At 43.4% G+C, this 144,179-nt stretch overlaps 1 protein-coding gene across 6 annotated transcripts; it reads left to right on the forward strand.

Moving 5' to 3' along the window:
* The first annotated feature begins 24,389 nt into the window (after positions 1-24,389).
* Positions 24,390-112,579, forward strand: CA8 (carbonic anhydrase 8 (inactive)). 6 transcript variants are annotated; one of them, XR_014790108.1, is made up of 11 exons: positions 24,390-24,522; positions 27,137-27,290; positions 28,863-29,054; positions 45,285-45,409; positions 74,151-74,246; positions 78,281-78,343; positions 79,872-79,920; positions 91,517-91,629; positions 97,889-98,056; positions 104,177-104,346; positions 112,042-112,579. XR_014790108.1 is itself a non-coding variant. In XM_084849460.1 (10 exons), the coding sequence occupies exons 2-9, from the start codon at positions 27,215-27,217 to the stop codon at positions 98,021-98,023; spliced, it is 849 nt and encodes a 282-aa protein (XP_084705586.1). In that variant the 5' UTR covers positions 24,390-24,522; positions 27,137-27,214; the 3' UTR covers positions 98,024-98,056; positions 104,177-106,399. The 6 variants fall into 6 exon arrangements, 5 of the variants coding, with proteins under 5 accessions (XP_084705586.1, XP_084705589.1, XP_084705587.1 ...); XM_084849460.1 differs by lacking the exon at positions 112,042-112,579 and having other exon boundaries at positions 104,177-106,399; XM_084849463.1 differs by lacking the exon at positions 112,042-112,579 and having other exon boundaries at positions 97,889-98,052; positions 103,607-106,396.
* The last annotated feature ends 31,600 nt before the right edge of the window (positions 112,580-144,179 follow it).

Consider the following 144,179-nt stretch of genomic DNA (forward strand, 5'->3'; position numbering starts at 1 on the left):
GTGGTATAGAGGAATTACGCAAGTACACCAGGGTTTCATGCCACATTCACAGAAATACCAGTCTTTCCTCATTAGAAAACACACGGACACATGCACAGTAATAGCTGCAAAGCACGGGAAAGGCCCTGGAGGAGGATGAGAAGGATGTCATGTAAGCTTCCTGCAAACTACCATGAGTAAGGAATCACGCATGCACAATTAATGCGTCGTGCAGACAGGCTTGAAGTCAGTTTTAGTGTGATGGTAAAGCTCAACATGCACTCTCTTAGGAAACCTTTGGGAAGATGGATATAGGTTAAGGGATGTTGTATAATATCTGCTCAATTTTAACAAGCAGATTTTACTAGAAATCATATATACCTAGGAGGAGTACCATAGGCATTAGGGGAAGAAAACAATATTAACAAGGGGGGAGAGGGAATGAGAATATAATTCTTAAATTTGTATTAGCACTTTTAGCTTCTAGTGTTAAATAATTGCCCAAGTGCCTTAGAACTTGGGTTGTGGGGGTGGAGAATGGCATCCAAATAAACACCACCAATATTTCCATCTTCTGTATGTGGTGATAAAGCCCTTTTCAAGTTTGGACAACACAGATTACATCCACTAAAATCCTGCTTCAGGATAAAAAACCCTCTCAGTTCCAGCCCAAGATGTTTTGCTGCCTGAGTCAGAGGAAAAATTGTAATCCCTTTCCAAGTCAAGCTGCTTAGTACCAAAGTTTGGTCAAGTTGTTTTGGCACCCACAGCAGCAAATCCCACAAGCTTGCATCTCCTTCCCCCAGCAATGAAAACACAACAATAATAAATTAAGGGCGCAATCGTGTTCAGATAAGTGGCCGCTTCCGAACTTGGAGGCGACTGCCTATCCAATGCAGGGCAGGAGAAGCACAGAGGGGATCATTCCCTCTGCGCTTTTCCTGCCCTGCATTTTCAGCTAGACAGCTGATTGCAGCTGTTTAGCCACGGAAGGGCAGAGTGGGGGAGGAGGCTGCTGTATGACACATTAGATGTGTTGTACAGGTATTTCCGCCCTCCCCGCCCTCTGGGAACACCCCTTTTTGGCCGCTGCGCACTCCTCGCAGCGGAACGGAACAGAACGGGGCTGTTCTGTGCTATCTCTGAGGCAGCGTGGAAGTGCAGGGAGGTCAGTTCCCGGAAAACAAGATATCCTATGGCTGTCTAGCTGCTGTCTAGCGGTTACAGGATTGCTCCCTCTAGGTGCAATCCTATGCATGTTTAGACAGAAAAAAAGGCCTACAACTCCCAGCATCCTCCAGCTAGCCATGCTGGCTGGGGAATGCTGGGAGGTGTAGGACTTTTTTCTGGCTAAACATGCGTAGGATTGCTCCCTAAATAACTAACCATTTGCTGCTCTTTTGTGATGTCAAAAATCAACTGCCTGAGGCAGCTGCCTCACTTGCCTAATGGTAGGGCCAGCCCTGCCCTATAGTCCCATGTGTTGTCAATGATGTATAGCACTTTGGAATCTGTCAGATAGAAATTCTGATGCTAATGATATAAATCATAACTTCATCATTGTACCCACACCAAGAAGAAAGAGGTAAGACATACAGTACATATGGATGAGCTAGTGCCTCAACTTTATTAACTTATTTACCTAAAGATTTGTAGTGAGCCAACTTCTCTGCAGGAATAAAATGAGGCAAGACAAGAGTCACTTTGTGACCACCTCCCCACCTAGAAACCACCTGCTAATCTCTCTTGATTATGTCCAGCTGGCTACCTTTTGGTTGAGCAGAACCCACCCAAATCACCATCCCCTCAAGTCCCAAGAATGGGTGCTCTGAGTTAGCCTCAAAGGCATTCCTCTCGCCATCCCAGGGTCCCATAGCTCTTACAGACAAATCTTGGGAATCCTCTTTCACCATAAAGGTGCCTCTGGGTGCTGGTTGATATACTGAACCCTTTTTCTCACACCGCTCCGCCCTATAGTTATGGCTGACCTTATGTCAAAGGCATGGTTCATTCCAATTTTCTCTCTTAGGATTAGTGTAGAATAGCCCAACCCCCCCCCCCAAAAAAAAAACACAAAACCCTGCTTTCCACACCCAATCAGATCTTCAGGTAAAACTCCTGCTTGGCTCTATAGCTATCAGTATTACCTACACTGTGTGCATGTGTCCCAGTGCCTCAGCTTGCCAACATGAGGACACAGTGTTCATCTGCATGACTTGGCCTGGTCCTGCTTCCTCTCCTGGGCCAGCCACAAACAACACTGCTCCTCCACTGACTTGCCTATCATTTACATGGATGTTCTAAATGAATAATATCCTACTACAACTGATTGCATTTACTCTGGGCCAAAATTAAGTCATCTTCAGCTATTTCTGCCACTAGCTGCTCTGGGAAAGAGTTTGTTCCTCTTCAGTTTTCTAGTATATTGGATTCTTTGACATATATTTATTGCATTCTTCGACCTACATTGATTGGATTCTTTGACGCCTCCCAACATGAACCTACCTGGACTCTGCAATCAACAACTGACTGCCTCCTCCTGTTGCAGAACCCAGAGTCAGAGAGACCACGGAGTGAAGGAAAAAGAGATTATTTAACGCGCGGGCTTAAGGCTGGAATCATTTCCAAAGAGCCAGAAGCCCCGAAATACATCAGCGCATTGGTTTTATAGACATTGTGACACATATGAAACGGCTCCTCCTCTCCCTCCCGCGTGGGGTTGCAGTCCTTAACATTTCTTCTCCTAGCACTATTGTTTATAATACAAGAACTGGGTTATAGGGTAGCCATGATAAGGAGAGAACAGCAGAGAACAAGATATACAATTGTATGACCTTTGACAAGATAAGGAATTCCTGTGTCTCATCAGCTTACAACAATATATTCAAGGGAGAAAGAGCTCAGCAAGAACATGAAGCATGAGACTGCATGAGGCTACTTAGTCTGACCCCCGATATGGCTGCTACATTCCCCCCTTAAATGCATAATTTCATTACAGTTATAGCATTTCTGATCACCATACAAAGCTTTTTGTGACATACATATTACTTAGCCTCTTGTTGGGCTATTAGAGCGTAGAGGGCAGCAGTTTTACTAGCTGAGACATAAAACAGATTGGTTAAACAGCGCATAAGACAAGGAACGCAGAGACATAACAGTATCTCTATGAACAACACTGGTAGAATTAGGATGAACAATGCTTTTAAGCCAGCTAAGATCTGGAAGCCAAAGGGTCAACTAATTGAGCTAATTGTTTTGTCTTATTGCTTTGTTAGCTACTATATTGTGCAGCTTGTTGATCTGTTCATCTACAGCATTGCCATTATCAGTTAAGTTAAAACAACAGAGCTTTTGGTGTGTCTCACAACTTAAATGATGAAGAAGGAAGAGGTAATCTATACCAGCTCTATTTTCTAGAACTGCACCTCTTAGATCACGCAACTCTTTATTTAACAATGACAATGCTCGTGAGGTGGCATTTATGCTTTTGGCTAAGCTGCAAGCTAACCAGTTGATCTTTAGACCATTAGCCAAGGCTAAACCTGGAACCCTAACCAGTGACATTGTTAAGGCCAATTTTTCTGAGTCAGAATATAACTGCACATGACTATTACAATTTTTAGTTAGTTGGAGTGCTCGAGGCTGCCGTCTACGGATTTTCTTGGGCCACAGGGGAAGAATTGGCACCAGTTCAATTGGCAGCTGAGGCAACATGGGTGGTTATTAGACAAGTTGGCAGGAATGAATGACCAAGTGCGGGAACTACATGTCTAAAACCATCTATGAGGCAAAAGCATGTGGGCATCATTAAAAGATATGTTTTGAATTTTATTACAGTGGAAGGGGGCCAGGGTTTTCTGGAAAATTTTTGACAATTAAGCATTCGTGCACAGGTAGCATTTGTTTCAGCAATGATGGGAGTGCGTAGAGTGAACTCTGTAGGGGGTAGGATCTTTGCAACCACACCCCAATTAGCATTTTGGGAATAAGTTAAACTTACACCATAAACTCTTAATATGGTATCTTTTTGAATTTTTCTAGGATGTCTACAGACAGGTATTAGGCAAGAGCCAATAAGCCTGTTTGCAGGTATGCTTCTTGGCAAACAAAAATGTTTTACTCTTGTGATGTTAGCCAGGTGAAGCCAGTAATTATCAGCAAATCGCTGGGACAAACTTTCCCTTTCAGGGGCTGGCCCCCCTTTTTGCACTTTATTAAGGAAACACAATGCAGCACTACTAACACTACAACACGCATGTTTGATCTTCTTTGGGATCTGACCGTACGCTGGGCAGCTATTCACCTGGCAAGCTGCAGTAGGGTCTAGTCCCCTTCTTCAATTCTCCAGTTGCAGGTCTGACCGTACGCAGGGGGACAGTCTCCTGGGGTGTCCACAGTAAGGTCTAGCCTGAGTCTTCTTACTGCTTTTTCAGAATGATTTTTAAAGGATTTTTTGGATTTCTGTTTACAGTCTACTCTCCCCCTCTCGCTCTCTTGACTCGTGTCCAATGTATCCAGGGTTTAATTCTAGCTGCTTTCATAGCTGCGGGGGTGGAAAGTATGACAGTTTTCAGTCTTCTCCATCTGGGAGTCAAAGGGTTATTCTTCTCTCTTTAACTCATACTTTAACTCTTGGTTGGAAAGGATGAACTTCTGTGATGGGAATGGCTTATTTTCTAAGACAAAGCGATGCTGGGCTTGAAGAACTTTGCTCAGTGTTTGGACTTCTTGTTTAAGGCTAACGTTTGCTTGCTCTTGATGCCGCTCTAGTGTCAATTATGAAGTCAATGTCACGGCCCCTTACAGTCAATGTCACGGCGCCTCTCAAGCTGTCTCCCTCTTCGCCCATTCTGGCCCCTTTGGTTTTCTCCTTTGTGTATTTGATTTATTTTATTTGGGCATTCATGCCACTAATGTCCATTTTGTTCATACTGGGCACACTGGTTCTTTTTTTAGAATCTTTTGCCTCTGCCGGGTCTTCTTTTTTTCTTTTGTCCACGCCACGTCTTCTTGGGCCTCTGGGTTGAGGGAGGAGGGTATACTGGCGATAGGCATTTGAAAGACGCTCCAAGCACGCTCTGGGGCCTCGGTGGCACCTTGCAGCACTTTAGACACTTTGGTCATATTAACTGACTTCTTCATACCTGCTTTTATGGCTTCTAACAGCAGGGTTTGATACTGGGTGAGGCGCTCTAGCCCCACTTGTGTTTTGGGATTCCAGCGTGGGGGGGGGGGTTTACTTACAAGGAGACTTTATTGGTTAACTTACAGCACACAGGCGTACTTAATGGTTGGATCAGACAGCTTCTCTGAACCACGAGCTATTGGGCTAAATGGGTTTTTATACCATACATGTTACCCATGAGGCAACACAACACTAGCAAGCATTTTCAGCATAGGCTAGAAGTGTTTGGTTCTCAGGCACAGCTTCCTGTAAACAACTTTGCTTCTCAAAGTGCTTGATAACACTTTTATTCATTAGTATGGGAAGACAAATTTTTTCTCTTTCTTTTGCTTTCTTTTTCTTTGCTGATCTGCCTGTATTGCAGATCATGTTTCAAACTTTTTACATAAAACTTTCTGATCCATGCACCAGCCTTGTCTCTTTATTTATCTTTTTCAAGTTAAACTCACTTAAACCTTTCTGCCTTACACTAGTCCCAATGACACACATTTGGGATAGGCTCTTCTTCACCTTCTAGTTACATTTTCTTTATCTTAAAGAACTATTACATTATTGTGGCTACTTTACCCCAGGTAATAAGCTTCAGGCACAATCAGCTGCTTTTAATTTACCCTGGGGGCAACTATGGCCATGCTTCTTTTCTACAAATGTTTTTTCTTTGCCTCTTGCCTTTTCTTTCTTTTTTTCCCCTCCCTTCTCTATCTGTCTGCTACTTTCTCTATTCCTTTTTTTCTACTTGCTTCTGTCTTTCTTGTCATCCATTGGGAACCACACTTAGTATCATTTGGAGTTGCAACTAACACTAATCTGCAAATATCACATATATTTTATGATATTTAAGAAATCATAAAATATATACAACAAACTTTTTCTGCAATTTAACACAATGAATGGAAAGCACTTTTTGCATGGTAAGGCATGATGGAGCAGATCCAGCAATCATACTGCTCTTCTGGCTGAAAGCTCAGGGCTCATCAAAATCAAGGGATGGGCATACCTACACACGCAAAGAGTTCTAGGTCACCATTTTTGCATCGGCAACTCTATGCTGCATGAATTTTAGCAGAAGGAAATCTAAAAGTCACAGATCAAACTTAGCCTGCTGTACACTGAGCTAACTACAAACACAGACACACGGTCCACAGCGATGAGAGTTCAAGTTTATCAAAAGCTTCACAGCACTGTCCATGGCAAGTCTTTGACAATTTAAAATTTTAGTTCATGCGCAGAGTGTCTCTAAAAAGCCCAGACAATGATGGAGGCAAACAGAGAAGGCTCTGGGCAATGAAGATGCGATGTTTCCAGCAAAGGCTCTCCACTTTTGCATCAGTTTAAAAAGGGAAAGTGTGGCCCTACACCCCTTCTGACAGACAAGGGCCTTTAACTTTTTAGCAAGGCCTCTGTCTAAACAGAGCGGCACAGCTCAGCTCTCTAGCTGTGACGCTTTAACCTGGGCAACTCCTTTGTAAATTTTATTCTACTTCTGTCAGGTTCTCTCACAGACATTTTAAAAACTTACTCTTTTTTTTCTCTTCTAACCTGGTACACGAAAGCACTGAAACACTGAGTGCCGAAACTCAGGACGCTGGGGGGTGATGGGCATCGCCTTATACTTGCATTTTTCAGGCAGCCATTAATCTTCGGGGACGCGGTGGGGTGATTTGCAGGACTTCAAAGGCAAGCTTCTCAGTTTGTTTGTATTTGTAAATCCCAAGCTTAAAACAGGACAGGATGAGGTACAGGGCAGCCAAATTCTTGCTTTGGCACGGGCAACAAATAACTCGGGTCAGCTTTTTTCGCTGGGGTCTCAAACAGGAAAACAGTCTTAATTTAAAGTTGTAACATCACTGACAGCGTCAGCCAGCCAGCTAAACAGATCTCATTGTTTTTTAAGACAGTTGCTCCAGTATCTTCTTTTCTTCTCAATCAGGTTGGGTCTCCCAGCTTACACAGTTTATTGCAGCTTTCAGGAGCATGGTAGTAGCGTGATTTTGGCTTGGCCAGGAACATGCTGTCTGGTTTCTCGGTCTCTTCAGCACACACACTTAGGCAGTGTAACACTGGACACTCAAATCAGTGAGATTTCTTCATTGCAGGGAATCCCACGGCAAATGCTTAATGGTTATGCTCTTCAGAAATCATATAGCCGATGGTCAGTAGCTACAGGCTCTATGCAATTCTAACACAGTTCAAAGCTAAACACGGTTACCTTGACAGGTATCTTCAACGTGGTCTCTCTGCTTCATTCTGCTTTGGGACAGTCTTATGGCACACTTTTCACTTGAAGAGGGGTCTAGCTTGTGCTCTGGGGGCTGATTCTTCACCTTTATTTTCTATTTTGCCTTCATCTTCTGGGTCTTCATTTTCCGTTTCCATTTCTTAGGGATTTCATCTCAATTAGGCGAGGTGATGATGTTGCACAACTCAGAACGTTGTGGGCAATTTTCCTGCCCCCCCCCTCTCGGCGCGCTAGGCTAACAGCTACTTCTTCGGCCTTACACTCTCACGCTCCCACGCTTTGTTAAAAGCCAGACTGTCCTGCAACATTTCTCTAATTAACAGCCTCAGATCTTGTTTTTTTTTTTTCTCTCAGCTCGACCTTGAGCTTTTTGCTGTTTTCTCTCTCTATTCTGAATCTTTTTTAAAAAAAACCTTTTTCCTTCTTTGTTTGACATACATCTCAAGGGGGTGCAAGGTTTGCTTCCCCCACCACCCATAGCCTCCCTCCTAAATTGAAGACAGACACAATTAGGGAATGGGAATTGGTCAGTGAGTAAGGGGTCTCACTGGCCGACACAAGAGGATTTTATACACCACGCACTTTGCTACTGGCCTGGGCACCCGGACGGTCAATGGTATGCGTCAGAAACTGCAGTAGCCACTCACACAATCATCAATCTCTCCACTGCATCCATATGTCCCTGCCACCCACTTTTCCCACTTTTTACCAGAGCGGAAAGCGGCTTCCCCAGCTTCCTACTGAGTACTGGCGTGCTGGGTACTGGCGCCCACTCGGGGGTGTGATCAGGCCCCCCTTCTACCCGCAAGGAGTAGGTTCTTTTTGTATACGTATACCACCAACACTGACCTTCTTCATAAGGCAGGGCCCTCTTTTTTTCTGCCCAGTGGCCTTTCTCCCTAAAGGCGGGGCCCTCTTTTTCCCATATACTTGCCTTTCTCCTGAAGGCTTCCAATGTGGGTTTCAACTCAATTGCAGCTGCGATACAGGCAGGGCTCAAGTTCCTTCCTCCGCTTCCCAAGGTTCTCTTGCCGCTCGCTGCCGTTTGGGCGATCCCGGTGCAGGCTTTCTCCCATTCACTCGACAAAAAGGTCGGTGGCGCCAAGAAAGGGAGGCATGCGCTGAGCTCGTCTTCCCGGTGTGGCGATCAAGAGCAGGCAACTGCCACCTGTCTGGTTCAGAGCCTGCCACATCCGAGTCATGGCACCATTTATGTTGCAGAACCCAGAGTCAGAGAGACCACAGAGTGAAGGAAAAAGAGATTCTTTATTTAACGCTTAAGGCTGGAATCATTGCCAAAGAGCCAGAAGCCCCGAAATACATCAGCACATTGGTTTTATAGACATTGTGACACATATGAAACGGCTCCTCCTCTCCCTCCCGCGTGGGGTTGCAGTCCTTAACATTTCTTCTCCTAGCACTATTGTTTATAATACAAGAACTGGGTTATAAGGTAGCCATGATAAGGAGAGAACAGAAGAGAACAGCAGAGAACAAGATATACAATTGTATGACCTTTGACAAGATAAGGAATTCCTGTGTCTCGTCAGCTTACAACAATATATTCAAGGGAGAAAGAGCTCAGCAAGAACATGAAGCATGAGACTGCATGAGGCTACTTAGTCTGACCCCCGATATGGCTGCTACACTCCGAGGGAGTCTCAGAAGGTGGCAACAAGGGAGAGGGCCTTCTCAATGGTCCCCCTGCCCTTGGAGCTATCTCCCCACTGAGGTCTGCCTGGTGCCAATGCTGTCATCTTTTCAGTGCCAGGATATGACTGTCCTCTACTCCCAGCATTTAATGGCATATGATGGGGTGTTTATGTCAGTTGTCTTTATCTGGCCTAGTATTGTATTGAAATTGTTTAGCTGTTTAAAATTGTTTTACATTTGTATGTTAAAACATTATACTGTGTTTTATTATCTTGTATTTGATGGTTTGCAATTTTTGTGAACTGCCCAGAGAGCATTGGCTACTGGGTGGTATAGATATGAAAGTAATGAAATAAATAAATAAATATACCGTCAGGGCCAGAAATATTGGCAGCTGCAGTAAAGGCCTGGCAAAGCATCTCGAGGGAGGGAACTCAGGATTTGGCCATGTCCACGGGTTCCAGACTTCACGCAGTCATTGACCGCAAAGGATTTTCATCCAGGTATTAAAGGTGATCCTTACGTTTGAAATGATATTGGTTTGTTCCATTATTTATGAGCCACCAAGGACGGGTGTGTGTGTATGCCACTGGCTGTCCTTCCTAGGGTTGGCGGAGAATTTCTCCCCGAAACTTCGGGGGGCCGAGCGCCAACGTGTTCGGCCCCCCGAACAAGTTTCGGGGAGAAATCCTCCGAACCCCCCCCCGCACCCCGCACCCCCCCCCGGGACGGGACATACCTTCGCCAAATGTCCCTCCTGGCGGCAGGTCCGGCCGGCGGTTCGGCGGGTGTTCGAGCGGGGCGGGAGCGGCAGCCGGTCTTTCGACCGGCTACCGCCGCTGCCATTGCAATAAAAGAAAAAAAAAAAAAACGCCCCCTGATAGGCTACGTGACGATTAACGTAGCCTGTCATGGCTAGATTTGCAAAGTCAGCCGTGATAGGCTACGTCAATCGTCACGTAGCCTATCATGGGTGACTTAAAAAAAAAAAAAGTGTGTACGGATAATGGCGGCCCCCATAGGGAGTCGCCATTCCCGTTCCTTATTTGGTCACTGTAGTCTATGTAAAGATTTATGTAGACTATGGCGAAAATAAGGGCAACGCTATTTGCGTTGCCCTTATTTTCGCCGTAGTCTACGTAAACATTTATGTAGACTACAGCGACTAAATAAGGAACGCGAATGGCGGCTCCCTATGGGGGCCGCCATTAGCGTACGCGCTTTTTTTTTTAAGGTCACCCGTGATAGGCTACGTGACGATTGACGTAGCCTATCACGGCTGACTTTGCAGATCTAGCCGTGATAGGCTACATGAATCGTCACGTAGCCTATCAGGGGGCGTTTTTTTTTTTTTTTTAACTTTCGCGTTCGCGGCCGGGCGAGGCGGGAAGCCTCCTCCCCGGCCTGAATTTCAGCCGGGGCGAGGCGGGAAGCCTCCCCCCCCCGGCCTGAACTTCGCGGGGGGAGCAGCGAAGCGCCTCCCCCCCACCGCGAACGTCCTTCGAGGACAGGTAAGGGACTTTCGTCCACCCCTAGTCCTTCCTGAATGGTTAGTGCCCCACTTTTGTCAAACCCCCTGAATTACAGCTCAAAGTCCTGACTTTGCTCCCATCTGGGTGTGTTTCCTTTCAACTTCAATGTGGTGGTGTACAGAGGCCAACTGCCAAAACAGTTATCCTTGTTCCAATATTTCTGGCCCTGACTGTAGAAACACTGCACCCAATAATCTCTTTTCCTTGACTTTCTGATCAGGGATAACTGTTTTGTCTCATTGGTTTTCACTGTTCCCCAAGTTTCTGCTATATTACTGTTCTGATTTAGTACCAAGTACTCCAGTTTCCCCCTCTTGGTTTTGAGGCTTCTGGTGTTAGCATATAAATACTTATATATTGACCTGGTTCATACATAATGACAGCCTATGGGTTGTTTAACCCATGGGCTGTTGGGGACAAGTGGGAGAGAGAGATGTGCTACTTGCAACATGCCCACCACTTCTGCTTATGCTCAGCAACCCACAGTCAGCTCCTTTGTAGGTTGGTGAGCATGATGTCTGAACCTGGACAACCCAGTGGTTAACCCAACGACAAACCATGGGTTAACTGCTGGGACTAAACAACCCAGCAGTTTAGTTTGTTTAGGGACTAAACAACCCAGTGGTCTAGGTTCGCACATTGTGCTTGGGAACCTCTGAAGGAGCCGATCATGGGTTGCTGAGTATAAGCAGAAGTGGTGGACACACTGCAGGCGGTGCGTCCTCTCTCTCCTGCTTGTCCCCAGCAGCCCCTGGGTTGTTTAACTGAGGGTCTGTCCTCATGTATGAACTGGCCCATTGTGCTCCCCTCCAAAGGGGCTTCTCATGTGCAGGAGTCTTTGAATTCCTTAAACTACTGCCCTTTCTTGCGATACGCTCACTGCCACATTATATCCTATCTCTGCTTGCAGGACCAGAATAATTTACACCATCATTATGAGGGTTTGCCATGCTATCAACAGACAATGAGGGATGGTTTACTCAAATTATTATTTTGGGATGACATTTGGAGAACCTGAAGCTTAGGAGAATCTAGAAACTTAACTAGCACTACAAAACTAGTCAGTGTGACTTCCAGTATTTTGGGCAACTTTGTTTAATATGTAACATGTAATATCTGTATTTGGGGATGAGTTGTTGTTTTTGTTCAGTCGTTAAGTCGTGTCCGACTCTTTGTGACCCCATGGACCAGAACACGCCAGGGCTTGTCCTCCACTCTCTCCCGGCATGTGCTCAAGTTCATATTCATTGCATCGGTGATGCTATCTAGCCATCTCATCCTCTGCTGTCCCCTTCTCCTTTTGCCTTCAATCTTTCCCAGCATCAGGGTCTTTTCCAGTGAGTTTTCTCTCTGCATTGGGTAGCCAAAATATTTGAGCTTCAGCTTCAGTATCTGTCCTTCCAATCAGGGGTAGGCAACATGGCACCCTCAGGTGCACTGGAGCTGGCCATGACGCTGAAGTGTGCCCATGAGGACCACTGCATGGTCCTCTACTCACCACCACTGCCCCATCATCTCCCAGCTAGCATGCTTTTCCCTACCCCTGTTCAAGTCAATGGAGTAATACCACCCATTGATTTGAACAGAGGTGGGGATAAAAAAAACAGCTGGAAGAAAAGCGGGATTCCAGAGCATGGGGGCAAGAAAAGTGAGAATCCAGAGAGGGCCTAAATCCATTCCTAGTGTTTGTTCAAGGTGAATTCTATATTTTCACATCTATTTTCTTGAAGGTTTAGAATGTAAGGTCAAAAGTCTCTATTTTTCTACTCATCAGTCTTTTCTGCCTATAGTTTTTGCTGATGTAAATTGCTACATTGAAGTTCTGTGAACGAATAGGTCCAGAGGTCCTGGCACTTAGATTTCCCCTAGCATCTCAATTAAAACAATCTTTTATTACATGTAGTTGTTTGGGCACTTTACCCTTACATTTTTTAATTCATTTGGACCTTAGCCCAATATGAACATTCCAGAAATAATCAAAACTTTCATGTACCTACAGCAGTACTTTCTTCATTTCATCAAATGAAATATCAATAACCCAAATTACATTTAAGATAAATCTGATGTTCTCAAACCACTGTCAATCTATTTTAGGGCACTGGAAAAGAAGGGAACAATACAAACCTTTAAAAATGGACTCATGAGTGAATATTACTCAGCCATTTGTCATTGCGTTTAAATGTTATTTCAGCTGATTAAAAAAAAATCTTAAGCATTTTTTGTTTTTTGCTGCAAGATGAGTAGAGCAGGTCTATATGGAACTATGTGATGAGCTTTGCGATAATACTGAGCTGCTTTTGTTGCATGTCACCAGTGAGATTTGGGTAACCCCAAGGTAAAAGCCCTATTCATGTGTTGCTCATCTCTAGGGCACTCATGGGGTGAGGGAATGTGACCACACTGCTGACTCCACCCCTGATATTGCACCCCTGGGCCAGCTCTGCCCTGTGACATCCATGTGTTGAACACAGTCATCTGCAAAGGAAACACTACACATGAGCAACTCCTTATATGTAGGAGTTCCTTTGAAGATGACCACACTCAGGGCATGGATATGAGGTGGGGCAGGGCTAGCCCAAAAATACAATGCTGGGGGCAGGGGCAGGACCATGGCCCCACTCCTCCTTCACCATGGCAGTGCTTAACACATGAGTAATGAGTGAATAGGGCTATTGAAGCATTCAGATCTGGACAAGTCTCTACAAGAAAGGAAAGGAAAGGTTCCTCTTCTGCAAGCACCGAGTCACTACTGATCTCTTGAGGGATGCCATTTTTCCTCGGCGTTTTCCTGACAGACTATAAAGTGGGGTGGTTTGCCATTGCCTTCCCCAGTCCTAACTACCTTTCCCACAGCAAGCTGGGTACTAATTTTACCGACCTCAGAAGGATGGAGGGCTGAGTCGACCTGAGCCGGCTACCTGAAAAACAGCTTCCGCTGGGATCGAACTCAGGTCGTGGGGAGAGTTTCGGTTGCATTACTGTCACCTACCACTCTGCACCACATGAGGATCTACAAGAAAACCAACATGTAAATGTGTATGGTTGCAATGAGACAGACCCCTTTCAATGAATTTCAGGCCTCTGTATGCATCTCCCCAAATGTGGGTGCAGATATTTAATTCTATTCTGCTATTGGTATTTATTTGCCATTCATTTGGATTAGTAAATGTCTGTATACAGATTGGCACATTCCATCCTGTGTAATAGAGGCTTTCTGGCAATGCCAAACAAGGAGAGGGTATCCCTGACATTCTGCCGGCATGAGGCAGTGGTGGAAGCATGTCCCAAGATGCATTGGTGTAGGAAGGCTTCCACCAAATTCTAATGTTGTCCAGCCAGCATGCCTGGGGCATAGGATTATGCCCTAAATCATCTAACTGATGTGTCCAAGGAGAGATACAGCAATAGTTTTCTGTCAAAAGCCCTTCAGAAGGCTGTTGTCCATTTATGCTAGCAGTGGTTTATGTCTTGGATCGGGCATCTCGCTCCCATTCCTGGCCTTCAGTGCTTCATAGGGAAGCCCTAGATTATTTAATTCTATTATCTTGCTTACCCCAAGATTAGTGGGAGACAGCTGAAATGGCCAGAGCTTTTTTCTTTTTTCCTTGGCCAATAAACAGAATCCTGGATTGTTTCATCAGGGTTCTAGTTTGCTGAACACTGTCTGTATGAACAGTATCAACATTATAGAGACATATTTATTTGAGAGGTAAAATTACAAAAACCAAGGAAATCTCATTCTATTTGATTAAAATGGGTGATATTTCTTCTCTGTGCTTAAAAGCAATATAAATAGAAATAATGAGTGGTATAAGTACAGCCTCACTATGACCTGATTCACACTTAATGCTAACACATGGTTTATTTAACCCATGGGTTGTTGAATTCTGGGTTGTCATGTTCAGCGAGCCCAGCAATGCTAACAAACCATGATTTGTTAACCACGAACCATCCAGAAAGAGAACCCATGGTTTGTTAATGGATTGTGAACTCTGGGTTATTTAAACCATGGGCTGTCATTCCATGTGAACCCAGAAATGTGAGTTGTTCATAGGTTGTTTTGCCAGGCTATAGAAGTAGCAGGTAAAAGTAGTAAAAAACAACAACCAGTTGCTCTAATGTCAGTACTACAGCACCGCAAAGGTGTTTGGGATACAGGGAGGGAATGGGTGAAGGAGGAGGAAAAACAAACAACCCAGGGGTTGAGAAAATAAACCATGGTTTGTTTGATCATTAACCAGACAAACCTTCAGTAGGGAACAAGACATGGATTAACCATGAGTTAAATAAGGGGTACAGGTCCTCTTTCAATCTGAGATCCAAATGCAATTTCAGAGAAGCTCTCCAGGGCCGCATGCCAGTAGTGGGCGAAGCTGAAGGCAAAAGGAGCAGGGCCATAATACCAGCATATTTTAGTTTACAGCTCTTACTGCCAGTAGCGAAGCCTTAGGAGAGGCCTTTCAACCATTCAGAACGGGGAGAAAGGTGAACAAAAGCCAGGAAACCACCAAACGATCAGCAGTTGGGAGAAAGGGGTGGGTTTTCTGCATTAAAGAAAAAGACAGAAAACATGGTGAGAAAACACAGGACAGTCATGAGCTGAAGAGGATGTCATCTGGACCACCTGTAAACTTCCATGAATGAGGCAGAGCAATTGCGCCATAAAAGCATAATCTGGGAACACCCTCAAATTCTGACTATTCCATAGTCACAGGATTTGGCTTTTTGATATTAACTGCTTGAAGGAACAAGTGACGAAAAAGCAACATTCAAAATCTGGATTCACTTCTTAATGCATTTTTTTAAAGTTTAGTACAAAGGAAAACATTTAGGACGCATGCATTCTGAAGGCAATATTCAGTTTTGCATTCTATAGTATGTTACAGTTTTGATACAGACCTGTATCTGGTGATATTGGGCATTTCTACACCAGCCTAAAATCCTGCATTTAAAACGGGGCTTTCCGCTTCCATTTTAAATGCAGGATCCCAACTGATTTCCTTTACACGCACTTCCTTCTCTGTAGACGGCCTTTCCCATAGTTATGTTTCCATGAAGAGGCATTACACACGCTCCAGGTTCAGCGATACTTGCTCCTGGGTTCCCACCCCTTTCCCTCCCCTTGCACATTACTGATGGATGGGGACTGACACGCGGACAGCCTCCCACTAATCTCCCCGGGCCCTGTCTCCCTCTTCCATGCTTTTGGCCAGTCCCTGCTGCTTTGGACAAATGCAGCAGCAGTCGCAGCAGCCCTCTGCCACCATGCACTGCCGCTCTGCCGCTTTGTTTTGAACAGGCAGGCTGAAAATGGTGAGGAGCCAAAATGGCGCAGGCGTGGGAAGGCTGGATGCCCATCAGACCTTCGTCACCACCTTCGACATCATGACCACACCCCCAATGACCACCCACAGCTGCCTACCCTCAGCACTTCATTCACGCTAGGAGAGAAATACAGTACATGGGGAAGACTTGGTGCTCCATTTGCGCATATCTGGAAAAAGACCCAATTTTTTCCGTTGGAGGAAAACACGGGATAGGTGGGAAGAAACAGTAGAATAATGACTGGACAATGACAACGTCATGTAATAGACCCACACAATTCAGTGAGTGAGCAACTATGAATGCGCAATAAACTTGAAGTGTAGAGATCCCCATTGTGTGGGGAGAATCATTTTTTTTTTAAAGGCCAAGAGAAGGTTTGGAACAGGCAAAGTCATTTAAGGTTTATTACATGCTGCTAAACTAATGTGAAGTCCCCATACTATGATGAATGGGGCAATATGACAATTGATCTGGTGATGAAGGGCAATGTATTTTTAAGAGCGCGGCTATGATGTTGATAAATATGCAATTTCCAATGAAAGCCTATTTGTTTGATTTATTAACTAATATTAAAATGATTTAAATGAGGAAATGGGGTTAATACAAGCAATCAATCCTGTTGGATTTTCACTTCATAACTCTGCTTCTGAAGATGTGTTTGCCAGGAGAACATCTTATGACAAAAGCCTCTTGTTATACTGAACAGCCCCTTTTTAGATGTGAAGTTCTACTGAAAAGTGTGAACAATGCAAAACACAGAGATGGTGTGTTTTGCACAAGTGATATACAGTGTTTCCAGATGAGGCCTTTAATTGTGCAATTGCGTTGCCTGATTCACAGAATTTTATAAGGGGTCCAGATGTTGTCATCTTCTATTTGTAATCCTCCTGTGTTTTTCCCTTGCTTCTTCTGTCTGTTTTCTTACCACAGAAAATCATTAAGGAGGGAATGATGGAATCGCGGCACAATTCTTTTGATTGATAGCGCTAGGAGCCCTCTATCTGGAAGCACCCTATGCCTGGAATATCTACAATCTTTGTTCATACGCCGGAGTAGTATTTTATATGCAACATGGAACTGCTACCAAAAGTGACATCCTCGAAATCTGCCCCTCTCCCATGTATATTTAGACATCCCTCACCCAGCCGCGGTGGCTTAGTGGTTAAGACGCTGAACTGCAGACCAGAAGGTCGGCAGGACAGCAGTTCGAGATCTGAGTGCTGCGTGACGGAGTGAGCTCCCGTCTTCAGTCTCAGCTCCTGCCAACCTAGCAGTTTGAAAACAAGAAATTGCAAGCAGATAAATAGGTACCGCTTCGGCGGGAAAGGTAACAGCGTTCCGTGCACCTCGGTGTTCAGTCATGCCAGCCACATGACCACGGAAGCGTCTTCGGACAGCGCTGGCTCTTCGGCTTAGAAACGGGGATGAGCACCGCACCCTAGAGTCGGACACGACTGGTTGGGGACACCTTTACCTTTACCACCCTATGTTATAACATCATTACATTTTGCCCCCATCAGCAGCAGTAGTGATGTGGTACAAGAAATTCACAATGGGCCAGTTTGCACAATCGCAGCAACCCTACAACAAACTGTGGGTTCCGGGTGGTTGGTTAACTACCACAACCACCCACTCTTGCCAGGTTTGGATGTCACAACAAGGTGTGCATGGTGAAGGTAATTCCAGCATTCCATGCTGGAATGCATGGGGGCGGGGTAATAAGTCACCATGTCTTATTAACCACCCTTGTTTTGTGCGAACTCAGTCAATGTGATGACATCATGTCATAATACAGGCTTGGTGTGCCTAAACATTATGGAGGAGACTGGAAAAGCTCTACATGAAGATGCTGTTTTTGGTGGCAGACTCATGTTATATAGAATGTGGAGATCTAGCTATAAAAGCTAGGGATGGTGATATGCCTTGGATCAAGAGAAGTGGGGATGAGTTAATGGGGAGCATGCTCTTTGTCTTACAACCAGCATGGCACCACACTGGGTTTGATGTGGCATGCAGCTGCAAAGGCTGGAGTCTTAGTATTTCCCCCTAAATTTCAAGAGTTTTTTCCTGCAATATAATTGTTCCATTTCCTGATCAGCAAGTGGTTTTAGTAGAGGGCTACTTCAAGAAAGTAGAGTCTAGTGACCCAAAACTCCAACCCCAACCCTGTTTCCAGTTTGGCAACTGGGGAGATGGCACCTTTCAGAGGACCATAAGCTGCCCCTTGTTGACCCCTTTTATACTTTACACTACAGTCCAAATTCAGGTATATTGTGTGATTATCCTGAGAAATCGATTGTGCCAGGCAAAAGCATCCCACCTTTCTCCCCACACTATGAAACTGAAATAATGTTCTATCTGTATTTTATATCTTTGGATCTACCAGTAAGTATTTCAGTCAATAGAGCATCTGTTTGGCACACCTGCTCCTCCGGTGGAAAGAACTCACAAGAAATTCCACATGTTCTTACTAATAGTAAGCTACTGAAATTGGAGTAGAATATATAGATGGCTGCTACTATCTGAATAAAATAATAGTCTTAACAGTTTCAGCAAGCAGAGTAGCCTGTGCTTTCTCTTGTATCCCATGCCCCATATCAATATCCATTTCTTCCCCTTCATAGGTTTATCTGTTTATATAAAATACATTCCTTTGTAACTATTAATTTACAACTGCTGAAACAGTTGAAGATGAAAGGAGCATCATAACCCTTTTTGAAACACACAGTTCCTCACTTTCGGGGCAAGATAAAGTGTAATCGCAGTGATTATCATATGGCTGTAGGTGCTGGCCATGGAACTACCATTTTGTGGACAATTATGTGCTCATGATTTTGGAGCCACATTTTTATATGCAAGGATTTCCCTTCGGCTGCTATTTTCAAGCACTCTAGGAAAGCTGTGGCTAAGAAGAAATTGGAAGAAGGAGTTGATATATAATAACTATCTGGACATTTAAAGAAAATGTTCTAATGAAGTGGAGGGGTAAGAGCTGCCAATATAAGTCAACTCATAAATAATAATATAGTTTGAAATATTTTGAGAACTTAAACAAGAAATCCAGTTGATAATATTTTGACATAACACAGGTGTTTGTTTTTTAAACCCATTCATTTCACCCATCATTTCAGGGAACATTACTTGTAAATATCCCTTCTTTTGGGGGTAGATGAGCTTCTAGGAGGGGGGTGCTGTCATCTTTCAAACTTGCTTTATGCTTCACTGAGCTGGTTGAATGCCATTAGACTTCCTAGATCATGTGCATGCTGGCCATGAATGCTTCCTTTGTCTTCGCAGCTGAGTGTGGCTGCAAAGCCAGTAACCTGATAGAACTGCTTTTCATTGCTGATCATGGTTTTAACAGCAAAAAGTTACTCTCAATTGAACATATACTGAGCTTGTTCTTATTTAGAAACACTTAATATAAACTAAATGTGATAATTATTAAAAGGGTTTGTATGCCATAGTTAAAATGTTTTGTACATCATGAGGCAGCAGTGTTGCACAGAAGCTGTTCAGGCAATCTTTGTGTACTTTTCTTTAAAAGGGGGTGGAGTTTAAGTGAAAATATGTAGCTGCGAAAATGCAATAGTGATCATTGTGAACCATTCTGGAAATTTTGAATCAATCAAAGATATTTAAATCAATGAAAAGTTTAATTATGGTCATAGACCAGCATAAATCCAATTAAAACCATAATTTAAAACACTAGATCAACATTTATACAATCTTACTCTCATCTTATCCTCATCTACATTTCTTTTTTTTCCCACAAAAACTCTATTATTTACAGAAATAAAACATAAAAGTAACTAATATAGAGATTTCCGTATATCAAACAATAATTTTGCTCTGATCTGTACATAAAACTGACAGTACAATAAGACATGTCTAATAGATTCACCCTCTCCAACCTCACAAGGACATAAAGGTACAGCGAAAGGAGTACCCTGAAATCTTCCTTGTACTATTACAGAGGGTAAACATTGAACCTAGCTAATGTCAAAACATACTTATATTTAGAAAGATTTAACACTTCTAAATATTTTGCCACTTTGATCCCCTAATCTGGATTCACACCCACAAATAATGGGGACCAGGTTGTATTTCTTAAAGATTGGAGAATATTTAGTATGTATCCAAAGTTACTCTTGCCCCCAACCCTTTCAGAGAACCCGCCTAAGCTTTCCTGGGCCCCTCTACGCCAAAGCCAGTCTGGAAGTCTCAAGTGGAGATACAGGTAAAATGCACCCTTGGGCTCCCTACATAACTGCCATTCCTGACTGATATGGGGATAGGATGTGATTATCACTGGACACCAGCCTTTCTCCTTTGCAAGGACAATACTAGCCATTTATACTTGCTCCCCCTTTTCTAGAGGCCAGCAGCATCCCATGCAGGCACATCTCCCTCTATCCCACCTCTGCACATTCCTCAACGTGTTCCAGGTTACAGCAATAAGAATATAAAAACAAAAGCAGAGCCATGCTGGATCAGACCAAGGGTCCAGCATTCACAGTGGCCAACCAGCTACCCATAGGAAACACGCAAGCAGGCCATGAGTGCAATAGCACTCTCCTGCCCATGTTCCCCAGCAACTGGTGGACATAGGCACACTTCCTCTGATACTGGATGTAGTTTGTGTTCTCAACCTGCGACTGTTTGCCTACAGCATTTGCTGTGTCTCAGCCAAGTTCCCTTCACAGCCCTAGTACAGCCTTGTTGGGTGAAGGGTGAGTGATTCTTTTGTAACATTGCTTTTTTTTTTTTAATTTTGAACTGAATGTCAACTGTGTGCTAGGTGTTGGTACATAAACAATTTATATACTAATACAGGGCACACACCCACACACCAATGGCGCAGAAACCATTTTTAGCTTAATGTAAGCACAAACAGTTGAATAAACATTGTAATGTGATCTGGCATCGTGCTTTTTGCTGGAAAATATTCTTGAATATGCCTTGCTGTTGAGAGTGTGCATATGGGGGAGGAACAATCCTCCAAACTTTAAAAAAGAAAATCCACACCACTACCCACTCCAAAAACTAAATCTTAATCAAGAGCACAATTGTGTATGTGTGTGTAAAGTAATTAAAAAACAGCTATTAATCTGCCTGCAAATTTATTTAAACTTGCTTATGCCTTTCTTGTCCTGTCTGACAACTTTGTAGTGATGGGGCACGTGGGTGGAGATCATTGGGTACTTAGGAAACTGTCAAGAAAATTCGTGATAAACAGCTTCCTAAATTCCTAAGTTCCCCTTGAAACTGATGTCCTTACACCAGTTTGTCTCCCCACACACAGACAACCCAGTTTACATTTTCATGTTCATTTCCATGTGTCAGTGACTCGGTATGCAGTTTTAAAAGGTGAGAGACAGAATTCAGATGTTAATATACAGCAAGAGAATGCAGATATAGTGAGCCTTGTGAGCTGTGATATACTTGTTGCACATGGCTCTCTCTTTTTATATAGGTATTGTGCAATACCCTCCAGAAAGTTGGTGTTTTATTTCCGGCATGTCAACACGAAGGTTTACTGTCACTGTGAAACTCTGTTCATCAATATTTTTATAATGCTTATAAACTGTTGAGTAAATTAATGTATGGAAATATGACATCTCATCCTACAGGCAAATAAAAAGAACCCACATAAAGCTCTCATTACTTGTGCCTGCTCTAAAGGCGTTTCTACATGAGGCTTTTAACCTGCCACTTTACTGAGGCTTCTGCTTATGGATTCTTTGTGGACTAAGATTGGTTCCTTTACATATGTTTTTTTTCCAGGGGGTTTCTTTCTCTGCCTTTCTATATGTTCTGCTACGTAGCCACTAGGTGGCGCTGTTGTATAGCAGAATTGTGCAACTACACTAGAATTCATTCTGCCATTTCCAGATAATACTAGATTTTCCTTGATTTAAAAAAAGCAGCAGAAATTGTTGTCAAGAACAGGAGAGGCCCTGGAGGATGACAACATCGTGTAAAGCACCCACAAACTACTGTGAGTGAGGAATAAATGCCTTGTATCGACAGGCTCTAAATATAAAACTGGATCATAAAGACAACCAACTAAAAAGCAGACATCAGCTCTCAGATTTTTAATAGTTATAGTAAGTATAGTATAGTATAGTATAGTAAGTATAGTTATACTGTTAAAAGTCCAAGAATTGTCATCTGGCCTATGAAGAAGTGGAGCACTAGTCCAATTTTAGTCTATTCTGCCTCCCAGTTTAACCAGAATAGCAAGCTACTGGTTTCTGTTAAACCTTCGGATCTGTGCAGGAGGGATCTTTGCTGAAGTAGATGGCCCCTGTTCTTTTACAGCAGGGGTGGGCAACACGCAGCCCATTGGCCGCATACAGCTCTCCAGGTGGCGTTTTGCTGTCCCCACCAGATCACCTGCTTCCATGGCATGGCCCCCACTGGAATTGCACAGCCAGACTCCCAGCAATTCTTCTGGGAAACAAGGTGCTCAGGAAGCACACACCTCATTTCCCAGCAGGATCACTTGTGGCGGCAGCTGCAGCAAGGGCAGACTGCAGCCCCCAGTGGGTTCCATGGAGTCCGATGTGCCCCCCAACCCGCTGCAATCGTCCAGTCCTGCTCTATAATATGACCGTGTCCAGATTTACTGCCTACCTATAGTTTAGCATTTCATGTAAGAGCCTGCTTCCCTTTCCATCTCCTTAAACGGAACACCATTCGCCATTTTGTCCCAACCTGATGAGACAGCAAGGGGAGAAAAGATTCATTTCAGCTTGCTGGGCCAGAGCACCTTCCTACGATACTGGGAAGTGGATCTTATTCCTCTGCTCCAAAGTAATGTCTGAAGCAGCAGATATCACTATGAACTAGATGAACTAGATGCACATCTAGTGCATATTCCTGTGGTGTTGTGCAAGTGGCCACCAGTTATTGTTCAGAAGTGTGGAAAAAAGATGAGCCACATGGGCATCCACATTTTGGATGCTTCTGCGTCACGTCCTAAGCAGCTGTCAGTCACTCTGTGAGTCCTTCCTCATAAGCTAAGTACCACCTTTGTTCCCACTGGCGTACCCAATGTTTTTGTTCAACAAGCAGCTTTTTTCCTTTTTCTTTTTTTTAAAGTCCATGGTTGTTAAAATTGGTCCACAGTTGTTATGTAAATTTAGCTAGAACAGGAGCCAGGCTAAGAGGCGATTAATCCCAGTCTTTCAGATCTTTTTCTTTTTAGTTTTAAAAACTGCACTCCTATTATATGGCCTGTTACTCCTGCCTTTGGGCAGTTCACTTGATTCTCCAGATTCTTCCAGATAGAGTAATCAACAATAGGGCTGTTTCCTCAGGTAATACTTAATTGCTGACTCTGTAACAATCAATAGAAAGACCAGCTGAAGCCAAGAGTGTCTCGACATGACCTGATTAGTCTCCCTAATTCTTTCAGGAATCCCATCTGGCCTTCAACTTGATTAAGATTAGGCGAAGGATCTTGCAGTACTTCATGAATGCAGTTTTGTTCTGAAAATCTTATTCCATTCCTCTCCTTGAGTTTGAATCACCGTGCATTTCTTGTCTTGTTTCCTTCCTAGAAAAACATCATATTTTTGTAGGAGTTCTGCCACTTCATACCCTTCATCCCCTCCCACCCCTTCTCAGTGTTACAGGGACTTTGTTTCCTCTTTTATCTGTCTTTTCTGCGACATATTTTAGAAACAGTCTTATCTCCCTTCATGCATCTTGCCAAAATGAATTTGTTGTCATTTTACTTTCAGATTTAGTGCCACGTTGTAAAATATGGAACCCAGAGTGCTTCCAGATTGGGGGGGGGGGGGGCTTCTAGTGCTACCTGTTGGCATTGTGCAGCTATTCCATGTTTTCCTCCTTAATCATTTTTTTTTTTCTGATAGGAAAAACAGTGGAAGAAGTGGTGGAAAACATAGGAGAGTTACAAATGGGAGATGATAATGTCTGCATGCACCCCTTCCCCCGGTAAAATCCTGTATTTGAGGCTAGGCAATTGCAGAATAAGAGCCTCATCTGCAGTCTCAGTCACTACTTGTGTGTATACTAGGGAAACACAGTAACCCATCTAAAAACCCCAAGGATGTGTCCTTCATATCTGGTGGGATGCATATGTATTTTGCATTTGGGTATGCCCGAGTACCCACAGACAAGTGAGAGTGGCTTAGGGTGTGTAGTATAGCCAATGCTTTCTTTTTCCTTTAGAAAAGCAGGTTTGGGAGGAAACAACTGAGAGCAGAGCAATTTTGTTCCCCCCAAATTTCCATCCCCCTCTCAGTATTTAAAAAAAATCCACAAATTTGAAACACCCTGGAGGAGAAAAAGCCATTTGTGGGGGCAGGATGGGGTAAGCAAAAGGCAGGTACAGAAATGGTTAAGCACTGCTTTTCCCATGACACTCCTTCATTCTCAGTCACCACCTCCCAAGGTGTTTTTTCTTTTTCTTTTTAAAGTGATAGGGCTCCGCTACTTGCATGAGTACATATCATGTATTTGTGTGTATGTGGGAAGAGTACAATAAATTTTCTCCTGAGTTCTGCTCCAGCCAGGAGATAGCCTTGAACGGCCAATGCTTTCTCCTTCATCATGAAAAGCCGCTATGATATAAGGTATGCATTTCTATTAAAAAGTAACTCTTCCAAGCTTTGTTTGCACAGTCCCACTGTCCTTATGGCCATGCAAGCTGCAGTTGGGCACAAGCTTGCTTAATGCTAATGGAAAAAGATGAATAACCGCTTGGTTCCAAAAGGGTAAAATTAAGCTTCAGCACGTTGACACAGTTCAGTAGTGTACTCTTTGATCAAAGAGCAAACAACAAAGGTCCTGCAGAAAGAAGTCTGTGTTGACATTTGTGTCTCAGATTTTGGTGTACTCCACCATCCCCTTTACACAGGGCCGGCCCTACCGTGAGGCAGACTGAGGCAGTCACCTCAGGCAGCAAATTTTAGGTGTCATAAAAGGGCAGCAAATTGTTAGTTATTTACCTTGTGGTTATTGTATTTCTACTGCCATGGAGGGGGAGAGATGCTTATGGCATTTTCTGCCACATGTACCAAAACAATTCCACTAACTTTGGGTACTATGCACCTTGACTTGGGTGGGTGGGGGCACCATTTATTGCTCTGTCTCAGGCAGCAAAATGTCTTGGGCTGGCCCTTCTCTTTAAAAATGTAAGTGCACAAGTAACATTCTCTCTAGCTCTCAAATTGAACTCATATTTCTGCAATGGAGGCTGGTGTCTCCGATTTCAGTGGGGCTGTGAATCCATTCTGGGTTTCAGTCAGAACCAGCCAGAACTCTAAAGGAGCTATCCAAGGTGCTGAACCCTAGCCCCAATACATTTCTGACCAACTTCTATAGCTGCTGTATAAACAATCTGCTGAAAATCTGTCCCCCTCTTAAGCTGTGTGCAGTGTGTCTACAGGTTTCACAGCAAAGATACATGTTAAGAAAAACTTTTGAAGTGGCTCAGGGCATTGTGCAACTTTGCTATGAAACAGCCATGCCACAATCCTTTTTATGATCTCTGTAGTGTGTGTAAAGGGCTATGCAGGGCCTTTTGCAGGGATCAGATGCCAACCTGATAACTGTCTTGCAATTCTCCCAGAGCTGGGAGAGAGGTCTTGGGAATACAGTAGAGGCTGGTTTTGCATTATCAGGTCCATTTCCAGTAGGGAAGATCCACTGTGCCAAACTTCCCCATGCAAAAATCTGTAGGGTGTTCTGATTGTGGAGCCAGAAAGCCACTGCCAAGGAAGCTGCTTGTCTGGAAGGGCCAGAACATGACTGTGAACTCTGGCACAACACCAGAAAATGCATCCCTGACTCGAAAAGACTGATATACACTGCAACAGCTAGGGAAGATGACAGTTCATAATTTATGGGTGGGAAGGTTTTTGGTTTACTTTGTTTCTCACTAGAACCCTGAGATCTACCATTTAATTTGATTTTTTAAATATCATGTATGTGTGCGAGTTTGCTTATATGCGGAAATGTAAACTTTAAATAAAAGTTGTGGATATTAAACAAAAACAACAACAACCTGGGGCCAAGTACAAAATAGTGGCTCAAAAAGGTGGACGATGGGTGTTTCCACACAAGGCTTTGATCATGAAATTGCCTTGCCTCATTCACAGAATGTTATAGGGTTTCCAGATGATGTCCTCTTCCACTTGTAACTCTCCTGAATTTTCCCACTGCTGCTTCTATCGTTTTTCTTACTGCAGAAAATTTGTCAAGTAAGAAAAAACAGAATAGCTGCAAAATGCCTTTTGGTTGTTGGTACTAGGAGCCCTCCATTTGGAAGCACTCAAAATATGTACACTAGGTTTTTCCCCTGGGGTTTTGATAATTATGGGGACTAAAATGTTGCTTTCTTGATTTTAGCAGCCTACTTCTGGAGGAGACAAGAGCTTTTTGATAAAGCTATTGCTAAACCCTCCAGAGTCAGGAATCCTTGTTGATCTACTGCAAATCGCCTGGAGATCTACCTGTAGATAGTGACCTACCTTCTGCCCGCTCTGGCTTAGAAGCCTGTCCTGATACAGCTGGAGGGCACCAGGTTAGGAAAGGCTGCTCTGGAAAGGCAGCCCTGGGGCTTGAAAGAAGCACCTTTCTTTGTTTAAAAAAATGTGAGTGAGTTTTAGCCAAGGAAGATTCCTGGGGGTGCCAAGAGGCACTCCAGACGGCAGAGTAAACTCTTGTTACTCTGGCGTAATACAGGCAATGCTTTACAACATACCTTCCATCATTCCTTTCACATTGCACTTCTTTGTTCTTCTTTAACCCAGTGCATTTGACATGGAGGACATTTCCTACCACAATGTTGTCCGCTCAGCCACGAGTCCATACACAGTTTGCCAAGCACAGACACACACTGTCTCTTTTTATAAGATCTGAAAAAATACAGATCTCACTAGTGTCACCGCCTCCTGGAACATCTGTTTTTCTGTGTAGCCAGTTTGCCTGTCTTCGATGCCTTAGGTCTATTTTCTCCATTCCTTTCTCTCTGGGTGCATTATTTTTTCACCCTGTCTAATAATAATCTCAGCCCAGGATGATCTAAAAACACATTACGTGACAGGTTCTCAACAACCAACCAAGCTGCCTGGTTCTGGCATGTGTTTGTCATACAGAGTCACAGACTAGCCGTTCTGCAAAGTAAGGCTCCAGCTCCTGCCTCTCTCCCTCTCCCTCTCCCTCTCCTCTCTCTCACACACACAGTCCGAGGAGAACAGACTTCCGCAAGACAGTCTCACAGAGACAGCCAGAGCGATCAGAGGGGGAGAGGAGCGCCTGCTAATGGCTGACAGCTACATTGAGGAATCGGAGCTCTTTTCTGAGAAAGGGGAGACTGTGGAATGGGGCTATGAAGAAGGTAAGGAGATTGGGGTTTGAAGCTGTGAGTTGCTAGGTGGGCTAAAAGAGGGAGAAATTTTACTTCGGGTGTGTGTGAGAGAAAGCTCTCTCTTCACATTTACAAGCACACATTTATTCTTACCATCAATACATTTTAGTAAAACTACCTGGGTATCAGGTGTCCTTTTAGCATACAGACATTTCATGTTTAGAAGCAAAATGTTTTCCAGGAAAAAAGTAAAGAAGCAATACCATCAACTGAACCTAAAAGTGATTTATATTTAGGTTATTTAAAAAAAAACACCCCCACATACGCATATAAACCAGTAAGCGAATGAAGTGTTTACATCGTGAGCCCCTCTCTTTCTAAATACAAAAGATGCAATGAAAACCAGTAGCTTTTCCACAAATAAGTTCCACATTCCCTTGCTGTGTTTGAAACTCAAACACTGTAGCTCTGACAGCACTGCTGACCATACACAAAAAAGATGGATTGCTTTTGTTGGTTTTTACTGTTCAGTGAGCACAGACTGTGGCAAGCCAAAAGGATTTCTAATCTCTCACCTTTGATAATCCAAGCTCTATTTAATAATGTATGTGGCTAGGGCTCAGCGGGGTTGGATCCTGACTTAGTCAGACTGAAGAGGAGACCCACTGAAATCAATGGGACATAAAAGCTAGTCCTGGATCCAAGCCAGGATGTTTAAGCATTGCTTAAAAGAAGCACATTGTAGTAGGTGCAAACAAGGTATTAGTTGTAAGCATGGTCTAACCTTTCTCCCAGACTGAAGCCTTCTGATTAACTCAAAAGCTTGCTCACTCCTCTGATCAGTTGGTCCTGATACAGACACAGCACAGTTTCTCTTACAGTACAAGCCTATGCAACTCTACTGGGAGGTAAGTCCTATGGAGTTCAGCGTTAGGGTTGCAGCATTAAGAACATGGTTTTTTTTACTTCCAGAATCATGGCTTATAATTGAATTACATGCTTGTAGTTGAAGAGGCATTTTCCTTCCAGATCAGACTGATCAGTGATCATGGCAAGGGCTTTACATTCCTCCTTGGCACATAGGAATGCTCACTGACCTAAAGAGAGCAGGAGATCTTTGATCAAATATATTCCTTTCCCTAATGAAACCACTGGCATGGACTACCTAGACGTGTCTTTGCATTTAACATGCCTGATTTTACAAATACAAGTAGCAGCTGCTGGGGTGTGTTTGTTGATGATTATTGGGATTGCAGCAGGCAGGGAGGGGGAGGGGAACGTAACCCTTTCCTCCCATGCTGCAGTCCTGACAAAAATTGCTCCTATGAAGCTGCCATTTACGTGGGGAGGAAATCCACATTTGTGCAAAGACACATTCAATATCACACTTAGGGTGAAAAGTAGTTTGGCCCTGTTCTGTGCTTGGGACATGTTAGAAGGATCATAATGGTCTGGGCTAAGCCTTTTAAGAATTTTGAGAAACATGTAGCAATACAGGAAGATAGACTAACTATCTTTTAGGTCACTTCTAGCCCATGATTCTAAGAGCATATGGAAATATTGTAACATTTCATTTCAGTCTAATGAATTTTCTTTTTTCAGGAGTTGAGTGGGGGTTAGTTTTTCCTGATGCTAATGGAGAATACCAGTCTCCTATTAACTTGAATTCAAGAGAAGCCAAATATGATCCCCTTCTACTGGAAGTATGTTTATCACCAAACTATGTTGTGTGCCGTGATTGTGAGGTCATCAACGATGGACACTCAGTTCAAATCCTCTTAAAGTCCAAATCAGGTATGCTTTCCCATAGTTTATGGTTTGTCATAGGATATGTCCAGACCAGCAATCCTCTAACATTTTAAAATTATTATTATTGCTATTATTACTACTACTGCTGCTATCAATATTGGACTACATAACATACATTAACTCAATAATCCTTACAAGCACCATGTCAGATCAGTGTTGTAATCCACATACAGAAATATAATACATAAATAAATCCCCATATTACAGATGTGAAGAGTGAGGCTGAGAGACAGTGGCTTGCCGAAGGCCACCTAGTGAATTCATGGCTGAGGTGAGATCTGACCAAGGAATTGCCTGGCTCAGAGCTCACACTCATGGCTACGACACTACATGGGCTGTCATTTCATTTCATCTTTAACCAAGGGACACAACCTTGGCTTGGTCTTTCTGAACTTTCTTTGAGATCTCTCTGAGAAATCCCAGAATGCAGATGCTTCTCTGTAGCATAAGGATGAGAGATACAAGTGATCAGATGGTGGAAAAGGTTCCATATGCTTTCAAGACAGGAGTGGAGTGTAATGCTCATGTCTGATCCTTCTGGCATTACAAAGATGTGTGTTTTTGGCCACTTTCCTTATTCTCAGTGCATTAATTAGGGAAATGTAATGCTAGAATTGGCCTCCAACCAACAGAACAGTGACAGAAACTGACTTGTAGAGAATGGGCAACAATTAAGGGGTTCCTTCTATGCTCTCCTGCTTTCATGTGGACATCCTGCTCCTAAATAATGTGGAACTGGCTCTGTGTTTTCACTTTTGTGCAAAGGCGAATTCCGCAACTTACTGCCGTATGCTGAAGTATGATACCAGCATTCAGATGTAACAATATGTAGAAAGTTTAGCATTTAACATATTCTTGGCCATCTTTAAATGTTATGAAGCAGCTGGGGAACAACAAGGAAAAGTCCCACCATGAATATAGCCAGCTGGTCAGCAGGAAACATTTGTCAATTGATCTTGGACTAGAAACTTGGTTGGGAAGAAAGTTTGATGCATTTCTTAAGGTCATTTCAGACATTCTCCAGAAGTGACAAGACAGGAAGCATGAGTGACTTATGCCTCCTGTTCCTACACATCCTGGTCCCATCCAAATTGTAGAGAGGCATATATCTTTCATAGGAAAATATATTATGATATTTGTTGTGTTGTTGTTCAGTCGTTCAGTCATGTCCGACTCTTCGTGACCCCATGGACCATAGCACGCCAGGCCTTCCTGTCCTGCGCTCTCTCTCGGAGTGTGCTCAAGTTCATATTCATTGCATCGGTGATGCTATCTAGCCATCTCATCCTCTGCCGTCCCCTTCTCCTTTTGCCTTCAATCTTTCCCAGCATCAGGGTCTTTTCCAGGGAGTTTTCTCTTCGCATTAAGTGGCCAAAATATTTGAGCTTCAGCTTCAGTATCTGTCCTTCCAAAGAGCAGTCAGGGTTGATTTCCTTTAAGATTGACTGATTTGACCTTCTTGCAGTCCAGGGCACTCGTAAGAGTCTTCTCCAGCACCACAGTTTGAAAGCATCAATTCTACGGCGCTCAGCCTTCCTTATAGTCCAGCTCTCACAGCCATACGTTGCTACTGGGAAAACCATAGCTTTGATTATACGGACCTTTGTCGGCAAGGTGATGTCTCTGCTTCTTACTATGCTGTCTAGGTTTGCCATAGCTTTCCTCCCAAGGAGCAAGCGTCTTTTAATTTCATGGCTACAGTCACCATCTGCGGTGATCTTGGAGCCCAAGAAAGTAAAATCTGTCACTGCTTCCATCTCTTCCCCTTCTATATGCCAGGAAGTGATAGGGCCAGATGACATGATCTTAGTTTTTTTAATGTTGAGTTTCAAACCAGCTTTTGCACTCTCCTCTTTCACCCTCAACAAGAGGCTCTTGAGATCCTCTTCGCTTTCTGCCATTAGGGTGGTATCGTCTGCATATCGGAGGTTGTTGATAATTCTCCCGGCAATCTTAATTCCGACCTCTGATTCATCCAACCCAGCATTTCTCATGATGTACTCTGCATATAAGTTAAATAAGCAGGGTGACAATATGCAGCCTTGTCGTACTCCTTTCCCAATTTTGAACCAATCGGTTGTTCCATCTCTGGTTCTTACTGTTGCTTCTTGACCCTCGTACAGGTTTCTCAGGAGACATGTAAGGTGGTCTGATACTCCCATCTCTTTAAGAATTTGCCAGAGTTTGTTGTGATCCACACAATCAAAGGCTTTAGCGTAGTCAGTGAAGCAGAAATAGATGTTTTTCTGGAATTCTCTTGCTTTCTCCATGATCCAGCGAATGTTGGCGATTTGATCTCTAGTTCCTCTGCCTCTTCAAAACCCAGCTTGTACTTCCGGTAGTTCTCGGTTCATATACTGCTGAAGCCAGTCTTGTAGGATTTTGAGCATCACCTTGCTGGCATGTGAAATGAGCGCAATTGTACGGTAGTTTGAACACTCTTTGGCATTGCCCTTCTTTGGAATTGGAATGTAAACTGACCTTTTCCAGTCTTGTGGCCATTGTTGAGTGTTCCAAATGTGTTGGCATATTGAGCGCAGCACTTTAACAGCATCATCTTTTAGGATCTTAAATAGCTCAGCTGGAATATTGTCATCTCCGCTAGCTGTTGTTAGTAATGCTTCCTAAGGCCCACTTGACTTCACTCTCTAGGATGTCTGGCTCAAGTTCAGTGACCGCACTATCATGGCTATCAGGGACATTCAGATCTTTCCTGTATAGTTCTTCTGTGTATTTTTTCCACCTCTTCTTGATCTCATCTGCTTCTGTTAGGTCCCTGCCTTCTTTGTCCTTTATCATGCCCGTCTTTGCACAAAACGTTCCCTTGAGATCTCCGATTTTCTTGAAGAGATCTCTAGTCTTTCCCATTCTGTTGTTTTCCTTGATTTCTTTGCATTGTTCATTTAAGAAGGCCTTCTTGTCTCTCCTTGCTATTCTCTGGAACTCTGCATTCAGTTGGCTATATCTTCCCCTTTCTCCCTTGCTTTTCGATTCCCTTCTTTCCTCAGCTACTTGTAAAGCCTCATCAGACAGCCACTTGGCTTTCTTGCATTTCTTTTTCTTTGGGATGGATTGAGTTGCTGACTCCTGAACAATGTTACGGACCTCCATCCATAGTTCCTCAGGCCCTCTGTCTATCAGGTCTAATCCCTTCAATCTATTCCTCACCTCCACTGTATATTCATAAGGGATATGATTGAGGTCGTACCTGAATGATTTAGTGGTTTTCCCTACATTCTTCAGTTGAAGCTGAAATTTTGCAACAAGAAGCTCATGATCTGAGCCACACAGGTCTTGTTTTTACTGACTGTATGGAGCTTCTCCATCTTTGGCTGCAAAGTACATAATCAATCTGATTTCGATATTGACCATCCGGTGATGTCCATGTGTAGAGTCGCCTCTTGTGCTGTTGGAAAAGAGTGTTTGCTATGATCAGCGTGTTCTCTTGGCAAAATTCTATTAGCCTTTGTCCTGCTTCATTTTGTATACCAAGGCCATGCTTGCCTGTTATCCCAGTCATTTCTTGACTTCCGACTTTAGCATTCCAATCCCCTATGGTGAAGAGGACCTCTTTTTTTGGTGTTAGTTCTAGAAGGTGTTGTAGGTCTTCATTGAACTGATCAACCTCAGCTTCTTTGGCATCAGTGGTTGGGGCATAGACTTGAATTACTGTGATGTTAAATGGTTTGCCTTGGATTCGTACTGAGATCATTCTATCGTTTTTGAGATTGTACCCCAGTACTGCTTTTCCCACCCTTTTGTTGACTATGAGTGCTACTCCATTTCTTCTAAGGGATTCTTGCCCACACTAGTATATATGATGGTCACCTGAATTAAATTCGCCCATGCTTGTCCATTTTAGTCTGCTGATTCCCAAGATGTCTATGTTCAGTCTTGCCATCTCATGTTTGACCACCTCCAGTTTACCTTGATTCAGTGATCTTACATTCCAGGTTTCTAAACAATATTGTTCTTTAAAGCATCGGACTTCCTTTTCACCAGCAGAGACATCCACAGCTGAGTGTCCTTTCGGCTTTGGCCCAGCTGCTTCACTCTTTCTGGCGCTACTTGGAACAACAAGGCAGTGATCCATGAAGGGGATTATGAGATTAGATTTGGACTAAATTGCTTTTTAGGGGTCTCCCAACTCTGTGATTTTTTAGTGTTAAGAGTGGGATATGTTAAACTTGTCAAACCAGTAGGATTGCTGGGGATTTCCTTCATGGCCTTGGCTGAGTACCTTTTTTGTTATGGAGATTGCTTTCAATACATCGGGCTCCTTCACAGGGAGCTTTTAACCTGAGATTGAGATTGCTCCTTCACGGAAGTTTGCGGGCTCTTTACATGATGCCGTCACCCTGCTGTGACCCTCCAGGGCGTCTCCTGCACTAAATACCCTTTGTTCCATTTTTAAATAGATCGCAGATAATGAGCTATCAAATTAACCCATTGTGTTCTGCTTCAGTTTCCTCCGTGAAAAGAGTTAGAGCGGCAAGAAGAGGCGCAAGATCAATGAAAGATCATGGAAGACTCAGATACGGGGAGAAGGACTGGGGAAGGGGAGTGGGGAAAGGAAGCATGTGTAAAGGGAGTAAGTTGTGATCCTGCATTTAAAATGGGAGCAGAAAGCCCAATTTTAAATGCAGGATTTTAGGCTAGTGTAGAAATGCCCATGGACTCTTTTGGAAGGAGAGAGCCATTTGGGAATCAGGGCTTACTTCCCCTCTTCCAGCTATGGAATGTGCTAATTCAGTCTGTGTGAACAAAGAAAGCACCTTAGGGTTGCAGGTGAGACAGTCTGAGGAAAGGTCAGGGCTGGGGGATTTATTTGGAGCTCTGAAGTAGCTGGGCAGCCCACACTGGAAATCTGATGGGGGAGCAGTGTCTGTTGGACTGATGTAATGCTGTGAACCTCTACCTATGCTCAACCTGTATATGTGTAAATAATTGCAAATATTACAAAACACCCATAAGACTCCTGTGATCTCCTTCAAAGGAGACCAACCTGGGGTAAACACAGAATCCCTGAAACTTCAGATATTGGAGAATTTAGGATAGAATGCACATCTCTCCTCAGAGTTGTACATATCCTTCCTCCACTGATGTGACCTAGAAGCATGGGGAGAGGAAGCATGTCACACATTCTTCTCATCTCACCTATTTTGGAGAGTGTCTGTAGTGATCCATAGTATTTCACTATCAGGCACTGAGGGCCGCTGAAAATAGACATCACCGACTGTTCCATCGCTGCTAATCATGCCGCTAGTCATTCATATAACGTATCTGCGATCTCATTTTTAAGAGATATTTGAATAGATATTGGTATATCTCGATTTATGATATTTCCACTTTAAGTCATAGTTTCATAGCAAAGAGAGATGCATAGTGTGGCAGTAGGTGGAAATGTGCACATTCTGAAGATGTTTTATTCACTTTCAGAGGAGTAGCCTTATTGCAGTGAGGTAGATGAAGAGTCCTATAACACCTTAAGGGCCATCTGATTTGTTCCAACATGAGTATCTGATGAAGTAAGCCTTCATCCGATTATGAAAGTTTCTCCTGCAATGAATGAGTTAATCATCAAGATGCCAGAGCACTCTTCTTTAGTTACTGGTTTGGCATTTTTCATTGAGCTATCAAAGGGCGAAAGAACTATGGCTGTTTGCCTTAATGGCAACACTTGTATAAATAAGATCCAAGGGAGATTGGCACTTTGCCTTAGACCATGACATATCTCCTTAGCAGGAAGCAATGCGTACTACAGACTTCAACACTTTCTGTCCAAATGTTTCAAACAAGCTTTCCCGCTGAGCAAATTAGCTTATTTATGTTTATACAGAATGAAATACATGAACCTTCAGAAGCTGAAAGTAACCATATATTTATTCACCTCTACACACACACGCACACAGAGCACAATGTAATACTACAATGATGCAACCCCCATTTTGTCTCCAGCTCTATTCGTTTCTTGTTTTGACCCTGCCCACCGCTGACTTGCGGCTGGCAACAGATTACCCTCCAAGGAAACATGGCCTCAAGGGAAGGTCCCCACCAACCCCACTCTAGATAGACAGGAAGTGTCAATTTCTATAAAGAGGGGAACAAAAGACAGTGACTTGCTTATTTAATGCCTTGTCTATATAAACTAAAGATAGCAACTATCACTTGATCGTCAGCCTGAGCCTGCCAGTAGCTGTCAGGAGCACTCTGGCAGCTTCTCCCAGTAGACTCCAATAGCCAACTCAAGACACAGACGAAAGGATTTCTTTTCAAAGCTTTAATCCTTTTACAACTTAGTGTCTCTTTCAGATGCTAATCACCAGCGACTAAAGCAAGGAACAGCAGGGTAGCCTAAGCTTCAAGTAGTCAGTTGATCCCCGTTTGAAAGAGAGTCACTTGAAGACCCAGAACTTATGGGGTAGGGAGAGATCCTCCCTCTTTCCCTTGGGTCCACGGGAGGCGGCCGATGCTTGTGTGCCAAATGGGCGCTACGCCTCCTTTCTGCGCCCTCCATCGCTCGTCGCTCTTTGCGTCTGTGTCGAGCATCTAAGAAGCCCCCCTCCTGTATTCCCTCACTACCCGGGTCGCTCTCTATCTCTGGAATGCTGGCAGGAGAAATCTCTGCCAGGTGCTGAGCCTGTGAGGGATGAGCTGCCCCCTCTCCCACGGATAGCTGTTCCTCCTCAGAATCCGAACTGCTCTGAGGCTCTATGGGCTCAGTTTCCACCCTGACATCATCCCCGCTCCTATGAGGCCCCCCCTCGTGCTCCTCCTCTGGGGCCCCAGGTTTGTGGGGGTACAGCTGGTGGAAGTGCCTCAGTAGCAACGGAGCATGTACATTTTCCGTGGGTTCCCAGGATTGCTCATCTGGCCCGTACCCCTTCCAGTCCACTAGATATTGCAGGCGGCCGCGAGAAAGGCGGGAGTCCAGAATCTCTGCACCCTCAAACTCCTCCTCCCCCTCCACTAGCACTGGCGGCAAGGGGGAAGCCAACCGAGCGATGAGGGTCGCCAGAAACCGGGGGGACAGCAAGGACCGTTGAAAAACAGGATGGATCTTCATGGAGAGCCAGGCGAAAAGCAACAGGGTTAATCTGGGCCGTAATCTGGAAAGGCCCTGTGCGGTGAGGCGCGAGCTTCCTTGCGGGCGAGTGAGAGGGGAGGTATTGGGTGGACAGCCAAACCCAGTCCCCCAGTTTCAGAGACGAACCCGGCTGGCGCCACCGGTCTGCAGAGGCCTTGTAGGTAGGGATGGCAGAGAATTCCGCCACAGATCTCGGTGAGGCTGAATGCCAGTGCATTCGGCCCCCCGAACTCTGTGGCGGAACGGCCTGCCCCCCCTGCCCCCCCGCGGATCCCCCCTGGGACAAGACTTAACTAGGGCGGTGGCGGCTGCGGCGGCGGCAGCTGCGGCAGCTGGTCTTCTGACCAGCTGCCGCCGCCGCCATTTCCAGTGTTAAAAAAAAAAAAAAGACGTGATAGGCTACATAAAGATTTACGTAGCCTATCATGGCTAGGTTAAAAACAAAACAAAATGACGTGATAGGCTACGTAAATCTTTATGTAGCCTATCACGTCTGACTTTAAAAAAACACACACGCGTATGCAAATGGCGGCGGCTACAGCCGCCGCCATTTGCATACCTTATTTTGGCCCGTCTTAGTCTACGTAAATATTTACGTAGACTAAGATGGTGAAAATAAGAGGGAACGCAAATAGCGCCCGCTATGCTATTTGCGTTCCCCTTATTTTCGCCATCTTAGTCTACGTAAATATTTGCGTAGACTAAGATGGCCAAAAATAATGAATGCAAATGGCGGCGGCCATAGCCGCCGCCATTTGCGTATACTTTTTTTTTTTTAACCCATCCATGATAGGCTACGTAAATCTGATTTCGGTGTCGACCGTCTGGTGAAGTCCATGTATAAAGTCGTCCCTTAGGTTGTTGGAAGAGAGTGTTTGTTATGCACAGTGAGTTGTCTTGGCAAAATTCTATCAGCCTATGTCCTGCTTCATTTTGTTCTCCCAGACCATGCTTGCCTGTAATTCCAGGTGTTGTTTAACTACCCACCTTAGCATTCCAGTCTCCTATAATGAAAATAACATCTTTTTTTGGTGTACTATCCAGTAGGTGCTGCAGATCCTCATAGAACTGATCTACTTTTGCTTCTTCAGCATCTGTGGTTGGGGCGTATATTTGGATCACTGTGATGTTAAATGGCTTACCCTGAATTCGAATTGAGATCATGCTGTCATTTTTTGGTTTGTATCCAAGCACTGCTTTAGCCACTTTATGATTAATTATGACGGCTACTCCATTTCTTCTGTGGTCCTCTTGTCCACAGTAGTAGATCTGGTGGTCATTTGATGTGAAGTGGCCCATTCCAGTCCATTTCAATTCACTGACACTCAAAATGTCTACATTTAATCTTGACATCTCCCCAATAACCACATCCAATTTGCCCTGGCTCATAGACCTTACATTCCAGGTTCCTATGGTGTGTTGATCTTTAGAACATCGGATTCGTCGTTGACCACCAGCACCATCGGCTGCTAGCTGTCCTTTTGGCTTTGAGCTAGCTGCGTCATCACATCTGGGGCTAGTTGAACTTATCCTCTGTTCCTCCCCAGTAGCATTTTGACCGTCTTCCAACCTGGGAGTCCCATCTTCTGATGGTATACCGACATATCTCTGGTTGTACTCATCCATTTAGTTTTCATGGCAAGAATACTGGGGTGGGTTGCCGTTTCCTTCCCCAGGGATTGTATTTAGTCTGACCTCTCTGCCATGACATTCCCATCTTGGGTGTCCCTTCACGGTTTAGCTCACGACGTCATTGAGGTAGGGATGGCGGAGAATTTCTCCCCGAAACTTCGGGGGGCCGAGCGCCAACGTGTTCGGCCCCCCGAACAAGTTTTGGGGAGAAATCCTCCGCACCCCCCCTGCACCCCGCACCCCCCCCGGGACGGGACTTACCTTTGGCGAATGTCCCTCCCGGTGGCTGGTCCGGCCGGCGGTTCGGCGGGTGTTCGAGAGAGGCGGGAGCGGCAGCTGGTCTTTCGACTGGCTGCCGCTGCCGCCATTGCAATGAAAAAAAAAAAAAAAAACGCCCCCTGATAGGCTACGTGACGATTCACGTAGCCTATCACGGCTAGATTTGCAAAGTCAGCCGTGATAGGCTACGTGAATCGTCACGTAGCCTATCACGGGTGACTTAAAAAAAAAAAAGAGTGTACGGATAATGGCGGCCCCCATAGGGAGCTAACATTCCCGTTCCTTATTTGGTCACTGTAGTCTACGTAAATGTTTACGTAGACTACGGCGAAAATAAGGGCAACGCTATTTGCGTTGCCCTTATTTTTGCCGTAGTCTACGTAAACATTTACGTAGACTACAGCGACTAAATAAGGAACGCGAATGGCGGCTCCCTATGGGGGCCGCCATTCGCGTACGCGCTTTTTTTTTTTTTTTAAGTCACCCATGATAGGCTACGTGACGATTCACATAGCCTATCACGGCTGACTTTGCAGATCTAGCCGTGATAGGCTACGTGAATCGTCACGTAGCCTATCAGGGGGCGTGTTTTTTTTTTACTTTCGCGTTCGCGGCCGGGCGAGGCGAGGCGCCTCCCCCCCGGCCTGAATTTCGGCCGGGCGAGGCAGGAAGCCTCCCCCCCAGCCTGAACTTCGCGGGGGGAGCAGCGAAGCGCCTCCTCCCCACCGCGAACGGCCTTCAGTGACAGGTAAGTGACTTTCGTCCACCCCTACATTGAGGTGCTCAAACTCCAGCACCACGACAAGGTAACGATCTCCTTTGCTGAAGGACACACACGAGGCCACCAAAAATCCCGCGTCACTCCATGCAGGGTCTTGGCGAAGCCAAAATGCCCAGCAGTGTGGGAGTCGTGGCACCGATGGAGGACCTTCTCGCGGAGGGGTCTAGAGGGCACATAGACATGGCCAGAATGGTAAAGCAGGCCATCTCGCAAAGAGAAAGGGGTAGAATGGGGGGGCAGAGGCTAGCCCCAATTCCTCTACTTTTGTGCGAACAAAATCATCCTGATCCTGTGCAGAGTGAAGGAGCTCCTCCCAAGAATGAGGCATCACAGCTGCCGCCAGGCTCTGGGGGGGAAGAATCGGGGGGGGATTCCCCTCACCCCCTGGCTGGAGGTCCGGCTTATGAGAAAGAGCATCTGCTTGTAGGTTGTCAAAGGCCTTCACATGGCAAATCATAAGGTGGAACCGGGAAAAAAGAAGTGACTACCTAATCTGCCTCTGGTTTAAGGCACGGGCTGTCTGAAGATGTTCCAGGTTGCGATGGTCGGTTCTAAGTCTAACTGGGTGCTGTGCCCCCTCCAGCAGATGACGCCAGGTCTCCAAAGTGGACTTGATGGCCAACAGTTCCTTCTCCCAGATGGTATAATTCCTCTCAGACATGTTCAGCTTTCTGGAGTGGTAGGCGCAGGGTTGCAAACCACTGCCCGCCTGATCTGGCTGAAAAAGCACCACCCCCACCGCAAAGTCAGAGGCATCAGTTTGCACTACAAAAGGCTTCCTCGGGTCGGGATGCAACAGGATCGGCTCAGAACTAAAAAGCTTCTTAAGTTCCTCGAAAGCCTGTTAGGCAGGTGCCGTCCAATGAAAAGGAGATTTCCTGCCCTTAAGGAGGTCTGTGAGAGGAGATGTCAGCCGAGCAAAGCTGGACAGGAACTTTCTGTAGAAATTAGCAAACCCCAGAAAACGTACAAGTCCTTCTTGGTGGATGGAGCCTGCCAGGAGAGGACAGCCTGGACCTTTGCAGGATCCATCCTGATACCGTCAGCTGAGATAATGTAGCCAAGAAAGTCCAAAAAGGTTAGGTCAAACGCACATTTCTCTAGCTTGGCATAAAGATGGTTCTCGCAGAAGCGCTGGAGGACGGCGGAGACATGGTGCTGATGGGCGTGGGGGTTCTCAGAAAATATAAGTAAATCATCGAGATACACGATGAGCAAAGTGTCCAAATAATAGGGGGCGCAGGCGAGCCCAAACGGCATCACTAGGTATACAGTCCGTACCGGATGCCAAAACAGGTCTTCCACTCATCCCCCTCCCAGATGTGAATCAGATTGTAGGCGCCACGCAGGTCCAACTTTGTGAAAATCTTGTCTTGCCCCAGGCGCTCCAGCATCTCAGGGATCAGGGGGAGGAGGTACTTGTCAGGGATTGAGACCGAATTGAGGGCTCTGTAGTCGTGCACTGGGCGGAGTTCTCCAGATCTCTTGGCCACAAAGAAGGTAGGGGTGCAGGCGGGGGAGGAAGAAGGGCGAATAAAGCCACGCTTGAGGTTCTTGTCCAAAAACTCTCGCAGACCTTGAAGTTCCGGCTCCGACATCAAATACAGCCGACCAGCGGGGATGGTTGCCCCCGGAATGAGGTTAATGGCACAGTCAAATGGGCGGGGGGGGGGAGCTGGTTGGCCTCCTTCTTGTCGAAACCATCCCGAAAAGCCGCATACTTCCCTGGGAGGATCACGGTAGCTGAAGAACTGCCAGAAGCAGATGAGGAGGGGGAGGAAAGGGTTAAGGCCTGGGCTGGGACTGGCGCCTCCTCCGGGAGGCAATGCTCCCGGCAGTAGGGAGACGCAAACTCCACCTGCTGAAGCTCCCAAGAAATCTGAGGATTATGCTTAGAGAGCCAGGAAACACCCAGCACGATTGGGTATTGGGGAACCTTGGCCAAGTGAAACTGAATCTGCTGAACGTGGGACTGGGTGCGCAGAGTGAGTGGAGCTGTAATCCGGGTCACCGTGCCTGAAGAAACACGGCCATCTATGGTCTCCACTGCCAAGGGGGCAGGAAGAGGCAGGGTAGGAATCTTATGGAAGAGGGCAAAGGTGTCATCCATGAAACTGGTCGTAGCCCCTGAGTCCACTAAAGCCAGGGCCTCCACCCTACCCCACTGGGAGGAGCGGAGGTGAACATGCAATAGGAGATGGGAGGGTGGAGGGGTTGCGGAAGGCACCCACCAGGTGTGGAACCCACCCCCACACTGGAGACCCTCAACAGGCTTGGAGGGCAGCCTAGTCAGGCCTGGGGGCGAGGAGGAGGAGGGGGAGGAAGGAGAGGAGGCGCCACCATTTGCGTTCCTTATTTTGGCATATCTAGTCTACGTAAAGATTTACGTAGACTACGGCGAAAATAAGGGCACGCTATTTGCATTGCCCTTATTTTCGCCGTAGTCTACGTAAATCTTTACAAAGACTAGACATGCCAAAATAAGGAACGCAAATGGCGGTGCCCCATGGGCGCTGCCATTTGCGTACGCGCTTTTTTTTTTTCTAAAGTCACCCGTGATAGGCTACGTGATGATTTATGTAGCCTATCATGGCTGACTTTGGAAATCTAGCCGTGATAGGCTACGAAAATCGTTACGTAGCCTATCACGGGGTCTTTTGTTTGTTTGTTTGTTTCGCGGCCGGGGAGACGGGGAGCTTCTCCTCGGCCTGAATTTTGGCCAGGTGAGGCGGGGCGCCTCCCCCCCCGGCCTGAATTTCAGCCGGGCGAGGCGGGATGCCTCCCCGCCCTCGCCTGAACTTTGGGGGGAAAAGCGAAGCGCCTCCCCCCCACCGCGAAGCCAAGCTGCGAAAAGGTAAGTGACTTTTGTACATCCCTAGTCCATGGGAGACGGCTGTTGCTTGCGTGCCAAACGGGCGCTATGCCTCCTTTCTGCGCCCTCCATTGCTTGTCGCTCTTTGCATCTGCATCGAGCGTCTAAGAAGCCCCCCTCCTGCATTTCCTTCCTACCCAGGTTGCTATCTATCTCTGGAATGTTGGCAGGAGGAATCTCTGCCAGCTGCTGTGCCTGTGAGGGATGAGCTGGCCCCTCTCCCATGGATAGCTGTTCCTCCTCAGAATCCAAACTGCTCTGAGGCTCTATGGGCTCAGTTTCCACCCTGACATCAGATGTTTTTTACAGTGTCCTGTGATTATAGGGATGGGGGAGAATTTCTCCCCGAACTTCAGGGGGCCGAGCGCCAACACATTCGGTCCTCTGAAGGTTGTTCGGGGAGAACTTCTCCGCCCCCCCCCCCGGGATGGAACTTATCTTTCACGAATGTCCCTCCCGGCGGCGGGTCCCGGCGGCGGTTCGGCAGGTCTTCGTCAGGGGCGGGGGCGGCAGCCGGTCTTTCGACCGGCTGCCGCCACCGCCATTACAAGCAAAGTAAAAAAAACACACACACCCCTGTGATAGGCTACGTAACGATTAACGTAGCCTATCACGGCTAGATTTGCAAAGTCAGCCGTGATAGGCTACGTTAATCGTCACGTAGCCTATCACGGGTGACTTAAAAAAAAAAAAAAAGCATGTACGGCTAATGGCGGCCTCCATAGGGAGCCGCGATTCGCGTTCCTTATTTGGGCCCGGGTAGTCTACGTAAAGATTTACGTAGACTACGGCGAAAATAAGGGCAACTCTATTTCCGTTGCCCTTATTTTCGCTGTAGTCTACATAAATCTTTACGTAGACTACAGGGACCAAATAAGGAACGCGAATGGCGGCTCCCTATGGGGGCCGCCATTTGCGTACGCGCTTTTTTTTTTTTAAGTCACCTGTGATAGGCTACGTGACGATTAACGTAGCCTATCATGGCTGACTTTGCAGATCTAGCCGTGATAGGCTACGTAAATCGTCACGTAGCCTATCATGGGGGCGTTTTTTTTAAAAAAACCCTTTTTATTTCGCGGCCGGGCGAGGCGCCTCCTCCCCGGCCTGAATTTTGGCTGGGCGAGGCGGGAAGCCTCCCCCCGGCCTGAATTTCAGCCGGGCGAGGAGGGAAGCCTCCCCCCCCCGGCCTGAACTTCGGGGGGAGCAGCGAAGCGCCTCCCCCCCACCACGAAGCAAGCTGCGAGACCAGGTAAGTGACTTTCGTGCACCCCTACCTGTGAATCCTAGAAGAAGTGAGTCTAACCCGGGGCTCATGAATTACTCATTCGAACTGAGAGAACTTCATAGTCCTAGCTCTACTGAATCTGCAGACATATGACTGAATACTGCCTCTGGAGAAGTCTGCCTGAGGGGTCCTTTTCACTTTCTCTTCCCTGAAAACCTTTTAAATCAGCCTTACCCAACCTGATACCCTCTGGATTTGTTGGACTGAACTCCCATCAGACTTGACCACTGGCCACATTAACTGGGGATGTTCGGAGTTATAATTCAACACATCTAGAGGGCACCAGGTTGGGAAAGACTGCTTTAAATTAACTATCTGCAAACCATCATGTTTACCTTCCCTGTTCTTATCCATCCAGTCAGCAGCATATCTTATTTCAATCAGTGCCAGCTGGACCTAGGTCACTCTGGTGCTTTTGTGCAGATACATGAAAGCATCTATTGTCCACTGGATTGTATCCCTGGCAATATTCTGGGCTTTTGACCATATCTGTGACATCCAAATATGTATGGTTGTGAGTGTGTGACTTGTTTATCACTGTCATTCACTCAGTGTTTTAGTTCGTATACAACATGCCTAAGAAGAGCCATGCTGGATCAGACCAAAGGGTGATTTAACCCAACATTCTGTTCCCACAGTGGCTGACCAGATGCCTATGGGAAGCCCACAAGCAGGACATGAGTGCACGAGTGCCCTCCCAATCATGTTCTCTAGCAACTGGCATACACAGGCATACTGGAGTTAATAAATAGCCACCATGACTAACAGCCATTGATAGCCTTATCCTTGTGCAGAAATTATACACAGGTATATATCATGCTCTTTCATACTGAGTTCTATGTACATTTAGATATCCTGGATTTTTCAAATCTTAGCAGATATGTAATCTGAAAAGTAGACTGTAGAATGAGAAACTGCTCCTTTATATTTTCATGTATAAAATCCTCAGGAGGATATTGTTGAGGATTCAGGCATATCTGCCTGCCTGCCTATCATCTGCCTACCTATTTCTTTATAAATAAGAATAAGCTTGTAGAATATTAGCCCTTATGGGCTCAGTTCAGTTGAATATGGAAGTTCCCTGTCAGGGATCTAGGCAGTAAATAAGTTTTTTTAAAACTAACTAACTAACTAACTAACTAACTAACTAACTAACTAACTAACATAGCAGGGAATGTCTGTGCATGTGTCACTTATCAATTTTCTTCATCAGCCCTCTCTCCATGTGCCATACAAGTTACTTGTGCTCAGAGCATGAATAACATGCAGGCATGGAGAGGGGTGGTGGTGGGGGTGGTGTGGCTGGATGGGGAAAACAGGGCTCTGGTGAATTCCGTGAGACTTTTCTGCATGAAGATGTTGTCTGGCCTGGATTGGGTCCACCTAATGCTAAGAAAATCCCCAGATAGTATAAAAATGGTAGATACACCCTCAGCATCCCTGGAAATACTATTAAAACCCACCAATCAGGAACTAATTGACTATGCTCAAATGCCACAGACACACGGAAGGAGCCAATATGATGATGGGCTGTGTGATTACGTGCTGAGTTGCACCCATCCCATGCTCTGTTGTGGCGATGGGGATGGGCCAGTTATTAATATGGGGCATCTATTTATTTTTTAAATCCCCCCTCCCATTGTATTCAATGGGAGGAATATTCTTTGTGCCAGATCTGGGGCTAGTGTAAAGTACTGCATGGCTGTGGTCTAGAGGAGGAATAGATATTAATGGGATGTGGCTGTGATCTGGAGGAGTATAGGATATAGCATAAATGTGTGCCTCCTGTGCTGCTGCTGTTCTGTATCTGTGAGGCGTGACAGCTGACATCCGAGAAAAATTGTGTTGCTTAACAAATGCACAGGTTGTGTGTGTGTGTTTTCATGTTCAGCTTCCTTACATCAGACATAAGTTATATAGTACATGCTGAAGTCCAACAGCTAGTAAAAATGCAGGCCTGGTGTATGGTTACGTACACATCCACACCTAGGAGTGATAAACACAGAACATTTATCTTTCATTATGGAAAGCTGTTCTATCTCATAAAAACAAGAATGTGACAGGATACCATCTGTGTAGCCTATTACACACCTTGGAATGAAGTTTGCCACCACAGAGCAAAAGAATCAAGTTTGTTAGTTGTGCCCCCTGCCCCCCCACACCAGTATTTCACCTTCACACTAAGAGGAACAATTTTCTTACTGTTTGCTGAGAAAGTCTTCAGAAAATTGCTGGCTATGAACGTCACCTGCTATAATTTGTGTTGTGCTCTTTTGCAGTGTTAGTCGGAGGGCCATTACCTCGAGGGCATGAATTTGAACTGCATGATGTTCGGTTTCACTGGGGCAGAGAAAATCAGCGTGGCTCTGAACACACTGTGAATTTTAAAGCTTTTCCCATGGAGGTAAGAGTGGCTTCACCTCATGTAGCCATTGAATATCCTTAAAATATTAAACCATTGCCTACAAACCTGGTTTCATTGGTTTCATTTTAACCCAGCAGCTTATTGATTTATAGTAACATTTAAAGGCCGTCACTGGAAGTATATATTGGGAATTTTGAATTTATATGTATCGTATTGTGCCTCTGGTGCAAATTCTACTGCATGATGAATTGGTCATAAAGTTAACCTACAGTACTATTAACTTTGGCATTAATAATATTCTAACAAGATCTGCTATGTTAGCATTTCCTGTGTCACCTTGACTAATACCAGGAACAAGCAGGCAATGGCATACTTTGCTTGCTCTTTTATGATGAATAAGTGGAAACCAAATGAAAATCATCAGTGGATTTTTCAGTATTTAAAAATAAGATAATGTATGGCACTGATGCACAGCTGGTCTCCAGTTTTTAGTGAAATGCAACTTCTGAAAACAGGCCATAGTCCTAAATTTGAACCATGTGCAGTATTACAACTCCATGCATCCACCTATGATACTGGTTGGTAATATTCAAGTATTTCCTCATGCTAAAGAGTTAATCTTTTATACTAAAAAAACCTCTTTCAGAGCTTATTTAAATATTTTTATGCTATTTATCTTAATCTCTTTAGAAGCTTGCAAACTAATTTCCTTTCCATTTTAATTCTTGGTGGGATTTGTTATTAAGCCCTGAGCTGCTGCGATAAAGACTTACTTTCAGCACTGTGCAAAAAGAATTTTGGGGCCGCTTCAGTCACACAAAATTAGCTCTGCTCCATCACTAAAAAGAAATCATCAGAAAGTTGAAAATCTGCACAAAACCTTGAAGGTTTTGAAAATCAAAACAGGGTAATGCCAATTCTGTTCTTTTAAGAACCACAGAAGGGTCCACCTTACATGGCCCTCCTTCCAACAAAAGAAGAAACTGGGCTTTTGTTCTGAAAATGGACATAACTCGGTATCTGAACTCCCTACACAGGTGTAGGTTTAACAGAAACCGTTCATACTGGAATTAAGAAAGTTAGCAGTATTTTAGTTTTTGTGTGTGCAACTGTTGTGCAACAGTCTGATAACACAAGGTAGACATTCTGTTAAGGAATCAAGTTCAGAAATGTTCCACTTTGCCCTCTTGAGCCCCACTGGAAGGTGTAGTGGGGGTCAGGGAAGCAACTGTGGGAGGTGTTGCAGCAGAAAGAACAGTGAGTGGGAATAGCATAAGAACCCCTGCCCCCACCTCTTCTTTGCTGAAAATAACTTCTTCAGGAAGCTGCCTTTTCCATACAAAAAAGCCACCATGGCTTTAAAAGATTCATTTGTGTATAAGTAATGTCTAGTCTGGCCCAAAGTATGGACACGACTGCTCCTTTACAACCAGATCCTATGCACGTTCACTTGGAAATAAGTCGCAATGAGTTGAAGCAATTGGGTATTCAATGTACAAGAGTCCTGACTTCAGGACTGGTATCAAGGGCAGGCAAGGTTGGGCACCTGCTGGGGGCACACACCCCAACAGGGGTCTACTGACAGGAGCCCCCCGTACCTGCTCACCCTCTTCACATTGCAACCTGCTTTTCACCTACCTCGTGCTCTGGCCCAGACAATGGTGATGGTGAGAAGGAGAAGCAGTAGATGCCACTGCCTACCTGCTCCCTGGTTCTCTGCCTGTCAAGCAAGCAAGTGGTAGCAGTGATGAGGAAGAGGATGAGGAGCAACAGGAGCTGCTGACAGTAGCAGTGAGAAGGCAGACTCACTGAGGGAAGGGGAAAGCATTGAGGGTATATTGGCCAGAGGCCCTCAGAAACCTGGAGTTGACACTACCCATCTTCTTCTACAACTGGCCAGCCTTCCTCGATGGGACTAATATTGCTTTAAGAGCTGGTGTTTCTTGTTGGCCCTCCCTTGTGCTGAAAGTTGCCTGTCCTCCTCTTTCTTATGCTGTTTTTTTTTTGGGGGGGGGGTGAGGGCCTGTTCACAAATGCCTGAAAAGCTGTGGCTGATGCTAAAGTGTCTGCAAGTTTGATGGGCTGCTCCTAGCAATTTCTTTCCTGTGGAGAAGCAGTTATTCTAGAAAAGTATTTTTCTGCGAATCTATATGACATTATGCTAGACATCCTGAAGATTTAGAACCCTAGGATATGACTTATTTGCTCATCCTTATGGCCCTGGCAAGCTTTTAAATGTATGTGGAGCTTCATGAATCTAGAGTCTAGTCAGGAGTGGGCAACTTGTGGCCCTCTAAATGTTTTGGCCTACAACTCCCATCCGTTCTAGTTAACACAGCCAATGGTGAGGTATCATGGAAGTTATAGGCCATAACATCTGGAGGGCCACAAGTTGCCCACCCATAGTCTAGATCAAATAATTCATTTGCATGAAATTATTCTATGACCATGGGAAGTTAAACTTGTACTAGGCAGATAGTGCATGTCCTCCCTGTGTACCCAGTAATATGTAAAAGGGAAACCAGCCCTTTAAAAGCTGTGTATACATGAAATGTAGAGCCATGATTATGTTTTCATCCATACACAGGTGAAAGGGCATGTTTTCATTGTTCACCTTCTGGGTTATACTGTGAATTCACACAATGTACATGGAGCAGTGTACCCAGCAATTTCATAACTTGTGAGGCAGCCCTCAGTTCCTCATGTCTCCATGTGTCATCTCCCTCATCTCAACTTCCTGTCTCATCTAGTACAAAACCTGAAAAGAACACTAGCTTAATGTACAAACTTACAGGCTCAAAAAGTCTTAGCTAATAGCTAGGTGAACAAGAAACTGTATTCTAGTACAGCATCTTGTTAGAATATGTTTTTCAAATACATACGTTCCCTTTAGAAACCTGGGATATAGTTAAAAGACTGAAGTAATCTGGATAACATTTCAAGGAGCAGGCTAACCAGGGGGTACTACAGGAGATTTAATTAAACCTTAACAGCTTTAAAATAGGAAGTGTAGGCTTTAGCTGCTGAATTGTGTTAAAAAGATATTTAAATCTGCTGAAGCCAATGGAGCAAATGCGCTTTTAAAACGATATATGTGACAAAAGAGACTGCTTATGTTGCATATTTACCTCATTTTTACATTTATTTTGTGACAGATTTCTGCAGAACACCTAAACTGTATCAGTAGAAATCTTCGAAATATGCAATTTTTTAGAAGAATGTTTCTCCCCCCGAAAAACTTGGTAGTGTACGGCATTGCCAAGTTCCATGTTATTTTTCCGTTTTTATGGGAATAAACAACATCCTGTATCTTTAAGTGAGACAATGCCGTTTATTTTTGCTGCAGATCTGGGAAACTTTTACTCAAGGTTAGGACATTTTGGTTCATGGTTTAGCAGATTAGCTAACTAGAGGTTTTCCAGTGTGACCTCTGGAACTGACACACTTGAAATAAATTACTATGTTGTCTTGATTATTATCTCTACTGATGTGATTCAACAGCTAGATTCTTTGTTTTGCTTAACTAACTTTCTGTAAAGACTTCACAAATATCTATCTATCTATCTATCTATCTATCTATCTATCTATCTATCTATCTATTGCTGAATAATTTTTTTAAAAAAATGCTTTACCTCCCTGGTGCCCTCTTCACATTTAAGTTCACATTAATTAAAATTAATTATAATTCTTAGTCTAGAGATTATAATTTTAGGGAAGGGCTAAAACTCAGTGGTAGAGCATATGCTTTGCATATAGAAGGTTCCAAGTTCAGTCCCCAGCATGGCTAATAAGAGATGTCTGTCTGTCCGTTTGTCACTGCCACAGTACCAAGACCATGAAACCTAGACGAATGAAACTTAGCATTCAAACTAAGGGGACCCTATGGATGTTCACCTCAGTATTATTTTGTTTTTAAAATGCATTAATTTGAATTAATTTAAATGTGTCTGTGGGGTTGAAGCCTGCAGTAACAGCTTTAGCCAGGAGGGACAGACCTCCCTAACTAGCACACAGCTTTGCAGTCTGCACAGTTTGAAGTCAAGGGAGATTATTAGGCCACGGGACAGTTATATGCCTGCTTGCCTGCCTGCCTGCCTGCCTGCCTGCCCCTATTCAGGGAAATGGAGTGGGCAGACCCACCCAACATTTTCACTCACAAGGGGCAGACTTCCATAACCAGTGCATAGTTTTGCAGTCCATACAGTTTGAAGCTAGGGGAAATTAGTAGGCTGAAGGACATAGCTAGACATCTGCCCTTCCTGCCTGCTGTGGGGCAGCCCCTCTCAGTGGAATGGAGTGCACAGACCCCTCCCATAAGGGGCTACGGGGGGCACCTGGCAGGGGCTGTGCCTAGGGGTGCCAGCGGGGGCAGCTCCCCTCAGAGGAGGCAGGCACAGTGTGTCCAGTTCTCTGACAGCTGTGCAAGTTTGCTTGAAGGCTTCACTATATCAAACTGGGGAAGGTTTAGTAGGCTGAGGGATAGAGTTATATGCCTGCTCCCTCTCGTGATGTCATTCCCTCAGGGGAATGAAGTGGGAAGACCTCTTCTTCAGGGGACTATAAGGATGCACTATGGCAGGGGCTTGGCTTCACCACAGGCTTGGCTTCACTTGGACGGGGCAGGCACAGTGTGCCCAGCTCTGACAGCTGCCTAGCTGCCTTGCAGCCTTCGCTGTACCAGCGTAAGGGCTACTCCCACCCATGTGAAACTGGGTCTGTTTGGTAGTTCAAAATAAATGGATGCTTTCCTCCCAATGGAAGCTTTCCCCCAGGGACAAATAGCAGGAGCAGAGTGGGATTTGGGTCAGGACTGCGACAGGGACAAAGTGGTAAGCCTCTTCCCCACAGGCCAGTGTCCCTATCCAGTCTACCCCACAACCTTCATGCCTGCTATTTATTATTTTAAAACACTCTCACAAGGGCTAATGATGTGATTAATGTCTTGTCTAGTTTGGCCCTTACAGCAATTGCTGCTAGTGCATGAGAAATGCACCACAGCTGCTATTTTTCAGTTTCGTTTAGCTGACGTTAAACACATTCAGTGTTTTCCCCATAGCAGATAGTGGTGGTTGGTAGGTTTGTTTGCTTTATTAAATTGAAGTCTTATCCTTAACCTTCTGCTGCAGAATGAAAAAAAAAAGCAGTGAAAGCAGTTGATAGTATCTTTAAGTACAAAGGGGAGGCATCAAAGCACAACAATTACATTATTATCCACTGATAAGGACTTCAGAGTACTGGCTTTGTTTTGTCTTGTTTTATTTGATACATGTGGTGCATTCACAGGGCCTGGAGTGGACTTTGGTTTCGGGCAATTCAACAGTGGGGATCCCAAATGCTACAGCTGTTAATTAAATAAAAACAGTACACTTGAAAACAGAACACCTGACACCTTTGCACTGCCTTGGGACATGTTGAAAACCCTGCCTTTTTTCTGGGATATACCCTGGGGATTGCTGGCACTTTGCTCGATGAATTCCAGGAACTAACTGATGTCCCACTGCTGAGTTTGATGGCAGCGCATTTCTCAACCAGGTTGGGCATTATTCAGAGTGGTGGTTTTAACCTCTGGAGGCCCAGTGTTTTACATCCTTCACCCAGCACATCTGAGGGAGAATTTGTTTCTACTGAGCCCGTTTATTTATTTTATCATAATAGTCCAGGGGTTGGAAACACGGTGCCAGAGGTTGCAGTGGTGCCCACCAGGACCTCTGAGTGCACCTGCCAGACCCCACTGCTGTCTCCTGCCAGACTCCTTCCTTCTCCTCCCCCTGCCACCTGCTGATTAGCTTCCACTTCTGCTCACCTCTGCAATGGTCAACATATTTATATATATCAAACAGTGTGTGTGTGTGTGTGTGTGTGTGTGTGTGTGTGTATAGTTGTCCAGTAGCCTTCCTATTGTGGGGCCCTTTAAATGGTATCCTACCTACCTGGGAACTGCTTTCCGTTAGTGGTTCCTAAACGGCAGGGGCTGTTGGCGTGGGTGTTTCCCACATAATTGCCACCCCCTCCTAGCAGAAGGTGCAATTCTTGGAAAAAGGCCATCGCTACCCATGCCCATGCGGTTGAGTCCAGTTCTGACTACAGGTTTTTGAGGGTCCTTGGGCAAGTCACCCCCAATGGTCCCTCTCCCTCAGTATGTCTTCCTCCCTATTGCCATTGTCACCAACTGCTACTGCTCCTCCTCATCTTTCCCATCATTGCTACAACTTGCTTGCTTGACAGGCAGAGAGCCAGAGAGCAAGTAGGTAGTGGCAATTAGTGCTCCTGCTTCTCATCATCACTGGTGTCTGGGCCAAAGCAAGAGGCAGTGAACGAGCAGCTTTCAGTGGTGAAGAGGGGGAACAACCTCAGGGAACTCTTGTCAGTGGACCCCTGCTGGTAGGGATGTACGAAAGGCACTTACCTTTCACGGATTATGTTTATGGTTGGGGGAGAGGTGTTCCATCCCTCCCCCCGGAATCCTCGCCGGACTTCCAGCATCACGGCTGCTGGCTAGCAGGGACGCAAATGGCGGCGGCTGTAGCCGCCGCCGTTTGCATCCCTGAAGTCAGCCGTGATAGGCTACGTAAATGTTTACGTAGCCTATCACGGCTGACTTTAAAAAAAACACACACAACAATGCGCATACGCAAATGGCAGCAGCCATGGCCGCCGCCATTTGCGTTCCTTATTTTGGCACGTCTTAGTCTACGTAAACATTTTAGCTATGCTATTTGCGTTCCCCTTATTTTCACCGTCTTAGTCTACGTAAATGTTTACGTAGACTAAGACGTGCCAAAATAAGGAACGCAAATGGCGGCGGCGGCTGCCATTTGCATATGCGCGTTGTTGTTGTTGTTGTTTTAAGTCAGCCGTGATAGGCTACGTAAACATTTACGTAGCCTATCACGTTTTTTTAAAAAAAACCTAGCCGTAATAGGCTACATTAATCTTTACGTAGCCTATCACGTCTTTTTTTTTTTTTAAACTGGAAATGGCGGCAGCGGCAGCTGGTCGGAAGACTGGCCGCCGCAGCCGCCGCTGCCGAACCACCACCGGAGCCGCCACCGCCAGGAAGATCTGCCCAAGGTAAGTCTCCTCCCGGGGGGATAGCTGGGGGGTGGCAGGCCGTTCCGCCACTGATTTCGGGGGGCCGAATGTGCTGGCATTCGGCCTCCCCGAGATCCGTGGCAGAAGTTTCGTACATCCCTACCTGCTGGAGCTTGGCCCTTGTCAGGTGCCCAACCATGTCTACTGTTGACACAGGCCCTGGTTGAGTCATTTAAATGTTAACCCAGCTGTGCTGCAGCTACTCACAATAAGCAGCTCTCAGCTGCCTCACAATTCTTTTTTGTCCACCGCAGTGACTAGCAGCATTTGAAACGTTCTCCACCTCATGGCTTTTCATACAAAATTTATCTCAGAATCCCATCCTGGAACATTGAACAGAGTTCTTTCTCTTCCTCCTCCTTTCCTATCTCCTATGAGTTTTTCCTCTTTCCTTCCTTCTCCCCTCTGGGCCGCATGGCCTCCAAGGCCTTCTGCAAAAAGTCTATCCACTGCAGATACTCTTACTATCTCCTCAGTTTCATGGAGACACATAAAGTGGACTCATGCACCCACTGCCAAGCCTTTACTAAACAGTACAGGCCAGTAGAAGCAGAAAGGCAGGACTCTGTGCCCTTCTGTGGGAACAAGCCCTCAAGGCGGCGGATACAGCCATGCTGAACCGCTTGCGGCACACTGCCTCCATTTGTAAGAAGCTTCTCACAGTGCTCCTGCCCATGGAAAATGCTGCAGGGCAATTGTCCCCAATATCAGGAGTACTGTCACTTTCTCTGTCACAGGTTTGGCCTTGCCACCGACCATGGCACCTCAGGTCAGAACTGAGCCTTTGGTACAGATGGTCGAGACCAATAATGTTAAACCAGCCAAGTTCCAAAATAAACACCCTGCCACCTCCCGGGCAGTTACTGGGTAAAACGTAAGGATTGATTGATTGATTGATTGATTAGGATCATCTAAGCTTGAAAAGTCTGCAAAAGATCATCTGATCCCAGAACAGCAGATTGGTAAAGCAAAGAGATCTACAAGCACTTAACCATTTAGGGCCCTAAGTTCTTTGCAATTTCTTCTAAGAAACAATGGGTATAGATGATTTCTTCTAACAACCCATGGGTATAGATAGGTACTGGTAGCCAACAGAGGTACACAGAACAGACAACAGTTCCTTGTGATGTATGTTATTTAACTTTTGAACTGGCCTAGTGGACTACTGTGATCATACTATTTTAGAACTTGGATGGGAAATAATAGGCTTTTCCAAAAGGAGGAACCTTTTGACTTGTTCTATACATCAATTTAAGGTAAAAAGAAAAACACAAAAAGAAAAAGAAAGGGAAAGAGATGCTACTAGAATCTAACATAAGAATCTTTTCATAGCTAGTCTGTTGAAGTGGTACAGAGAACAGTCAAGCAGTGATTTATGGTACCCTCATGGTTTCTCCCTCCTCTCATCTTTTAATGGCATTTTGGATTTCGAAGCAAAACCTGAATAAAAGGGTTTGTGTATATGGATTAAAAGGGGGAAGAATGAGTCATCTATCCTCCCTCCCTCCCTCTCCCTCCCTCCCTCCAAATTGTGGTAACACAGCAAAAAGAATATGTGAATACCATTCCTCTGCACTACATATTCAAAGAGAAAGTCTTCAGTAGATGGCTCTCCCTTTAGAGGGCTGATCTTTATTAGGTTTTGTGTCACATTGCAATGCTCAATATTATTACTCTTATATTAGTTTTGAAGCAGCAGTGGCTCTAAACATATAAGAAGCCTTTACACATGCTGCCTCCCCCCCCAAGCTTAACTGGTGCTGTAATGTTTTCTTGTGGCCCCAATCCTGGGCATTCACTTACTCGGGAGTAAGCCACAGTGAACTCAATGGAACTTACTACTGAGTAGACATAAGATCACCCTGTAAATCTGCAAGCCTTGAGTAAGCCCCATTGAGCCCCATAGGGTGCTCTGGAACAAAAGAGGACATTGCTTCTGAGCTTGGTAGGGTGGGGGATCAGAGGTGTCTCCCTTCATTGCAGGGAGGCATTTTACCCTCTGCTTCCTCCGATTGAGAAATGCAGAGGCAGGAGATGCTCAGGTCGGGGGGGGGGGGCTGCTTGCTTCTTCGAAGACTGCCCAGTGAATAAATTTATGCTTTGTTGTTCAGTCGTTCAGTCGTGTCCGACTCTTTGTGACCCCATGGACCATAGCACGCCAGGCCTTCCTGTCCTGCGCTCTGTCCCGGAGCATGCTCAAGTTCATATTCATTGCATCGTTGATGCTATCTAGCCATCTCATCCTCTGCCGTCCCCTTCTCCGTTTGCCTTCAGTCTTTCCCAGCATCAGGGTCTTTTCCAGGGAGTTCTCTCTTCGCATTAGGTGGCCAAAATATTTGAGCTTCAGCTTCAGTATCTGTCCTTCCAATGAGCAGTCAGGGTTGATTTCCTTTAAGATTGACTGATTTGACCTCCTTGCAGTCCAGGGGACTCGTAAGAGTCTTCTCCAGCACCACAGTTCGAAAGCATCAATTCTTTGGCGCTCAGCCTTCCTTATAGTCCAGCTCTCACAGCCATACGTTGCTACTGGGAAAACCATAGCTTTGATTATACGGACCTTTGTCGGCAAGGTGATGTCTCTGCTTCTTACCATGCTGTCTAGGTTTGCCATAGCTTTCCTCCCAAGGAGCAAGCGTCTTTTAATGTCATGGCTACAGTCACCATCTGCAGTGATCTTGGAGCCCAAGAAAATAAAATCTGTCACAGCTTCCATTTCTTCCCCTTCTATACGCTAGGAAGTGATGGGGCCAGATGCCATGATCTTAGTTTTTGTAATGTTGAGTTTCAAACCAGCTTTTGCACTCTCCTCTTTCACCCTCAACAAGAGGCTCTTTAGATCCTCTTCACTTTCTGCCATTAGGGTGGTATCATCTGCATAATGTTGATAATTGTTGATAATGTTGTTGTTGATAATTCTCCCAGCAATCTTAATTCCGACCTGTGATTCATCCAACCCAGCGTTTCTCATGATGTACTCTGCATATAAGTTAAATAAGCAGGGTGACAATGTGCAGCCTTATCGTACTCCTTTCCCAATTTTGAACCAATCGGTTGTTCCATGTGTGGTTCTTACTGTTGCTTCTTGACCCTTGTACAGGTTTCTCAGGAGACAGGTAAGGTGGTCTGGTATTCCCATCACTTTAAGAATTTGCCACAGTTTGTTGTGATTGCTATTCTCTGGAACTCTGCATTCAGTTGGATATATCTTCTCCTTTCTCCCTTGCTTTTCGCTTCCCTTCTTTCCTCAGCTACTTGTAAAGCCTCATCAGACAGCCACTTGGCTTTCCTGCATTTCTTTTTCTTTGGGATGGATTGAGTTGCTGCCTCCTGAACAATGTTACGGACCTCCGTCCATAGTTCCTCAGGCACTCTGTCTATCAGGTCTAATCCCTTCAATCTATTCCTCACCTCCACTGTATATTCATAAGGGATATGATTGAGGTCATACCTGAATGGTTTAGTGGTTTTCCCTACATTCTTCAATTTAAGCTGAAATTTTGCAACAAGAAGCTCATGATCTGAGCCACAGTCAGCTCCAGGTCTTGTTTTTACTGACTGTATAGAGCTTCTCCATCTTTGGCTGCAAAGGACATAATCAATCTGATTTCGATATTGACCATCTGATGATGTCCATGTGTAGAGTCGCCTCTTGTGCTGTTGGAAAAGAGTGTTTGCTATGATCAGCGTGTTCTCTTGGCAAAACTCTATTAGCTTTTGTCCTGCTTCATTTTGTACACCAAGGCCATGCCTGCCTGTTATCCCGGTGATTTCTTGACTTCCTACTTTAGCATTCCAGTCCCCTATGATGAAGAGGACATCTTTTTTTGGTGTTAGTTCTAGAAGGTGTTGTAGTTCTTCACAGAACCGATCAACCTCAGCTTCTTCGGACTCCGTGGTTGGGGTATAGACTTGAATTACTGTGATGTTGAATGGTTTGCCTTGGATTCGTACTGAGATCATTCTATCATTTTTAAGATTGTACTCCAGTACTGCTTTTCCCACCCTTTTGTTGACTATGAGTGCTACTCCATTTCTTCTAAGGGATTCTTGCCCACAGTAGTAGATATGATAGTCACCTGAATTAAATTCGCCCATGCCTGTCCATTTTAGTTTGCTCATTCCCAAGATGTCGATGTTCAGTCTTGCCATCTCATGTTTGACCACCTCCAGCTTACCTTGATTCATTGATCTTACATTCCAGGTTCCTAAACAATATTGTTCTTTACAGCATCAGATTTTCTTTTCACCACCAGACACATCCACAGCTGAGTGTCCTTTTGGCTTTGGCCCAGCTGCTTCACTCTTTCTGGCGATCCTTGGAAATACCCTCTGCTCTTCCCCAGTAGTATATTGGACACTTTCCAACCTGAGGGGCTCATCTTCCGGCGTCATATCTTTTAGCCTTGTGATACATTCCATGGGGTTTTCTTGGCAAGAATACTGGAGTGGGTTGCCATTTCCTTCTCCAGTGGACCACATTTTGTCAGAACTCTCCGCCATGACCAGTCCATCTTGGGTGGCCCTGCACGGCATAGCTTATGGCTTCACTGAGTTACACAAGCCCCTTCGCCACAACAAGGCAGTGATCCATGAAGGGGAAAAATTTATGCTTTATAAATTTATGCTTGTGCGCAGAGAAATCAGGATGGAGAAGGCCTATTCTTCGAAGATTTGAAAATTCAAAGTTAATGCCTTAATTAAAAAAAAAAAAATCACTTACAGGGTGATCTTATGTCTACTCAGTAGTAAGTTCCATTGAGTTCAATGTGGCGTACTCCTGAGTAAGTGAGTGCCCAGGATTGGGGCCATGAGAAAACATTACAGCACCAGTTAAGCTAGAATGGGGGGGGGGGTGAGGGTGTGTAAAGTCACTCAGTTGTGATCCTTAATTTTTTTTTTAAAGCCAAAGCAGGGGATAGAAGGAAGTAAAAGTTAGTGTCATTTGAAGGGAGAGAACAACCCCCTGAAGCCTGGTATAAGGCAGCTTCCTGTATTCCGTTTCAATCTCTGTCCTTAAGGAAAGTTCTCCTTTTCATAATGCTGTATTTTATTTTATTTTATTTTAATTCTCCATCATTATTGGAAGCACTTATTGAAGCTGGACAGGCAAAGTGACCCACGATCCATGTCTATAAATACTTGTTATTGGTGAATAAATATGATATACAGGCTTTTAAGCAGGAATGGAAAAGGGAATTGGATAGTCCCATTCTGCCTAATCAGTGGATTGCCAATTTGGCGTCTCTACCTGTCACATCTATGGATATTAGGCGACGTCTTATTCAGCAAAAACGTTTGGTTCGTGTAATTCAGCTAATTGCTGGTGGTGTGATGCAGCTAATGCTTCTTTTAATTTTAATTTTTTAAAACTGGTGGCTGCCAGTTTGGATGGCTTTAAAAGGGGTTAGACAAATTCCTGGAAGAGAAGGCTACTAGTCCTGATGGCTATATGCTACCTCCAGTATCAGAGGCAGTATGCCTACGTACACCAGTTGCTGGAGAACATGTGCGAGAGGGTGCTGTTGCACTCCTGTCCTGCTTGTGGGTTTCCTGGTTGACAGCTGGTTGGCCACAGTGTGAACAGAATGCTGGACTAGATGGACCCTTGGTGTGATCCAGCATGGCTCTTCTTATTTTATCTAATGTTTTGACAATATCCAGTGGTTGCTTCTTTTTTGGAGCAGGTTATTACACATATCAATTTTGTACTGGAACAGTCTTTAATATTCACTGATGTACACGCTCTTTAAATTATGTACCTGTTTCATGGAAATTGACAAATGGTCAGTGTAAATGGATTCTCCATGCCCATTTGACAGCTAACAGACTGATATTACAACATTTGAAGGATAAATGCTCACCTCCTATAATGCAGTGGTCTGAGGACCTTATAATGCTTTAAAATTTTGAACGGGTGGCATATAGATGCCACCTTCAAATGGATACTTATTTGGATACTTTTGTTGAAGCCTATACCACCTTTGCTTTGTCTTTTGCATTGATTTTTTTCTGCATCAGATTGCTCCCCTACCCCAGCCTATTCCACAATGGCAACTAAGTGTTTGTGTGTGTGAAATGTTAAGAAGAATATAGGGCAGGGATGGGGTTCCCCATCCAGCCTGCAAGCTTCTTTTGCTGTTGTCTCTGTTCACTGATAGAAGGTAAGAGGATATTTAAAGGCAATTAAGATAAGAGGGTATTATTTAGAGGCAAGGGGTTGTCCCAGTTATTCCTTAATATCTTTTAATTTCTCATGATAGATTTTATATTTATTTGATTTATACCCTGCCTTTCCACCAAGGAAATTGTGCTCAAAGCGGCTGATAAGAATAAGAACCAAAACAGAAATGGCTAAAACAATCATGAAACAAATACATTAAAATGAAGGGCTGGATGTGCCTGATCTCAGAAGCTAAGCAGGGTCAGCCCTGGTTAGTACTTGGATGGGAGATTGCCTGGGGATCAGGCTTCCTGCACTGAGCAGGGGGTTGGACTCGATGGTCTTGTAGGCCCCTTCCAACCCTATGATTCTATGAACAGTTACACATATAAAGAATAAGAACAGCACCGGATGCAACAGACCAGCTTACATGCCAATGGCCTGCATGGATAGAAACATCTTTGCCTGCTGGCAGAGAGGAAGCCAACCTAGCCTCCCACAGTAGGGAGTTCTACAGCTTGAGCATTCTGCATGATCACCTCATTTTACTCCAAATGAACAATCTTTTGGATTACTGTGCAATAGCACTGTGGATAAGGATGATATAATTTCTGTGTTCCGTATGGTGCTTAATGCACTGTTCAGTTAAACATTAAATGCTACTAGTGGCCTGGGATTTCCATATAATTAACTGTTCATCATTTTCCAAAATAAGTGTGCTGAATAAACCCTCATTTGGCACTGTCCTGTCGACAAATTCATTCTTTAGAACTGGCCACTTCCTCCTGTTTGGTGCTTTCCAGTTTTTGCCCACTTTATTATTCAAGACATACAATCCGCTCCATCTCGCTGACTTGCTGCTGTGTTGACTCAGTGACATTTCACTGTTAGTCTGGGGCTTGTCTATTGTATTGACTTATTTTCTCTCATTTCAAGTTGTAAGGTCTGCTCATGCATGGCATTTCTGGGTGTGTTCTATCATTCATAATTGGGCATGTTGTTGGTTTAGATCATTGTATACTACAGCCAAATGAACAAGGCTGCAACCGTAAACCCACATATCTGGGAATTTACCATTTAACTAAATGGGACCCACTGCTGAATAGACCTGTATAGGACTGCACTGTCAATATAATATTACTTGGTAGGATTTAATTATAAGCCCTTTGGGAATAGAAAGCTATCATATTCACTGGGGATCCATAACTGCAAAGCTTTTGGTCCACATTAGCATTTTAGAGGCACTCTTTTTAGCCCAACAAGTGAGGCCTGTTAGGACTTATGGTAGAGTTCAGCCTCCTTGCTTCTTCAACGCAGTTGTCAGAAAGGTAACGATAGAGCAGGGGTGGGGTGAACCTCAGGCCCAGCAGCCAAATCCAGCCCTCCTGGGGGCCAGATCCAGTCCTCTAGGGTTTCCAAGATGGCCACACACCTTTTCCCTGACCCCCACTCCTTTCCCCTGGCTACTGATTGTTGGTGGTTTCCCAGCTTTTGTGCAGCTTTTTCCCCATTCTAAAAGGTTGAAATTCCTCTCCTAGTTATTGGCAGTAAGAGCTTTACGCTACAATATGATGGTATTTTTTGTATTTTTGTCCCCACCCCTTTTGCTTTTGGTTCCACCCTCCTTTGCCCGTGGCCTCACCCCCCCCCCCGGAATGCAGCCCCCAAGAGCATCTCTGAAATGGAATTTGGCCCTTGGACTGAAAGAGCTTCCATAACTCTGTGGTACAGGGAGAAGGAGGGGATGGGCCCCAACCTGTGGGACAACTAGGGATGTACGGACTCTGTAAAATCCGCTCCGTCTGTGTTTTGCGGGTTGTCAGGTACCTTTTGTTCCATCGTCCACTCACAGACAGATGTGATTTTTTTTTATCGTGTGGAAAAATACACAAATAATTATGTAAGAGGTTTCATAACAATTTATATAATTTATCTTAGTACGTAACATTAAGTGTATTGTTCCCAATTCCATTCTACTTTTCCTTAGCAGAAACATATGTATTTTCCTATGAATAAATATGCATACATTTTGGGAAAGTAAAAAAAAATAAATCTGAAAGTCCACACTCTGTGTGGCCTGAGGGGGTTTCTCTGCAGCAGATTCCGCAGGTCAGATTCTTAGAAATCCGACCTCATTTTAGTCCGTCTTGAATTTCTCCAGCATCCCTAGGGACAACCTCCTCCATAAATTGTATAGCTAGCACGGGGTTGTAGCCAAGGTTAGTCCTACTTAGAAATAGACCCATGGAAATTAATAGAACTTAAGTTAGATTAACGTTGGATACAGCCCATTCTGAATGCCGCAGCACTCTAGAATAGGTTTCAGGACTGGTTGTTCAGCTTGGCCCCCACTTGAGCATTATGCTGTGGGGTGAGTCCTGAGCTTGATATATTGTTGGTATTTTAACTTTTTGTAAGCCACCTTGGAACCTGTTGAAGGGTGGGATATAAAACCAATAAACAATGAATAAAATGTGCAGCCCTGAACTTGAGCACTATAGTTGTAGATTGGTGCAGAAGGTTTCAGATCTGGCTTCACAGCAAGTTACCCACCTACCTGAGCAATAGAGTGGGGAAGGGAGACTATATAGCCCTCCTCCCCAAGCTCTTGCAGTTACTTTTTTCCCGCTTATCAAAAGGGGTATGGGTGGGGGTGGGTGGGGGAGAAATGGGCCAATCCCTCATCTTCACTGTTAGGATTTCTAATTGTTTATGATGTTGTTTTCCTACCAGAGGGCTTTGCTCACATGCAGTCTTTATTAGGAGGATTTGTCCACCCCCCTTTTCTTTTCTTTTTCTACAAAGCTATGCTTTCCTGCATGCCTGGGAATCTCCTAAGCATGCAGAAGCCCTTGCCTTGTCTGTGGAGCTCCCATTTCACTGCCTTTCTGGTTGGCAAGTCATCACCACATTTACTGTTATTAGAGGGAATAACAGATATAAGAATATTTTCTCTCATTATGAGCCCTTTTCTACACTCACAGCTAACGCGATGGATGGGACAGCAGGACTGTGCCTGTCGGCCCAACCCCTAAGTGGTGTGTTAGAGCTGGAAGGCCTGAAAAGGTGAAATGTTGACCTGGTGTTGAATGGGGTACGGCTACCCTTGAAAGACCAGGTCTGCAGCCTGGGGGTCATTTTGGACTCCCAGCTGTCCATGGAGGCTCAGGTGTCAGCTGTGAGCCGGACAGCGCTGTATCAACTCCATCTGATACGGCGGCTGCGCCCCTTCCTTCCCGACCATCTGCTCCCATTGGTAGTACATGCCCTGGTCTCCTCTCATTTAGACTACTGTAATGCGCTCTATGTGGGGTTACCCTTGAAGACGGTTCGGAAGCTGCAGCTGGTACAGAACGCGGCGGCTCGCCTGATTAAAGGCAGCCACCGGCGAGATCACATCACTCCAGTGCTGAAGGAGTTGCACTGGTTACTAGTTGTTTTCCGGGCCAAATTCAAGGTGTTGGTTTTGACCTTTAAAACCCTATATGGTTCCGGCCCAGCCATCTTAAGGAGCGCCTCCAGCAGCACCAGACAGGCCGCTTAACAAGATCAGCCTCGGATGGCCTTCTCTCTGTCCCATCAGCCAGGACAGCTAGACTGGTAGGGACGAGGGAGAGGGCCTTTTCTGTGGTGGCCCCCACTCTGTGGAACTCCCTCCCTAGGGAACTCCGTCATGCCCCCTTTTTAATGAGCTTCCGTCATGCATTAAAAACGTGGCTGTTCAGGCAGGCATTTGGGGTGGGTTAGGGTATTTTAGAAAATGTTTTTATTGTAGAATTTTATTGTTTTAAACTGTTTTTACTGTATGTTGTACATCGCCCAGAGTGGCTGGGTGACCAGCCAGATGGGCGATTAATAAATTTAATAATAAATAAATAAATAAAATAAAACCTAGGTCAGGGATGGGCAGAAGGTAGATCTCCAGATGTTTTGGACTTCAACTCCCAGAAGCCCCTGCCAGTGTGGCCAATAGTTAGGAATCCTGGGAGTTGAAATTCAGAACATCTGGAGATCTACTTTCTGCCCAGACCTGATCTAGACTATATGCCTACAGATGCCTGAGTGCAGGGCTCTCACATGATTTGTAACCCTAGTTGTGAAAAGTTTCAAATTACATGGAACATCTATGCCCGTATCTCTGTATGGGTGCACACACTCCTTTCAGATTTCCCAGTGAACATGTGGTGATCTGGGGGTGGGCCAGCAGGGTGGAGCAACATAGGGGGCAGGGCTACCAGGCACCTCTCCACATTTCTTGTACATGTGGAAATAATGAGTGAAAAGGGCTATTTTATTCAACAAATCTATGAGTTTATCTTCTAGTATTAAATGACAATATTGGATTCTGTGCTTTGCCAGAGCCTAGGATCAGGGCGATGGCCTTGTTCCAAATTGCTGGCTTATTAATCAGAAATGGTTATCTTTCCCTCATTTAATAGGCCATATTGGCTATAATCATGATTCCCCCATCCCACCATTTCTCCATTATAGCAGAATTATGTTACTGTTACATTCTGTGGAGATCTCCGCAACCCTAGAAAGAGAGAGAGAGAGAGAGAGAGAGAGAGAGAGCGAGCGAGCAGGAAAGGTAGGCTATATTTGCCCCTGATTTATATTTGTTAAGTTTTATTTCATTTGGCTAGATTTCACTATTAATGCATGCTGAACTCTTGTGTCCTTCCATTCCTTTGCTTTGCCATTTGATGCAAAATGCCTTAGCATTTTGTGCCATGCCCAAACAGAAAGCTGTTTTCTTAAGCAGCCCACATACTGATTCCATGAATTTTAATTTCCTTCCTTTCCCCGTTTAGGCAGTTTATATCTAACATATATTGTTTTAAATCACCTTTATTGAAGTTGAATGCCCCAATATCAGAATGACTCCCTGTGAAGATATGAAGCTTAATGATCATATAACTGTTCATCGTTGCTCCTCTGCGCTTACTCAATTGACCTAGGATAAGTTGATACTTATGCAGATTCCCATAAGTCAGTAGACATAATTTTATTTGAGCATAAGAAATTGTTTTTCCAACTTGTAGTTTGCTAAAATGTTAAGTAGCTTAAAAGAGTTCTTGATCAGTGGATATAGCTTCCCCATCATTGCTTCTATTAAACCTAATAGCAAAAGCTATTAAAAAATAGCAAAGGCTCTTGAAATCATTGTTAGTGCTAAAAAGTTCTAGATGTCAATGGTGCGGTTAGGTAATTTCAGACTCTGGACTTCATGTTCTTACAGATGCTACGCCTCTTCACACAAATACAATCAATTTACACCCCCCCCACACACACACATATAGCACCTCCTATACACAAGAGGGAGTATCAGCAGACTTGCGGGGAGCCCGAGATTTGCAGAATCTTAAGAAAGAAACTCAGGAGGTGAAAATACACAAAACCGCCAAATAAAAACTGATAGTGGAGGCTGGTAGTTCCAATATCAGTGGGCAGTGAATCCACCCTGGGTTTCAGTCAGAACTCCAAAGGAGCTATCCAAGCTCTTTTAGACTTCTGACTGGTTCTGACTGAAACTGGGAGCAGATTCACTGGCCTACTGACATTGGAGCCACCATCCTCCACTAAAAACTGAGCATGCTCTCTGGGCATGGAGTGGTGAATGACTATTGTGGGGAAATGGCAAACTGGGGAGGTGGGCTGCGGGAGGGTAGTGAAATGGAATGAAGTGGATGGAATCCTAAACAAGGAGACTCCCACATGGCAGTGTTTTGTTGCAGGTCCTATTTGTATAAATTTGTTTTCTTCTAATTTTTTGCTGTTATTCAGAAGTGTCGTAAGTGGAAGTGAGTGGTGACTTTTTCTCAGGGGCTTGATGACTACATATAAGCTTGTCACAACTGAGGTCCTTTTCCTGCATGACAGAAGGAAATGAGAACCGTGGAGTTCATACCGCCCTCCCTGCCCTTTCGGAGGGTGCGGTCAGGGAGACATCGTTTTGTGGAACAAGAAAGTTACATTTCAATCTGGGGTTTGTATTCCTGGATGTCTGGGTTCAGGCATCTGATCACATTTCCTGGCTGGATTTCTAGTTGTGAATGCTGGTAACAGAGTTAAGGGAGTCCAACTTTAGAATTTAATATATTTTTGTACCGTGAACTCACAACCTTTGCAGGGACTACAGAAAAACAGTAACTTTCCCAATGAAAAGGAACTCTTTTTTCTGGCAATAGTTTCTCAGTTTTGCTTTTTCATTTAGGAAAACTCACTCCCAAAGATTAATTAACATCAGTAGTACTCAGAGCCTGGGTAAAGAACTGCCTTCCACTGGTCCATTTCATTTACATATTAAAAATGTTGCTCTGGTAGTTTGGAAAATAAAAGAGACAACTTCTTAGGTCTAGGCTATTTATTCTAGAGTAGTGATAGGTTTCCTGGTTCCCTCCAGATGTTTTAGATGACAACCTCCATAAATTGCAACTGAATATATTTCAGACCTTAAACTTCTGTTTATAAGAATTAAGTAACACAATAACAGTGTGGCTGTGTGTGTGTGTGTGTTTGCTAATAACCTTGTAGCCGCAGTAAATCTAAGTCTTATATTGAGCAACTTGTCCACAACCTTCACTTGCTTCCTTGCTATCTTTGGTCTGTTTGTACTTTGAGTGATGGGTAATTCAGTGCCACATAATAGTAAAGTGCTGGCACATTCTCAGAATTTGAGTCTGTTATTTGAAAGGACACATGTTCGTGCTCACATCAACCATGAACTTCATTTACTAGCTATTTATCTGCTTTCCTTGAATCACTGTAAAGAGAGAGAGAGAGAAAGAGAAAGTAAGGAATAGGCTATCAACCATCAATGTTAGATGTCTAAATGAGTGAAAATAGTTTCTCTTCCACTGAATAAATATTAGGAGATAAATTGGATGATTGTATGAAGAGTCACAGGATCTGTACAGATCCAGATTAAATATTACTGTAACTTTCAGGCAGGCAGTATTACTTAAGGAGCAATCCTGTGGGCCACTAGACACTGTCTAGAGGGCCATAGGATTGCTCGGTTTCTGGGAACCAAAGCTGGCTTAGACTTGGTTCCCAGAAACTGTGCTCCCCATCCCTCCCCCACCCCCTGTAGCAGGTGTGGTTCTCTCTAAACCAGCTATGTCTCCGTGTTTGGAAATGGAGCATGGAATTGGGGAAACTGGGGTGGTCCCGGGGGCGGGAAAGGGAGGAGACCGCGAAAGCCACATTGCACAACTTCCTATGCACTGTGCGTCCTCCCCGCCTCCCACTCTGAAGCTCACTGGCTAGACAGGCAAAATCGCCTGTCTAGCCAAAAATGCAGGGCAGCCAGAGCAGGAAGACGATGATCACCTCTGTGCTCCAGCTGGCCTGCATCGGATAGCAGTCAACCTCAGAGTTCAGAGGCTGACAACTATCCCCATAGGATTGCGACCTTAATGTACCAAGTAGCACCAATCTCTACCAAGAGGCATTAGGGTGAGAGCTTTAGAATACATCTATATTTCCTTCAGTGCTTGAAGAAGGCTTAGGGGATAGAGCAAACATGGTCCTTGTGTTTAACCAGGATCTCAGACCCTGAGATCCTGGTTAAAGTGCCAGAGCCTTTTGGCAGAATGTGGGTTTGAGGGGGACACTATTAGAAAGACTTGATTGTTTGTTGATACAGTTATATCTTGCCTTTTCTTCAAGAAGCTCAAGGTAGTTGGTGTCATGGTTATCCCTGCTCCCTCCTTTTATGTTTGCAACAAGTCTGTGAGGTAGGTTATGTTGAGAGATGATGACTGACCCGGTGAGTTTCATGGCTGAGTGAGGATCTGAATCCAGGTTTCCCTGGTCCTAGTTCAACACTACACTGCCATAACCCACCCCATAACCACTACACCATGCTGACAGTCATATTTGGGTTGCAGTCTGGTATAGGTAGCAATTGTTCACATTGGTCAGAGGCTCTTAAGAGTACGTCCCATGACAACTCAAAAGTTAAACCTGTGCCCATTCAGCACCTACATTTCAAATATAGAGACACTTCAGCCCGTGATACTCACGTCCACTGGTCAATACAGCAAATGGACCCAGCATGGGCTGTGTGTTGTCTTCACAACTTGCTTCTGGGGTACCCTGGATGCACTTATTTGTTTTTCCTGGTATACTCCCAGCTGCAACAGTGAACTGAGGATACAGGAAGTTGCTTTATGTATGTCGCTCTAGGGATACAACAAACCTAAGGATTTCGTTTACTGGATGATGTAAGAGCACATTTTCCCATTCCTCAGAATGTGGAAGTAGCTGGTTTCCCCCTGCCCCCATTTTTACAGAAAGAGAACATTTCAAAAGCAACCCATAACTTCTGGTACTTTCTCCTAGTAAAAGTTGGAAACTCCAAGATGTCACCAAGGGTATTTCTACAGTGTAATTAATGCCCTTCTTCCTTGTATGGATTAGAGCAATACATGACCTCCTGTATTTCATCTGAGGATGATGGGCACCTATTACAGAAGCATCTTGGGTTTGCATGTGAGATAAAAGAAGTCGAAAGGCTAAATAGACAAATAAATGAAATACTCCTCTAAGGTCAAACAGGCGGGTTCATCAGAAGATACTTTGATTCCTGAAGGAGACAGTGCTCATAGCGTTTTGGACAGGACTTGGCATTCTCCCCATGTTAAACCCAGCCATTTAAAAGTATTTGCACTGCTCACAAAATACCCACCGCTACACTGGACGTGAAAGATACCACACGTATATTTTCCAAATTAAATCCACTTGTTGTGTACACCTTTCATGTATACTCTCTGTGTGAAGGTTTAAAAAGTAAAATGTGATTAATCTCTCCGGTAGCCAAAAGTAGGCTCTACTTTACGGTAATGTAATCTTTCCTACCATTTATTAAAAATAACACACCCGCGCTCACACACAGAGCACTTCCCTTTAAAACTTCAAACGTGACTCCCAGCAATATTAGGTTTGGGGTTTGAAGGAAAGGGTGGGGAATCTTCCCCACATCTTTACATCTTTGAATGTGACCCCATAATGAAAGTCAGGGTGGCTTTGTCCAGAGGCTGTCTGGTGACTCAGAAAAATGGTCACTGCAAACTTGGCTATTGGCGCTTGGAGCATTGTTGCAACTTTTTGCAGCCATTTATATGTTGACATTAAGAAGATAACAATGGGGGTGGTATTGACTGTGCATTGTTTTCCTGACAGGGTCAGTGGCTAGAACCTTAACTCTTTAATATAAGGAGTTTCTTTCTACAGATCTCTGTGTAATAAGCTTCTTTCTTTCTTTTTTTCCTTCTGTCCTTCCTTCCTTTCTGCTGTATGTTATGCTCATCAGGCAGCACGAGTACCCTCTAGTGGAAATTAAGAGGAAAAAAACCCCAATGAAAGATGCAATTCATAAGACAGTCTGACATCAATGTTAGGTCTCATCCTGTCTGGATAATGCTATTTCATTTTGTTGCTTTTGCTTTAGAAGACATTGGGGCTGAAATGTCAACATATGATCTGGTATTTAAATGAATCATTTAACATTAGAAGAAGGTAGAATTATGCATGCTTGTAAAATTGACAGATAACTGAAAAGAGCAAAGTCAAACAGTATAATTTGCTTCTTTGTATTCATTCAACACATAATACCTTCTGGATACCAAGCTGAATGATAAGCACCTTCTGTCTAATTGTGTCTTCTTAAATATGAATATTTTCCTTCTCTTTTTAAACTGATTTTTTAATACAAAATGAAAGCATACAATGATTTCAGTTGGAGATTTATTTTAATGTCTACCATTTAACTAGCTAGTCATGAATGATTATGAATTAAGCTCCTCTAAGTTTTGAAAGCATGGATTTTGCTGTTCATTTTTGATCTTGTGACATATCTGATTAAGATACTTTTGTGACATTATTACATATGTTAACATGACTGGCAAAAGATTGTTTTCAATTCTGAAAGTAGACGCCTTTGTATTCCTGCTCTCTATTTAGGGCATAATCTCATACAAGTTTAAACAACAAAAACAACGAAGTCCTACAATTCCCAGCATTCCCCAGACAGCATGGCTGGCTGGGGCATGCTGGGAGTTATGGAACACTTTTTCTGTCTGAATATGCATAGGATTGTGCCCTTAGGCAGTTAATAGTGCAATCCTGTACATGTATAATCAGAAGTATGACCCACTGAGTAAAGAAGGTATAGGATTGCAGCATAAATCCCACTCAATAACAGAATTTTAAGCAGCCTAACTGTGTATATCAGGGATGGGGAACCTTCAGACCTCAGCCAAGCTTCATGGGGCCCTAATTTCATGTTGACCACAGAGATGGGGAAGGGAAAGAGAAGGGAGAGAGAGAGAGAGAAAGAGTGCACTATACAATCCTGCAATAATGGAAACTCTGCCCACTTTTGGCTCTGATCTTGCAGGCTTTTCACTCTGATCCTGCTGCTGCCAGCTCTAACCCCTCCTGCTGTCATCATGAAGCCTCTGACAGATTATCCCTAGGGAATACAGCCTTCAATAGAAAGAAAAACAAAACATTCTCCACCTTGATGTACAGGCAGACTTTGATGTGAAAACTAGTATTGGGGGGCAGGCAGATCCTAGACTGGCTGTGTGTCCTCTTTTATAGAGGAATGTCCTCTATTTTGAAGGCACCCTTTATTTGAAGGGTTGTCCAGCCTAAGTTTGGTTAAAGATAACAATCAGAAGGGATTGAAATTGCCCATCAATAGCACCTGGACAGCAGACTAAGCAATGTACGTGGGTCATCTTGTCTTCCATACCATGGGCTGTAGCCAAAGTTAGTCCTGCTTAGAGTAGACCCATTGAAATGAATGGGACACTGCCATGCTGGACAAAAAGGCAACCTTCTGGATCTACAGACTCAGAACTCTTAGTCCATATGGCCTTAATTTGGAGGACAATTCAAAAGCGTTATACCAGTCATACTTCTGTTTTTTCTCCATAGGAATTTATCTCCCAGTATTCCAAACTGCCACTCTTGGTAATCATTTAACATCACAGCTACTGATGACAGCAGAAGCCAAAACGTTTAGCTGTAAATATATTTTGAAATTACTCTGTTGTTAGGCTATCTATCTTTCATATTCATATCTATCTATCATCTATCTATCTATCTATCTATCTATCTATCTATCTATCTAATCTTCTATATATATAAAAGTCAAAAATTGTGGGTGGGTTTGTGGCTGGCTGCAGGGCTGTCTGTAATGCAGGGAATAAGGGGGAGCTGCCCTGGGTGTAATCGCACTGTAGGGGCCCACTGAGCCTGCCACTTGGGCCCTACAGTTACTGCCCCTTTTACTTCATATTCTCACTTGCCAGAGTGTATGACAGGAGTCACTGGGTTACATTATTACTTTGTTTATACTTTCCCTTACTAACATGTACAGCCTCTCAATCATGGTGCAGGCCAGGTTTCTGATTTGAGCTACGAGTCACCCAATTGGCCATCTTTCATTCTATTGGTCTCTCTCCGATTCACTCTGACTTCCTTCACCTTGGATTGGCTGGCCGCCGTTCGTTCCCTCGCCTTTACTCATGGTTTCTTTTCTGACTGTTCAGAGCATTTAGTTTCTCTCCCCTCTTCCTGCAATATCCAGCGAGCAAGCAAGTTAGTGTTAAATATCTTTACCCCTTTCAGTGCCAGATGTATCTGTTAGTGGTGTGTGATTAACACTAATGTGAAATGTGGTGCAGTGTGTGCTCACCTGTGTGAAGGGCTGGGATGACACACTGGAATGGAGACTTAGGGCTTCATTCTAGGGATGTACGAAAGTCACTTACCTGTTCGTGGATTATGTTAATGGGGGGGGGAGGCGTTCTGTCCCTCCCCCCGGAATCCTCGCCGGCCAGCTCCGCTCTGCAGGGATTCTGTGGAGCCGCTGGCCGGCTCTGCCAGCAGCCGGACATCCAGCCACTGGCTACCAGGGACGCAAATGGCGGCGGCCGTAGCCACCGCCGTTTGCGTCCCTGCAGTCAGCCGTGATAGGCTACGTAAATGTTTACGTAGCCTATCACGTCTGACTTAAAAAACAACAACAACAACGTGCGTATGCAAATGGCGGTGGCTATGGCCACCGCCATTTGCATTCCTTATTTTCGCCGTCTTAGTCTACGTAAATCTTGACGTAGACTAAGACGTGCCAAAATAAGGAATGCAAATGGCGGCGGCCATAGCCGCCGCCATTTGCGTATGCACGGGTTTTTTTTAAAAAAAGTCAGACGTGATAAGCTATGTAAATATTTACGTAGCCTATCATGTTTTTTTTTTTAAACTTAGCCATGATAGGCTACGTAAATCTTTACGTAGTCTATCACGTCTTTTTTTTTTAAAACTGGAAATGGCGGCAGCGGCCGCAGGTCGGAAGACCGGCCACCGCCGCCGCTGCCGCTGCACCGCCGCCGGAGCCGCTGCCGCCTGGAGGATCCGCCCCAGGTAAGTCGCGTCCCGGGGGGGGCGGGGGGGGCAGGCAGTTCCACCACCGCTTTCGGGGGGCCGAATGCACTGGCATTCGGCCTCCCCGAGATCCGTGGTGGAATTCTCTGACTTCCGTGCTCCTGCTTTCAATACCCTAATATCCCGGTATTTCCCCTTAATGTGCTCTGATTCTCCACCTTCACAGCATTGAATCTTCGAAGATCATGCCTGAATTAGAAAAAAAAACATCGCGGAGGAGCCCCGATTCTGTGAGGATAACACCTTAATTTTTAAAAAAACATCCGGAGGGGGGGATAGGAGGGGGTAAAGGTTAGTTTCATTTGAAGGGATAGAACAACCCCCTGCTCAGTGCAGGAAGCCTGATTCCCAGGCGGTTGCCCATCCAACTACTGACCGGGGCTGACCCCGCTTAGCATCCGAGATCAGACAAGCGTGCACAGAAAAACAGCAGGAAAACAGCACAGCGCTTGAGTGTGAACCGAGCTCGCGCATTCGATGAAGCACTGCAACGGGGAAAATGGGTGGGTGTGAATAATCAGGTTCTAATGCAAGAGCATTTAACCCGAGGGGATACCGAATTAATCGTGATGGCGGGTGCAATGTAGATCGGCCCATTGTCATATCTGATGGTCAGGGAGATGTTTACACAGCATATCAAAGTAGGGAGAAGTTTTGGTGAAACATGGGACATGGAGCAGTGTTTGTTTGGGGGGAGTAGGGTGATGTGAATTTCAGTTTTACATTGCTGTAGGCAGTGTCCATTGGTGGCACACTGTGCATGTGAGATAGTGGGGTTTGAATAGGATTAGGTTTTTTGTGACCTATTTCAAGATTTTGGTGACCTTTAAGGCTTACAAAGCATTAAAAAAAACACCCCTCTGTGTGGACCATAAGCCTGAAACCATTTATAGTGTTAATGCAGTGTTATGATAGGACTTCATGTCAAACCAACCACTGTGCTGGACTCTAAAAACAATCTCAGCTGTGTATGATGCGGTAAGGATTGTGCCATTAGGGGCCCACAAACAGATGCTTGCCCTGGGTCCCATTAACATTAAAGACAGCCCTGCACACAAGTAGTCACACCTGAGAGGCGACTGTGTTTTTGCCTGTCTGAGGGGCTGGGATGACACAGTGGAGTAGAGACTTACGGCTTTATTCATAAAAGAGTGAACTGGGGGGAATTGAGAAGGCAATTGCAAAATGAAGGGCAAAATAGCAGAGTCTTACATGTAGCTGAATTGAAGATTTTGGGGTTTGTGTGTTTGTGGCTGGCTTCGGGGCCGTCTGTAAGACATGGCGTAAGTGGGCCTAATCACACTACAGGGGCCACTGAGCCTGCCATTTGGGAATTAGAGTTGCTGCTGCTTTTAGTTCACATTCTCACTTGCTGGAGCGTATGACAGGAGTCATTGGGTTACATTATTACTTTAGTTATATTTTCCCTTACTAACAAGTACACCCTCTCAATCATGGTACAGGCCAGGTTTCTGATTTCAGCTACCAGTCATCCTATTGGCCATCTTTCATTCTATTGGTCTCTCTCCCACTCACTCTGACTTCCTTCACCTTGGATTGGCTGGCTGCCATTTGTTCCCTCGCCTTTACTCATGGTTTCTTTTCTGACTGTTCAGAGCATTTAGTTTCTTTCCCCTCTTCCTGCAATATCCAGCAAGGAAGCCTCTGCTGAACATTTTAATAGTGGTGTGAGATTCAGTGTGGATTATATTGTAGTAGTGCTTACAGATTCAGTCTCTTGCATTTTTAGTAGTGTTTTTTATTCAATCTGCTCATTATAATTGTTGTGCTTTTTAAATCAAGTCTGGTGGATTCAACTTTTCACCTTTCTTATGGGGCCTTTCTGAGAAGCGTAAACCTACTTTAATGTGTTTCTAACAAATAGTGCCTATGGCAAAATTACATCCCGGGCAATGCCGGGTATATCAGCTAGTATATATATATATATATATATATATATGCGCAAATCAGTGTCCTCTGGTTTTGGTGATTCATAAGTGGTCACCCTAGCAGTAATACTGGGATATGTGACATAAAGGGTAGGGCCAGCAGGTGTAGCCTTGCTTGCTCATCCATGTGTTTGTGTTTGCATGGAAGATGCTGTCTGAAGATGGCTTTGGTTGACTTCAGTAACAGAAATATGTTAGGCAATAAAATTCTGTCCCTGCTAGAATAAGTGAGATAGTTATGCACGACTTCCTTTATTGTAATCATGGCTTGTATGAACTTCCATTTAATGTTTTAAAAAAATTATATGAAGGCCAAGGCTGAGTATCAACATTTCATGTCTAAAAATGGTATTATATGACCTCACAATTAGCCATGCTTTGATAGCATCCAGACTGGATTATTGCAGTGCATTATACGTGGGGCTACCTTTTAAAAGGATTTAGAAACTGCAGCTGGTCCAGAAGGCTGCAGAGCAAGATTTTTAATGGCAACTCACCATTAACAATGTTAACTCTCCAGTCTTGAAATACCTACTCTGGCTTGCTATATGCTTCAGGGCTCCATGTTAATTACTGATTTTGACCTACAAAACCCTAAATGGTCTAGAGCTAGGATATCTGAAGGATGACATTCCCCTGTATGAACCTGCTCAGTTCCTGAAATCATTAGAAATCCTGCTTTGAATGCCCCAGCCATCAGAGGTTAGGTGGATGGCTACCAAAGAAGGCCTTTTCTGTTGTGGCACCCCATCTTTGGAACCCTGTCTCCAAGATGGTCCACGTGGCGTCCACACTGCTTTCTTTTAGTACCAGGTGAAGGCAATCTTATTCTCCTGAGGGTTCACTTATTGATTATGTGTTTTAGTGCTGCAGGTCTTTTATTGTTGTTTGCTTGTTTTTAGTATATGATGTTATATTATTGTTTTTGCCTAACTTTTAAAAAATATTTTGTGAACCATCTTGAGGAATTTTGTGGAAAGGCAGGATAAAAATAGTGTTTTTTAAAAAATGAGTAGGCACTAGGTAGCATTTGCAAAGGGGTCTAGTAACTGGAACAGGAGAGATTCTTAGACACAGAGCATATTTGTCCTTTCAGTAATGATTTTTTCTCTCTCTCTAGCTCCATCTAATCCACTGGAACTCAACAATGTACAACAGTATTGATGAGGCAGTAGGGAAGAAGAATGGCATAGCCATTATCGCCTTATTTGTGCAGGTAACTTTCTCATTTCAGGAAATGTGCAAGGTCACTTCCCCATCCCCTGTTTTACCTTCCTTTCTAAAGATCTGCTTAAATTACATTAAAATGCGGACCCCTCCTGCCTTCCCACTCCTCCAAAGGCAGTAAGGGAAACTAGTGTCAGTGGAAGAGAGAAGAGGGTTCTTCTTCCTACCTGCTTAGGACTTGCACCAAAAAGGTCTACAAATGGGACTTTTCTCCTCCTCGCTAGACTATGCCAGAGAAAGCCTCTTGCCATGAGATGTCAGGAGATGGTTCAGTCTTCCTCTCTCTACAAACTCCTGAATTTGACACTTCTACTCTCCCTACCAGCTTGAGTGAGATACTGAATTAGACCATTGGTTCATCTAGACCAGAGGTACAGGACCGTAGGCCCATGGGACAAATCTGGCCCACCTGGGGTCCCCATCTGGTCCTCCAGGGTTCCCCAAATGACCGCAGCCCCCTTTCCCTGGCCCCACTCCTTTCCCCCATTTGCTGATTGTTTTGTGGTTTCCTGACTTTGGCGCTTCCTCCTTTCTAAAAGTGCCTCCCCTCAGCCTTAGTTACTGTCAGTAAGAGCTTTAAGCTAAAAAATGCTGGCATTTTTGGTATTTTGCCTTGCCCCATTTTGCCTTCAGCCCTGCCTGCCACCGGATTGCAGCCCCCAAGGCCTTTTCCAAACTGAAAGAAGTTCAACACCCCTGATCTAGACCAATGCTGTTTATTCTGACTTGCTGTGACTCTGCAGGGCCTCAGGAAGAGAGTGGTCTTTCTCCGTAGCTGCTAGGGATGTGCGAAAGTCACTTACCTTTTCGAAGGGGGTGATTCGCGGTGGGAGGGAGGCGCTCCGTGCCTCCACCTGAAATCCTAACCCAGCTGGCTCTGCTCCGGGCAACTCTGCAGAGCTGCCGGCCGGGTGCATTCGCAGGCGTGCGGAGCCTGTGGACGCAAATGGCGGCGGCTACGGTGGCCACCAGTTGCGTTCCCTTTTTTTGCCGTGATAGGCTACGTAAATATTTACGTAAATATTTACGTAATGCAAATGGCGTCCCTGCATTAGCCGTGATAGGCTACGTAAGTATTTACGTAGTAGGGATGTCAGAGAATTCTGCGATGGATCTCGGTGAGCCCGAATGCCAGTGCATTCGGCACCGCGAAATCCATCGCGGAACGAAGCCCCCACCCCCCCACCCCAGGAAAGGCGCGCTGGCCGTGCTGGCCGCCATTCGCTTCCTCCTGTTTAAGCCGTGATAGGCTACGTAAATACTTACGTAGCCTATCACGGGTAATGCAGGGACGCCATTTGCGTCCCTGCGGAGGCCGTGATAGGCTACGTAAGTATTTATGTAGCCTATCACGGCGGGGGGGAGGGAAACCCCAGTGCATGCAAATGGCGGCGGCTACCGCCATTTGCATACACTGGGTTTTTTCTTCCCCCTGCCGTGATCGGCTGTGTAAGTATTTACGTAGCCTATCACGGCAGGGGGAAATTTTACAGGTCTGTTCACCCTGTTTAGAAGCCCCCATAACTAATAGAGTTGGAACACTGTGGAACTACTGTGAATATCAATGGTAGCACTCTGAAAGCTTTATCACAACCTATGGAAAATTGTCCTCTTGAAATAGTTTCTTGAAAAAAGGAAGTTGTCATATTTGAAACTGTTTTTTACTTTTTTTGGCTTCTGTTAATTTGTCATGTGTTATAATTGTGTTATAAATGCCTCCAAGACGCCTGTGTTTGAATGTAAAAGTGTATTGATTATGGGACACAGAGATACAACTGTTAAAAATAATGGCAGTAGCTCTCAGTTCTCTCGGTTCTATATCCTACAGGACTGTTCCATAATTGCTTTGGAAGCTGCCCTCCAACTTCAGCAAAGCTAACCTTGGAGTAAATCAGAGAGTTGTATAAAATTGTGAAATAAATCTCTTTAGTTTAATACCTGTCTCCACTTCTCAGCTCAATCAATGTGTTGGGTAGTGGGGTTTTTTTTGGGGGGGGGCATTGCTAGTTATTTTAATTTTAATTGAAAAGATCTGTTCACCACATCCTTAAATTTGGTATGTTCTTTGATTAATGGTCTTCTGGAAGAAAACCAACATCAGTCAATAGATTTGATCCAGCTAGAGTTGTGGGCAACCAGGTGTACATAACACTCCCATTTGTGTCACCCAACCCATATATCCAGCCATATCAGTCAGATCCAAAAGAGCATCACATTCTGGATGAAAACATGCATCCATCTGTGCTATTGCACAATATTTAAAGAATAGACTTCTTCTGAAGCTGTTGAAAGTTCATAAACATTGGCCAACCCAGCACAAATTTGAATTTCTTCTGAAAACAAAGATGTTACTTGAACTGTGACTACTGTTGCCTTAGCAGATGCAAAACAATGGCACACCTATTATGATTCCCACATCGTTGATTGTAACTAGCCTGCAAGTTCTTAAAAAGAAATTTCTTCCTTATGAGTGAATTGCTGTGTGCCATTTATGCTTCTGTTCCATGATCAGTTGGATTTATTTATTGTTTAAGTGGTTAGTTTGGTCTGACATTTTCTTGTTATGGCTCCTGGCTAAACAAACAAAACCTAACTGAACTGAGCAGAACAGATGTACATCTGCATTGGCAATGCATGCGGAAGGCTGCTTAACCATGCGAACCACTCTCGCTGGATTGGGGCAAATGTTTGGATACTTTAAAAATACCTTGATTTGCATTTTGCAGCTAATTTTTGTGAAAAACCCTAAAATAACAAAGCTTCTGTGGGCCTGACAAGAGCCCCATGGGTGTGCAATGTCTGGATGGATGTTTTATGTGCTCCCCCACTCACTTATTAGGGCAGGAACCTACATCCTCACCCTTTGTCCTCACGGGCATAGGAATGGGTGCAAAGCATCACAAGACCGGAGTACTTTCATGTATTGATGTTATTTATTCATAAAATGTATTACCTGCTTTTCTTTATAAATAATCCCAAAGTAGGGCACAAATCCAGTAAAGCACAGTATCTCATGACCCTCTCCAAGTGTACGGTAGAGGCAGTTTTCAGTGAAACAAGGCTGACCTCTTCAGCCATGTACAGAAGTCAGTATGGACCAGCTTTTTGTATATACCGCTAGTTCTCAAAAAAACTGAATTAGGTGTATGGTGTTGGCATGCATATGCTCAGTGGTAGAGCACATGCACTGCATAAAGAAAGTCAGTGGTTCAATCCCTCCAGGTAGGACTAGAAAAACTCCTGAGTGAAACCCTGAAGAACCTCTGCCAGTCAGTGTCAACAATACTGGGCTAACTGAACCAGTGGCCTGACTTGGTATAAGGCAGTTTCCTGTGTTCTTGTGCTTCTTTCAACCACCTGATGTGCAGTCATTTTATGTGCTGTGGTGTGTAGTGGATAGCGTCAGACTTGGACTGGGGTTCCAATCCCCACTCAGTGATGATGACGTGCACTAGATGATTTTGGACTAGTCACTGTCTCCTAATCTAACATAGCTAAGGTTGTCGTGAGGATAAAAAGGAGGGAAACATATTTGTCACCTTGAGCTGCTTGGAGGAAGGGCAAGATGTAAAATGAAATGTCTAAAATTAATCACTCTCAACTTAATGTGCAAAGCCACTCAGCACAAGAAGATACGAACTTAACAAACCTTTTCCTTGCAGTTTTCAGAACCGAACAAATGGTAACCTTGGCCTCTATTTATTACACAGTGATACCTGATTATGACATGATGTACAGTAATTACTGAAACATTAAGGCAAAAGAGGCAAGTTGACTTATTCTGAAGTTTGATACCTTGGTACTCCACTTCTGTCCATTTCAATCTTGTCTAGTCTAGTTGCCTTTCTGCCAATTACGTTCTTGGGCATCACTGCTTGAATATCATGCATGAGGTCATCCAATTTGGGAGAAATGAGCACAGAACTGGCTTCAGTTCTTGGTGACCTTGTCAGTACACAGGTTTCAAGGTTGCCCTTCATAGCATTGTATGTCAAGCTTTATTTATTGTGCATTTTATTTCAGATAGGAAAGGAACATTCAGGCCTAAAGGCTGTGACTGAAATTCTGCAAGACATCCAGTACAAGGTAAAGCATTGTTCAAGAGAGGAAGAAATACTTGTTTCACTGGCTAATTTGGGGCGGGGTACTTAAAGTGACCTGAATCTGGGGTGATGTATAATGTGTATAGAGGCCTTAATGTGAGGGTATTTTAAAAAGAGAGAGAGCAGATCAGTATCATGCAGGAATGGTGAACTTTTGGATCTTATTGCTATTGCTTTAGCAATTATTCAGGTGACAAAGAAGTGGATTTTAAACCATATTACATGGTGCCAATTTAAACTCCTCTAACAAGAAAGATGGAACATCTGTGTACACAATTGCTCAAAAGTCCACTGTCCTTATCCTACAGTATGCATGAGGGTTGTTTCCTGTGTTATGGTTTGAATTCATAGAAGCACTCTTATGAATGATAATATACCAAATCTAGTCACATAAAAAACCATTGTCCTTTGCTTAAGAACATTTTATATTGAAGTGACAGGATTATTTACTTATTATTATAATGTTTTAATAGCCCACCTTTCCACCAAAAAATGGTGCCCAAAGCGGCTAAAATAATAAAACAAGATTAAAACAAAATCTAATTAAAACAATAATAAAAACAAATAAATTAAAAGCACAATTGAAAACAACACAGAAAACATAGAGGGAGCCATCCTGGCACCCTTGACAGGGAGTACCATAGCCTAGAAGCAGCAACCGAGAATGTCTGCTCTGGTGCCCCACCAAATGTGCCTCCGATGGTGGCAGGACGCAAGAAGTTAAATCAGAAGCACCATCCAAATTTCAGAGCTCCAAATTTCACTGGGACTTCAGGCAGTCATAGAACAGAAGTGTGTGTGTGTCTGTGTGTCTGTGTGACACACACGCGCACACACAGTGTGAGAGAGAGAGAGGTTCCTGCCATCCTATACACACTTACTTGGTTGTAAGCCACTGAATTTAGTGGAACTTCTGAGCAGACATGCAAAAGATTGTGCTGTCAGGGAGGACTTAACATTTTCAGAAAGTAGCGTTATAATTCATACATCAAATAGAAGAAATTTGTAATTTATTTGAAAAGAAACAATATTTCTTTATTTAATTTCCTACTTTCTCTGGAGAATTGGTGGTGGCAGTGGGTCATTCCTGATGCCAACTTAACTCACGCAACTGAACATCAGCCAAAAGGTATTAGAGAGATTTTTGAAAAAATCCCAAAACCTTGGGGAAAAAGTTAAAAACAAGTTACAACATTCTTTGGGTGCAATCCTACACCTACTTACTGGAGTAAGGCTCTTTGTATCGGTGGAATTTACTTCTGAGCAGACATATATTGTCTTGCCCAGGCCAAATGAAGGATGATTTTTGGAAGATCATTAGAATTTGATAACAAGTGTTATAGTTTTGATGGCTTTCAGCATTAGAGTCCATTTGTTTGTTTGTCCACTGCATATTTTTCATTTAAAGTGTAGCACATTATGGCCCAGTTTCTATGAGCCGTGAAACCCTGAAAGTACTTCAGTTTTCTCTTAAAAACTAGAGACATGACTGATTTCTGTTACATTTTCAGGGGAAGTCCAAGACAATACCTTGTTTTAATCCCAACACACTATTACCAGGTAAGTGTTTATTTCTATGCCACAAAACCTTTACTGGAAACTATATATGTACAGTTCACTTTCATGGCAGTCTGAAACCACTCGTGTGTCTCCTGCTTGTCTATAAATCCTTTGGCAGCCTGAACAACACTGTTAACCTAACTGGTTTACCAGCAAAGAGAGTTCTGAACATGGTGTATCCCATTTAAACAGCAGAGATGATGAATGGTGTCTGTCAGCACAAAAATAAGTTGCTATCCTTCCCATGTTATAGATGGATGGGTGTCTGAGATTGTCTTGCCCATAGGAATATAGGAAGCTGCTTTATACAGAGTCAGAACATTGGTCCATCTAGCCCAGTACTGTCCACACTGACTGGCAGCGGCTCTTCAGTGGCTCTCCAGGGTTTCAGGCAGGAGTATTTCCTATGGCTTCTCCTCATTGTCCACACACACAGAGCAGACAAACACAGCGCTGTAGAGAGGTAACTGGGGGCCCAGGGCAAAACATTGTATTGGGGCCTTCCTCCTTCCTCCTCATCCCCCAAATGCTGTCAGTAGATAACACAGGATATTTAAGTACATGGGATATTGACAAAAAAAATGTATTATATAGTCTGATGATGATAAATTCGTTAATGACCATCAGTGCCGATTCACTCACCAGGCAACCCTACTTTAATGGAATGCAAAAAGAATACTTTTCAATCTCAGAAAATTACAAATCTCAGTAGCTATACATATTATTTACAGCTACTATAATTAGGAGCAGGAATGATCAAATATTCACATAATTCAAACAAAAAAATCCTGTATTACAATAATTAATTAATCATCTAATACCTAAACAGGCAGCCTACTGGAATGACTCCTTGCTTGCTTTCATTTTGGTGAGCCTGTCAATTAAATGGTCAAAAGAGATTTAGTGACCCCTTACCAGTTTCCTTTTACTAAAGGTACATTCACCTGATATGGTAATGTTACTGAACATTCTTAGGGTAATGCATATTTGCAGATTTCCCATGTCTTTGACATAAATTTGGTTTAAGGCAATCAATGTGTAGGGTTTTTTTTTGCCATGGTTGTTACACAGTCCTGAGTCTTGTGAAGCAAATTCACACAGTGATAGGCTGAAGGAGGACAAAGTGTCTTCCAGTGGGTGTTGGGGCCTAGTTCCACCCTTCCACTCAGGACTACTGCAGCTGCTTGTGGCCTCTTTGCTAAGGAACCACTCCAGCTCACCAGCATAGAATAGGCTGCAGAATGGTGGAGCTTGCAGTGTGTGCGGGCCTTAGTCCTCCTCCCTCCCACTTTGTGGTGTTGCTTGTCCCAATGTACAGTCCTCAGCCAAAGAAGCACGACAGCACTCAAGCCCTCCAGCTCACCTGCCAGGGAATTCTGGGAATAAGGCTTTGATTTGACTCTGTAAGCCACTGCCCTAAAGGTCAAAGGTCTGACTGGCACAATCTTCTTTTGTCTACTAACCACAGGTAATTTGGATCAGTATGCTGGGGACCCTCAGTCTTGTGGGCCCCCAGTGCAGTTTACCCACTTTGCCCTCATCCCTGCACTCCTGCATACATATCTGTCTGAAACAAAGAGGATGCAAGTCCAAAGTGACACAGCAGAAAGTGACAATGAACTCATGTTCATAGATTGCATTTAGCTTACACGTGGCATGGACTTTTCCATCTAATAGTAAAGCACTAGAGCAGAGCTTTCCAAACTTTTCGTGTTGGTGACACACTTTTTGACATGCATCATTTCATTTCATGACACGGTAATTCAGTTTTACTAGCAAACTGGAGCTTAAACTAACCCGTTATAAGAGATACGGACACGTAAATTGTAATAACGAAATGTATGGGGATACAACATATCTCATGAAAACCTTTCATTTATATTTTTTAAAATATATGAATTGTAAGATAATAACATATATTGTTGTCATTTATGACTAACAGTATGTAAATATGTGCAAGAATTTTAAAAAGTTGAATAACACCAATAACTACTTACCATTTTAATGGGATGTATGAGGTTGATGGGATGAACACAGCTTTTCAATATTTGGTGGAATTTTAGATAAAGACATTCGCATTTCGTCATCAAGCATTTTTAAGCTTCCATGTTTCAGTGTCTTTAAGTTTGCTATCGGTGAAAAGGATACTTCACAAATGTATGTAGTAGAAAACTGCAGAAGACTTTTTAATGCTTTTGTAGCTATGTTTGGATGCATTTTTGAAATGCAAATCCAAAAGCTGTCTACATCACCCTGTTCATGCATCATTAACAGATTTCAATCATTTTTTATGTCAGCTAATTCTTCTTCTTCAATAAATGAAAAGTTCCTCGTTGCAGTTGAAAGAAATGGATTTCTGATCCAATCATAGTCTTGGATTTCAACATTTGGGAAGTAATGATGAACTTTCTCTTCGAGCAGTGTTAATTGGTCAACAATTAGCGATCTGATATCACATTTTAGCTGGCAGTCAGCAGTTTTGGAAAACATTTCAAAATTTCCTTCTTTCACTTTCCTTTTCCAAATTGCTATTTTGTCTCTCATAGCACAAATTTTATCTACCGCTGTTAAGATATTTTCTCCTTTTCCTTGCATACTGGTGTTTATTTTATTCAAATGTTCAAATATGTCAGCAAGATATGCCAATTTTGTGCACCAAAGTTTGCTTTGAATTAGATCGCAGAATTCATTTTGCTGATTTTCCTCAAAAAGCTTAAGCATCATTTCCTTCAATTCATATACTCGACAAAGCACTTGACCTCTTGAGAGCCAATGAACTTCTGTGTGTAGTAGAAGCTTTTTAAACCTTGCCTCCATGTCTTCACAAATATGAGCAAATAATCTTGATTGAAGAGGTCTACTTTTAATTAGGGTTGGCGGAGAATTTCTCCCCGAAACTTCGGGGGGCCGAGCGCCAACGTGTTCGGCCCCCCGAACAAGTTTCGGGGAGAAATCCTCCGAACCCCCCGCACACCCCCCCGGGACGGGACTTACCTTCGCCGAATGTCCCTCCTGGCGGCGGGTCCGGCCGGCGGTTCGGCGGGTGTTCGAGCGGGGCGGGAGCGGCAGCCGGTCTTTTGACCGGCTGCTGCCGCCGCCATTGCAATAAAAGAAAAAAAAAAAAACGCCCCCTGATAGGCTACATGACGATTCACGTAGCCTATCACGGCTAGATTTGCAAAGTCAGCTGTGATAGGCTACGTCAATCGTCACGTAGCCTATCACGGGTGACTTTAAAAAAAAAAAAAAAGTGTGTACGGATAATGGCGGCCCCCATAGGGAGCCGCCATTCCCGTTCCTTATTTGGTCGCTGTAGTCTACGTAAACATTTACGTAGACTACAGCGACTAAATAAGGAACGTGAATGGCGGCTCCCTATGGGGGCCGCCATTAGCGTACGCGCTTTTTTTTTTTTTTAAAGTCACCCGTGATAGGCTACGTGACGATTGACGTAGCCTATCACGGCTGACTTTGCAGATCTAGCTGTGATAGGCTACGTGAATCGTCACGTAGCCTATCAGGGGGCTTTTTTTTTTTTTTTAACTTTTGCGTTCGCGGCCGGGCGAGGCGGGAAGCCTCCTCCCCAGCCTGAATTTCGGCCTGGGCGAGGCGGGAAGCCTCCCCCCCGGCCTGAATTTCGGCCGGGGCGAGGCGGGAAGCCTCCCCCCCCGGCCTGAACTTCGCGGGGGGAGCAGCGAAGCGCCTCCCCCCCACCGCGAACGTCCTTTGAGGACAGGTAAGGGACTTTTGTCCACCCCTACTTTTAATATAATTGACCATTTGAACCACTTTGTCCAAAACTTTTCTTAATTCATTTCCAATGGTTTGTGCGACTAGTGCTTCGTGATGTAAAAAGCAATGAGTAATTATAATATTTTCATTCTCTTTCTTTGCTAAAGCTATGAAACCTTTTGTTGAACCAATGAGGGTGCGCCATCTGTGCATATTCCTACACAATTTAACCGTTGCAAATTATTTTCCTTCATGAAGCAATCTAAAGTTTTAAATATATCTTTACCTCTAGTTCTCATTAGACGTTCTAGACAGCACAAGAATTGCTCAATAATTCTGTCAGTATGAATGAAACATATAAAAACCAATAATTGTGCTAACCCACTGATATCTGTTGCTTCATCTAATTGCAATGTAAAGATCATATTATCATTTTGAAAATATCCTTCATTTGCTGCTTAATGTCATCAGACATGTCTTGAATACGTCTTCTGATCGTGTTATCTGCCAAAGGGATTTTATTAACTTCTCCCTCAAATTCGGGCCCAAACATTGTTTGAACAATAGCACAGCAAGATTCCTTTATGGTGGTTTCGGCGATAGCATGTGGATCCTTGTTTTTGGCAATTATTTGAGCAACCAAGTAACTTGCCTTTTGAGCTTTCTCTGATGTCTTCATTCTCTTTGTGAATGATGCAGACTGCTTCTTTATAGATTTTGAAAGCTCAGTAAAGTATTCTACTGATTTTTCTGACAAATGACAGTGTTTTGAGGTGAAATGATGCTTTAATTTATTTGGTACCATACTTTCATTTGCAAGTATATCCCCACAAACTAAACACTGGGGACAAGGATTGTTTTCATTACCAGAAAATGTGAACCCCAGTTTCATATAATCTTTATTGTATAAATGAGGCTTGGAAATTTTTCCTTTACACTTCTTAAATACTAATACAGACCGTTCAACAGTTGATTCTTGCGTAGTTTCCTCTATAGTGGCTACATTTTGTTCATTGCAAACGTCATCTTCACCAGCTTTCCTTTTCTTAATTAGGAACGTATCCATTTTACGGGTAATTCAACTGCAATTTAATGAATAAATCTATGCAAATTTATTTCTAGGTTTTAGCATTAACTAAATATGAAAATAACAGGACTGTTTTTAGCGCTTATCTTTCTCTCTTTTTTCTTATGGAAATAACAGCACCTGCGCTCCACTCCCACAGTGATAAAGTGAGATAAAGATAGGAATCAAGACCAGGAGAAAATGTGAAAAATAAACAAAATTAACTAAAGTATTTACAATACATATTAGGACACATAGGCCCAGGAAGGAGCTCAGCTGCAACACATGAAGTAGAGAAGCAAAAGTCCAACAAAAATGGTGTAAATATATGTCTCACTACAAGGCTATATTGCTGTAAATACTTGCAATGCCTATGTCCAGAGTCCAGTTCCAGCACTCTCCGGTGGTACACTGCCGGTGGGTGGTTAATCCACGATTACAGCAGAGTAAAAATAAAAATAAATGGCAGAAATCAAATTATAAGTGCCACGTGATGGGTGGCTTGCTGTTTGCCACATTGGGTTTGGGAGGGTGGCCTCCCTTCAGCCAGCAGCAGGTGGGCTGACTGGGTGACAGCCTGCAGCTGCGCTCGCCCGGGTGATTGGGAGCATGCTGATTCTGAGGCTTCTGGCCTCCACTGAGCTCCGTTCCGACTGGCCAAGATGGCGGACGGCCCACTTGGTGCAGTCCCAGTCCCAGGCAGCGTTTCCACCCATGCGCAACTCTGGCCTGGCCATGCGGCAGCACGGTGCAGAAGTCCGTGAAGGGTGCACCCGAAACCTCGCAGGGCTGGTGGTCGCTGCCACTTCTCCGTGCTGGCGGCAGCTTAGCTCTGCTCCCAAGGTGGCGCCTCCCCTCCCCTCTCTTCGTCCTGCACCTCTACCTTTCCGGGGAGCGCAGGCTCGAAGCCCCTCGCCTGCCTGGCGCAGCCCTCCCTGCTCTGGTGGCGTCCAGCGGGCTGTTGTTCTCCCCCGCCGCCCTGCAGCCGCACCGAGGACGTAGGAAAGCCCCTCGCCCGAGCTGATTGCAAATTGCTCAACTAATTGCTCCGCTAACTTCGAATTCTCCACACTCCTCATGCAGCCAGCATTACCACACTCCTCGCTGTACCGCTCCAACACCACCAATCACGTGCGTCCTATGTCAAGATGCCACATGATCCTAAAGCAGCTAGTGTTAAAGCGGCTAAGGCTTAGCTGCTTTAATATTAGCTGCTTTAGGAAGTTCCAGGGGAGGGGCCAAGGGAAGCAAACGCGAGTAAGGGAGCTCCGGGGTGCCCTTCCGCACAATTTTCTGCATTTCGTGCGACACACCTACACACTGCTGCCGACACACTAATGTGTTGCGGCACACAGTTTGGAAAGCTCTGCACTAGAGAGTGAACATGATCCATATTTGGTTGCGTGGCAACTCCTATTCATTTAAATGGGAGATGAATAGGAATATTTCCTGGTAGGTGATATTCAGTGTAAATAGACTCTGGTACATGACTAGGTATTACTCAAGTCCTAATTAATGTGGCACATCCTGGCATCTAAATTCCATTCTCTGACTTACTGATTGCATGCCCTTGAACAGCTCAAACTTTCTCACAGAATTCACTTTTAGCAAAATATTGAGACAATACTTTCCAACCATGTTAAAGGCTGCAATTCTAAGCACGCTTACAGTGTATTCTTACATGTGTCTGTTCAGAAGTAAGTCCCATTAAGTTCAATAGGACTTACGTAATTGCAAGTATGTGGGCATAGGACTGCAGCCTTAGGGAGTACAAATTGAATAAACTTCTGAATAAGCATGCTTAGGAGTGTGCTCTAAGAGTCAGACATGATCAAGACTTAAACCACAGCATGCAGAGGGTGCGGTATGGAAGCTATGCACACAGAAAGGCCTACAGAGACTACCCTTGCAGTGCTGTCAGTGCCTGCATCCAGACCCTGAGAGGAGCTCGCAGAGGCATTCTCCCTTTTGTTGCATCATGGCTGTGTGCAAAGGAATGGAACTTTCAGCCATTTTGGTTTGGTCTTTGAGTTGTAGAATGGTTGCTTTTCATTTTAAAACAACAAAGAGTCTTGTGACACTGTAAAGACTAACACATTTATTATGTCCTAAGCTTTCGTGGACTATCTGTCTGTTAAACATTCACAGGAAGGTGACAATTAAGGAGAAATAGAAATGTAACCAGGACTCTATTCCCCTTCTGATTGACCAAAAGGGTGGGAGAAGGGAATTAAAAGGGCAGGGGAGTGTCCCTTTAGTTAAGGTGAGTTGCCCAAAAAAGAAAAGGAAAAAAAAAGGTTTTGCCATTATAAGCCTCAAAATCCTACTACTTATAAAAAATGACGCCTGTTGAGCTAATAACTTGAAATCTGGCATCCATAATCCACCTGATGAGGTCTACAACTGGGTAAAATGTCAAACAGATCCAATACAGCAGGGGCCCTTAATGCGGTGTCCATGGGCACCTTCAATGGTGCCCACAAATGGGTCCCCAACGTGGTGTCTGCAGGCACCCAGTTTTTTTAAAAAAAATTGTTTATATTTTTTCCATTTTTAAAATATACATATACATATTTGTATGAAATGCATACAACATTCTTCTAGCAATTATACATGGGCTGCAAAAACAGTGGACCAAATAAATATCCATTTGAAGGATATTTCTAAATCATCTAAATGCTACCCTTTCAAATATTGAAAGTGTTGTAAGGTCCTCAATCCATTGCATTATAGGAGGTGAGTGTTTATCCTTCCACTGTTGTAACATCAGTCTTTTAGCTGTCAAAGGGGTGCAGAGAATCCATTTACGCAGACCATTTGTTAAAAGAGTGCATGTATCAGTGAATATTAAAGACTGTTCCAGTACAAAATGTTTCTGTGTAATAACTTCCACGCAAAAAGAAGTAACTGATGGACATTACCAAAACATATCTTTAAAAGAAGCATTAGCTGTATTGCACTGCCATCAGCTGAATTAGACAATCCCTTATTACAGAGACGTTGTGATGTCCAATAGACACGAAGCAAAAGTTTTTGCTGAATAAGAGACAGCCTAAGATCCATAGATGCAAAAGGTAGATGCCAAAGCAGAGATCCACTGATTAGGCATTTTGTGGTGGCCCACAACACTATCTCAAGTTCCCAAATGCACCCACAGGTCCAAAAAGGTTGAGGACCCCTGCAATACAGCAAGGTTAAAAAGTGCTGGAATTGACACATTTGTACTTTTTGCTCCAATCTGCAGCTCAGCATATCATATATTACCTTCAAATTCTGGGGGGAAACTACTGATGTACTTCATTCAGGCTTGACAAGGGGGTGTGCCTTTCATTGTTTTGATGAAATTCGGAGCAGCAATATAAAAGTTATTAAGCTTTTCTGTCCATGAATGCCCATGGCAACAACTTCTGGCAAAGGTATGCTGGGCATGCTCAGTTTCACTCTGAAGCTAGAATGTTGCCAGTACTCCAGTGTTTTGAGAGGAATTCAAGTGTTCCTGTCAGCATTTTGACAGTGGGGAAGGGTAGCAGGAAACTGTCAACTGTGATAAGAGTGAGGTGATTTTGAAGGCTGAGGGAATCACTTTCACTGCTTGCCAGGTCACTGATGAAGAGAGGAAGGATGCGCCCTGTCATCAGTAATGATGTTGTGCAATGTCACAAATTATGTTTGCTTACAAGCAACAAACAGGCATGGGTCAACTCACAGGAGGATTCCTCTAGCAATACATGCTTCATGAAGCGGTACAGATGTTTCATGAAGCAATGCAGGAACAGGACAATGTGAGGCATCTTTGCTGGTCCTAAGAACTCCAGCCACCCCATTTGGATTTGGGCCTGAAAGACCTAGGAAAAGCGTGAGTGCATGGAAAGTAAGTTGTTAACAAGAACAATGTGGACTGTGGGAATGCTGTGGACATAATATACCTCATCTTCAGCAAAGCTTTTGACAAAGTGCCCCATGATACCTTGATTAGCAAGCTAGCTAAAAGTGGGCTAGATGAAATGACTATGAGGTGGATCCACAGTTGGCTACAAAATCGGACTCAAAGAGTGCTTCTCAATGGGACCTTCTCAAACTGGGGAGAGGTAACGAGTGGGGCACCGCACGGCTCAGTCCTGGGCCCAGTGCTCTTCAACATTTTTATGAATGACTTGGAGGAGGAGGTGCAGGGAATGCTGATCAAATCTGCAGATGACACAAAATTGGGCAGGATAGCTAATACCATGGAAGACAGGACCAGAATTCAAAGTGATCTGGATAGGCTGGAGCACTATGCAGAAAACAACAGAATGAAATTTAATAGGGATAAATGCCAAGTTCTTCACCTAGGAAAAAGAAACCAAATGCACAGTTACAAGATGGGGGACACTTGGCTCAACAATACTACAAGTGAGAAGGATCTTGGAATTGTTGTAGATCACAAGCTGAATATGAGCCAATAATATGATGTGGCTGCAAAACAGGCAAATGCTATTTTGGGCTGCATTAATAGAAGTATAGTTTCCAAATCATGTGAAGTACTAGTTCCCCTCTACTTGGCACTGGTTAGGCCTCATCCAGTTCTAGGCACCACAGTTTAGGAAGGATGCAGACAAAGTGGAGAGGGTTCAGAGGAGGGCAACGAAGATGATCAGGGGACTGGAAACATATCCCTATGAGGAGAGACTGAAAGAACTGAGCATGTTTAGCCTTGAGAAGTGAAGACCGAGGGGAGATAGGATAGTGCTCTTTAAGTACTTGAAAGGTTGTTACAGAGAGGAAGGCCAGGTTCGTTTCTCGATCATCCCAGAGTGCAGGACACAGAATAATGGGCTCAAGATACAGGAAGCCAGATTCCGGCTGAACATCAGGAAAAACTTCCTGACTGTTAGAGCAATACAACAAAGGAACCAACTACCCAGGGAGGTGGTGGGCTCTCCCACACTGGAGGCATTCAAGATAAAGCACCATCAAGATGCTTTTACTTGGATACCTGTATTGAGCAGGGGGTTGGACTCGATGGTCTTATAGGCTCCTTCCAGCCCTCCTATTCTATGATTCTATGATTCTAACTGATGGCACTGTACAACATCATCACTGATCATGGGGCACATTTTTTTGAGGCATCAGCCTAAGCTTCCAGTTTCCTGGCTTTGTGGAGCTTGAGCAAACATGTGACAGCCTTAACTCTGGTCTTAAACCAGCAGGGTTTTGGGGGGTTGGGGATAATTGAATAATGTATATAATTCAAAATACAATTGGAAAATAGAGTGGAGCATACAGAAAGGGGAAGAAAAGAAGAGAGAATTTGAGAGAGCCAGAACTGAAGTTAGAGTACTGTTGCAGAAAGAAGTCAGGACAGAAGCCTATTGAAAAGTACTGGCTGAGTTAGCGAAACAGTCTAGAATATCTTTAGCTGAATGGGTTTATTGCTGTTAGTCTTTATTTTTTCTTATGGTTAACTGTGCAAACTGGTCTACAATTGGATTTGTTTCTAAAATTATCTTCTGAATAACTGTTTAATTTGTTGTTGCCCTAACCCTAACCCTAACCCTTACTAAATCTTTAAGTAAAAGCAACATTTGTTTTAGAATAATTTTGTCTGAGGCTCGGTTATTTGCCCTGTGCCTTAAGCACTTTCCCAAACTATCCAGTATAGTGAGCTGACCGGGCCCATAATTATGCTTCAGAGATTAGAGGGATGTTTAGTGGAGGTAGCCAGGGGATAAAAATATCCACTTTGTGGCAGCAGAGGGGACCAAGAAGGAGGATCTGGGCTGGTTGGTTTGCTCTTCTCCCCTCACTTTTATTGTGCAGGCTACATCCCATACAGTCACACTGGGCTAGGCTCATTCCTCTTGTGCAGAATGCCACTACCAAAGCAATGGAATGCTTCTTGCGCAATGCTATCACCAAGTGGCTGACACAGATTGGCTCTCATGCTCGTTTGTCATGCTCAGGCTGCCTGGAGCCAGGGGAAGCCCTTGCTTTCCGGTTGCAGGGGGAGACTCAAGCTGGTGACAGGTATACCGGGGAAAGGCATTGCTGGTAGCCCTTGTTTGGAGGAAGGGTATCTTTTGCCAGAAGAGCCTCTATTAGACCCTTCTTGAGAATAGCATTCACATACTTTTTGCAGCAATCTGGTAACCAATGCACCAGTCTACCCAATCCTCTTTTTGCTAGGATGTGGTTTGGAGATAACAAGACATAGTGATGGCCACCAATTTGGAGGGCTTTAAAAGGAGGTTAGACAAATTCCTGGAGGAGAAGGCTATCAATGGCTACTAGTCCTGATGGCTATGTGCTACCTCCAGTACCAGAGGTAGTGAGCCTATGTACACCAGTTGCTGGGCAACATGGGCGGCGGGGGTGGTGGTGCTGTTGCATTCGTGTCCTGCTTGTGGGTTCCTGGTCGACAGCTGGTTGGCCACTGTGTGAACAGAATGCTGGAGTAAATGGACCCTTGGTCTGATCCAGCATGGCTCCTCTTATGTTCTTACCTCAAGAAAAGGCTGCACTGTCCTCAGCATAGGTTTCTCCCTATGGGCTGTACTTGACACAGCTCTAGACTGTAGACCAGAGGTGCAGGATCATACCCTTAGGGTGCAATCCTATGCACATTTAGACAGAAAAAAGTCCTAAAACTCCCAGCGTTCCCCAGCCAGCCATGTTGGCTGGGGAATGCAGAAAGTTGTAGGTCCCCTTTTCTGTCTAAATGTGCATAGGATTGCGTCTTTAATTCTAAAAATACAAATAGACTATAAGTAAAGATGCCTTCATTACTGTTTTCAAACTAAGCTATCTGTTTCATTACAGACCCACTGTTACGAGATTATTGGGTGTACGAAGGGTCCCTCACGGTTCCACCCTGCAGTGAAGGTGTGACGTGGATCTTATTTAGATATCCTTTAACTGTATCCCAACTTCAGGTAATGGCTGCGCTTATAATGTCCTTAGAACATAATTCTCAGTGAAAGGTTATAGCATGCCAGTATATATCACAAGGCATTATACCTGCCTTATGTTGAAGATCTCATTAGATCAGTTGGTACATGGCTTTTAAAATAAAGGTTAAATCTTTTGTGTCACTGAAAGCAACGGAAAGGTCAGAAATGAAAAACCGTTACCATTTATCGAATGTGTTAAAAAAAATATTTACCAGTAAAGAAACAAAGGAAAGAAGACAACAAAATAAAAATAAATCACTGGGCAAAAAACAGCACCTTTAGTCTTTTGCTAGTGTTTTACTTCAGATAATCCCCACAGAGGGAACAGAGACACCCAATGCCCCTATTCAAACATTTGGTACCTGGATGTGTGAAAAGGGCTCTCAAGAATGCACGGGCTAGTCTTGTCCTCTAGACCTGATGTGTGTGTCAGCCATGTTCCCTGGCTGAGGTGTGATCAGCTTCCAGGGCCGGCACAAGTCCTCTCACTGCCTGAGGCAGGAAGACATGCTGCTGCTGTGCGCCACTCCCAGGAGTGAAGGAGCATGAACTGCTGCTGCTGCAGCCTGGGGTGGGGGAGTGCAAGCCTCTGCTATGTGCCATGCCAAGTGGGGGAGCACAAGCTGCTGGGGATGGGGACAGTGTGAGCCACCACCGCCACATGGATCCCCCTGCCAGCTGCCACTACCATCCATCACCACCCCCCACTTTCCCTCAGTACCTTGCTCTGAAGATTCCTTCCTTAGAGGAAGCCACTGGTGCTGCCATGGCAGCACAGGTGATCTCTAGGGTCACCTCCCCTCCAATGCCTTGCTCTAAAGAAACGCCCCTCTGAGTGAGGCATTTGGGCTGGGCGGGCTCTGTGGAGAGCACTCGCTTGCTGTGGCAAATGCTGCAGCACGGTAGTGGTCAGTGCGGCTCTCCAGAGTGGCTGCCCACCTATGCCCTACCCAGAGTGAGGCACAGGGCGGGCAGGTGGTGGCTGCTCCAGAAACCTGCAACAGTTGCTTTCCTGCAGCAGCAAGAGAGTGGCTAGTGGTGCTCTCAGGGGCGTCTGCCCACCCTATGCCCAGTGTTGGGACTCCTGGTGGCAGGGCACATGGTATTTTCCACCCTTCCAGGTCTGCCTCCCATGAGGCAGGGGATTCGCCGCAACTCGAGGGGGGCTGCCCCCATCAACGTCATTCTGAAGGGGGCATATGGTGCCACAATCCTGGTTTCTGTTTCTGTGGAGGGAGATATCTGTATGTATACATGCCCCCTTCAGAATAACGTCCATTTCACATCAGCTGGGGGACATGGCTGGTGCACACATTGGCACTTAGGAGCTGGCGTGTTCTTGAGAGCCCCTTCATGTGGTCACTACCCAGTAATGAATGCGTGAATGTTATTGCTACAGTACTGTATTGCTCTGATCTATTCTTGTGCCTCTTCATTTAAATGGCCACTGTCAACTAATATTGGTCTCAAAATGTATATTTAGTTTGATAGACATACTTCATACAGCTCTTTCACATAAATCATAGTAGATGGGGGCTGGTTTACACATGCACGTGAATCACTTGATCTCTTTACCCTTGACTTACTGTACGCCAGCTGATGGGCAGGTAGATGTATCAACAGACTTCCTTGAAAAATATCTCATCTGAGGTGATACAAAAGTTCTACGCATAGTGGCTCATTCACATTTGGAAATCATTACCTCATATTTCTGTAATTTCACTCCCCCTTCCACCAAATTAGGCTGGTCAGAATGCAAATTGAATTCAGCTGAAAGCAGGTGCCCTGAAAGTTGCCTTTTAAACTACCTGGCAATCTGAGAATGCTAACATAATACCAATATTCACTTTGAACAGTATGAATGGTTTCTTTCCCATTGTATCATAGATCAAATTCAACATGTAGAATTCTGATTTTGTTTCATTTTGTCTCAGTGGTAGGAAGCGATGTGTCAAATCAATTCTCCATTTGCCCAGGACTACCCTTTTTATTTCAGTAAAATAGAACTCATTCACAAAATAACCTTAACCCATCATCTCTGATATGGCACAGTAGTGTGTGTGTGTGTGTGTGTGAGAGAGAGAGAGAGAGAGAGAGGATTCCTCCACAATAGGTATTTACTGTGGAAGTGCTACACATCACTCACTTTTTATGCCATTACCAAATCTTTGCCCTCCTGTGCTTTCGTTGTGGTTCTTTTTCAGACAACAGAAAATTTTGTCCTTTTTTCAAAGAACAGAACAATAGCACATTGCCTTAAGGTATAGATTTACAGTGCTATTCTTCCATGTATTTAAAGAAGGTTTGGTTTTGATGTGTTCAGTGACGTATCAGAGAGCCAATGTGGTGTAGTGGCTAGAGCACTGGACTGGGAGCTGGGAGATCCGGGTTCTAGTCCCCACTCAGCCATGGAAGCTCACTGGGTGACTTTGGGCCAGTCACAGACTCTCAGCCCAACCCACCTCACAGGGTTGTTGTTGTGAGGATAAAATGGAGGAGAAGGAGGACTGTGTATGCCACCTTGGGTTCCTTAAGGAGGAAAAAAGGTGTATATAAATGCAATAAATAAATAAATATTTGGTACTATCAGAACTCTCGCTTCTTTAGCACACCTTCCCCGGTTGGGACTATTTTATCTCCATATTATTATTTTTTAATGTATCTTTTAAATACCAATCAAACGCTTTTTAGCTTTAAAAATATTTATTTGTGCAATAGCTTTTAAGCAAGAGAAGCCTTATAGCACTAACTTTAAAAATGATTAAAAAAAACAAACACTGCCTTTCTGGTTGCCGCCATTCCCTCCCTGCCATTCCATATGAATATTTGCCTTAATAGACTTTTGAACTTTTAAAAACATTTTTCCAAGTCATGAATATAATCAGTAAATATAATCAGTGCACTAAAGTAAATATTTAATAAATGCTTTTTCCCAAAACAATTTTTTTTTATAAAGAGCAATAGAAAAAAGATTTTAACAATAGCTGCTCAGGTAAATAGTACCCTCTCCACATGGCTATATCACACCCACTAGTGTGAACTGAACATAGTGGAATGTACACAGCAAAAAAAGTCCTGTACTCCCTGAAGTGTGTCAATTGCAATTCCACTTGTACCTTATAGCAGAAGAGCAATGACTTGGTAATGCTAGGAGATGCCTGTGTCTGGAACCACACAGAGGGAAATAGAGACAAAATCTTAGAAAGGTTTGTTAAGCCACAGAAATAAGCATTTGTGGTTTAATCTAAACAGTAGGCATTTCGCTAGACTATGAATCAAATAGAATTTGATTGGCATAGAAGTTCTCCTAAAATCTTTGTAACGTAGAATAAAACAAACAAAAATAAACAGAAGCTAGTTACATCTTCGGCTTGGGCTATTTAATATCACTTTTGTGGGTTTTGCAAATGATTCTGCTACAGCAGACCTGGCAAAGCCACTGGAACGCATACTAAGGCTGCAGTCCTAGACTTGCTTACCTGGGAGTAAGCTGTATTGAGTACAATGGGGCTTATGTCCGAGTAGACATGTATATGATTGCAATGTACATGTATTTTCATCTGCAGATTACCCTAGAGAATAGACCTGTAAATGCAATATCCCTTCTTAATGGTTATTCTCCTCAGTCAACCTATGGGCTGTTAGAGTTTCTGGTAGCCTCCTGACATACCAAAATTTACCAAGCGCCCTGTGAGCAGGCGGGAAAGGAGAAGCGAACTGTCATCATCACCACCTCTGTAAATGGCCTACTGTTTAAGGACTGAAAAGGGCCTTTCATGAAATGATATGGAGCCTTTTCCACATTGAAAATTTCGTGAAACCCATTTTTTATCCTGCTATTCAGACAAGGCTCACAGAGCAGCTTACATAAGGTCAATTAGAATGATAAAATGTCATTAAAACAGTAGGCCATTTACAGAGGTGGTGATGATGACCGTTGGCTTCTCCTTTCCCGCCTGCTCACAGGGTGCTTGGTTCTAATGGCCTCTGTGAGGGGAGTGGGGGACCCTGTCCCTGCTTGGTAAAGCAGCAGCAGGTAGAGAAAGGCGATGATGACAATTTATCTTACTGGCTACTTCTTCCTCTCCAGCACCTCAGAAATACTGGAACCATGAGGGAACCATTTTCTCTCACCTCATTTCTTTTTTTGCTTTATCTCTCCAGTACTCCAAAAATGGAAAGCTCTCAAGTATGCTGGAGAAATGCTTTGGCCTAAACTGCAATGACATCAAACTATCTCATTGCAGTTTCAGTTCTTTTGAAGGAACCCTTTCTATACAATACTCCAGCATCTATCTGCACTTACCTTCTCAGGGATCCTTCAACTTCTACAGTCTTTATTTTTGAATTGTAGTTAAGTAGATATAAAACCAATGTGCATCTTCACAATCTGAAGCCTTCCTTTTAAAACATCTTCCAAGAACCCCCCCCCCCCAGTCCCACAACTTTCCTTCCTTTCATCTTTTCAATACAAGCTGCTCCTTTCTTCCTTTCAAAGCTGAAAAGAAACAATGTGGATTTCAAAAGCACTACTCTGAGGAACACCCCCCCTTAGCAACCGATTTCTAGCTGTTCATCAAATAAACAAACATACTGAAAAATGTCTGTTTTGACTGCTTCAAAGTATGTGGCATGGCATCCACAAAAATGATTTCTCATCTGAAATGTCATTGAGAAATGTGACATTGCAAGTTGTTATTAAGGCAACAATAATATCATAGTCCTTTAGCTGTGCCAGTTGGAAGAATAATCTTGAGTTCAATCTGATCCTATGATAAGTCACATGTAGAGAATTCTTATAGCTCCATAGTTTAAAATTGGCTATCTTTTCTATACGGAATAAAATTTCCAGTTAGGTGAGAGGCCGTAAAAATGCCTGGAGTAGAATGTAGAATATACACCTCATGGAAATTATATCTATCTATCTATCTATCTATCTATCTATCTATCATTTATTTATTTGACATCTCAGGTATTGTATGGATCCCAAAGAAGATGGCTCAGTTCTGAAGCAGCTTTGGGGTGGCGGGGAGTGGGGGGAAGAGGTTTGAGGAAGGCTGTAGCTTAGGAGTAGAGCATATGCTTTGCATGGAGAAGGTCCCATGCAACCCTTTGTTTTTCTTGCTGGAGCATGGAAAGATGCAAGCCCTTGTCTGAAGCTCTGGGGAGCTGGTGCCAGTCAGTGAACTAGATGGACTAGTGGTTTAATTTAGAGCTTTTCTACACAAGGCATTTATTGTGTGCTCATGATTTCTCAGTCATGGTAGCTGACGGGTGCTTTAGATGACGTCATCACCCTCCAGGGTCTCTCTCATGCTTTCCAAGCATTTTCATGGGGTTATGTAGCAGAACATATAAAAAGGCAGAGAAGGAAAACACCTGGGAAAGCAATGGGTGTAGAGGATCTGATCTTAATCCCACAAAGAATCTGGAAGTGGAAGCAGAAGCCACAGTAAAGCCCTCAGTATAAGACAGTTTCCAATGCTCAATTCCAATATATTCTCCTCTCTCTCTCTCTCTCTCTCTCTCTCTCTCTCTCTCTGGGAACTGAGGGAGATAATGGGTGAAGTCCAATTGTCTCAGTCCACTGGCAGACCAACATCAGCAGAGCAAATTCCCTTTCTCCACTGCATCTTGCCTATTTATTTATTTATTTATTTATTTATTTATTTATTTAACCACCCATCTGGCTCGTCACCCAGCCACTCTGGGCAATGTACAACAACAAAACAGTTAAAACAATAAGATTCTACATTAAAAACATCATGAAAAATACCCTAACCCACCCCAAGTGCCTGCCTGAACAACCACGTTTTTAATGCGCGGTGGAAGCTCATTAAAGCTTCCTACTTCCCCCTCACATCTGCTCTAGAGTGTTGGGGGACCGACTGGAGAAGGTTGGGGGGATGCACGGGGAGATGCAGCTGGGAGAAGAGGATGGGAACTGTCCATGGTGCAAGCAGAATGCAGCTCACGCAACACTGGATATAGCCCAATCAGTCTTTTTGCTCTCATCATTGTTCTTATCATCATGAGCTTATGCTTTTTATGTGTATATTTTAATCATTATATTCTTGATCTTATAAGGTTTTTTTTTTTACAGCTTTGTAAGAGGGGGAATGGTGGGATATATGGGCTAAACAAATAGAGACAAAAATAAACAGTATTTTAAATCAACATTTTTCCTTAGAAGGAGACCAGTGACTGATCTATGCAAATGATCCTTTCCTTGTTTTATTAGATAGAAGAGTTTCGAAGACTGAGGACACATGTTAAAGGGGCAGAACTCCTAGAAGGCTGCGATGGAATATTAGGAGATAACTTTAGGCCAACACAGCCACTTACTGACAGAGTCATAAGGGCCGCCTTCCAGTAGCCGAGACAAATAGTGAAAATAATCATAATGTAGGTAAGTAAAAAAAAAAAAAAAAAAAAGCAATATGGCAAATAGTGTAAATCTGGTATAATTTGCATATAGATGCAGTAGTTTCTTTTGGAGGGAAACACAATGGAAATGTTTGTTATTTTTGTAAAGGTCCTCATTATGTGCAGATTTTTAGAGTAAATAGCAGCAACAATATATTTCTATTTTGTCTTTTAGGGCAAGCCCTCGCAAGGTAGCTTACAATAAAAAATGATAAAGCGATAATGCTGTTTTATTATATGTTATTTTATTAAATAATATACACCAAAACAGCATCAGATAAAAATATACATATTTGGGGCTGCCAATAAAATCAGTAAAACATTTTAGTTTAATAAGAGTCTATAGCAGCCTTCCTCAACCTACTGCTCTCTAGATGTCTTGGACTACAGTTTCCATTAGCTATGCTGGCTGGAACTGATAGAAGGCAGGGTCCAATAACATCTGGAGGGCCACAGGTTCTGCCCCAGACTAAAAGACTGCAAGAGATGGGTAGCTAAGTGGAGTCCATGGGGGAGGGAATTCCACACGGGTGGGCCCACCACCCACCATCTTGATTGATACTAATGATGGGCAGGAGAGCAGGGCCTCATGGGTAGGAGAACAGTCATCAGTCCATGAAGTGCTGGTCCTACAAATCCTTAAATAGAATTAATTAATGGAGAAGAGATTTGACTTCATAAAACCCCTTTCTTTAAGCCTGTTCTTTCAGTAACTCTGGGTCAAACTAGGGGTGTCTCTACATTAAGCAAAAATCCCGCAAAAACCCACATCCTTTCCAGAGCTTCCTGCTTTTGGTTTCTTTGTGGGATAATATTTGTGGGATAAAATAAAAGGGCTTCTTTACATGGCAGCCACATGGTTTGAACTGAGGGAGTGCCTCCCTCCCTCCCTGGCATGTGTGCAAAGGAGCGTGGGGGAGTCTTGTTTTCGTAGCTTAACTTCTGCTGTACCATTTTCTCGCAGCCCCTAGGAAACCTCTGACTTACTTCTGAGTAGACATAAAATGTAAGATGGTGCTGTAAGACTACAGCCCTTGGCACACTTATGTGGGAGTAAGCCCCATTGAACTCAATGGGACTTACTTCTGAGTAGACATAAGATCACTCTGTAAGTCTGCAACCCTTGGCACACTTACTTGAGAGTAAGCCCCAATGAACTTAATGGGGCTCTCTGAATCAACAGAGGACATTGCTTCTGTGCTTGGTAGGGTGGGGGATCAGATGTGTCTCCCTTCCTTGCAGGGAGGCATTTACCCTCTTCTCCCTCCAACTGAGAAATGCAGAAGCAGGAGTTGCAATTGGCACTGCAGGCAGTTCTTGCGCTCGTGCCTGTCAAGTCTGCTTGGTCTCCTTCCGTGCAACCTTGCTCAAGATTTCTTGGGTATGACATGCCCCACAGCCCATCCTCAGTGCCTTCATCATCCAGACCGCACCTCCAGCAACTGACAACAAATGCCCACAGCAGGCAGACACAGTGGTTTCTTCTGCTATCAGAGAATTTCACAGGGAGGTCATGGCTCTCCTGTTCCGTGGGCTAGAAAAACGACCACACTTTTTGCATTTGGGGAAAACAGAAGATAGGCTGGGGGAAATTGCAGGAAGTGCCTGGAGATTAATGGCGTCATGTAAAGAACCTGCAAACTTCCAAGAGAGAGCCATCTCAATAGCAGGATAAAAGCTCTGTGTGTTGAACCCCTGAGTGAGATGTTGGAGATTCATGATTGAATCACCTGTCTCTTTTTAATTCCTTTTAAAAGCAGTTGGGGGGGTGTCCCTGGGTTGGATTGGGAGCACAGTGCTGGGGGAGGGCATATTTGTTAAACCGTTTCCCACTGCACCATTTTATTATATACATTCTGCCTGCTGTTGCTATTTGCTCCATTAGGGAAAATATATGTGTTTCCTATGTTTTCCCTAACAGGGCAAATAGCACTGGAAATGGGGAAAAATTGGCATGGGGGAAACAGTGTGAGGAAAGGTTTAAAGCCTTCTCCCCCTAGCGTTGTGGACCCAATCCAATAGCAGCTGATTTTAAAAGAGATGGGAGAGCTGATTGTCCATCTCCAACGTCTCGTCTAGTTTGCATCTGTCTCAGAATAAGCCTCCCTCCTCCACTGTGGAAACATGTATGATGCTGCCTGTGGCACCCCCACCTCTCCAGCAGCCATCTGGCACCTAAAGGTAAGGGTAAGAATCCCCTTCCCCCCTCTGTTGCCATGCAACAGCAGACAGTGGTTTTGCCTAGCAAACTAGCTACTGCTGGTTATCCCTTAAATTGGATTGCACCAGTAGCATACTACAAGTGTGAAAGGCAGTGGGGTTGGGGGTAGGGGGGAGGCAGAGGAAACCAGTGTAAAGGATGATAGACGTCCTTACCTTTACTTGTTGTGAAGAAGTTGGATTTAGGTCAGGTGTTGTTTTTCTTACCCCTGAATGGCAAACTTCAGCTCCCCAAATTCTGTCTTCCACACAGTGGTTAAGAGCCTAAGGGCATCTTGACATGAGGCTTTTATCTTGTGCTTGTGACTGGTCACTCATGGAAGTTTGAGAGTCCTTTACGCAATGTTGTCAACCTCCAGGGCCTCTCCCATGCTTTACAACCTTTATCAGTTTTTTTTTTTTTTTAAAGATTGGGGAAATTCTGGCATTTTTTCTAGAAACGCAGTGAAGCGCTGCAGTGGCTGCACCTACTTCTGCAATTCTGCTATACCACAGGATCATCTAGTGGCTGTATGATGAAACATATAGAACTTGTATAGAAAGGACCCCCCTGCCCTGCATGTGAAAAGGAGATAATCTTAATCCCGCAAAGAATCCGGAAGCAGAAGCCTCAGTAAAGATGCAGGATAAAACCCTGGTGTAGGGAAGCCCTAAATGCACAGGAGCTCTGTCCCCTTTGTGCCTAATCACCTTGGACAGGAGAAGAGAAAGAGGGTGTGTATGGTAAAAGAGGATAAGTGGGTGTTGCAAGTTGGAGTTAAAGGTGGGTCCCAGGTCTGAAAATGTTGCAGACTGCTGCATGATGCAGAACTGCCCTCTCTTTACTGCATGCTTGTTTGTTACCTTGCTTGCTTTCCTGTTGTGGACATGTCCTTCGCCATACTGGAATTTCAACTATGTAGTACTCTTTGGCAGTCACAAAATATAATTACTTTATTCTTGAAATGGGTGATTTCAAATGCATCTGGATTCCTACATAGAGATTACTTGAGCGGGCAGTCACAGACATATTCATATAAATTTTATTTGGCTGAGAGTGAATAATGTCCTAGGGCCATTGCCAGTAATTCAAATTTCAGCAACACTGAAGTTATTTGACAAGATGACTTTGAATTTTAAGTGAGCGAAAGTTACCTCTAACAACATATTGATCTGAAATGGCAAAACTATTTCAATACGCTTGACAACATCTAAAAATAATTCCTGGGAACAATTTAGTTACCTTGGCCATAATTTATAAAATAACATGCAAAGTTAGATTCCAGATAATAGAATTCAACATGGAATATGCTGGTATTCACCAGAAGGCTGAGCTAATTTAGTGGTATAAAAAAAGCAAATAATGTGTTTCCCCCGCCCCCCACATTATTTTATCCCATATGAAGTGTTTAATCCTATATAGGATTGCATTTATTATCTAGAAATCATTTTGCTAAGTTCTGATTTGTGCATTATATTCTGTCTTCAATGCATTTCACAGAAAAGCAACTCAAGACTGTAGTGTGTAGATGGTGGTGGTGGAGGAATCCCTCTGAGCGTTTGCCTCTTATATTTTAAATTTAGAATGGCTCCAAATTACTGTTCTAGATCGTGTTCCTTACTTATTTAATTCTAACATTAACTGATTTACAGCCCGTTCATTATAAATACAGAATGTCAACTCTTGAGGCACCTTCTGAAAAACAGGAAAAGAGGGGTGGATCCATATTTGCTGAACATTTTTTTATGATACGAATAAGCCATTCTAGTTAAAAGTGGTATGCTGAAGGACAAGAAAGGTAGCAAAACCAACTGCTAGAGAGCTGTTCACAAGAAATGCCCCACAGATTTAGTGAACACAGGAGGGGGAACAGGACCACACCTACTTGTCTCACTGTGGTGCTGATGCACCTGCTTGTGATGCTCAGATAGCAGCCCTTTCAGGACAACGCTGTATTCAGGGCTGCCAGAGGCTCATTCCAGCAGTGCATCAGCACTGGGGCCAGACTAGCAGGTATGGTCCTGTTCCCCCTTCACACATTCACTGAATGCCTGGGGCTTTTTTTCTGTGAAGAACCCCTAGGTCTCTACCATTTCCCATATAAACTGTAGGTTGATTTGAAATGCAACAACATCCTTTCACAAACAGTTGCACATGGTCTGTCTGCAGTTCAGTAGCATCATGGAAGAGGAAGTTTAATTACATCACAATTGCAGTAGGATGAGCCAGCAAGTTGGATGAGAGGAGGAAACCACATTACAAGCAGTAGACCTCCATCTGGGCTGTTTCTAGGACAAAGAGGTATCTACTGTCACGAGTCAGGTGATGAAGCGTGATGGGAACATGGAAGTCTAATTAGGAAAACTGGTAGTGAAATTTTCTTAAGTGATCTCAGCTAGAAGATTAAATACGAAGACTGGAATGAAATGTTTATAAACACACAGAAACCAGTGGCTATCAGAATATGCTCAAAACTGAGTATGTCTTAGTCAGCAAGATTTTCAGTCTCAAAAAGAACAGCTAGCAAGGCTACATTTTATTACGCAAATAATACTGAAAAGAATAAGGTCCACAAAACTGATTACAATACAGAGAAATTGATTACCAGTATGCATCAATAGTGATTAATACATTGATTGAGTAAGGGAGCAATCCTATGGCTCCTAGACGGAGTCAGGGTGTGGGGGGAATAGGATAGTTCAGATTCCTGGACCTGAGGTCAGAGTCAGCACTGTAACCTCAGTGCGAGGAATCTGAGTTCCCCACCCACTTTCCCTCGCAGCCAGTGCAGAGAGAGCCATGCCGGCTGCCTCTCTGAGGTTGCAAAGGCAACCTCAAAGAGGAGGGAAACGGCGTGTGCTGGTGGGTGGGGAGGGGACTGGGGAGGCTGGCTTATGATGTATCCTTGGGCCTCCCTCCTGCTCTGCTAAATGGGTGAAAAAACCTGTCTAGCCAAAATACAGAGCAGGAGGAGGACAGAGGTGAAGATCGGCTCCTCTGCTTCTACTGCTCTGCATTGGATGGCCATCAGCCTCTGAATTTGGAGGCTGATGGGCATCCCAATAGGATTGCGCCCTAAGGTATACACTCTGTGTTAAGACCCACTCCTCAGATCCTTTCAATAATGACCCTAAGCCAGAATATCTTAACCTGGAGATCCTGTATCCCCACACCTGCCTATAACAGACTGGGGATGGCGGACCTCAAAGCTCTCTGAAGAGGACTTGTGGGACTCTATTTCTCAAGAGCAGTTATCAGATCAATCTAGCTGGGAATCTGAATTCTTTTCTGAATCAACACACCAACTTGCCTAATACTGCTTGTTTCCTGTAGGCCCCCAGTAGAGATGACTGAAGGTGCAACATGAGGCCATTCGTCAGTGTCACAATGTGAGGATACAGTCTGGAATACTGTTCCTTTCAATTCCTTTCAACTTCAGCTAAAGGGTAGAACATAGACGAAATCGCACTAGGATATAAGAGACTCAGATGATTTTGGACCTTTATCGGAGCAACCTGTGTGTTACATGTGGAGCTGTTCTAGGTTCTGCAGATCCCACTTCTAACTTCGTACCTGCTACAGTACTTGCTCAGTTCAGATGATTCGCTGCTAGCTACATTTTTCCAGCCACTGCTGGCCATCTCCACCACCTTGGGTCAATCGTCCACCTCCACATGGAATGGGACGTGACTGGCCAATTACATTATGTGTGCAAATTAATTTTGCTTTAAGACTGCTGAACTTAAAAAGTTTCTTGGGATTTCAAGGGCTTCCCATAAAGGAAAGGAAAGATATTGGAACTTTCTCAAATGTGAGCTTATTCCTGTTCTTTGTCTTGAGTTTTCTAGTTCTGTAAGACAATAATGGAGGAATAGAACTGAGGGTAATTTTGCTTGCCTACAGGTATACAAAAGGCGAGGAGTCATAGAATCATAGAACAGTAGGGTCGGAAGGGGCCTACAAGACCATTGAGTCCAGCCTCTGGAACTGCAGTCACCATATTTTTGTCACACAACTAACCCTCTCCAGGCTACATTTCGGGAAATCGAAATTTGCAGTGCTGATAATGCCAAGTGAGTGGTTGTTGCCTTGTTGAATCTCTCTTCTCTAGAGCACTTTGCAGTGTTTTAAAACTTAATTGCTTTTTTCCCCCAATAAAAAAGTAAGGCATGAATGCTCAATCATTTTAATATAGATCAGGGGTGCACAATGTTTTTGGCCGCAAGGGTTCCCATGTGATGCTGGTTCAGAGGTTGGGGGGTCACACACCACCACCCCTCAGTGATCCTGATGCAGATCACAATCTGTATGAGGATTATTGGGGAAGGGAGTGGAGGGCCCCAGTGAACCAGATGAATATTACTCTTTTCTTGCTGCTGGTGTCAGTGACTAAAGAGCGATCTGTTTCAGGATCACTGGAGTGGAAAGAAGGCTAGCAAGTGGCGGGGGCAGAAGCAGTGGCTACAACTACTCAGCTACTGTGGTTTTCTCCTGAAAGAGCAATAGTTAAAAGCTTGAGACAGATGCAGTGTCATACATAATGCATTACAGACTCTAAAAACAATTGTCAGTGAAACTTACAACAGTTAGGGATCTGTGATTTAAAGAAATAAAATGCACACTGGACCATAGAAAACTAGTCTAAGGATGTATTTAGAAAGGGGCAGGGGGAAAGAGCAGTCTAAAATAACCCACCAAGACATTATTGCAAGGGGACAAGGTGCTCCAATCCAGTTGGCTCTGCAAAAAGACCTAGTGCTCACTTTTAGAACAAAAGACCAAATGAGTAAAATGTAAGCACATAAAAAGAGCTAAGCTGGATCAGACCAAAAGCCTATCTAATCCAGCATTCTGTTCACACAGTGGTCAACCAGATACCTATGGGGAAGCCTGCAAGCAGTACATGAGTGCAATAGCATCCTCCTGCTCATGTTTCCCCAGTGGTATTGAGAGGCATACTGGCTCCGATACTGGAGGTAATATATAGCCATCACAACTAGTACATGTTCCACAGTTCAGAAGCAATATGCAATGTTTACATATTCATGGCTCTTCAAACATTTAGAAGAGACTTAACATTTACAGCGGAAGGCAACAGTACTACATCGCTTGAAAAATATGCTCTTCCAAAATGGCTCATCAGTTTTCAGGATGTAAGGTGGGGGTGCACAACCTTTTTGGCTCCAAAGCCCACATTTAGCCCTATTGGGAGCCACAGGTACACACACAGGTACACACACACACACACACACACACACACACGGGTATGCACATATCCCAGTGATCCTGATACACATCACTGTTTTCTCACTGCTAACAGCAACAAAGAAAGAGTAATCAGGATGAAGATTGCTGGGGAAAGGTGTGGGGAGCCTTCTTTCCATCCTCTCTCCCAGTAATCCTAATGCAGATGACTCCTTGATGCTAGCAGGAGTGGGAAAAGAGCGATGTATATGAGGATCTCTGGAGGAGGGAGTGGAGAGTATAGGCAATGGACAATTCGGTGGTGGTGGGGGGTCAGGGCACTCTTGAGGGCCCGCGGCCTTGGGCGGGGGGACATGTGCCCCAAACCCATAGGTTGCTCATCCCTAATATAAATGGAGGACTTTGTTTTTTTAAACACAGAGACCCCTCCTAAAGTTTTTTGGGGAAGAACAAAGCATACCAGTGAATTAGCATTTGTTTTTCTGGTAAGTAAATCTGCCAGAACCATGGCAAAGGTGGAGAGGCTTGCTCCAACAGACATAAAAGCACAGAGAACCTTCCTTTAAAAGTACCTATGCAGACACCCTTGTTCTAGTATCTTTCTGACACCCTGAGGACTGCTCACGTAAATAATAAAATAAATGTTACATGAACACATACAAAGGGTGCTGCAGGATTGTACCTACTGGCCCTGCCCTTTCACCTATATGCATTTGGCATAACTTGTGGAAGAGAACGCACACATGAACAGTTCTACATATGTGAAGGAAAGAAACTTTCAGCTGTTTTTCTGTTTGATTTTGGGGATGTAACATTTGTTCTAAAGCATTGTCATTAAAAAAAAACAAAACCCTTCTGAATAACTGTTTTTACTTGTTTCCTTACTAAATCTGTAAGTAAAAGTGACATTTGATTGGGGATAAACTTTGTCTAAGGCCTTGTTATTTTCCCCATGTCTAAGTTCCATACCACACTAACCGGTATAATGAGTTGGCTCGGCCAATACTTAAGCTCCAGAGATTAAAGCACCGTTTAGTTGATGGAGCCAGGGAATAAATATAACCACCTGGTGACAGCTGAAGGGACCAAGAAGAAAGGGCTGGGTTTTCCCACTTCCTCACCATTCTATGGTGCAGGCTACAGTCTGTGTCACTACAACATGCATAGGCTTCTTCACAAGTTACGTTGAATACACATTGGGGCAGCAAAGGCACCTGTATCCCACTCTCCCTTTATGTGCATTCACTGTGTATATATGTAACATGCATACAATTCTTGTATCCTCTTTAAAATTGGAGTTGAAAAGTGCATTGCAAAACCTGTGTGATACTGGTAAAGATAAGATTCTTTTTCTATATTACACATTTTCTAGTGTCTCTTTACAATTCATCTGCTTTGATCAACAATACCTTACAATATATGCCTGTGAAATAAGATTGCATTAACGAGGTTTATTTCTGCAGGCTTGGCAGTTTTTAAAATAGTCCTTGATGTTTCTAGTCAATATGTATTTATTCTGGCCTGATTACTGGAAGCCTGTGTGGATTTCTAGACCATACTAAGGAGTTGCCTGGATGGGAAAAACTCTTAATACTTTAGAATTCTGCTCAGTTTTGATATGTTAACTCAATAGCTGGAATGAGTTCCATAAATCATAGAATCATAGAATAGTAGGGTTGGAAGGGGCCTATAAGACCATCAGGTCCAACCCCCTGCTCAATGCAGGAATCCAAGTCAAAGCATCCCTGACAGATGGCTGTCCAGCCTCGTCTTGAATGCCTCCAGTGTGGGAGAGCCCACCACCTCCCTAGGTAAGTTGTTCTTTCTTTTCTGTTTTTAAAAATGTAAACATATGCCTATTAGAAAATATAAATCTAAATTTCTAGCAAGTAATGATGAAAGAGAAGCAGAGACATCGCCTTGCTGACAAGGGTTCGTATAATCACAGCTATGGTTTTCCCAGTAGTAACGTATGGCTGTGAGAGCTGGACTATAAGGAAGGCTGAGTGCCTAAGAATTGATGCGTTCGAACTGTGGTGCTGGCGTAGACCCTTATGAGTAGCCTGGACTGCAAGGAGGTCAAATCAGTCAATCCTAAAGGAAATCAACCCTGACTGCTCTTTGGAAGGACAGATACTGAAGCTGAAGCTCAAATATTTTGGCCACCTAATACGTAGAGAAAGCTCCCTGGAAAAGACCCTGATGCTGGGAAAGACTGAAGGCAAAAGAAGGGGACAGCAGAGGATGAGATGGCTAGATGGCATCACCGATGCAATGAATATGAACTTGAGCATACTCCGGGAGAGAGTGGAGGACAGGAAGGCCTGGCGTGCTATGGTCCATGGGGTCACGAAGAGTCAGACACGACTTAACGACTAAACAACAACAACAATGATGAAAGAACAAGTGCACACTTTGCCTAAATACCTAATATTTAGGTAAAATATTACCTAAATATTTTTAGGTAACAGTAATTATGTCAGTGACTTCATTTTGTGATTGTGTATTAAGGAAGGAGGCTGGCTTTCCAGCTAATCAGGATGTCCATCTTGTCCCAAGTACAAGGTGTGCAAAGGCAGAAGATCAATAAGGACTAACCTCTGTCGATATAAATGCAAATTAAGGCTACACAAGAAACAATGGAAGAACACTGCCTACACAAATGAATCTCATAAGTATCTTGGCCTGCAAAGGAGGAATATCTTGAAAGCTCAATCTGATAGGCATTCTTAAAATGAGGAGACATATACTTTGTACATGCTCAGAGGCACTGGTCTTCAATTAAAAAAGAAACATTCCAGGGCATTGCAACAGATTCCTGGACTTGCTCAAATGAAGCCCAGGAAATTAAAAAGGGAAGGTACCATGGTTTCCCCAGAAAATTAAGTTTTGAAATTATTATTATTATTATTATTATTAATTTGATTTTGACACCTGAATGAATCCACATTAAATCTAGTGAAACACATTAAAATGATAGTTCCTGGGAAATCATAAACAAAATATAATAGTGTATAATATAATATAATATAATACAATATAATACATCTTCAGGTGGAAAGATGGGGTACAAATATACTAAAATGAATGAATGAATTAAATAAATATATGGAAAGTGGGTAGCAATCTAGCTCCCCAGTCAACATTTACTTCTTGTGATAGGTTTATCTGATTTTCTTAAATCAATAAAATTTTATTATTTCCTAAAGCATTATTATTTTTATATTAACATAGTCAGACATTTACCTTTAAGGAAGACTGCAGGTCAGATATTAATAAACACAATGCTTAGTTGACAAAACAAATTATTTGTGGCACCGCATGTTCAATATACCTATAATGCAATAAAACACAAAATTCTAATGTTTCCTTACAGTTATGTTTCATTTCTTTAATATAGTGCGTGTATTTCACATGCCAGAATAGCTTAATTTCACTTACTTTTATTCTGCTTGAACAAGTGTATAATGTGTAAATTCAATTACAGCGTAATTAGCTACTCAATCACTCTTACATCACACTTGGGACTAGCTAAGAAAGAAAGGAGCTACTGTTCACAAATATATAGGAGAGCTGTGTTAATTAGTTTAGTGCTAATTGAGTCTGAGAAACTATATGCCTGCCCTGAGATAGATTTCAGCAAAATCTGTCATAACAGCAATGTTTCAGTTTATTTTTAGTATATGGTAACATGGAATTTGCATGCTAGGCCATAGCCCAAATTAAATGATGTCTTTCAATTGTGTTAAGGAGTGCTTGATTGGAATATTTCCTAAGAACTTGGTCCAATGGTTTCTGACATTAGTGCTAATGTTCTTCTAGAGTCAATAGTCAAACAATGAGGCAATGCTGCAATTGTATTAAGAGTTAAATTATTAAGAGCAGATCTGGTGAGGGTGCTCTGTGCTTCAAAGTGGACAATAGATACCCAGCACTGAAGGCCAAACTACATTTTCTGATAATCGCATTGGTGGAGCTGAGACTGTATGTTTTACTCCAGTGTAACTGTGTGCAGTCCCAATTAGGCTCATGACCAGTGTGCGGAGGGAGGGAGGTATTAAACCTTCCTCCCACCCATTTTCCCCCTGAAATTCGATCCCGTGTGTGTGTGTGTGTGTGCGTGTGGTGTTAAAAAAAGAAGTCTCCATTGACTCCAATGTTAGAGTGGGGTAGAATTTTGGGGGAAAACAGGTGGAGGAGGTGTAATCCCCCTCCTGGAGTGTCATGTTCCTGATCTGAATCAGGGCTGTGCATGCTTACAGGAGAGTAAGAAAAACTATCATGGATTTTTCCCCTATGCACTATTAGCCCAACATTTTGTTTTGCCCAAAGAAAGCTGGTGGGGGGAATTAACCAGGAGTGGATTTTTATGTGGGAGAAATGTGAGCAACATTCAGTTCTGGTACTCAGAACAAATTCCTGGGCTCAGCATTCTTTAATTCCATTTGTATGTCTTTTCCACCTGGTCCTGGGTGGTGGATCTCAAGCTTCTAGGAAAAAGTGAAGTAGCTCCCACAAGACTACCCCGCTTTAGCCTGTTGTTTGACTATAAACTCTTAGGAGAACCACAGATGTTTGGATCAGGCCAAGTGCCCAGTGCCAAGCAATGGCCTGTAGTGGCAGTTACCTATTTGATGATGGGGTAGAGGACTGAATCCAACTCCAGGGAGGGGGAATAAACAGTAGGGAAATACTACAAACACAGCAGTGTGTTCAAGCATGGTTGGGAAGGAATTGTCTAGGGACTGGATTGTCTCCTAGGTTTAGATATATGAGAGGATTCTAATGATGCAAAAATAGGCACCCAAACTAGGGCTTCCAAGAGTGGGTCAAGCAGAGGAGCTGCCTGCCGGACCACTTAGAAGGAGTAAGTGAAAGGCCCAGAAAAGGGGACGCACTGGGCTCCTTACTGGGATCTTTGGGAAAGAGAAGAAAGTCATGAGCAGTGGGCGGGCCAACAAGACCTCTCTAACACTTGAAAGAAGAGATGTGCTCCACACATGAGTACATGAGGAACGTTGGCTCCGTGGGTCCAAGACCAGTTATAGTCTTAGAAAACAAAAAAATAGGTTGGCACCTGAAAGGGGTTTTTCATGTAAACAAAATGGGAGGGTGACTGCTTTACTGAATAGGAAGGTGCTTGGTTCTAGAACAGCATGATTCAGTGAGAGGTGGAAGACCACACAAGAACTTGCGGCTCTCAATAACCAATTATTAAGTCCTAATGTGCTGGCCTGATTGCATTAGAATACAGAGAGCTTTGGTTTTTATACTTCCAAGAACTCCTTAATCTGAAGCAAAGAGGATACTCTCATGTCCATGTCAATTAAGGGTGATGACTGACCCTGTAAATACATCCTGTCCTGGAGAGCCAGGTCTTAGAGAACCAGCAATTACAGATAAGATGGAGACCTGAGAGACAAATTCCAAGTGTGGGGACAAAATGAAGGCAAGCCAGTGCTCTCTGGTAACAGCAGTCATAAAAATGCTTTTGAAAATGATTTATAAGGAGCTTGTGATACGACAGGGGATCAGCTGTTGAAAGGGAGGGGGAAGTAAAACAAAATGTCACTGGGCAAAATTTAAATTGCATGAACCTAAACAACATTTTTGGATCCCAGCTGATACTTACTAGTACCAGTTGCACACACATTTACATCTCCCCCTCCCGCCCCCATGCGCTGCAGTCCTATGCAATCCTTATTCAGAAATAAGTGTGTATAGGATTGCAGCCTAAGACTGTGACTTCATGCGAAAGGAGGGCATTTTGCCTAAGGGAGGCACTGCATACTATGGTGTTTATTTCCTGTTCTGTTTTTATATATTTAGATACGGTACTCTTGGCTCTAAAATAATATCAGGAAAGAAAGCTATTAGTAAAACAGACTGATGTAATCTATAGCAGCTAATCTTGACTTGGGAAGCTGCCAAGGAAATCTGGGTGGCTGGTTTTTTTCCCTGAGTGTTATAGACCATTTGCTTGAAGAGGGGTGGGGATTTGATTGCCCTCAGCTTTAGAACAAGGGGCTAAACACATAGTATTCAATGGGAACTTTACACAACCAGGCTCACGTTATAGTTAGTTCTTTTCAGTTCAGAAGAGAAACTCAGTATTGTAATTTTATACAGAGGATTTCTTCAATGAAATCATTATGGAAAGGTCCACAGTTCTGTATCTCATTCAAAATGTTACAGTTTCCATTTTCCGGATCTGTATGAAACATAGACTTTAGGTTACACTTGGAAAGGAGATACGCAATTGATTTAAAGTAATAAAAGTCCCTGGTGCATCGAGTGGAGCAATTCTACAAAAATGTCAGGCATAACTGAAGGTTGTTCTTACTAGTTCCACTCCATTACCATTTGTGGATTTTCTTCTGATTTACACTGCTGGGAGAGGGGAGAGTCAGGCCCACCATACCACTGAAGAATATATCCTGAAACTTCCACTCCTGCTGTCATGAAACTCCTTTCAGTTTTCACTGTCTCCCTAGCTGGATATAAACAGCCTTTCAGACTCACTGTGGAATTTCAGTAACATAATTGTTCCATTCTCTTTTCAGAGAAGGGGAAGACAATGCTCCCACAGTGCCCTTGGATGAGAAATGGAAACATTTGAGGCTGCTGCTTCTGCTTCCCCACAAAGCCGGCTTTGTCTGCCTTCATCTAATTCAGCCTTGATAGACAGCTGTGACAGTTGGCCTGTCCACACGGTCCAGTGAAATTCTGGGAATGAGCTTTATATTACATGAAGAAAACACATTAAAACTTCCAGCTTGCTACTCTTAACTTTTTATTGCTTATGACATCCAGGTTTTGCACTGCACTGCTCTGTTGAGGTCTACAACTCCTGGCATGTTTGGTGGGAAAATGATGACTATGAACACGCACACACACCCCCCCCCCCAGATATAGGCAGTTTTTGAATGCCCTTCCCAACTCTTTGTCCACCAAATTCTGGTATAAAAGGGTAAATCAAAGGTGGGTTCTATAATGTTAATAGCTTATCCGTGAAGACGAATATATTTTTTCAGAAATAAGATATAGATAAGAAGTCCTATTCTTTTTCAATAAATTTAAACCTGTTAGAATCTCCTTGTCAAAAAAGAAAAATGCATTTAAACATTTCCCTTTGGAATATCTAAAAGATATTTGTGTAATTTCAATTAATCTTAAGTATATAGAATTGTTGTTGTTGTTCAGTCGTTCAGTCGTGTCCGACTCTTCGTGACCCCATGGACCATAGCACGCCAGGCCTTCCTGTCCTGCGCTCTCTCCTGGAGTGTGCTCAAGTTCATATTCATTGCATCGGTGATGCTATCTAGCCATCTCATCCTCTGCCATCCCCTTCTCCTTTTGCCTTCAGTCTTTCCCAGCATCAGGGTCTTTTCCAGGGAGTTTTCTCTTCGCATTAGGTGGCCAAAATATTGGAGCTTCAGCTTCATTATCTGTCCTTCCAATGAGCATATAGAATACTGGCTGACAGTTAAACATCTTTCCCAGTACCTGCTACATAATCCTCTTAACTGGAGATTCCAGCAATTGAACCTGGGAACTTCTACACCTCTCTCATTGTACTCAATGGAACCAAACCTTTTCTTTAGATTTTAGGCCAGAGGTGGGCAACTTGTGGACCTCCAAATGTTTTGACCTACAACTTCCATCAGTCCTAGCCAGCATAGCCAATGGTGAGGATGAAAGGAGTTGTAGGCCAAAACATCTGGAGGACCACAAGTTGCTCTTCCCTGGTTTAGACCTTGTCTTACATGTTTTGGTGCACAGTGCTATAGAAAAGAAGGGTATATTATACTGAAAGTTACACTACTATCATGTCCCATATTGTACAGTATTGACTGCACTATTACAAAACATGAGTGCAAGACTAAGGCCACCCCTCCTGAAACAGTAGAATGACTGGAAAAGGAAATAAAAAAGGAAGTCCAAAGCTTGAATGCAGCTTCCAGTGCAGCCTCAAAAACAGAAGACAGTGTAATCCTAGACATATTTACTCAGTAGTCCCCTTCAGTTCCATGAAACTTACTCCTGGATAACGGGGGATAGGATTGCGGCAAAAACTTTATAAAGGTTGGCCAGAGTTCCTCCATGATAGGAAAAGTTATGATACTATTATTGAGGTTGGATATGGAATGAAAGACAGAATCAATCATATTTTTGTGCTTGAGGAACAAAGTGGCAGCTGGTAAGACCCAGTGAAGGACATCACAGAAGGAAGCCCATGTAAATAATATCTTGAATCTCTGGGTTCGTGAAGAGGGCTGGAATGATGATATACCATCATCTTTGCAGTAGTCATTGATGCTAACTAAACAATATATCACCATGCTAGCTTGATGTGTATTTTCATTAACACATGTTGAGCTATTCCTGCATGTATATTAATAGATCTTCACAGTAGAGTTATCTGGAACAATCGTGTTCCACGATTGTTCCCGATATCTCTACTGTGAGGATCTATTAATTGTTACATTAATCTATTAAATGTTACATTAGAGTAACGGTGAAACAGAGCAGCAAATGCTACAAACGACCTAGCAGTTATTTGGATCCATTATTAGCACTAATCAATATACATGGCTGGATCCCTTGTAAGGCAGAAAGCAGGAGTAAAGACAAATATAGCATAAATATATAATATAGAAAAATATCCAGATATCTGTGAACAGAGTTCCACTCATGGAACAGGTGCTTTCAGCTCCCATGAATGGAAGGAGGAAGGCAAATTTTGCTGATTCTTCCTTACCCCTACAGTCCCCCTCCCCCCACTCTGGAGATTTGGGGGATCCTCTGGAACAGCATAGAATGTGTTGTGGGGGGCAGGCATCAGGATGAGATGGATGATCACATTTTTCTTTATTTCGGCTCTCTGATTTAGGGACCTATGCATTCCTTGTAGTGCTGGAGACAGATCCAGATAACTGCTGACTTCTAAATGTTCAAAGGGACTGTAGCCATGGGGCAGCCTGAGGTCTTTTTGCACTAGGAACTGTCTTATTGAAACAAGTGTCCATAACCCCTTCTCCATCTCATCTTAAAGCTATTACAAACTGCAAACTGGGGCTTTCTGTCATACCCAGCAACATCTTCCTCTATCTCTGCCCCCCCCTGTTTTGTTTTGTTTTGTTTTCCTTTAACACCCAGCTTGATGAAGAATTCATGAGAACTCAAAAGCTTGCACAGTTCTGTGCAATTTTTTAGTTAGTCCTAATAAAGGGTATTTGGCATGGCTGGCAAGGGAATGCTGGGAGCTGTAGGACTTTTTTTTCTGTCTAAACATGGATTGCCCTAATTGAATCTTGTATGCTGCCACAAACTATTTTTATTTGAAGGCTAGGATATAAACAAGTGGTCAGGGTCCCATTTAACTGGCTTGATGAATCCTTTGATCCTTTCCCAGGGGCTGGTTGTTGTTGTGCATGACTGGAGTTGGAGCTGGACAAACTTATTCAAGGCTAATGTTTTCATAATGATCAGTAGCAGCAGCAGCAGCAGCAGCAGCAGTTGTTGTTGTTGTTATTTTCTCCCTTTCAAATGACCAGATCTCATACAAATGCTGAAGAATTTAGATCAACAACCCTTTCTCCACTGTACAACTTTTAGCATTGGAGATTACAGTGTTAAGGTAATAACAGAAACTAACATAAACACAGGAAAGGAGCACAGGAACGGAAAATAATGGTTTCTTTAAAAGAGAGACATTATGTCATTTGCTCTGCAACACATTCCCCATTTCCCAGCCAAGATACTATGGAGCAGTCCTTGATAAGAAACATGTTTTATTTGGAGAATAAATATAATTCAGATTCTAGAGGAAGGTCGACTTTGCTGTTGTCTGTGTTCTGTTGGTCTAGGGACATGATTCTTAGCTGGAATGCAGGAGGATCTGCATCCAGTTCTCAGAGGAGTCAATGTATCAGGGGAAAGGGGAGCCATGCCTTTGGAAATTATTTTAGTTCAAAGCTCAGTGGTGGTAGAGCACATGCTTTGCATGCAAAGACACAATTTTGAAACCCTGGAGAGCTCCTGCTGGTCAGTGTAGACCAGTGATCTTCAGTATTTTTCAAGCAGGAGGCACTTTGGCTCCAGGAACTGCTGCTCAGGGGGCCTTTCCCAGGCTCTGGGGGCCCCCTCCTCTCCCTCCCAATCAAGCGGCGATGCTATGCACCAGACTGCTGGAGGCCTTTCCAGGCCTCTCCTCCCCATCTCCCTCTGCGTTGTCCGAGCTAGCCAATTGTCTTGATATTTGACTCTTGGGCTCCTCCCTCACTATAGCTAATTGGCTGATTGCTCCTCCATTCTCCTCTTCTCCTCTCCCAGCCAACTAACACCTGAGGAGCAGCAGGTCTCCTGACTTCCCACCCCTGAAGCCACCTTCAGTAGCCCAGATCGCAGCAGCAGCTAGCCCATTGCCAAAGCAAACAAGGCAAAGCTAGAGAGGCCCTGCTAAGAGTGAGGTGAGCAGTTACTGTACATAAGAGAGGGAGAGGGAGAGGGAGAGGTGGAGAGCCATACTTGAAGTGGCTGAGTGCTGCCAGTGGCTCTCCAGCAGCCTTGCAGTGAAGAACACTGGTGTAGATAATATTGAGCAAGATGGGCCACTGGTCAGACTTGGTGTAAAGCAGCTTCCTCTGTTATCTGCATTACAGTGATCTTTATTGACACTTAGATGCTATTAGATATATTGGAAACATTCTCTGTCCAGCTTTCTTCTGAGCTCACCGTATCATAGACAACAACACCCAGTTGGTTCAAAGATAATGTAACTCATGTGTTGAAAGGTTTCTTTACTTATTGAAAGATTAAACCATAGGGAACAATCTCCAGTTTGCCTAAGTTGGTATAGCTTCACTGAACAGTTTCAGTTTTGATGACAGTGGAACGTTTAAGACCATCCTCAAGATCATCCTCAGCGGCCCTTCTCCGTGAGCCCCTTCCAAAGGAAGTAAGGCGGGTGGCTACTAGGAGGAGGGCCTTTTCTGCTGTGGCACCTCGGCTGTGGAATGAGCTCCCTCATTGTGAGGTTCGACTGGCACCTACAGTGTATTCCTTCTGGCGCCTTTTTATTTTCCCATGCATTTTAGCATTTTACCTTTCTAGTTTTTTAGCTTCGCTGTTTTGAATCTGTATTTTAAATCTCTGCATTGCTGCTAGGTTTTGTTCTGGTTGTATTGTTATATTGTGGTTTTAATGCTTTTATATTTTATATTGTTTTACTGTGTGCTTTTTGGTTTTAATGTTTGTGAACTGCCCAGAGAGCTTCGGCTATTGGGCGGTGTGTGTATGTATGTATATATATGTATGTATGTATGTGTATATGTGTGTGTATGTATGTATGTATGTGTGTATATATATATATATATTAAAAAAATAAATAAAAATTTGGAGCACAATATGACTGCCGGGGGAGGGGGGATCAAGGTATTTGGCATAGAACAACAATCCAAGTTCTCTGTGTACTGCTAATCTGCATTTTTCTTCTTTTTTTTGGAGCTGGCAAGGGTCCCTCAGTAAATTCTCCATTGATAAAGAGTTGTTTCTTACAAGTGCTTGAAAATGAAAGGTGGGAGTTAACCCTTTCTCTCATGTCACTATTTATATGACAGTACAAAGGGCACACATTCTCTGAATTGAAAGAATGAATTCTTAAGTATGGCCAGGTCTACACCTTGTGTTATATCATTACAATCTAATCATGGTACCGCTAGATCCTTTTTGTGCATTTATACCTCATAGGATACACAATGACATTTGTTGCGGTATTTTGGATCATGTGGAATAAAAAGCAGGAAATAACACTACAATAACGGTATATAGAATGTGTGATGTACCCCAACTGCTATCAGCGCATTTCAATACTGCTGTAAAGCAGTAGTGTAGATATAGCCTATGTATATCAAATTTCTATACTGTATTAAAAAGGAGAAACAGAATGGACTGTTGCTATAGGTGGCCCACTGAATAATGCTGATTTTGGTACTGGTAATTAATTAATTAATTAATTAATTATCCATCTTTTCCTAAAGGAGCCCTCAAGGTAGATTAAGCTAACTCATAAACATTGCTCACAGATTTATAAAAGTAAAGTAAGACTTTAACTCTAAATTAGGTCATATAATGTGCTGGTCTCATATTCAGACAAATAGCTTAATGCCTCAACTTAGTAATGAATGTCTGGATTGTTTTTAGACACATTGGATGATATCCAACCCCCTCTTGCCATGTATAAGTGCAAAGTGCTTCTGCTGAGGCATGGGAAGAAGCCCAAACCGCCTCCTGATGGCACAGCCCCATGCACCTTATAAGGGGCTACCGCTTGGGAGGGGACTTTGCAGGCACGTGGGAGACTACTGTTTGGAGGGGAAATTTAAAAGTGCCCAGGTGTGAGAATAGTAGTTGTTTGCACTGGTTTGAACCTTGTTCATCATACGCTGTTGATTTTTTTCCCAGCCCCTGTGCTAATGATTATTGTTTGGAGATGTTCACTTCCTTTGGGAAGGCTCAAGGCAGAAGCAAGAGCTGGAAACAGAATAATACTTTACTTCAGGATAGAAAATGTGTCCAGAAACTAGGGAGCTACAGTGTCCCCCCCCCTTTTTTTTCTTTTTAAATAACAGACAAATGTGTAACAAAACATAGTACAGAAATTTCTTTTACATAAGGGTTAATAAAGGATAACCTGCAAAGAGACTTTATGTATATACTTGATATTTCAGCATTTCCAATATTGTTCTTGAAAGGTTCCTTCCTTATACCTAATTATATGTGCCAACTTTAACAGCGTCAAGGTATTCCATATAATCAACTTCCAGCTGAGAAGTCACTTGATGTCCGTTAAATTCTAACTCCACCCTGGCTGCAATGGAGAGATTAATGACCTGCTCTTGATCCTGTTTGGCAACAATGCCTTTTACGTAGCCCAAGAAAATAATCAGAGTTTAACATTAGGTCATGACCAGAGATATATTTAATTACATTAGGGACTCCTTTTCAAAGTCCCATAACCAGCTGCACTGGAAGCTATGATCATCTGTGTGAACATGATGTATTAAGTGCATTTTCTTTAATTGTATTAGGGTCCTGTACCATCGTCATCAGGGTGGGCAACTTTGGAAGATCTGAGGACCACTTTCCTCCACTGCAGATCCATCCCAAGGGCTGTAAACAAATCGGTGGTTGGCTGCTGAAGACGATTTGGGGGTGGGGGTTGTACTAATTGCTTTCCTGTAATTACTGAAGCTATGGTGGGCATCTAAGGCATATATAATAGGGCAATGCATTATGTATTCCGCTTTTCTTAATTAACAGAAAAAACAGTCATGAGGATGGATATAATAAGATTACAAGCAGTACATGAGATTTAAAATTCTAAAAAACATTTGATTCCTAGAAATCCAGAACCTAAACACCCCTTCTAGGTAGAAAAATCCTTGACCATGTAAAAGAAGAAGACTTGAAACTGGATAGAATCTGGGCCAAACCACACATTAAATGAGAGATCTGTGATTGGATTTCCTACCCCACCCCCTTTTAAAAACTGAAATGGGGCTTTTTTAGGGAAAATGAAGCAGACTTTCCATGATTTTTCCTGTGCTTGCTTGAAGCAGCTTAGGGAAGAATATCCCCATAACCAACTGTTGCCATTCTTTGTGACTTCATGCAGCTGCCCTTCAGATGCCATCACAGCCACATGGGAACAGCTTTTCTGTGACTGGATCCCATGCAGCTGTGGGCTGCATGTGAATGAGGCAATTGCATGGGTCTTTCCCTATTTTTCTGAGCCCGAAATCTGTACTTTGTGTCAGACGCAGGCAGTAAAGTCGCAACTATGAAAACCTGTTTTCGCCCAGCCTAATACATTTTGTGGAATTTCCATTAGAATCCATTTGTTTTACTCGATAACTGTCCCTCCTCCTTCAGGGGTGGGGAGCCTCTTTTGCCTTTGGCCCCATCCACCACTGGAATGCAGCCTTCTGACATGGAATTCAGCCCTTGGGCTGAAAGAGGCTCCCCACCGCTGTCCTAATGGTTTGTACTTAATCTGTTTTCTTGTGCACATTCCCCCAACTCTAAGCTCCATCTGCAGGATGCTTACTATAAGCTGTCTGGGGTTTGAGCAGGACAGTTTCCATTTCCTGCCCCCTCCAAACATTCCACACATCCTGGAAGTTCACAGGCTAGTTTTTTGGCTCTTAAAATATATTTTTCTTTTAATTTACAAATATATAGTCTTCTGCATACCTAAGAAGTCCCCTTAGATACCACTACTTTATTTTTGGGTTGCCCTGTTTTGCTTCCACACTTGAACCCCTGGGATTGTTATATATACAAGTGGGCCCTGCAAGTGTTGCAGGGAATCCTGACCCCCTTAACAAAAGTGCTCCTGTTTGGACTTCTAGCCAGACCTTCTCCAGGATACCTTAAGCAATTAGGGATTCAAGTAGAGCAATTTCTTGCCCTGGTTTTCTATATTTTGCCAATTGAAATGTTTAACATTCCATGGCTCCTGAAGGTATGGATGGGGGAGAAATGTGTTCAGTCCACATTTTAATGTGAATCTACATAACTTGCACTTCCTGAGCCAATATGTGAATCAAAATATAGTTACGCTTCAGTATTTGCACTTCTTCAAATTTTGTGAGGCAGTTCTATCACAAAATACATACAGAAATGTATACATTAGCAACATAATGTACAAAAATGCACTGTATTAAGGGAATATGCTTTAAAATTGTGTATGAGGCAAATTACATACAAAAATGCATACAGTTTTTTTGTGCATAGCTTTTTAAAGCAAACTGATGCAGAAACAGGTCAGACTGGAAAAAGGGAACAATGATAGAAATCAAAACTGACATTCATCCATTCCTACTCAGGGCCCACTGAGCACAATCAGCTCAATCATGTAGAAACCACCACCTTATTTTTGGGTGGTCCCATTTCATTTCCAAACTGATAGGCACTCAACCAACTGAATTTGCTTTTAGTATAAGTTATGATGATTATGATGATTATTTATTCATCCAGTTCAGAAATAGTTTCATGGTTGTACAGAAGCCACAGAGAATCCCTCTCCACGTGCACTACTGTGTTCTTGCACAGCTCTCATTCATTTCAGGGAAAGTTGTGGTGGATTGTTCCCTTATGGTGCAACTCTTCAGCTATTAAAATAGTTTTGTTGAGTCCAATATGAATGGAAGCCTTGAAGTTGTTCTTTCCACTGAAGTGGTTCTGGCTTGGCTATGGTCAGCCAACATATCCAAGGTCTTGTAAGGATGCTGCCTGCTTCCCCACCTATCAACAAGGAGATTCAAGAAAATTAGGCCTACACAGTCTGCACTGGGAAGCAGAAAAAGTATATTTTAAAAATTTGTAGACATTGGAAGCTGGCTCACTTTAAATTAGATCATCGGTCCCAGGGCTAGCATCAAGGGTAGGCATGGCTGGGCACCTGCTGAGGGCCCACATCCCAGCAGGGGCCTACTGACAAGAGCCCCTGGAGTTGTCAGGGGTGTTTCTGAGCACAGGGAGTGGGATAGCAGTTCAGATTCTGAAGGAGAACCATCAGACATGGGGGAGGTGTTTTCCCAGGCTAGTCCAGATATGAGTAGGCCTGCTTCTCAGGTTACAAATGTCCAGATGGCTGAGCTTGAGGTTCCCTCCTCACCTGCCCTCCCCAGCAAACAGGAGGATGACCTAATAGATGCCAGGCACAGGTGCAGAGCAAAGAGAGAGAAGGCAGGAGCGGAACTTAGATGGTCTACCCGATTGGCCTTGCATGAAAAGCTGCGCTTAGAGGCCTCACGACAAGAGAGGGACCTCCCCCCCTTAAGTTAGGCTAGCAAGACCGCCTCTTCAAACAGGGGGCAACTCTCATAAATTCCATTTGAATCCCCTGAAGGCATTCCTTGTAGACAGAGAGTCTCTGATAATTTGTATGACTGAAACCTCTTGTCTGTGTATGTTTGGGTGTGAAGTAAAGTGGGGGTCAAGGGAATCCTAACAGGAGTTGTTCTTTCTCTTCATCACTACAACCTGCTTTTTCACCTGCCTCTCAACCTGGCCCAGACAACAGTAGTGCTGAAATGGAGGAGCAGTAGATGCCAATGGCTATCTGCTCACTGGTGCTCTGCCTGTTAAACAAGCAGTAGCAATTATGAGAAAGAGGATGAAAAGTAACAGCAGCTGGTGACAATGGTGATGAGAAGGTAGTCCCACTGAGGGAGAGGGACCATTGAGGCTGTCTTGCCCAAGGGCCCTCAAAAACCTGGAGCAGGTGCTAATTGATCCAGCTTAGTCACTATTGTCTAATACACTGCACTGACTGATAGCCACTGTCCAAGGTATCAGACAGGAGTCTTTCTTAGCCCTACTTGGAGAACCTAGGAACTGAAACTGAGACCTTTTACATGCAACATATGTGCTCTACCCATGAATTATCCCCCCCCCACACACCCCTGCAGCATCTCTTGTGTTCCATTCTACTTTTCTTTAGCAATTCTGCTTTCTGTGTTTTTAGAAAGTTTGGGTAGCATCTTTCTCATACTTTGTTATTGACACATGGATGCATAAGATTTAGTATATTTGATTTTAAGCATGATTTTGTGGGATTTGCCATTCATATTCTTCATAATTTTCAGCCTTTGCTCCTTTCCATTTAATTCTTTACAGCTACAAGTTATGTATAAACCATGCTCCCTGCCTTCACGTCAAGCATTGTGAAGAGTTGGTCATTCTCATATTTGGATGGAATCTTTATGATGCGTTGAACCACATTAAGCAAACTTAGTTTTACCAATTAAGAACCAGTGATCTGTGGGAAAGTATGCTTTATGTACCCTTTGAGTTGTTAAACACATTCAAACAAATCAAATTCTTGTTTTATGTCTCCTGTTTCCTGTGGTTCTTTTAAGACTTTGGTTAGCATCTAGCATAAAACTTCACATACTAGGGACATGGGGCCCCAAAGTATTTTTGTATTGCATTAAGCTATTTCTTTAGCCAGTTATCTTTGTACAGGAAACATGGTACATGCAGTAGCCAGTTACCTTTAGAGAATGCATTTTATGAGAGTTTGATAAACTATGCCTTGTTAATTACATTCCTTTGCTGTGACATCTTTTTTTATATATATACTCCCTACCCTCACCCTGAATTACTGAGTGGATGAATGATTTTAAAAGAAGACCAAAGAAAGTCTCCTAATCCTTGGCTCTCAGCAGTGGGTGTTAAGACTCACAAAACCAGAAAGTGAAAAAACATGGTGATTCCTCTTCTGTTTAAGGGTGATATTCAATCATTTAAGAACAAACAGCCTGGACAAGGGATGCATTCAATTGCTGTTGACATTAATGGAAGTTAGTGGGACACCATAGGCACAATCCACTGGGAGGTTTTCTACACAAGCCAAGGGATGGGAGAGAATTTCATTTGGTCCACATTTTACGCCAACTGACATAAATCACACTTCCTGGACAAATATGTAGATCAGAACAGTTATACTTTAGACTGCATACTTCTCCTAATTTTGTGATGCAAAAAAAAAAATTATGCTAAAATATTCTCGGCTCAAAACCTGTGCACAAAATGACATATATTAGGGAAAGTTGCATACAAAAATGAGTAGATTATGGAAAGTTGTGCAGAAAAATGTACATATTAGGGGAGGTTGTGAACAAAATGTGTATGTTAGGGAAAATTACATTCAAAAATAAATGCAATTTTTAAAAAAGGTTTACAAGGTTTGTTTGTTTTTAAATTGTAGACTAAGGTAGAAATCGGATGGAATGGATTTAGAGCTGAATTCATGTGAAACTGACATACGCCAGAAATAGATGGATTTGCCCATCTCTGTGCAAGCCACATTACATCAATTAGATTTGCAGAAGGACATAGATGTGCACAGAAACATGTGCAGCTTCTGTTCAGTTGTGCTTGAGCCATATTCCAGAGACATGGTTGGTGAATTGGGCCCAGACCTCAACTTTTTGTCATCATTCTTGAATTATGTATTCAAGATTATGTATGTATTCAAAACCATCATTCCTCTTTTATTCTGAGGAATTAATAAGCATAATGTTTATTATTTATTAAGTGCCCAGTGAACTAGGTGCTGTATGATCAATAAAGAACTGTAAAACAAGAGCTATAGCTGCAGGCTTACAATAGCATTGTAAATAATATAAGGAAGGAAGGAAGGAAGGGGGAGGAAGAAGGAAAAATGTGGTAGAAGAGAAAAATTGAAAGTAAAAACTAACAAAATGAGGGAAACATCCAAAGTTGATTAGAAGAAAGGATTAACAACAATACAGACTTAAATAAAAATCACACACACACAGTTACCTGAATTTTTTGTTTACATTGAATGGTTTGTAATTAATTAATTTATTGATTATTTAATGAAAGAAAGAAAGAAAGAAGAAAGTTTGTGAGCAATTTCTGTTTCTGATTGTCAAGGAATATTTGGGGACTACATATTAAGGAATATTTGGGGATTACGTATTAAGGAATATTTGGGGACTACATATTAAAGAATATTTCAGGACTATACGTCAACCTGCTGGTTGTCTTGCTGCAGGGTGCCTCAAGTTACCATCTTGTCTCCAGTGCTATTTAATAACTATATGATGCCTCTAGGTGTGGTCATCAGGGGATAGGGGGTGAGGACAGTGCCATCATTATGCTGATGACAGCCAGCTCTATTTCTTGGCTACATCTGAATCAGGAGAGGCCGTGCATGAGCTAGATCAGTGCTGATGCAGTGGTGAGCCAGATGAGGTCCAATAAGCTGAAGCGAAATTCCAATAAGACAGAGGTACTGTGGATGACTGGTTCCCTGTTCTGTGAATTATGCAAATTATCAGCTCTGTATGGGGTTGCTCTCCTTCCAAAGACACAGCCTGGGGGTGCTCCTGGAGCCATCACTGCCAAGTGACCTCCATGACTCAGAGCACCTATGCCAACCGTGCCTGTTCCTACGTAGGGATAGCCTGGCCAGAGTGATCCACACACTGCTAACATCAATAATGAATTACTGTAATGTGTTCTACAGTCAGGGCCATATTGGAACAAGGATAACTGTTTTGGCAGTTGGCCTCTGTACACCACCACATTGAAGTTGAAAGGAAACACACCCAGATGGGAGCGAAGTCAGGACTTTCAGCTGTAATTCAAGGGGTTTGACAAAAGTGGGGCACTAACCCTTCAGGAAGGACAGCCAGTGGCATACACACACACACACACACATCGTTGGTGGCTCATAAGTAATGGAACAAATGGCTGACAAGCAGCTGCATGGCCAGGTGTGCCCTGTTTCCTGGGTACCCCATGGCCAATCAAGCAGGTAAAAGGCCTGGAGGTGGTTCTGAGTGTTACATTTGCACTTGGTAGCTGTTCACTGGAACTCCCAACATGAGGTCCAAAGAGGTGTCCCTGCAAGTGAAGGAGGCCATCATTAGGCTGAGGAAACAAAATAAACCCATCAGAGAGATAGCGAAAACAGTGGGAGTGGCCAATACAACAGTTTGGAACATCCTGGAAAAGAAGGAATTAACTGGCAAGTTCAGCAACAGCAAAAGGCCTGGCAGACCACGGAAGACAACTAAAGTGGATGACCGCAGAATGCTGCTCATGGTGAAGAGGAACCCTTTCACAACATCGAGCCAGGTCACGAACGCTCTTGCAGAGGTAGGCATGTCATTGTCAATATCTACAGTCAACAGACAGCTTTATGAATGTAAATACAGAGGCTTCACAACAAGGTGCAAACCACTGGTAATGCTCAAGAACAGACAGGCCAGATTAGCCTTTGCCAGCAAACACCTAAAAAAGCCTGCCCAGTTCTGGAATAAGATTCTTTGGACTGATGAAACCAAGATTAACTTGTAATGAAGAGAAAAGTATGGAGAAGGAAAGGAACAGCTCATGATCCAAAGCATACCACATTATCTGTTAAACATGGTGAAGGCAGTGTGACAGTATGGGCATGTATGGCTGCCAATGGAACCGGGTCACTGGTGTTTATTGATGACCTGACTGCTGATAAAAGCAGCAGGACAAATTCTGAAGTGTATAGGGCTATACTTTCTGCTCAGATTCAGCCGAATGCTGCTGAACTGATAGGACGCCGCTTCATATTGCAGATGGATAATGACCCAAAACATACAGCAAAAGCTACTGTAAGGCAAAGAAGTGGGATGCTCTTCCATGGCCAAGTCAGTCACCTGATTTCAACCCAGTAGAGCATGCTTCTCACTTACTGAAGACAAGACTGAAGGCAGAAAGTCCCTCAAACAAGCAGCAGCTGAAGGCAGCTGCAGTAAAGGCCTGGCAAAGCATCTCGAGGGAGGAAACTCAGCATTTGGTCATGTCCATAGGTTCTGGACTTCAGGCAGTCATTGACTGCAAAGGATTTTCATCCAGGTATTAAAGGCGATCCTTAAGTTTGAAATGATGTTGGTTTGTTCCATTACTTATGAGCCACCAATGATGGGGGTGTGTGTATGCCACTGGCTGTCCTTCCTGAATGGTTAGTGCCCCACTTTTGACAAACCCCTTGAATTACAGTTGAAAGTCCTGACTTCGCTCCCATCTGGGTGTGTTTCAACTTCAATGTGGTGGTGTACAGAGGCCAACTGCCAAAACAGTTATCCTTGTTCCAATATTTCTGGCCCTGACTGTATGTGAGGCTACTCTCAAGATTGGTTTGGAAGCTGCAGCTAGTGTGGAATGTAGTAGCTAAGTTACTACTGGTGTGCCTTACTGTGCACATCTTCTTTCTATGGTAAAGGATCTACACTGGCTGCTAGTCTGCTACTGAGCTAGGTTGAAGGTGTTGATATTAGTATACAAAGCCCTATACAACTCAGGACCAGGTTACCTCAAGGAATGTCTCCCCCTTTACCAACCTCCCAGGGCACTATGCTCTTTAGAGAGGCCCTGTTGCCTATGGATTTCCATTTGGCAGTTACTCTATGATAGTATTAATTGTATTGTATTAATTGTATTCTTTTGTAAACCTGTTTGGGAGTTGTGCAAAGGAGAAGTGGTATAGAAATATTGCGAATAAATAATAAATAATTTCAGTATTTTTGATTGGAAAATGAAGCAATTTCACTTATTTCAAAAACAAAGGGAGATTTGGGGGAAATGGTTGAGATTTGCCTGTGGTTGTAAGTCAGAGGTGGGTGACATGTGCCCCCCCATCCTTTTTTGTGGCCCTCACCACTGCCAATTCACTGCTGCCATGCTGCCAAATTTTAGTGGTGTGTGGTGGCAGTGAGAAATAAGCAAAATTTTGCTTTAAAGCAAGGTGCATGGGGAATGAGCACTTTTTGATAGGAAATTGCATTCCTCCGGGCTTTCAGGAGCATGATTTTGCATTAAAACAAAGTGTGTGCCCCCTGCCTGCCTTATTTAAAAGGGAAAATGCAGCTTTTTTTCTCCTTGTGAATTTCAGCAGAAATATTGGTGGCGATGGAGCATGTGTGTTACCTCTGGTGTGTTCCAGGAGGTGGAAATTGGCCCCTGGACACTCCAGAGTTGCCCACCCATGTTGTAAGTACTTATAAATGAAATTATATCATAGCTAAAGTCAGAACTAGCTTCATCACTCTGCACATATAGAATATGTGTATTTATCTTTCTCTCTTTTGCACTCACAGGAAGTAAACAAATGAAAGGAGTGGCTACAGGGATGTTTTTCTCCCTCTCTCATAATACCAGAACTTTGGTCACCGATTCAGAACAGAAGGAATGAAGTCCTTCTTTACACAGCGCATAATTAATTATGGAATTTGCTACTGCAAGATTGGGTGGTGGCCACTGTTATGTAACTTGGGGGCAAGGTGGTGGGGGTGATGGAGGTAGTGTGGCTTACTTATTGTTTTGAACCTTGGCAGCTCCTCTAGAGCTGAGAGTAGCAACAGTGGGTGGAGCTTCTGCTAAGTGGTCATTTCTCAATTAAAAACAGTTGTGTTTGGGGCCTGTTGATTCTGCAGTCATTCCTTCTACCTATACGACAGTCACTAACCTAGATGGCTTTAAAAGGGGGGTGGACAAACTGAGGTAAGAAAAGTCTATCAATGGCTACTAGCTGTGACTCATGATGGCTATATGTAACCTTCAGATTTTCAGAGGCAGTATGCTTCTGTCGCTGTGGAGCAACAAGGGGAAAGGGGTAGTGCTTTCATGTTCTGCTTGTGGACTTCTCAGCCGGAGACTATGGGAAACAGGATGCTAGATTAGCTGGATCTTTTGCCTGATCCACCAGGCTCCTATGTTCTTATGATCCATATAATGATCATTAGAAAACTTCTGTTTTATCACTCTCCAAAATCGACCTTGAAGTTCTGATAGTATTGCTATACTCTCATGACCTTATTAAGTGGTCAAGACAGCTTGGAGATCAGTCCCAGAGCTTGGGGTGGGGTGGGATGGATGCAGGTAAGTACTAGGATGGATCCTCAGCTGTGTAGTCTCACTCAACCTCTGGAATGAAAGCCTGCCACTCTCGTCTATACACAACACATGTAGCAGGACATCACTATTCCTCATTCAGTGGCTCATGTATGAATTGGTCTTAAGGAACCCATAGTCCATCCAGCCTCCATCTCTTAGCCAATGTAACACACAAAAAGCTGACCTGGTGAAAGGAACTTATACCTTTCTCAGCAACTGCCAGCACCTCCTTAGAGAGACTGATACTCATATTTTTATTTAGTTATTTAGTTATTGCATTTCTATACCACCCATTAGTCAAAGCTGTCTAGGCAGTTCACAAAGCAAAGAGCTTTTCTACACAAGGCTGCTAATCGCTGTGTCTACTTTTGGTTTCATCACAGAACTGAGATCTGAGCTCTACACAAAGAGCTTTTCCTTTCCTGATTTTTTCCACAAAATAACCTCTAGGTGATGTTGTGGTGTAGTGGAATATCACAATTACACAAGTAGGAAAATATCTTTTCTTTCGCTTTCCATTTCCCCCACTCAAAAAAACCCAGAGAAGTGTTCTTAAAAAACAGAAGTGAAACTGAAGGTTCACATTGTTTTCTAAGAACCTGTAAACAACCATGAGTAAGGAATTACAAGTGCACAATCAATGCCTCATGTAGAAAAGCTTAAACTTAACATCACAAAATACAGAAGCATAGTAAAACATAATAAAAATAACCTATAATCCATATTTTGACAAGTACGGCTTTAAAATAAACGCATACAATATGATGCGTTTAGTATATCCTTTAGGAGAAGATCTAAAAAGAGTCTTCTAATCATGGACAAATACATAACATTTAACTGTGTGTTTAGTGTGTATTGTTTTCAATGGGATATAAGTATGCTTAGCTTTCTCTGCATTGTGTTAATTTGTCTTCAGTAGGCGTAAGTGGGCATAACTGAAAGCACAGTGGCAAATGTGATTAGTAGATCATTTACTCAAAATGCATCTATAACTCATATTATACAGTAATACTGACTGTTGATGTGCCCTGTGGGTCAGACTGTAGTGAAAACTACTTAGCTGCATGGAGGATCTCAAGATGCAAGCCACCTCTCTTGGCATTTGACTCCTGGATGCTCCAGGCATGAGTAGTATATTTTAGAAAAGAATGCCTGGGAGCATAAAAAATGCCACCTGTATGGATATAAGAGACATCTGTTCTATTTCATTCTAGTATGTATTGTCAATCTCTCTTTTGGACTCTCTTCTAACTCTGGATTTCATTTCCTTTTAATTTTTTCCAATCTTTTACTCCTGTAAAATCTGGTCCCCTGCTCTTCGTGTGGTCCATTTCCTGCATTGACTCCAGCTACAGAGACTGCTGCTTCTGGTATGTAAGACCACTTCTTTATCGGAGCTTTTATTTATAGAAACATTTATATGACACCTTTCAGCTCTCAAAAGGGATCCCAAGGAGGTTCACAACAATAAGAACACAATCCTGATACAATAAAAATTGGGAACATAAAATTGAGAATATTTATAAAGACAAACAAAATAAAAAACAGCCACCTGCAAAGTTTAATAAACAGGTAAAACCTACTCAAAGCCCAGCAAAACAAAAACAACTTGATTATCTTCCTATAAACCATCAATGAAGTGGCCACTAAGAGGGTGATCCTATGGCCCCTAGTCAGAGTTGGGGGGAGGGGATAGGATTCTTCAGATTCCTGGGTCTAAGGCTAGAGGCAGCACTCCAGCCTTGGACCCAGGAGTCCAAGCTCCCCTCCCCCTCTTCCTTTCAGCCAGTGTGGAGAGAACTGAACCAGCTGCCTCTATGAGCTCATAAACGCGAGCTTGGAGAGGAGGGAAAGGGGATGGTTCTGTGGGCAGGGAGGGGAGGAGACTGGGGTGGCTGGCATACAAAGAACCCTCCAGCCACCCCAGCCTCCACAGAGCCCCAGCTAGATGGGCAAAATCACCAGTCTAGCAAAAATGCAGGGTGAGAGGAGTGCTGTCAGGGGTGTTTCTGAGCACAGGGAGTGGGATAGCAGTTCAGATTCTGAAGGAGAACCACCAGACATGGGGGAGGTGTTTTCCCAGGCTAGTCCAGGCATGACTGGCCCGGCTTCTCAGGTTACAAACGCCCAGCTGGCTGAGGATGAGGGTTTTTCTTCACACACCCCTGTGAGAGACAATGAACAGAAAGAGGGATGTGTGTGGAGAATCTGCTCTAATAGATGCCAGGCGCGGATGCAGAGCAAAGAGGGAGAAGGCTGGGGTGGAACTTAGATGGTCTACCCGATTGGCCTTGCGTGAGAAGCTGCACTCAGAAGCCTCACAGGAAAGAAGTTCCTCTCCCCTTTAAGTTAGGCTAGTGAGACCGCCTCCCTCTTCAAACGGCGGGCAACTTCCTTAACTACCTTTCAAATTCCCTTGAAGGCATTCCTCTGTAGACTGAGAGTCACTGAGAATTTCATCTGTATGACCCTGTGAAGTAATGGATTAAAAGCTGTAGACTGAAGCCTCTCGTCTGTGTTTGTCTTTGGCTTTGAAATAAGGTGGGGGCTAAAGGAATCCTGACAAGTGCAAAGGCAAATATCACCTCTGCGCTCCTCCCGCATCTGGATAGGATTGCGTTCTTAACCTCTCCTGAGGTGCTGTCACTGAGAAAATCCTATTTTGTGATATCACTAGCCACCCCTTGGCAGCAGAATATATATTCTGTGAATCCTGCAAGGCCAGGTTCTCTGTTTTGAGGGCATTGCCAGCTGCCCTGGGAGTCCCATGCTGACTCCAGCCTCAGAGGCTGTTTTTGAAGATTCCTAGAGACCATTTGCTGTGAACCGCATAAAGCCAGGTTCCCTGGTCTCTGTTTGGCCCATTTCTACCTGGTCTAGGACTCTAGCTACAAAGGCTGCTATTGACTAATGAGTTCAAAACATGCTCTGATTTGCTATGTGATTGACTTCATTGGTGTTTTTTTTTTTTTAAATAGTTTAATGGGTTGTTTTTCAATATTTTGAGATTTATATATGATTGCCTTATTATGAATTGTTTATTGCATTGTTCTATGTATTAAAATGTTCTACATTAATTTGTATATAGTTGATTTTTATTGCTATTATATTTTGTCACTTTTTATGTAAACCACCTTGAGCATTATATATGGAAAGGCAGCATATGGGGGGGGGGGGCATCCATGTTTTGAGCACACTTGGAAAAATGGTTTAAATGCAACTTTGGAATTCTGTAAAATTGAGAAAATTGCAGTGAAAATGAATCCTGGATTTCACAATGTCACACCTGAACGGTGCAGTGCAGAATTAACTAGATCTCAGCTTTTCAGCCCTGAAGGAAAGGTGCATGGTTTTGTTTTTTGGATTTTAAAAGCCAGTATTTATAAAAGAGGAATTTTCATCAACCATCCTCAGATTAACTAGTAGTCATTTAATCATTTACACTTGAAATTAATGGATTTACTAAATTTTGATTCTGGGTGAAATTTCATCTGATTATTTATTTATATTTTCAATACCTGGAACTCCCCGCCTGTTGATGTCAGGCAAGTACTGATGTTGTTTTGTTTCCCACGCCGGCTGAAGACATTTTTTTTAAACAAGCCTTCCGTGATTGACCAGCCATGGTTTTATTGGCATAATCTGATTTTAAATATTTTTATTCTGTATTTTTAATTCTTCCCCCCTTTTCTTTTCATTGTTTATTCAGGTGTCTTGTTATATAGAGAGCAGTATATAAATTCTGTAAAATTAATTAATTAAAACACCTGTGAAACACCATTCTATTAGTGTTTCCAAATTGCACAATTAAATAATGAAAAAAATAATAAAGACACCAAGCAAAGCAAATAAAAAAATTAAATTAATAACACTTGAAACAGAATGGCAGCACAGCCTAGACATTAACAATACCTCTAAATAGAACAGTTTTAACTTCTACTAGTTTTAGGGTGGGTGGAATTTGAAAACAGAACTCCTCCTAACCAGAAAAACAGCACAGACTTTTCGAATGGTATCAGTTATAGCTAGCATTGGCTAATCAAAATTCTTATTACTTCGCATCTATTCTTCTTCTTATCATTATTGTTACATTTATATCCCACCTTTTTCCTCTTGCAAGGAATCCAAGGCGGCTTACATGGTCCTGCTCCTCCTCTCCATTTTTATCCTCACAACAGCCCTGTGAGGTAGGTTAGGCTGAGAGTCAGTGACTGGCCCAGAGCCACACAGTGAGCTTCATGGCCAGGCAGGGACTCCCAGATCTCCCAGGTCTCAGTTGAACACTCTAACCACTACACCACACTGGCTCTTTAGCTATTGCTATAAAAAGGGGTTACTTGAAATCCACAGTTCATATACACATTGATAGAATAAATATAAGGCATTTTATAGCTTTCTGTTTCCACACAAGCTTAATTAATAATAACGGTCACCATTGCTTTTTCTCACTCCAAGCAGAGCTTCTTCTAAGATTCTGGGGGATGTAGCTGGGACTAAGCTCTGTTGAAAACAATGACACTTACTTCTGATTGCAGTGGACTACATAGCGTGCAAGAGAGAAGAATGATCTCACAGTCTCCAACCTTCTCAGGTGTCCCATACAAAGATAAAATGGTGGCTCTCTTGAAGCAATGGACCATTCTTTAGGTCCCAGCAAATGTCCATCCTGAGCACCCTCTGCAGCCAGCCACAAGGATGCTGTTGTCCCAGAACTACTAGCACTGTTTACCCCTTTTCAGTATTTGCAGTGAAAAACTTTATGGATCTGACAGGTTTCCAGTTAGAAAAGTAAGATCGTGCCATCCTGTAAATAAGTGCCATCTTACATCCTGTAAATAAATTGCCTTCTTGGACGGTGCAACCAATTCACAAAATTACTTTGATATTTTCACAAAGTACTCCAATTTGTATTGAAGCAGGTGAAAAGCCAAAATGGATATTATATTCTCTTTGAAACATAATAAACCTCTATTGGCATGAATTGTATACTTCTGTACATTAATTGTATAAAGTATACACGTGTACTTAACTTGAGTAGTCCCACTGATTGACTGCATCTACTGATGACAGTACATTTCTGCAGGAGAAATGATCTGATCTTCTTTTCCAGTTTAAAATGAATATTGAGGAAGAACAGGGTACATATTTCTTTGTAACTCGATTGCACGCTCTTGACATTAATATAAATTGATCCAGTAACTTGCCAATTTTATTTTTCGTAATAGAACTTCAACAGGCAGCATCAGACCTGTAGTGTCTGTCCTCAATTTGAGCTGTCCTCAAATTACATAGCAAACAGTCACTTGCATGTATGCACAAACCATTCTGATGTGTTGTAGGGCTGTAGTTTTTCTAGCATGCCTTGGGTTCCTTGTGAAGTACCAGTTTTACTTACACACAGAAAAACAAAAGGAAGTGTGTTTGAAGTGGACATTTTATGCAATTTTGAAGGGGGCAGGACAAAAGTTGCAATTTGGGGGAGAGGGGCAGAGAATTGACCTGAAAGGAAGCAGCAGGAAGAACAGAGGCTTCCCCATTTTGTTTTGTTTTTAACTTTTATTTTGCCGCACCTCTGGTGCTTCTCCAGACAGCCTGCCATAGTTCCCTGCCCCTTGCCCCATCAAAGAAGCCAGGACAACACTGTATCATGACATTATGTCACTGATGTGGCACTACTCAGGGGAAGCGCTGTGGGTAAGGCATGGTCACTGGGTTGTTTGGAGGAGTACCACCCCTGTGGCAAAAACAAACAAACAGCTTAAAACCCCACATGTTTTTAAAGGAAAAAGACTCAGCAGCAAAAAGCCTATGTTGCTGCTGCTACATTTCTCTGCCCCTCTGAAAATTTAGCATTTTTTTCTTGCACACCCCAAATATATCTTGTCCTTTTCCTTCCTTTGGTACCCCAAAGACCCCTCAAGTCAAGTGTGAAAAAGTTCACAGTGGGACCGTCAGCCCAGCTGTAGTTTTTGACAGACCAACACAGGCATTTCCAAATGTTGCCACCAGAGGATGTACAAAGCACACGCATTGCCAAATCAACATCATGTAATCAGAAATTAAGCCAGATCTTCTCCCGGAGGTACAATATTTCTAAAGAGATGAAAAATGTCTAAAGCAGTTCATGGAAAAAAACCCATGCTGGGGAGTGTTATGTACTAAGTTAATTTACTAATGCACTTATCCCCACAGTTCCAGTTAGGCTAAGAGTAAATAAGTATTATTTCAGCTACATTGCTGAGATACAACGTTAATAGAGATTGCAAGTAGGCTACCCTTAACGATAGTTTCTGGCAAAGCGAGCAGCTATAGTGTTCTAATTAATAATTTATAGGACTGATCAAGAAGCTGTTGCAAATTAGGAAGATATATGAATCAGGCGATAAGGAAAGGGTGACTTATTTATTTTCTCCTCCCGTTCCTCCTTCTATTTTTTCTTTGTTACTCTTGTCTCTCCCTTCAGCCTGGTTTTTTTTTGTTGTTACTCCCAGTGTTGAAACTTAGATTGTAAGCACCTCAGGGCAAGGGGTCTCTGTTAAAATGGTGTTATTCTATAATGCAATGTACATTAACCCCCTCCCTTCTTCCCTCTGTCTCCCTCAGCACGCGCATACACACAGACACGCACAGAGTGTTGAAAGTCAAGAGTCTAGTATGACATTAGATTAGAAAAAGTGACTCACTACTATTTGCAAAATGGCTAACTAAAAAAAAATCAATTAATCATATTGTTTGTAGATGTCAAGGTAGCATTTAAAAAAGGTATCTTAAGAGTGAAATCTGTTATCTCTACAAAGAGAAATGTCAAGGGATATTTAATGGATAGCTCCTGTGCCAGCAAGTTAAACTTCCTTTAAAAACCAACATGTTACCTCTCAGATGTTCACATTTTTTATTAATGAAATTGTATGTTTTAAGGGGAGGCTGATGTATATACATATAATGGAAATGTAGAATTTCTTCTCTCATTTTACAATAAGTTTATTTCTTTCTAAAATATATTAGTTGCTCTATAGTTGATAGCTTTCAGTGTGACGAATTTGTGCTCTCTGTTCTTCTTGTCATCATGGCTGACCCAAGATATCTGGCTTCTGCAGGCACCAGTACCTCATGAACTGAGAGGTGTCAGGATTTCTTGTAGTATCACTAAAGATGATAGGTCAGCATCACCAAAGATTATGGGTCAGACTTTACTGGTGCCCATAAAAATCATGACCACCTTGAATTTGTTTGTGGTGCTTATACACATAGGCTGCTCCTGCTTTCCCATTCCAAACCGACTTCCAGTTTGTTTCTGATGGGAACACTTTCTCATTTTCCATGCAGTTACCATTTTAATTCTGAAAAGTGAGAAAGCAAATCAGAAATGTGTCTGTGTTCCAATTAAGACCGAACCTTGTGTACAACATGGAACAGCATTAACTGGTGGCACAAAAGGTCAGGAATAAGCCTCCATTATTCCTCAGCCTCTGATATCAGATCCCTCTGATGTTCCTGTGTCCCTCTGATATCAATGACATTATGACGGATCTCAGGCCTGCTTCACCATTGTCACTATAGTTTTCTGTATTTTATTTTTACTTTCCTGCTTTTCTGTTCTTGTTTTATTCCTCAAGTGGGCTTGTGCTGGGGACTGTTTTAACAGTGTTGCTGGAGGCTTACATAAATATGAAAACTGCTTGTTCTACCCAGTATTGAGGGTAATGTGACTGAAAGACATGAGCTGAGCCTTTGCACTGAGGTATACTGAGGAAGTTAGGACAGATTTTAAAATGAGAAACCAATGCAATAATTCACATGCTGGTATGAATGTTTAGGGATAGGGGAGAAAATTATTTGGGTCACATTTTAATGCGAACTTATATAATTTCACTCTTTCAAAGCACTACACGAACGGAAACGCAGTTATCCTTTGAAATCCACGCTTCTCTGAAGTTAGCAAGGGAGTTTTCCAATCAAACAATGGATACAAAAATTCATATGTTAGGGGAAAGTGCAAAGGAACAAATGTGTATATTAGTTAAAATAACATTAAAATGCACTATATTAGGAAAATTGTTTGCAAACCTGTGTATATTAGGGGAAAATGCATACACATGTTCTTGCAAGTTTTTTTTACATCTCAGCATCTGGGACAAACTGAAGATAGAAAAAATTAGCAAAGTTTGGGACCAAACAAATTTAAGATTGGGGGAAAAAAATGAGAAACTGAGAGAAGCCAAAATGGACAGATTCATCCATCCCCATGAATGTGTGTAGAGAGGGAAGTGAGACCCTGGCTACTGTCCTTGCTTCCACCATGTTTCAAAGAGCCCATGTGCTCACAGCTTGTACATGCTTAGACTCTTTCAGAAGTTATGCTGAATGCGTGTAGGAGACAGGAAGAAGGGTAGCAGGTAGCTCTCCTCTACTTTCCTGCTTATGGTGGTGCAGGGACAGAGTTACAGGGAATTTGTCTGGGTTAGTACCACAGGCCAGGTCAGTAGGCAGCCCAAACACAGGCAGTTCCACAGAAGAACTAGGTTATCTGGGAAATTATTTATTATTGATATTATTTAATAGATTGATATACCACTGAACATATTTAAAAATATCTTTAAGCAGTTCACAAGAAAATCCCAAGCACACCAAAATACATTACGCTATATATTAAAATACAATTAAAATACATAAAAATTGCTAAAATGTTTATATAAAACATTAATAAAAACATTAGAATCATTTAAAACCAACACAGCACCATAATTACAAACAAACAGAAATACAAAGCAAGCATCTGGAGGCTGACACACCGACACTGTTCCAGCACTCTGTGCCTAGACCTAAAGGCCTTTACATCCAGAGCAGAGCTGCAAGTGATCAGTGCCACCTAAGCAATGCTCTGCTCATGAGGAGAGTCTTGCTTGAAGACTTTACTCACTTCTTGGTGGGGGGAGGGGGCGTCTGTGTCTGGTAGCTGGCCAAACCTGAACCTTTACATGCCTGTGCTCCCTGGGGCTAGGTGGATGCTCAGCCTCTGCATCTGAGAGGGGCCTCACTGCATCATGAAGAGAAACAGGGTGATGGTTGCCTCCCTCAAGGGCCCACAATTCCCTGATCTGCCTCAAGATCTGTGATATTTGCCTTGGGGGGGGGAGGGGGCTCCAGGTTATCCTCTGAAGAGACATCTACAGTATTCATGGTAAGATGTGAAAAACCCTCTAGTAAGTGTCAGTGGAGGCTGGTGGCTCTGATATCAGTGGGGCGGTGAATCCACTCTGGGTTTTAGTCAGAACAATTCAGAACACTAAAGAAGCTATCCAAGGTGCTTGATTATGATTTTATACTGGCTTTTTGTACATTGCTTAGACATTTTCTTTTAATGTAAGGGATTCATAAATATCATCAAATAAAAAATAAATAATAATCAGTGGAATCTCCCAACGCAGTTAGCCCCAAATGGACATGTTATCATTGGTCCATTCATCTTGGAATAGCTCTGCATGATAAAGGAAGAGACACAGAATAATAAAGACTAGACAATTAACTGGATTGGAAAGCCGGAGATTTCAAGTTTTGATAAACTGTTCTTTTTTCTTACAGCAGATGAAAGGGCACTGAACTAAAGGCGAACCGCTGATTTTGCTTATACATTCTCAGCTCCTAAGTAATCACCTTGGCCAATATAAGCAATGCATTTCATCATGTTCAATGGGCTGTAGCATTTTGCTCCACCAGCAGGGCAGCACTCACACTCCTGGAGAAGGCTCCATCACCAGCAGAAAGCTCCGCCAGCACAGATGTACTGTCAGCTGTGCTTCTGCAGCTGTATGGGGTAAGAAGGCGCATGTGCAGGGCATGCTGGGGTGGATCGGGGGGCTTGGATACTTCCGATCCAAAGCCCCCTTGTTCCTCTGATATGGCCCCAGAAAGGGTGAAAAAGTACCCCCCTCCTTATTAATCAGTAAGATATATTGATCAAGTAAATCACTTTTGATCAATTACAAGATTAATCCAGCAGCAGATTTAAAAAAACTAAAACAACTATTTTCAATACAAGTATTTACAAAAGTTGCCAAATTCTAAGATGGTATCTGCTGAGACACTTGCAGCTAAAACAAGGAGGAAATTCTTTTGTTTTTGGAACAACTGGCTTACTACTCATATGCAACCATAATTAATTAACCAATTTATAAATTGAAAATCATTCAATTGCTAACCTAAGATTTCTTTTAATCAGGGGACTGTGCTAAAGTTCCTTAGGAGCACTTACTATGCATATGATCTCCAGCTCCCTATGTTGATCTTTAAAAGCCGATGTCATGAAAGATTTTATCTGATGTTTCTCTGTCTTTGTGGAATAACACAGAGATGCTGGTTTCCCCCCCCCCCACTACTGCTGCTACGCTCAAATTTGTTAAGCATGGCAGCTTTTAATTATCCTTATACTATTCTACTTTCTGTAATGGACATCTCTCCAGCCAATTTTTGGACTGTAACTTAATCCACAAGTTTCCTGATTTGACTAGGACTTTTGAGCTTTCTCAGTGCAGGGCTGACAGAAACCTGTCTTGTTACATGAATCTTTTAAACACATTTCCCAGTTAACTTAGAAATCAAAATGCAAATGTTATGGCAGAACTCCAGGGCATCAGGAGTTGCCTCCAGATCTAAGATACTCACTTGAGGGGCTTCCCAAGTATAAAACAATGAATGTATCAGATGTCAATGTAGTGTTTTTGCCGCTGACAGAAGTTTTATTCCAAAAATGTTCATGGTACTCTTTAACACAAAACAGCTGTCTTTTGCTCAAGCCAGCAGTTTGAAAGTTTAAGTGATAAGAAGCATTTCTATCCATGGAGATACTGTCAAATATATTTGAAAATAAGATGTTCAGTTACTATGGCCACCTTAAATCTACTGCCTTAGATTTGTGGTCTTAAAATCGCAAACCCAGTAATGTTCTAGCCTTGAAACTGGGTTCATCCTGCTTCCAGTAAAGTCGATTAGAGTTTCCGCATTGAATTAAATAGGATTTCAGTAAGATCTTCTATGGTAGTTTCATAGGAGTTCTCATAAGCTAAAACCTTGTGCTTTCAAAAGCGTAAATATTTCCAGCTGCATTCAACTGTCATCTCAAAGAAAGAATTATAAGGGCAACCCAAGCATGTCAATAAATGCATATTGGGATGTAGTTCTGAAAATCGGAAGAAAAGGTTTTACTGAATTGCTCTCTAAAATAGGCATCTTATTTCAAAGTCTTATGTCCTAGTCCTGAATTTTACTGAATGTGAGTAGACTCCAGAGACATGTTGGTGTCTTACTGACTGCATGGGTGGATGAATCTTCTCACACAGAGTCACTGTGCTATCAGGGTCCCAGGAATGGATAAGCTATTAAGAGTATGGACCTGGCCAATTTAGAACCTTGTCTTCTTGTAGCACATTAAGCGGTAACTGCAGAGACCAAATGCCCTGTGAGCACAAGAGGAAGAAGAAGCCAGTGGGGCAAACTGCCATCATAACCTGTCTCTACCTGCTGCTGCTCCACCAAGCAGGGACAGCCCCCACCCACCTCACAGAGGCCATTAGAACCAAGTGCCCTGTGAGCAGGAGAGGAAGGAGAAGCGAACTGTCATCACCACCACTGTCATAAATAGTCTACTGTTTTAATAGCACATTATTGTTCTTATTGACCTTATTTAAGCAGCTCTGGAAGCCTTGTCAGTTGAAGAGAAGGATAATTATGCTTAAAATCAGTGGAGGCTGGTGGCTCCAATGTCAGTGGGATGCTGAATCCAAGGGGGGGGGGTTCAGTCAGAACCAGTCAGAACTCTGAAGGAGCTATCCAAGGTGCTTCAGCACCTTGGATAGTTCCTTCAGAGTTCTAGCTCCAACAAGTACCTTGGATAGCTCCTTTAGAATTCTGACTGAACCCTAGAGTGGATTCACCCCTCCACTGACATCGGAGCCATCAGCCTCCATTGCTTAAAATAAAGGAATAAATATCTGTGAATGGCTCAGACTGGAGATAATTCTTTTTCTGTCATGGAATTGTATTATAATTGTTTTCTTTATAACTTAACCAGGAATGATATTTTACTGTTATCATTTTAGAAAACAAATCATATCAGTTCTGGGCAGAGTTTTATTTCTGCTTTATTTCTCATATATATAATTTTTCCAAATACAAACATAACCAAACAAAAATGCATTGAATTTAAATTTAGTTATTGACAGAAGTTAGTACATTTAACATTTCCGCACTGTTCCCCTCTTTCGTTTCTGAGACATAGTTGTCCACTGCTTTGTAGAAGTGGCACTGCCACTCTGTGAGCACACTTCAATGAGTATTGCACTGCAGCCCCTGAACTGATTCTGTGATTCCTTACCATATGGCAGTGCTTACAGTGGGAGGTGCATGCCAAATGGGTGGGTTTTTTTTTAACTTATGTGGGCTGTTACAGGGCACTGTTTTCTATTTCCTATCAGGTAAACGCATCCGCACCTCCACATAGGGTTTCCTGCAGAGAAAGGAAACAGTCTCTTCCAGTGCCCTATCTTCCATTTCACAATAAATCCTGTAGTTATTACTCAGTCACTGGAATTCTGTTTTCAACTGGTTGTTCTAGCTGCATGAACACCAGTGCACTTTAAGAAGGGATTTTTAAAAACCCAGCAAGTTTTTTCCCCAGCTGCCCAGCAAGACATGTCCAGGAAGAAAATCATTAAAAAAAACACAAAAAACCTGAGAGGTTATTCATGGCTGCACTGCCATATAGGTGTGCATTAAACATTGGGTGGGTCGGGGGGAAAGGATTGCCTTCACCTGTGGTCGCCATATTCATATAGATAATGGTGTTGTTTCAAAGAAGTCAGTAAAACATATGTCCTTTCCTTGGTGTTACTCTTTTTCTCTTAGGATGGTGGTTTTTTGTTTTGTTTTGCTTTTTAAAAAGAAGATTATGTTGCTTTTAAGCCTGTGAAGTCAACTATTTCACACATCAAAATCAAAATTAATCACATGTATACACACTGCATCCAGGCCTTCTTCACACAACACACAGAATTGTAACTGCAGGGATATGACTACATTTTCTTACAGTCTTACATCATTATTATCACCACCATTATCATCATCAGTCATCAGCATCAGCACTTCAGATGTTCAATATGGATGTGTGAAGAGGGCACCAAGGCTGTGTGTACAAGACCCACATCCAGCAGCCTCATCCTGGCAGGGGAAGCTTCAGATTTCTGCACATTCAGCATGATGGTCTGAGGAAGCCTCCTACACATGTTCAATTGAACATACTTAGAAGACTCTGCACAATCAAGAGCCCCACTGCACAACCCCACTCCCCCTTCACACATACACTTTGAACACCTTTAGGGGGCTATTGTAGTCATTTTACCACTATGGGGTGAAATGTATAGTCTCTTATGTACTGGAGCAAAATTCCACCCTTAGACTTTTTCTCTCTCAGTTTCTGCTCAGTGTGTTCTTCTGGCAATAAGCCATTTTCTTAGTCTGTAATAAAGTGAGTATGAAATGGTGTTTTTATAAAAACACACCAAAACTAGTGACTATTTAAACATTTCTCACACATATTTCAAAATATGTAAAGCTTTCAAAATATATAAATAACACTTGGATTAGAAATCTGAATTCTTAGATTTAAAATCTGAGAAAACTTGAAGAAAAATCAAGAAATGTAAGCTATTAACAGATTAAGGGTGCAAACCTATGGATGTTCAGACAGAGAAAAGCCCTACAATTCCCAGCATTCTTCAACCAGCCATGGTCTGGTTGGGGCATCCTGGGCGTTCTAGGACTTTTTCTGTCTACTCATGCATAGGATTGCTTCCTAACCTAGCCATGAAATTCCTAACCTAGGGTGGCTCGCCATTTTCAGGCTGCAAATGTGTAATTAGGCACTTTCTGCACATTCGGAGACATTCTTAGGACTTTAGGGCATTGGGGACTTACTGTTTTAGCAGTCCATGTGTCAACTGCAGAGGCTTGTCTTTGTTTTCCCCCACCTTTTAAATCAGGTTCTATCCACTGTAGGAACATTGGCTGTGATCCCCCGCACCGCAAATCGAGGGCCATCAGAACATAGTGTTCTTCATGGTGCACTGTAGGGGTAAGAAATATGACTACTCCCATTGCTGTACTGTTTGGCAGTGGAGGCAGTCATGTTCGCATGCACGTACGCGCATGCACACACTGGGGTGTACCTTCCATATTTCCTCAGACTTATCAAGAATGATCTTGATAAGTCACAGGTTGTGGCCACAGGTTGTGGGAAGGTATAGGTGCCACCACTTCCCCACACTGATAAAAACTGTTTAAAAACAACCACTCCTAAACAACCAAAGAATGGCCACTTCTCCTGACTCAAAGTCTGCTACAAATATAAGTTCTCTGCCCTCAAAAGTGCTGAAATGTCCTAAGAATTTCTTCAGATTTCTGGCTGGGGGAGGGTTACCCCTCTTTTACCCTCTCCACATTCTCACAAATGTGCTGAAGATGTTCATATAAGAATGTCTGTCACAGTCCTACGTGAACCTCTGCAGCCTGAGGGAGACCCTTCCCCATTCAATGTCACCTATTATAGATTGCTTATACAGGTGGACAAGTCCCCAAGCCTTCCATTGTATTCCATTGTAAATAACTATTTTCATTAATTCATTCATTCATAAGATATTTCTTAACTGCCTTTCAAGGCTGTGGTCTTCCCAAGTCAGCTAACAGTAAAATTCAATATCAAATAAATGATAAAAATACTTCTATATATTAAAATAAGCCAGTTCAATTAAAACACAATTCAAAGTATCTAGGGTACAATCCTATGGCCACTAGACAGTGGCTTAACGGCCATAGGATTTTTCATTTTCTGGGAATCGAACTCAGAGCCAGCACTCTGAGCTCGGTTCCCAGAAAACCGCCTCCCCTCCCCCACTGCCTCATAGGCAGCGTGGTTCATCCCCAGCCCTGCGCTTGTAATAGTGTGGAGAGGGGGAAAAGGAGGCATTCCTGGGGGCGGGGAGGGTACAGCAGAAGCGCCATTATGACACTGGCATCCCCCTCGCTCTGAAATAGTCAATCTAGCCGCAAGTGTAGGGCAGCCAGAGCACGGAGGAGAAGACCCTCTCCGCGCTCCACTCGTCCTGCATTGGATAGTCAGTTGCCTCCAAGTTTGGAGGTGGCCAGCTATCCCCATAGGATTGTGCCCTAACAGCAGCCAACAAATACCAAGAAAACCTTTTCCATTATAAGCCAGAGAGAACAAGTGTGTTTTTAAAACCCTCATTCAGCTTTTTATGGATAAGCCTTTTATTGTGCACTCGCCATTCCTCACCCATGGTAGCTTGCTTTAGATGATGTTGCCATCTTCCAGGTGTCTCCCGTGCTTTCCAACCATTTTCATGGGGATTTTTGATCGGGGAAAGCATTTTCGGGAATGGCGGAATGAAATGCTAGTGTAGTTGCACAATTCCACTATACCACATTGCCACCTAGAGGTTCTGTAACAGAACATATAGAAAGGCAAAGAAGGAAAAAACCTGGAAAAAACATCTATAGAGTATTGATCTTAATCCCACAAAGAATCTCGAAGCAGAAACCACAGTAAAATGGTGGGTTAAAAGCCTCCTTTAGAAAAGCCCTTAAAAGTAGTGTTGTATTGAAAATGTTGATTTTTCCATTTTTGGCGTTTTATGGTGGGTGGGGGTAAAATAAAACTCTAGTGAAGGAGGCTGGGAGGGGAGAGAATTTCGATGAGCTTTCTCCTTGGGGAGGAGGACAGGATTTCAGCTTACCTTTTTAAGTGTAGGCAGTGGCTGAGAGGTCTTCTTTCTATTTTTTATTTTTTTAAAAACACCCCGTGTACTTGCAGGAGCCCAGGACTCTTCTCCAGCCCAGCAGCTCTTTCTGAACTCCTAGGAGACCACATGACCTCTGCCTCTCCAATAGGCATTCAGGAAGGGCTCTGGGGCTGCAGAAGCTGCTTTCTAAAGCACAAGCAATTGGAGATTTTAGAGTTTTAGAAATCATCAGCAAAAAATACCTCCAATAGCTAAAAAGGTATGTGGAAACCCTGTCCCCCTCCCCAAGGAGAAAATTATTTGAAATTCTCCCTCCCTCTGCAAAAGAGGCAGAAAAAACAATGCCTCTTACACACAGAGAGAAAACCCCCCCCCCAAGCAGTGGGCAGGGATTCGGCACAGCACTACTTAAAAGCAGT

The sequence above is a fragment of the Heloderma suspectum genome, chromosome 4 (assembly GCF_057233095.1).
Source record: "Heloderma suspectum isolate Gila_16-S chromosome 4, 16-S_ref, whole genome shotgun sequence".
In the NCBI taxonomy this organism is placed as follows: Eukaryota; Metazoa; Chordata; class Lepidosauria; order Squamata; family Helodermatidae; genus Heloderma; species Heloderma suspectum.

Excerpts from the sequence above, each read along its gene's own strand:
- CA8 (XM_084849460.1), top strand. The coding sequence starts at position 27,215 with ATGGCTGACAGCTACATTGAGGAATCGGAGCTCTTTTCTGAGAAAGGG. Across the intron at positions 79,921-91,516 it reads TCCCAACACACTATTACCAG|ACCCACTGTTACGAGATTAT; the intron begins GTAAGTGTTTAT and ends GTTTCATTACAG. Across the intron at positions 91,630-97,888 it reads TAACTGTATCCCAACTTCAG|ATAGAAGAGTTTCGAAGACT; the intron begins GTAATGGCTGCG and ends TTGTTTTATTAG.